At 43.5% G+C, this 144,179-nt stretch overlaps 3 protein-coding genes and 1 non-coding gene across 9 annotated transcripts; 2 read left to right on the forward strand and 2 right to left on the reverse strand.

Annotated features, from left to right (window-relative positions):
- Positions 1–2,786: 2,786 nt before the first annotated feature.
- On the reverse strand, positions 2,787–13,743 carry LOC121537239 (COMM domain-containing protein 7-like). The gene is made up of 7 exons (XM_041844923.2): positions 13,665–13,743; positions 13,087–13,140; positions 12,864–12,966; positions 10,417–10,514; positions 10,246–10,283; positions 10,066–10,157; positions 2,787–3,467 (listed from the first exon to the last, which is right to left on the reverse strand). Exons 5-7 carry the CDS (start codon positions 10,275–10,277, stop codon positions 3,214–3,216), a joined length of 378 nt encoding a protein of 125 aa, XP_041700857.1. The 5' UTR covers positions 10,278–10,283; positions 10,417–10,514; positions 12,864–12,966; positions 13,087–13,140; positions 13,665–13,743; the 3' UTR covers positions 2,787–3,213.
- Positions 13,744–18,508: 4,765 nt separating this feature from the next.
- Positions 18,509–88,000, forward strand: LOC121538175 (DNA (cytosine-5)-methyltransferase 3B). Of its 4 annotated transcripts, none has more exons than XM_041845980.2 (22): positions 18,509–18,675; positions 26,637–26,747; positions 31,747–31,882; positions 32,922–33,016; positions 34,156–34,332; positions 36,418–36,576; positions 37,223–37,381; positions 42,173–42,280; positions 45,284–45,425; positions 47,285–47,407; positions 47,727–47,771; positions 48,435–48,514; positions 68,226–68,338; positions 72,272–72,455; positions 72,682–72,766; positions 74,452–74,597; positions 79,903–79,993; positions 81,580–81,728; positions 82,013–82,116; positions 82,452–82,521; positions 84,350–84,468; positions 85,794–88,000. In XM_041845980.2, exons 2-22 carry the CDS (start codon positions 26,688–26,690, stop codon positions 85,933–85,935), a joined length of 2,487 nt encoding a protein of 828 aa, XP_041701914.1. In that variant the 5' UTR covers positions 18,509–18,675; positions 26,637–26,687; the 3' UTR covers positions 85,936–88,000. The 4 variants fall into 4 exon arrangements, with proteins under 4 accessions (XP_041701914.1, XP_041701917.1, XP_041701916.1 ...); XM_041845983.2 differs by having other exon boundaries at positions 18,510–18,675; positions 82,013–82,098; positions 85,794–87,999; XM_041845982.2 differs by having other exon boundaries at positions 18,513–18,586.
- A 31,021-nt stretch (positions 88,001–119,021) lies between these two features.
- On the reverse strand, positions 119,022–119,096 carry trnaa-ugc. Its single transcript has one exon. It is a non-coding gene; the product is annotated as a tRNA-Ala (tRNA).
- Positions 119,097–125,018: 5,922 nt separating this feature from the next.
- Positions 125,019–129,966, forward strand: LOC121538174 (microtubule-associated protein RP/EB family member 1-like). 3 transcript variants are annotated; one of them, XM_041845978.2, is made up of 7 exons: positions 125,019–125,162; positions 125,960–126,083; positions 126,277–126,422; positions 127,993–128,185; positions 128,518–128,627; positions 128,752–128,904; positions 129,375–129,966. In XM_041845978.2, exons 2-7 carry the CDS (start codon positions 125,963–125,965, stop codon positions 129,423–129,425), a joined length of 774 nt encoding a protein of 257 aa, XP_041701912.1. In that variant the 5' UTR covers positions 125,019–125,162; positions 125,960–125,962; the 3' UTR covers positions 129,426–129,966. The 3 variants fall into 3 exon arrangements, with proteins under 3 accessions (XP_041701912.1, XP_041701911.1, XP_041701913.1); XM_041845977.2 differs by having other exon boundaries at positions 125,021–125,158; XM_041845979.2 differs by having other exon boundaries at positions 125,151–125,234.
- The last annotated feature ends 14,213 nt before the right edge of the window (positions 129,967–144,179 follow it).

Genomic DNA, 144,179 nt, shown 5'->3' on the forward strand with positions numbered 1-144,179 from the left:
AAATAGATGCAACAATTGCCTGCTACGGTGCGTTTCCACTGAACGGTCTTGTGTCGATAAAAACAGCTGCCAACGTATCACCACTGTCCGTGCCATGGTGAGACTTGACTTGCACTCCTGTAGATCTGAAATAGTTGAATGGTGAAACTTGCATCAAGCCAACTAGAAAAGCAAGGGGAAGCAATTCAGGCAATCTTGAAACTCAAGACAATCCTTGTCCTGCAAAGAAGTTGAAAAATAGATTTAGCAAGCAGTAGGAATTTAGAATGAAATGCGGAGTAGAGCTTTATAGTTACGTGATGAAATCATGTCCCCCACGTACCTTCAAAATTATTCGGCAATCATAATTTATTCGAAAAACACCGGTTCTATCTTTTGTTGCAATAAAGTTTGACAAAAGAAAAATCCACCCGTAGAATGGATTTAAAATGTTGTTGATCTTTACAACATTTCTCCTGTAACTGCCGTTTCCAGAGGGGTGAAGACTGAAGAGGGAGAGTGAGATTATAACCCAGATTTTAGGAGAAGGCCTGGAACTAGAGAAAGTGAAAGACGGTGAGTGAGTAAAACTAAGACCAGAAGATTCATAAAGTAAAGACATCAAACCCAAGATGAATGAATGTGTATCAAATGAATTGGTGACATCATTAAACGTGCAGAGCCATGCCTGATAATGTAAAAAACTATAGGCTACCTAATATACACTCTTAAAAGGCAAGTGCTTGATTATATACATTCAAGGAGACAAAGACATGGCATTTTCCCCAAGCTTGTATTTCTCCAAAAACAAAACAAATATTCTGCTCAACATCCTATTGGTTAGTATGACAATGTAACCATCAAGCAATGCAGGCAGTGTTAGGTTGTTGTTTTCTGCTTCGAGCTCTTATTCGCAAAACACTTACAAAATGTTTAATGAATGCAGAATGCCCACAAATGACAGGCCATTGCTGCAGGCCCAAATGACAGTATCAAATATTTCCTTTTAGGGAAATGGATGGGTGTAAATTAGGATGGAATGACAACTAGTATACACATGCTCCTCTCTACAGTGTATTTGGCTCCCTATCATTGTATCTCATTATGGTGTCAGTGGAATAGCTACTGAAACATGTTATTAGAGCCAATTCAATAGTATCTTCTATGTCAGCGTAATAGCTGACTATCTTGTTGTATAATTGTCTGAGGGTATTGTTCTGAATTTCTAGCATTCATTCATCATTATGTGAATACCTACATCAGACCAATATGACATCTGAATACTTAATAAAATATATAAAATAAGTGCAAGTGTGAATCCAGTCCATTTGCTTTTGTTGAAAATGAACTGAAGCAAATCTTTAATACAAATGATTAAGGATTGCAACAAAAAAAAACAGTTACAGTGGGGAAAAAAAGTATTTAGTCAGCCACCAATTGTGCAAGTTCTCCCACTTAAAAAGATGAGAGAGGCCTGTAATTTTCATCATAGGTACACGTCAACTATGACAGACAAAATGAGAAAAGAAAATCCAGAAAATCACATTGTAGGATTTTTAATGAATTTATTTGCAAATTATGGTGGAAAATAAGTATTTGGTCAATAACAAAAGTTTCTCAATACTTTGTTATATACCCTTTGTTGGCAATGACACAGGTCAAACGTTTTCTGTAAGTCTTCACAAGGTTTTCACACACTGTTGCTGGTATTTTGGCCCATTCCTCCACGCAGATCTCCTCTAGAGCAGTGATGTTTTGGGGCTGTCGCTGGGCAACACAGACTTTCAACTCCCTCCAAAGATTTTCTATGGGCTTGAGATCTGGAGACTGGCTAGGCCACTCCAGGACCTTGAAATGCTTCTTACGAAGCCACTCCTTCGTTGCCCGGGCGGTGTGTTTGGGATCATTGTCATGCTGAAAGACCCAGCCACGTTTCATCTTCAATGCCCTTGCTGATGGAAGGAGTTTTTCACTCAAAATCTCATGATACATGGCCCCATTCATTCTTTCCTTTACACGGATCAGTCGTCCTGGTCCCTTTGCAGAAAAACAGCCCCAAATCATGATGTTTCCACCCCCATGCTTCACAGTAGGTATGGTGTTCTTTGGACGCAACTCAGCATTCTTTGTCCTCCAAACACGACGAGTTGAGTTTTTACCAAAAAGTTCTATTTTGGATTCATCTGACCATATGACATTCTCCCAATCCTCTTCTGGATCATCCAAATGCACTCTAGCAAACTTCAGACGGGCCTGGACATGTACTGGCTTAAGCAGGGGGACACGTCTGGCACTGCAGGATTTGAGTCCCTGGCGGCGTAGTGTGTTACTGATGGTAGGCTTTGTTACTTTGGTCCCAGCTCTCTGCAGGTCATTCACTAGGTCCCCCGTGTGGTTCTGGGATTTTTGCTCACCGTTCTTGTGATCATTTTGACCCCCACGGGGTGAGATCTTGCGTGGAGCCCCAGATCGAGGGAGATTATCAGTGGTCTTGTATGTCTTCCATTTCCTAATAATTGCTCCCACAGTTGATTTCTTCAAACCAAGCTGCTTACCTATTGCAGATTCAGTCTTCCCAGCCTGGTGCAGGTCTACAATTTTGTTTCTGGTGTCCTTTGACAGCTCTTTGGTCTTGGCCATAGTGGAGTTTGGAGTGTGACTGTTTGAGGTTGTGGACTGAAATTTTTTTCTCATTTTGTCTGTCATAGTTGACGTGTACCTATGATGAAAATTACAGGCCTCTCTCATCTTTTTAAGTGGGAGAACTTGCACAATTGGTGGCTGACTAAATACTTTTTTTCCCCACTGTACATGTATGCCTCACATCACTTGTAGTGACAGCCAATGGAATTAAAGTAATTGGGTTACAATTTAATACTCTCTCAAAACACACCCGCGAACAGTTACTCACACACACAAAATCTCTACTGCGAAACAATTGTGCACGTTTCAAAAGACAAATATTGAAATCTTTCAATGGTATTCGAGAATCTGGAAGATCCCTTCAGATTCTGTATGTTCTATTATGAACTCCTTGTATGTCCCAAATTACACTCTATTCTCTATATAGTGCACTCCTTTGCCCCTGTTCAAAAGTAGTGCCCTATAAGGGGAATAGTGTGCCATTTTGGGCAGACCCAGTGTCAATCACTGTCGCTGGCATCTCCACTCATGTTTTCTCCTGTCCCTCCAGTACACATATTCAGTACATTCTCATGCTACTGGCGATAAGGCTCAGCTGAAACAGTCCATACTGGCTTTGGCCCTCTCCATTTCATGGAGGAAGTTGTAAAACTGGGGGAGGGTCAACTCTGAAGAAAGAACAAAAAAACTGACCAAATCTGTCAATGACACCAAGAACAATAGGCAAAGTGAACCAATGACATGTTGACTGGAAAATGGTACAGCCAGAGTAAGAGACTCACCCATGTAGACATTTTCAGTTGTTCCCCTTTCTGATGACCAATTTAAACTGGAAGAGACGTAGAGATATTTTCAAATAGTGTAGTAGAACACAGCAAATACTAAACATGGGTAGGACAGATTCTGTATACTGTGCTAGTCAGGGTTACTAGTCACCTGTCCAAAATTGTAATCAGTAACGGAACTTTTGGATTACCCAAACTCAGTAACGTAATCTGATTATTTTTCCTCTAAGAGGCATTAGAAGAGGACAAATTAATATTACCAATTTAATGACATATATTGCAGGATAAATAAATGTTAGAGTTTACATAGCTGGCCATTAATGGGATGTTGCATTTTACTTTATGGGTTGGTTATGTAGGCTTCTTCTAACCCATTGCTTTCAACTACAGATAATAATATGATTAGGCTATATCTTTACATTAAAAAACAAAGTCTGTCAGATTTCCAGTCATTCCAATTAATGTAATACCCCTTGATCTTCAAGAATATGATTTGGAAATATGGAGATATAGATCAGACAAATTGTTTTACCTGAGCATAATTGTTTTGGGGGAAACTCAGTCGGGGTTTCAACTTACTGTTAAGAGTTACAATAGAAGGATTCACAAGGTGACATTTCGAAATGTTGTTGTGCATCATCAGTTTTTCTCTTGTTATGTCAGTCACTCAATTAGCAAACCATTTTTTGATTGGTAAATTAAGTCTAGCCAGCTATCTAAACTTGTATTAATCATGGCCGAATACAGACCTGGCACGCAAGGCACGTGCCCAGGGGCCCTGACCTCCAGGGGGCCACATTGATTTTGTTAGTTACTCTCACTTAGATATCATTAACACGGCATAAGTCATGGCAAAATGTGTAGAATTGCAGGAAATTAGCTTCAAAACTGCAACATTTTCTCTACACCCCATGGCAAAATGTGTAGAATTGCAGGAAATGTACTTTCTCTCTGCCGTCATGAGGGGGGGCGACTAAAGTGTTTTGCCCGCGAGGTGGGGGGCCCCCATCCAAATTTTGCTTAGGGCCACCAAATGGCTAGGGCCGGCCCTGAATCAGCTACCCAACCAAGGCAGGGCCCCCCAGTTACCCACGTGGGCCCCCTACCTTTTTCCCTCCCCCCATCTGATGACTAGCAGAAACAATAATTGATAGGCAGCTTAAATCTTCAATTCAACCATTATTGGGTTAAAATACACAAACATTTGTGAACAGCCATCCACAACAACCACAATACGTAAGGCGCAAAAAGCTAAATGAGAGCGCAGCAGTGTGATTCACATCAATGCGCTATGTAGAGATCAATAATACGTGATATCCGTGTCGCCCGTAGGCTACACCACTGCTGTTGTCCTTACCTCCAAGCGTTTATTCAAGTTGGATAGTCTTTGGATGTCGACAGCAGTCACACCATTAGAAGACATAGCTTGGACTGTAGCCTATAAAAGCGTATTCCTGCTCTTTTCATCAAATGCATTTGGTGTGTCATAGTGGTCTCTGACTTTTTTCAATGCCGATTTAAAACTAGGTGTCTGTTTTTTCCCCGCAAACATTCTTTCTTAATTGACTTCTAGGTGGCGCAGTGGTCTAAGGCACTGCATCGCAGTGCTAACTGTGCCACTAGAGATCCTGGTTCGAATCCAGGCTCTGTCGCAGCCGGCCGCGACCGGGAGACTCATGGGCGGCGCACAATTGGCCCAGCGTCGTCCAGGGTAGGGTAGGGAATGGCCGGCAGGGATGTAGCTCAGTTGATAGAGCATGGCGTTTGCAATGCCAGGGTTGTGGGTTCGATTCCCACGGGGGGCCAGTATAAAAAAATATGTATTCACTAACTGTAAGTCGCTCTGGATAAGAGCGTCTGCTAAATGACTAAAATGTAAATGTAATCATCTAGTTTTTCAAAAGTATCTGTAATTCGATTACAATATTTCTGCTTGTAATGGATTACAGTTACTGTTTTTTTGTAATCCGTTACTCACCAACACTGGTGCTAGTAATGTGCTCATGCTATGCTCCTTCAAATCAAAACCAAAAATGTTTTGTCGCATGCGCCGAATAAAACAAGTGTATACTTTACCATGAAATGCTTATTTACGAGCCCTTTCCCAACAATGCAGTTAAAAAGTATGAAAATGTACAAATAAAATAGTAACACAATAAAATAACAATAACGAGGCTATAAACAGGCTATATTTACATTTTACATTTACGTCATTTAGCAGACGCTCTTATCCAGAGCGACTTACAAATTGGTGCATTCACCTTATAGCCAGTGGGATAACCACTTTACAATGTTTTTTTTTGTGTGTTTATTTTATTTTATTTATTTTATTTTATTTTATTTTTTTTTTGGGGGGTTGGGGGTAAGGGGGGGTAGAAGGATTACTTTATCCTATCCCAGGTATTCCTTAAAGAGGTGGGGTTTCAAATGTCTCCGGAAGGTGGTGAGTGACTCCGCTGTCCTGGCCACCACTATATATAAGGAGTACTGGTACTGAGTCAGTGTACTGGGGTACGAGGTAGTTGGGGTGATTGATTGAGGTGATTGATTGAGGTAATATGTACATGTAGGTTTGATTAGGTGATTGATTGAAGTACTATGTACATGTAGGTAGGGGGTGAAAAGCAGAAAGTCTGAGTAGCCGTTTAATTAACTGTTCAGCATTCTTATGGCTTTGGGGTAGAAGCTGTTTCGGAGCCTTTTGGTCTCAGACTTGGCAGTCCGGTACCTCTTGCTGTACGGTAGCAGTGACTGTGACTTGGGTGGCTGGAGTCTGACAATTTTTAGGGCCTTCCTCCTTCAGAGTGTTACTTTCACTATGTGTGGACATATTTCTGTCTACAAATCAAAGTGGCTGAAGCCATGGGAGAAAGTCAGTACTTAGCAGGCCGCAGGAATTCTGACACACGTAGGAAAACAGACAACGAAAACTAGAGGCTAAAGGCTAGGCGAACCGAACGAGTTTGCTAACATACTCCCTTAAAAGACCTTCCCTTGAAAAATAAGAAAAAAAACGACAATATTACAGTTTGTCCATCTTGAGACGCCATAGCCAGTGAGACTGTCTCAAAATAGTCCGAATTCATCTAAGATAACTCTGCGTTTTTGGCGAGGAAATCGTAATCACGCAATTTTAAATCTAACTAAGATGTTTGGTGCAGTATTTCTCAAGTGAAAAAATCTACATTAAAATGTTTCATCGCTCATTGAATGACAACAAACAGTTGGACAATCACTGACGAAGGGACTTCGGTTTCCCTCAAGAAAAATGTTTGTATTCACGAACATCCGAACAAACCCTTGCCGAAGACCAAAACGTCACAAAATGTCATCATAATATATGCACGAACTGTTACGAACTTTTTCGGATGGGAAACATGCAGACGCCTTAAGTCTGTCGTCATAGTGATCTATCACTCCCTCGGTCTATCAGTTAGCCCATAAAACTGGAAAATGTATCATTCAAACTTCTATCAATCTTAAAATAATCATTATTTTAACCTCTAAGCTATGAGTATGGTCTAGACTCTAGACAGTAGATACACACGTAATAAAAAATGTCTTTGCCATACAGTACCAGTCAAAAGTTTGGACACACCTACTCATTCAAGGGTTTTTCTTAATTGTTTTACTATTTTCTACATTGTAAAATAATAGTTAAGACATCAAAACTATGAAATAACACATATGGAATCATGTAGTAACCAAAAATGTGTTAAACAAATCAAAATATATTTTATATTTGAGATTCTTCAAATAGCCACCCTTTGCCTTGACAGCTTTGCAAACTCTTGGCAGTCTCTCAACCAGCTTCTCCTGGAATGATTTTCCAACAGTCTTGAAGGAGTTCCCACATATGCTGAGCACTTGTTGGCTGCTTTTCCTTCACTCTGCCGTCCGACTCATCCCAAACCATCTCAATTGGGTTGAGGTCGGGGGATTGTGGAGGCCAGGTCATCTGATGCAGCACTCCATCACTCTCCTTCTTGGTAAAATAGCCCTTACACAGCCTGGAGGTGTGTTGGGTCACTGTCCTGTTGAAAAACAAATGATAGTCCCACTAAGCCCAAACCAGATGGGATGGCGTATCACTGCAGAATGCGTGCTCTTCACATATCAATCCCGGTTTCAACTGTACCAGGCAGATGGCAGACAGCGCGCATGGGGTTGTGTCGGCGAGCGGTTTGCTGATGTCAACGTTGTGAACAGAGTGCCCCATGGTGGCAGTGGGGTTATGGTATGGGCAGGCATAAGCTACGGAAAACGAACACAATTGCATTTTATCGATGGCAGTTTGAATGCACAGAGATCCTGAGGCCCATTGTCGTACCATTCATCCGCCGCCGTCACCTCATGTTTCAGCATGATAATGCACAGCCCCATGTCGCAAGGATATGTACACAATTCCTGAAAGCTGAAAATGTCCCAGTTCTTCCATGGCCTGATACTCACCAGACATGTCACCCATTGAGCATGTTTGGGATGCTCTGGATTGACGTGTACAACAGCGTGTTCCAGTTCCCGCAAATATCCAGCAACTTCGCGCAGCCATTGAAGAGGTGTGGGACAACATTCCACAGGCCACAATCAACAGCCTGATCAACTCTATACGAAGGAGATGTGTCGCACTGAATGAGGCAAATGGTGGTCACACCAGATACTGACTGGTTTTCTGATCTACATTTTTTGAAAGGTATCTGCTACCAACAGATGCATATCTGTATTCCCAGTCACATGAAACCCATAGTTTAGTGCCTAATTTATTTATTTCAATTGACTGATTTCCTTATATGAACTGTAACTAAAATCTTAGAAATTGTTGCCTTCATATTTTGGTTCAGTACAAATGAGTGAAACACACATCTACAGTGAGGGAAAAAAGTATTTGATCCCCTGCTGATTTTGTACATTTGCCCACTGACAAAGACATGATCAGTCTATACTTTTAATGGTAGGTTTATTTGAACAGTGAGAGACAGAATAACAACAAAAAATTCCAGAAAAACACATGTAAAAAATGTTATGAATTGATTTGCATTTTAATGAGGGAAATAAATATTTGACCCCTCTGCAAAACATGACTTAGTACTTGGTGGCAAAACCCTTGCTGGCAATCACAGAGGTCAGACGTTTCTTGTAGTTGGCTACCAGGTTTGCACACATCTCAGGAGGGATTTTTACATTTACATTTTAGTCATTTAGCAGACACTCTTATCCAGAGCGACTTACATGAGCAATTAGGGTTAAGTGCCTTGCTTAAGGGCACATCGACATATTTTTCACCTAGTCGGCTCGGGGATTAGAACCAGCGACCTTTCGGTTACTGGCACAACGCTCTTACCCACTAAGCTACCTGCCGCCCTGTCCCACTCCTCTTTGCAGATCTTCTCCAAGTCATTAAGGTTTCGAGCCTGAGGTTTGGCAACTAGAATCTTCAGCTCCCTCTACAGATTTTCTATGGGATTAAGGTCTGGAGACTGGCTAGGCCACTCCAGGACCTTAATGTGCTTCTTCTTGAGCCACTCCTTTGTTGCCTTGGCCGTGTGTTTTGGGTCATTGTTATGCTGGAATACCCATCCACAACCAATTTTCAATGCCCCGGCTGAGGGAAGGAGGTTCTCACCCAAGATTTGATGGTACATGGCGCCGTCCATCATGCCTTTGATGCGGTGAAGTTGTCCTGTCCTCTTAGCAGAAAAACACCCCCAAAGCATAAGCTCAATTTTGGTCTCATCTGACCACATCACTTTCACCCAGTTCTCCTCGGAATCATTCAGATGTTCATTGGCAAACTTCAGACGGGCCTGTATATGTGCTTTCTTGAGCAGGGGGGCCTTGGGGGCGCTGCAGGATTTCAGTCCTTCACGGCGTAGTGTGTTACCAATTGTTTTCTTGGTGACTATGGTCCCAGCTACCTTGAGATCATTGACAAGATCCTCCCGTGTAGTTCTGGGCTGATTCCTCACTGTTCTCATGATCATTGCAACTCCACGAGGTGAGATCTTGCATGGAGCCCCAGGCCGAGGGAGATTGACAGTGCTTTTGTGTTTCTTCCATTTGCGAATAATCGCACCAACTGTTGTCACCTTCTCACCAAGCTGCTTGGCGATGGTCTTGTAGCCCATTCCAGCCTTGTGTAGGTCTACAATCTTGTCCCTGACATCCTTGGAGAGCTCTTTGGTCTTGGCCATGGTGGAGAGTTTGGAATCTGATTGATTGATTGCTTCTGTGGACAGGTGTCTTTTATACAGGTAACAAGCTGAGATTAGGAGCACTCCCTTTAAGAGTGTGCTCCTAATCTCAGCTCGTTACCTGTATAAAAGACACCTGGTAGCCAGAAATCTTTCTGATTGAGAGGAGGTCAAATACTTATTTCCCTCATTAAAATGCAAATCAATTTATAACATTTTTGACATGCGTTTTTCTGGATTGTTTTGTTGTTATTCTGTCTCTCACTGTTCAAATAAACCTACCATTAAAATTATAGACTGATCATTTCTTTGTCAGTGGGCAAATGTACAAAATCAGCAGGGGATCAAATACTTTTTTCCCTCACTGTACATTATACGATAAGGGGAGGATTAAAAGAGTGGACCATTCACAAGGGAACTTATATACTGGTCTTCTATCCTATCTTTCATAAGGTTATTTGTCTTACCACCAAACTTCCACTCCATGTCGACCAGCTGGTTAACCATAAGAGTCTGCCTTACAGCCAGCCTGGACAACACAGGGTATTGGAATTTCCAACTGAAAAAAATAATTAAATCAATTACATTTGTTCTCAATTCAATACTGACACAACATGGAGGATATGATAGTAAATGTTGTAACATACCTGTTGTGAAAAATGGGCTGCCTTGGCATCATTGAGTCCTATAAATTAAAATGTTATCGTTAAAGTTGTGCAGTGCAATGACACTGTAAAGCTCAGTACCAATATGGACTGTGGAAACTGGAGTATTTGCAGCTTTGATAGTGTACATGTGATTTATATATTACAACATACCTAAAGAGAAAAGGTCCTCTTCCTCTCCTCAGATTTTTCTTCAAGGCACCTATTGAGTTAGCATAAACTACAACACGTACTTTGTCCCTTTTAGGTTGCTGTAACCACACAATTAAATCAAACACATATTACACAGTGCATTTGGAAGGTATTCAGACCCCTTGACTTTTCCCACATTTTGTTAGGTTACAGTCTGTGACGTCACGAGAGGCTGTGTCCTGGAGGGACGTTACATCCCCCTGAGGTGGCTGCAAACCCAGACAGCTATGGCTCCATCTGCTGGTATGGGCGGGAACTCCACCCCTCTATGGCCAATCTTCCCACGCAGCTGAAACAAATGAGGAGCTGATGAGCTGAAGGTTTGGGAAGGGAAGAGACACAGTCTCCAACCTGGGCTCTCTGGAGAACAAGAGTGCTGCACGTCCACTTCCATGAGGAATATAAGGATTTGGGGATACTTACCTTTGGGAAATACTCACCTTTGGATATATGCACCTGTGGAAATACGTGAGAGACATTTGGAAGGACTTTTTGCTGGGTTGGCCACTAGCTGCAACGTGGACTACAGTAAGGCTGGGGAAAAGTTATCTGAGCGAGTGAGAATTATGATTTTGGATGTGGAAGAGACATCCCTGAACTGTTAACCCTTAAAGAGCCACAAGAGAACAGAATTTTGTTATATTTTCGTTAATTTCCCAAGACCTATAATAAAATCCTTGTTTTGTTTGAACCTTGTCTCCTTGCACTACTTGAGCAATCCCGCTGAAAGCTGTGTAGCCTCTCGTGACGTCACAAGTCTTATTCTAAAATTGATTAAATCGTTTTTTCCCCCTCATCAATCTACACACAATACCCCATAATGACAAAGTAAAAACAGGCTTTTAGAAATGTTTACACATTTATTTTAAAATAACAAATATATAAAAAAATAAAATTTCCATAAGTATTCAGACCCTTTACTCAGTACTTTGTTGAAGCACCTTTGGCAACGATTACAGCCGTGAGCCTTCTTGGGTATGATGCTACAAGCTTGGCACACCTGTATTTGGGGAGTTTCTTCCATTCTTCTCCGCAGTTCCTCTCAAACTGTCAGGTTGGGTGGGGTGCGTCGCTGCACAGCTATTTTCAGGTCTCTCCAGAGATGTTCGATCAGGTTCAATTCAGGGCTCTGGCTGAGCCACTCAAGGACATTCAGAGACTTGTTCCGAAGCCATTCCTGCCTTGTCTTGGCTGTGTGCTTAGGGTCGTTGTCCTGTTGGAAGGTGAACCTTCGCCCCAGTCTGAGGTCCTGAGCAGGTTTTCATCAAGGATCTCTCTGTACTTTGCTCCGTTCATCTTTACCTTGATCCAGACTAGTCTCCCAGTCCCCTGCCCCTGAAAAACATCCCCACAGCATGATGCTGCCACTACCATGCTTCATTCAGGCCAAAGAGTTCAATCTTGGTTACATCAGACCAGAGTCCTTTAGGTGCCTTTTGGCAAACTCCAAGCGGGCTGTCATATGCCTTTTACTGTGGAGTGGCTTCTGTCTGGCCACTCTACCATAAAGGCCTGATTGGTGGAGCGCGGCAGAGATGGTTGTCCTTCTGGAAGGTTCTCCCATCTCCACAGAGGAACTCTGGAACTCTGTCAGAGTGACCATCGGGTTCTTGGTCACCTCCCTGACCAAGGCCCTTCTCCCCTGATTGCTCAGTTTGGCCGGGTGGCCAGCTCTAAGAAGAGTCTTGGTGGTTCCAAACTTATTCCATTTAAGAATGATGGAGGCCACTGTGTTCTTGGGGACCTTCAATGCTGTATAAATGTTTTGGTACCCTTCCCCAGATCTGTGCCTCGACACAATCCTGTCTTGGAGCTCTACAGACAATTCCTTCGACCTCATGGCTTGGTTTTTGCTCTGACATGCACCGTCAACTGTGGGACCTTATATAGACAGGTGTGTACCTTTCCAAATCATGTCCAATCAATTGAATTTACCACAAGTGGACTCCAATCAAGTTGTAGAAACATCTCAAGGGTGATCAATGGAAACAGGATGCACCTGAGTTCAATTTCGAGTCTCATAGCAAAGGGTCTGAATACTTATGTAAATAATGTATTTCTGTTTTTTATTTTTAATAAATTAGCACAACTTTCTAAAAACCTGTTTTTGCTTTGTCGTTATGGGGTATTGTGTGTAGATTGATGAGGAAAAAATGTATTTAATCAATTTTAGAATAAGGCTGTAACATAACAAAATGTGGAAAAAGTCAAGGGGTCTGAATACTTTCCGAATACACTGTATATCGCTATGGTTCTAACAGTATGGACCAGAAGAAAGGCAATTTTCCTTGATATACTGACATCTAATATATGTGCTGGAATCTTTACCATGTTTAGGTGTATTTCATGTTGTATACACAAGTTATTTCTAAATCTCTTTATTTGTGAGTGCTGTCTGTCAGTCTCACCATGGGGAAGCAGCATGACACTCTTCATAAGGTTTCTCAGAAGGCCTGCACTCATCCCATTCTCCTCTGCAAAGTCACTCAGCTGCTGCAAGAGCCTGTCCATCTGCACATACACACCACAACGAATGAAGGAAACACAGTCAAGTGGCTGTCTGTTCACACATTCAGCACACAATTAATGATAAATTAATGTCTGTCTGTCTGTGCCCATGAGTGTGTTTACCTATTTTGGCTCCAACAGGATATTGAAAAGAATGTCAGTCAGACTTATGAATTGCTGCAGAGAAACAGTAAAAAAATACAGTGTTTATTGGCCTATTCAATACATTGATTCATAGTTGCCATTTATCTACTTTGTTGTCAGGTAAGGTCGGCCAGACCTCATTTGAATCATGAATCATGTGACACTAGCTAGTCATGTGACCTGGGACGTGTATAGCCTAACTACACACATTTTGAAACATTGCATCATACTAAAAACAGAAATTAGTTAGGCTTTAAGTCAATTCATCAGGACAAGCAAGCATACAGCTAACAATTGCAGGCAACTGGGGTGTATTCATTACGAATGCCTTTTACCATTTAATAACCACACGGAAGCAAACAGAGCAAAACGAGAGCTTCTATTGGACAAATTCAGGTAGGTCCCTCCCTGTTTCGTTCCGTTTACGTTTAAGAAACGTTTTGCAACAGAATAGGCCGAATGAATATACCACTGCAGTGTGTATAGCTAACGTTACAGTTAGCTCACTGTTCTTAGTTCATGCTCAAAATGACCATTTCACGTTATCGAATGCTCACCTGTTCGTTTAATTTGTTCAAGTTCTGAAAGTCATTATCTTTAGTAAATTGAAGTTGCTGTCGTCTAGTTCAGTGACCGGTAAACTCATAGTAAGTTATCTTGCTATTCAACTCAGCGCATTCGATATTTTCTTATTCTATGGTATTATTGTGGTCCGCAAACAAACGTTAGAGGTGCATGCCGCCACCTACTGGATGGGGTGAAAACTGATCAACTTTAGCGCATTAAATAATAAGGGAATGATGAAAAACATACTCCTAATATCCCAAAAGTAAACTAAAAATATATATATATATGTTGCTCCTTAAGTTGGATTCTGATGTCCCATCAGATCCCTACACAGGCTCAGGAGCCTGAGAGGGGGGAACATCTTCATTCAGTATTCCCTGCAACGTTTTGGCCATAAAGTCTGTTTTTCCCAATGATGTATGTAAACCCTGGATTGCTAATGCTATGTATTGGCCATTGAGAGGCATTGAAGCCACTGGTTGGCCATATTGGCACTCCCCAGTATGAGCAGTCCTCCATAGGAATGAATGTAATTCTACAGTATTTCAATTAAATAGGGAAAAATTACATTTATTTACATATTTTTGTTTTTGTAGTGGGGACAGTAACATTAGTAATAAAAAATACATATACTTTAAGGAAACATTTGCATTTTATGTTAAGCTCACATAATATAATTGAAAATTATGCATTATGGTGTATGTAATAGATAAAACGTGTTAAAAAATGTCCATAGCTTCCAAAATATTTTTTACAATGGTGGGGGATTACCAAGATGGAGGCGCGGTGGCATCAACACAGCGCTCCCAAATAGTAATCTAGTGTATATATAAATCATTGGTTTTGCAACCAACCCATCTATTGTTTCTCAAGCAAGGGGGGAGGCCGATGACATCACATAGTCACCATCAGACCAACTCCTTGAATGCCCTACTCCTTGAAGTTTGCAGTTGTGTCTAAAAAACACTATTTTGCTCAAAACATATTTTTTTACCCTTTAGTGTGTGTACTTTAATGTATACATACTTGTGATATTGCTTTTCAACCAGTTTTTTAAACTGCCATTAAAATGAACTTGCCTAAGATAAGATACCATTAGAAGAGATACTGTACATAATGACGAGATGGTCTTGTCTCCACCCTAACAATGGGAGTCGTTTTCCCAAAGGTAGGAAGGCAGGCGGTCTGCTTATCGCTGTATTCCTGCTTGGACAGATTTTGACGTCTTGTGAAGAGACGACCTGTGTCCATCAATTCTGCATAGCCTATGCAATTCCAGTGATATTGAATAAGCATAACCTTAGGCCAGTGTTTTCCAACTCCAGCCCTCAATTAACCCCAACAGCACACATTTTCGTTGCAGCCCCAGACAAAAACACTGTATTCAACTTATCAAAGGCTTGATGATTAGTTGACAAGTAGAATCAGTTGTGCTTGTTTGGGGCCACAACATAAATATGTACTCTTTCTATTGGATAGACCATATGGTTCAAGAGAAAATAGCTTCAAAGAGTATCTTAAATAAGACATCTCAGTCTTATCCCCCCCGCCCCTAATTATAGGCTACAGTTGACAGGCCCATTGTGAGATTATACATGTTTAGGACTATGTAAATTATAGCAGAGGTAACGTGTTCAGTGGGCCTTCATGTGAGAAGGTGGATGTGAACCCTAGTCTTCTGCTTGTCGAAATACTGCGTTAGTCCACTCAGCCAGTCTTCAGGACTAAATTGTTATGCTGAACCACGTTGTTACATTGAGCACATAGTGTCCGATTCAGACTTGAGATAAGTAGACTTAACATGGACTCAAGTAAAAAATTGTATGTTAAATCAACTTCTCCATCTCAAGTCTGAATAGGAACCCCACCTTTATTAGAAACAGGAGGAGACTGAGGGACAGGAAATGAACCCACAACTTTTGGGGCAGTAAGATGGCAAATTTATTTGGAATTTTACCCACTCAACCACACAGCCACATACTGTGTGAAGAACTTGGGCCCCCATATCAGGTGTGCACTCTAGCAAACTCTATAGTCAAGTATAAAAACTGCTAAGTTTGCGGGCGCCACCCCTGTATTCAGGTCCTTCAACAACTCAGACAGGAAGGAGCACAGGAAAGAGCACAACAAACGCTCAGGTGAAACTCCAAGAAAGAATGTGTCAATGACAATGTGAGTACAAAATGTTATTACATTGAAGAAGGAAACATTTATTTTGTGTAGCATTTCAGCTGCTAATAGTCACTGTATGCTTATAGTCTAAGTCAAACAGCCATTTTGATTCATTGATCAGTGTTATTGATGCTACATGTAGTTGTTTATTGACACGTCATTGTTTGCACCTTTCATGCACTTGTTTTTTTTGCAAATGAAGGCCGTTTTTCTAGTTAATACTGCTACCTTGTTTGCCTACTAGCTTTATGAGCTTTATATATTGTTTGATGCTTCCCTCACTTTCTATATGCTACACTAAATAGCCACTGCTAATTTAGCCTGCTCTAGCTTTGGCCTACCACGCCGCATGTTATTGCATCCCACTTTTGACGTTCATATTGTTGTCTGGTTGCTATAGTTGCATAGCTTCATTCAGGTATATCCATTTTGCATATTGCTATTGATATATATAATAATTGTATATTCATATTGCAATTTATTAATATTATAGAAGTTAATAACTTAACTATGCATTCATGTACTATCATTATTGCTTGTTATTATTTGCTATTTCTCTGTCTCCCTGCAGAAAAATATACATACATCAGAGGAGGCTGGTGGAGGATGGGCTCGTTGTAATGGCTGGAACGGAATCAATGTAACGGTATCAAACATATGGAAACCACATGTTTGACTCCATTCCATTAATTCCATTCCAGCCATTACAATGAGCCCTTCCTCCTATAGCTCCTCCCACCAGCCACCTCTGACATACATACTACGTTACCACAGGCTGGCCAATCCTAACCAAAGCCAATCAAGACAAGGATCACAGGCTAATGCCAATTCAATATCATCTAACTCAACTGTTCTGTGATTCAATCCATTTGAAGAACCTTCTATGTACCAACATCTGAATATAAAGACTTCATTGAGCCCTGGGCTGAGGTTTCGTACAAGTTTTGTAAGTGCTACTGCTAACATTAGCAGTCATTGCCTGTATTTTTTCCATGAATGTGAAATATAATGCCATATTTCTGTTGATTTTGAAGAATATTAATGTGATAAATACCATACTGATCTTTGAACTGTCTTACTTTATCAATATAAAAATGTGAAAGACCTGTTAATGTTTTGTTGTCATTTGGTAATTTGCAAAGAAAAGATAAGGCATTTGAAGCTTCAAAATGATGTTTCGAAAATTTATTATTATCCTGGACAAACGTATTAATTTGTATTTTCACAAAACTATATTTTCTCATATCCTTTGTTTGAGCATAATACTGTACATTTGACCTTTTGGAATGACCAATGAGGAGTTTATCAGCACAAGAGCAGGGAATACACAATAAGAGGAGGGACTCCCATTTACTGTATTTGGAAACTCCAGAAGAAGGGATCTAGTTCTGCACTAAACAGGACTCGAAACACCATACTAGTGTTTTCAATCTTTTCCGGGTTAGTGCTCCCAGCCTCTTGCAAGGTGTTGCACAACTAATGATTAAGTGGTGTTTCAGAACACCTTAGGATGAATGTTTTAGTACACCTTAAATCTGTCTCATAACCCCTTATTTCATTTTAATTTCATTTCAATCATTTAGCAGACGCTCTTATCCAGAGTGACTTACAGGAGCAATTAGGGTTAAGTGCCTTGCTCAAGGGCACATCAACAGATTTTTCACCTAGTCGGCTTGGGGATTAGAACCAGCGACCTTTCGGTTACTGGCACAACGCTCTTAACCACTAAGCTACCTGCCGCCCTTACACCCATATGTTTCAAAACTCCAGCAAAGTTAGTTTTGTCTCCTTAACGCTGGTGGCAGTTCAGTTGCCACTAGTTTTAGTGTTACAAAACACTTCATTATAACAGTGCAGTAGCAAGTAATATAAATAAAAGTGTGTAAAAATATAAAGGATAGTTGATGCTGAAACCCTCATATTAAACAGCAATGGTATTCACAAAGTTGATAGGTTATATTTAGGATAATGTTTCACAGCTTTGTCATTCTATTTTTTATCTTAAAATTCAATTATTGTATTATTTTAGATATTTTACATGTGATAAGGCCACACAGGGGGCCAGCGATAACTACAGACACCTGTGAAAATCTGAAGTACCCAAAAAGGCCACTAGATGTCTTGTGATAAATTACATAAACTCCTTGAAAGTTACCAAAATGCTGGTAGTTTATTTGTAAACTTCAAAATGTGCCAGTAATATACCCTCCCTTTGCAACCCTATCAATAATCAAGTTCAAATTAAGGTTTGGTTTGCAGGTAGGATGAACGAAGAACATTACATAGGTTACAATACAAAACATAGAAACATGTAAGAAAAATGTGTGATAGAATCCTTTAAATGGGCACAGTTATGATTATGTATTTGTTATTATACCAATGGATTTAATAAGACTTCAGTAAATTGACAACTTCAAATGTTTGGATATATTGTTATTGTGGACATTAGGTTACACGTACACGCACTCTCCTAATAAGGACCAGTGGGGTACTACTAGACCATTGGCAGAACCGTTTATAAATGGTGGATAATGCAATGCAGGTCTATTAAGGGTTAACACTGGAAAAGGTAAATATATTTTCTATTCAGCTACAGCGTGATTCGAGACCCGGGAAAAGTTACCCCTGAATACTGTAGCAAAAAAAAAGAAGAAAAAAGATTGCAGCAGGCATACTTGAGGAGTAAAGAACTCCGCTTAGATATTTGCCCCCAGGGTAAAAAAGGCGCGGGTAGGTTGAGGTAAGTAGAGTGTGAGCAAGCAGTGAGAGAGGACCAATCAATTTCAACTCTTCCCCCTCTTTCTTTCCGAATGACAACCTCTGCAACAGGTAATTTTTTGTACAGTTGCCCTTCTCACGATAAGTGTACAAGTAGCCTAGGCTGTGCTCTCTGCAAAACAGCACTCAGGAGATCAATTTACACTACAGCATGCTGCTCGAGACCGTAAGAATTCCTGCATGAGGTTTGACAACTTTCTTACTTTTACAGTAATTTGTCGATAGGGAGTCAACTTAATTTCTTTTTTTTGCTACATTTCGATGTAATTGATGCAACAAGGTTGCGCGGATGATTGATTATGTAAGTTGGAAACAATGAACGAAGGGAAAATACCCAACAAATCCTCAAACATGGCAAATATAGGGATATTTACTGTGAAATAAAAAATTCCCAAATTCAGTATGGGAATTTTTTATATTGCATTTTAAATTCGTCGAGTTCATCTGCGTCGCACACTTAGTAGCCTGTATAGTTGGCTACAGAAGTGGCGAGTGGATCAAATGCATTTTTACGCGTGAGTAGGATAGATTTTCAAGAAGGCTGTGATTAATTTTTTGCGTGTCTTGGACGTTTATTTAAAAGTTGGTTGAACTTGAACTTGACTAACGAAGTGTTAGATTGTTCTTGTGGCATTGGCACAATTTCCTCAACATCATTTCAAGTTCGATTGCGTCGTTTTTCATACAAGCAAGCGCATGTTTCCTACTCCATGCCGTGCCAGAGAGAAATAGAGAGACAGAGAGAGAGAGTTGAGTATTTTGTTATGGCTCATTTGGAATAATTGTTTTCTGGAATCCTATGTGCCTTCATAATCATTATATGTAGTAGGCCTTAATGTTGAAACATAATATAATATGCCTATAACCCTAGCCTAGTCGTTTGAGTGTTATAGAATTCGTAAACTGTTGTGCACCTGCGTGGACTTTTATATCAAGTTTGCAGAGTCTTTGAAGTTGGGTCTTTATTCTCTGAGAGTGCACACGCATCAGCGCGAAAGTAATAGGATAATTGGAGTATTTGACTGTAGCCGACACCGCACCTTGTGAACCCGCATTGGGCCTGCTCAAGGCATGCTGTAGTGGGACTTCCAAAGATACATTTTAACCCCTCACACATGGATACTGTTTCTAATTAAGAACTAAAACTCGTTGCCATGGCTTTGTTGTTCATCTCTCGAGAACTATACGTTGTGTTTAGGGGCGAGGGATGGTATGATCCATGGACAGTGGTTTCTTCTGACCCCTCATACACGCTGCACGCACACGTGTGAACACACTCATTTTAAAACATCCACATTTTTCAAACAATATATTTGCCTCACCATGAGGATGCATTCTTGAACCCTTCATCTAATTCACTTGTACAGAAGACCTTCATCACAGAGCAAACCAGCATGCTGAATATCTCCATATGGAGTTATAACCCATATTTTAGACAGGCTGATTGTAGTTGAGTGTCCATATGCACTCTTGCTAGGGCTGTTGTGATTTCTTTACAGCTCTTTCTGTTCCATGTGTCTACAGAGGCGTATACTGTATCTCTGCCCCAATTTGAACCACTTGGAGGTTACAAATATAACAAATAGGCTTACAGTTTCTTGCACACAGAATTTATGAATAGTTCACCGAGCTGACTAGGTGAAAAATCTGTCTGTGCCCTTGAGCAAGGCACTTAACCCTAATTGCTCCTGTAAGTCGCTCTGGATAAGAGCGTCTGCTAAATGACCATTTAAATTATAATTTTTTATAGTAAATTAAAAGGTAGGGTGCAGAATTGTAATGGCGGTTAGCGGTGACACCCCCTGTGGGGAAAAAAAAACTTTCATGTTGAAGCGCCTAATCTCTGACATTCAGGCCGCCGAAAGAACTTTGATGTGGCCCCTTATTGCCCCCCCCACTCCCCTCCACCTCCTACCTTCACCCCCTCAGTCGCCATGGCTTTTGCCTAGTGTTAACTTAACAATGTGGCTTTACATTTCAGTGTGATTCTAAAGAAGCGTTAAAAACAGAGGTTTGAAAGTTTGTTGAAAATATATACAGTGCATTCGGAAACTATTCAGCCTTACAGCCTTATTCTAAAATGGATGAAATAAAAAAAAATATCTCATAAATCTACACACAATACCCCATAATGACAAAGCAAAAACAGGTTTTTAGACATTTTTTCACTTTTTATTATTATTTTTTAAACAAGAAAAAAAAAACGTATTTACATAAGTATTCAGACCCTTTGCTATGAGACTCGAAATTGAGCTCAAGTGCATCCTGTTTTCATTGATCATCCTTGAGATGTTTCTACAACTTGATTGGAGTCCACCTGTGGTAAGTTCAATTGATTGTTTGTTTGTATCAATTGCAAAGACATTGGCAACTTTGTATTTGTAGTCAACTTTGTTCTGAAGTTATTGGCGGTCACAGAGGCGGATAAACCATGTGATTCTATGTTTAGCTGTGATCTTCTGTGTATAAAGTGACGCGGGGGGCAAAAAAGCATCTAACGACACACTTAACTGTTCTACGAGTGGTATGAAAATGTATGCACTCACTAACTGTAAGTCGCTCTGGATAAGAGCGTCTGCTAAATGACTTAAATGTAAATGTAAATTGGACATGATTTGGAAAGGCACACCCCTGTCTGTATAAGGTCCCACAGGTGACAGTGCATGTCAGAGCAAAAACCAAGCCATGAGGTCGAAGGAATTGTCCGTAGAGCTCCGAGACAGGATTGTGTCAAGGCACAGATCTGGGGAATGGTACCAAAAAATGTCTGCTGCATTGAAGGTCCCCAAGAACACAGTGGCCTCCATCATTCTTAAATGGAAGAAGTTTGGAACTACCAAGACTCTTCCTAGAGCTGGCCGCTGGCCAAACTGAGCAATCGGGGGAGAAGGGCCTTGGTCAGGGAGGTGACGAAGAACCCGATGGTCACTCTTCCAGAAGGACAACCATCTCTGCAGCACTCCACCAATCAGGCCTTTATGGTAGATTAGCCAGACAGAACCACTCCTCAGTAAAAGGCACATGACAGCCCACTTGGAATTTGCCAAAAGGCACCTAAAGGACTCTCAGACCATGAGAATCAAGATTCTCTGGTGTGATGTAACCAAGATTTAACTCCTTGGCCTGAATGCCAAGCGTCACGTCTGGAAGAAACCTGGGACCATCCCTACGGTGAAGCATGGTGGTGGCAGCATCATTCTGTGGGGATGTTTTTCAACGGCAGGGACTGGGAGACAGGATCGAGGGAAAGATGAACGGAGCAAAGTACAGAGAGATCCTTGATGAAAACCTGCTCCAGAGTGCTCAGGACCTCAGACTGGGATGAAGGTTCACCTTCCAACAGGACAACGACCCTAAGCACACAGCCAAGACAAGGCAGGAGTGGCTTCGGGACAAGTCTCTGGATGTCCTTGAGTGGCCCAGCCAGAGCCCAGACTTGAACCCGATCAAACATCTCTGGAGAGACCTGAAAATAGCTTTGCAGCAACGCTCCCCATCCAACCTGACAGAGCTTGAGAGGATCTGCAGAGAAGAATGGGAGAAACTCCCCAAATACAGGTGCGCCAAGCTTGTAGCGCCCTACCCAAGAAGACCCGAGGCTGTAATCGCTGCCAAAGGTGCTTCAACAAAGTACTGAGTAAAGGGTCTGAATACTTGTGTAAACGTGATATTTCCGTGTTTTATTTTTAATACATTTGCAAACATTTCTAAAAACCTGTTTTTGCTTTGTCACTATGGGGTATTGTGTGTAGATTGAGGGTATAAAACAATGTAATCAATTTTACAATAAGGCTGTAACGTAACAACATATGGAAGAAGATAAGGGGTCTGAATACTTTCAGAATGCACTGTATATTTAGAGACTAATCTTGAGTAATTTACCACTCAGACTGTGATAAATTATGATTCTCCCTGGCTTTCCCTGGCTGTGTGTGTGTGTGTATGTGTGTGTGTTTGTGAGAGAGAGAGCGAGTGAGAGAAAATAGAGAGCGTGCATGGGCGTGTTTGTGTCCCCTAGTTTGCAGGATGCACCTGTGGCCCTGGCTGCTTTCTGGTCTTGCGTATGGGCTTAGATTCTTTTTTTAATGGCTACAATATTCATGCAAATGGGGATGTAGGTGTTGCATAATAAGCTGAATGTGATCTTTCTCTTCTGTTTTGTTATGGGGTGTTGTGCCCCTCCCATTGATAATAACGTTCAGTCAGTGGCTGAAATTATCTATCTGAATTTATCTCTCAAACACAACAACAGCAGTGCCGCAAAACACGATATGAATCGGTAACCGACTGATCACTAGGCACCAACCAGCCTTATCTGAAATGTCGCTCATCGCCCTAAAGCGGGGTCAAATCACTATCCTGCGAGACAAATTCCTCTCTCTCTCTGCAGTGGCATGTTTGACAATACTGTTGACCTGTTAGGTCCTTCCCGGCCTCTGTGTGTGTGTTTACTCCGGGGAAGTGTATGGACATGTCTGGTTTGCTCCCGGGCCTCATTATGAGCCCATTGTCCTGTATCCAGTGATATAGTGGTAAAAAAAGGTGGGTAAACTATAAACTCCAGTTGGCGATCGAGATAAACATTTTTTTTGAGCTGTATTATTTGCATTTTGATTGCATTTTAATGTAGTAGTGTTGAGCAAATAGTGCTTTTTGATGTCAGTTTGGTTTTGGTTTGATTATTTAAAAAATAATCACGGTTTTGTTTTAACATTAAGTGATTTTGGAGCTTTTTAATGGAAATTCCAAAGCCAAAAATAGTGAACATTCAATTGCCAAAACATTGAAAATATTGCATTGTCTCTGTCAGGTCCACATGGGGTAGACATCCATAGAAAAATGGGAAATTACTATAAAATAATACAATATTTCAGTTGTGTATATTACTTGAAATAAATTAATTAGGCCCTAATCTATGGATTTCACGACTGGGCAGGGGTGCAGCCATGGGTGAGCCTGGGAGGGCATAGGCCCACCCACTTGGGAGCCAGGCCCACCCACTGGGGAGCCAGGCCCAGCCAATCAGAATACGTTTTTCCCCACAAAAGGGCTTTATTACAGACAGAAATACTCCACAGTTTCATCAGCTGTCCGGGTGGCTGATCTTAGGTGAAGAAGCCAGATGTGGCGGTCCTGGGCTGGCGTGGTTACACGTGGTCTGCGGTTGTGATGCCGGTTGGACGTACTGCCAAATTCTCTAAAACGATGTTGGTAGAGAAATGAACATTACATTATCTGGCATGGGAAGCTGCTATAGACCACCCAGTCTAACAGCCTAACAGTCAGTATCTGGATAACATGTGTGAAATGCATGATCATGTATGTGATATCAATAGAGAGGTATACTTTCTGGGTGATTTCAATATTGACTGGCTTTCATCAGGCTGCCCACTCAAGAGAAAGCTTCAAACTGTAACCAGTGCCTGCAACCTGGTTCAGGTTATCAGTCAACCTACCAGGGTAGTTACAAACAGTACAGGAATTAAATCATCAACATGTATTGATCAAATCTTTACTAATGCTGCAGAGATTTGTTTGAAAGCAGTATCCAAATCCATTGGATGTAGTGATCACAATATAGTAGCCATATCTAGGAAAACCAAAGTTCCAAAGGCTGGGCCTAATATTGTGTATAAGAGGTCATACAATAAGTTTTGTAGTGATTCCTATGTTGTTGATGTAAAGAATATATGTTGGTCCGTGGTGTATAATGAGGAGCAAACAGACACTGCACTTGACAGATTTATGAAATTGCTTATTCCAGTTACTAATAAGCATGCACCCATTAAGAAAATGACTGTACAAATGATTAAATCCCTGTGGATTGATGAGGAATTTAAAAATGGTATGGTTGAGAGGGATGAGGCAAAAGGAATGTCAAATAAGTCTGACTGCACAACCGATTGGCAAACATATTGCAAATTGAGAAAACATGTGACTAAACTGAATAAAAAGAAGAAGACACTACACTATGAAACAAAGATAAATGACATAAAGAATTATAGTAAAAAGCTTTGGAGCACCTTAAATGAAATTTTGGGAAAAAAGGCAAACTCAGCCATCATTCATTGAATCAGATGGCTCATTCATCACAAAACCAACTGATATTGCCAACTACTTTAATGATTTTTTCATTGGAAAATTAGCAAACTTAGGCATGGCATGCCAGCAACAATTGCTGACACTACACATCCAAGTATATCTGACCAAATTATGAAAGACAAGCATTGTAATTTTGAATTCCGTAAAGTGTGTGGAAGAGGTGAAAAAGTTATTGTTGTTTATCAACAATGACAAGCCAACTTGGATGGAAAATTACTGAGGATAATAGCGGACGATATTGCCACTCCTATTAGATTTTTAAAAAAACTGATTAAAAACACCTTATGGAACAGCGTGGACTGTGAAGCAACACAAACATAGGCGCAGACACATGCATACACACACACACGATAACATACGCACTATACACACACGTACACATGGATTTTGTGCTGTAGATATGTGGTAGTGGTGGAGTAGGGGCCTGAGGGCACACATTGTGTTGTGAAATCTATGAATGTATTGTAATGTTTTTAAAATTGTATGAACTGCCTTAATTTTGCTGGACCCCAGGAAGAGTAGCTGCTGCCTTGGCAGCAGCTAATGGGAATCCATAATAAATACAAATACACTTGCAAACGTTTTTGAGCACATTCAACTGTAGGCTACATTACATGGGCAGAGGCATCAGATCTACTGTTACCCGACATTAGTAAACTAGCTAAATGCATGACGTCCACAATAACAAAGCAGGTCGGTAGCATATAATAAGAGTCTATAGTCCAGTGAAAACCCACTTGCACATGTTTTTGTGTTCATTCAGCAAGCAAGGTCTAGCTTTGTTAAACATTACAGTAGTTTTGATGTGGGCATCGGATCATACTGTGTTAGCCAGCACTTTTGCAGGCAGATTGTGTACACTATGCATTAAATGTTATTCAATATGGCTTGCAGTGAGGGACTTCAGATGTGCCAAACCTAGTAGAGGCTAGCTAGCTAGCTAGCTAGCTGGGCTAGAAACAGCTGGCTATAAAAATTAGTATTCAAGCTGGCTAGCTAGCTAACAGCTAAAGCACTTGTTTTCATATTTTTATTGTTGTCAAAATGAAAACATTCTCAATGAGGCTACTAACATGGATTGTAATCTGGTCTGCCTGTCAGACGAACCATTCAAGTGATGTCATTAATGGCATGTTATCAAGATGGTGGCACACAGTAGTCCGATAAGGCAATTTTCAAACATTTTAACATAAATTAGTTTTTCAGCAGTTTTAAGGGTAGGAACAGGCTTCTTTATCACATTTGGTTATAAAAATCACCTTAACTTACTAAAATGTTTCAGTTCATCTTTAACATTAGCTTCTTACTTCATCCTAACACCAGAGCCCTTTAACATTACTGCTGGCAGCTAGCCACCTGACCAAGCGATTATTTTCCAGTTGTGCACTCATTCTCAGAGAGTGAGTTTTTTGTTTGTTTGGGGGATGTCTGTAGATACAGCAGGAGTCGTGGACGGCTTATGTCTGGCATCTCGCAAACCCACTAGACTAGTCTGTCAGCGCCGTTGGTCTGCTGAGCCCGACTCCGAGCTGGGGTAGATCGTTTCGCAGGTGCTGCGACTCGTGAGAGGGCCGTTTGAGAGCGCGGTGAATGTGCTGCTAAAAGTTGAACTTTTTTCTGCAGTGTGTTCAGGTACACTTTTTCTTCCCCCTTTTCTTCCAATGTGGAAGAGCATCATTTGGAAAGAGCAGGCTGTACTGAAGTAGATCCAGGACTCCCCAAAGGAGTCTACTTTATTTGTATTTGACTCAAGATTCTCTATCTGTTTAGTTTGTGAACTTGTAAAAGAGGGAAGTATGGGAAATGTATGTAAATTAAAAGTTTTTTTGTGTGTGAAATAATGCACATTTAAATGTACTGTTTTGTGCACTCTCCTAACTGCTACATCATTTTCTTTGGTTTACTTCCAGGTTAGAAGAGAAGCAAAAGAACAATCCTTGAAGAAAACAACTGCAACTGTAATGCCATCCAACAAGTATTCTTCAGCTATCATGGTGGAGAGTGACAAGATGACGGCAACAGTAAGTAGGGGGGGCTTAGGTCTTCTGATAGTGCTCAGAACATGTCAGGACAGGTCACACTCCTACTATTGCCAACAAAGTGACCAAATGTCCACTGTTCACACCGTTTTCCACTGGGTCTTTGCTCCAAAATGCTGAGCATTGTTATACTATACTATATATTGTCTCCAAATGTTTATTGAAAACAGAAATGCACATTAAGCATTTGTTGTCTCTCAAATACATCACTACAGTTGTTGGTTAGTAAGCTACCATGCTAATTTGAGCAATATTAGCATAGATGTGACATATCAGTCAAAACACCTCAAAACAAGACATGGTATCAAGAACAAGATAAAACTAGCTGAGAGAAAGATAAAAGCGTGTGACAGCTCCGAGATGTGCACACATTGTCATGACGTTGTCAACCCACCCTTCATATCATAGTAACTCATCTGCCTGGCTTTAGTGTCTGCCCCCCTCCTCTTATGTTTGCCAGAAGCCTCTGCCTCAGCTCCCTCCCTCACTTAACCGGCTTGCCTCTGTGTCTCCCAGCCTCCCAGGCTGAATGTGCATAATCATTTGGCCTCAGAAAGCAAACTGGCAACTTCTCACAGTACATCTGGCCTGGACGTGTCATAGCCTTTCATGGAGCAGCCAGGGCAGCTGCCTATTTAGAGAGAGGGAAAGAGGAAATGGAAGAGGGGGAGTGTGTGTGGTGAGATCCATCATCACAGTGGGCTCTTTATGTTCCAAATGAACACCTGCTACTGCTGTCTATTGGTTTCATTTCTCAACCAAGAAAAGTCTTGGTCTCTAGTGTGGACTTCAGGTTGCTGTTCCACCGATTCTTACGCCACGGTATGTATTACTCATTGGTTGTTACCCATCTACACATTCCTCTCCTCTATTGGGGAACTGCAGTGCTTGGTACTTACTGCTTGGTACTCACCCTCCAAAGCGTTTTTCTCAGGCGACGCTGCAATTCCATCAACAGCTGTTTTTTCAGATCATATCAGACGAGATATGCCCACTGCTCCAAGAGTTGAGGTTCTTATAATTTCTCACTGCTCAGATAACACTCCTTCTGGTTCCACCACTAATGATCTCGCACAAAACTGGATCATGATACTTTGTGACTGTGATAGTTTTGGTTGGATTGAGCCATTCAGTAGGACAATCTTTGGGCCCAGTTAGCTAGAGTATAACAATATGACTTCCAGGCAGCCCCAGTAGCATCCTTTGCCAGTTAGGTTTTGGTCTTCAGTCCTGGATTATATCATTAGTTACTTTGAGTAACTGGAAAAGTCAAATGGTTATGTAATAATACAATTACTTGAGTTTGTGTTGAAGACTCAGCCGACCTAATGGGACAACCATGGCTATGTTGAAAAATGTTGTTATGGGGTATATCTAGATGAATATGCATATCATAATGAATGTAGTAAGCTTCCACTTTTACAAAAGCAGAGGCTGTGGCTGAGCCTTGTCTGGGCATCTTTAGCTTGGGGCTATGTCAGACACCGATATGTTTCCTTAGTCGTCTGCACAGCGATGTTTGCTTAGCTGCACACTCTCTTAGCCAGATGTGGGGAGGAGGGGTGCAGACAGGGGGGTAGGGAGGGGCGACGGGGGTAACAGACGGAGCGTTGACACGCACAGAGGGGTGTCCTGGTTTGGGACAAGGCGGCTCCCTCAGGTCTAATCTCACTAATGAGAGAAACTCTAGCACTGACCTCTCGACCTGGATGTGTCTCTCTCTCTCTCTCTCTCTCTCTCTCTCTCTCTCACACTCTTGTCAGTCTCTCTCACACTCACTCTGTCTCTCTCTCTCTTCTTTCTGTTGAATTCTCTCTCTCTCTACCTCTGCCCCCTGTATGGCGTAATAATCCCAGTATCCAGGGTGCATTGAGTGCCTATGGCTGTGCTGTACTGTGCCGTGCCTTATTATGTTATTCTGTGCTGTGCTGCCTGTGTGTGAGGCCCAGGTTGGCTTAAGTGAAATGCGATTTGGGCAGACACACTGTTGGAGGTCCATCATAAAGAATGTCACCGCCTGAGGGCTCTCTTTTCTCCTCCATTAAATTTGAAGAGAGAGAGAGAGAGAGAGAGACTGACAAGAGTGTGAGAGAGAGACAGACGGGAGAGAGAGACAGACGAGAGAGAGAGAGAGAGAGAGAGAGAGAGAGAGACGAATAATTGATTCATTTTCTTCATGTCTTATGATTAACTTGGTCAAATTAATAAATGTTAGATTAGATTTTTTTATTTAGTCACATGCACAGATGTAGTTGCAGTGTACAGTTAAATTCTTAAGCGCCGAGCTCCAACAGTGCAGGTTTGAAGGAAACAATTCAATAAAACATGTATAATATATACATGTTTACAACTGTGACAATGATAAATATAAATGTCCATTGGTGTGTGGGCAGGGTAATTGTCCATTGAGGTGGGGGAGTAGCTGACTAGTAGCTATTCAGCAGCCTGATGGTCTGGGGGTAGAAGCTATTGGCCAGTCTGTTAGTTTTAGCCATGATGCTCCTGTACTGTACTGCAGTTCAACATTTTTTAAAATGTTGTTTAATTCCGTTTTAATGTCTGGATTCTGTGATTCCATCCACGTTTTCCGCAACACAGATTTTATAGGGCCCTAGGTATGTGATTGAACTGTGCACAGCTCTGCTGTACTGCTGTGCTCTGTGCTAGCCTGGCCTAGGTTGGGTTGTGTCTTGGCCTGTGTCTGCTGGCTGGCTGCGTTAGCTTTGACATGTGACTCTGCAACTGGAGGACAGCTGTGGCGGGAAGTGTACCATGTCTCAGTCTGGCATTCCAGAGGAAGATTCCTGATATCCCATAGCTGCCTGCATTGTTCCCAAGGCTAAGGGCTTACGCTCCCTAAGGAAGAAGCCTGACTGTGGTGAAGGCCCTTAACTCTCCCTTACCCCTCATTCCACCTCTCTCACCCTCCTCTCTAACCCTCCTCCCTGCCTCCTCTCTAACCCTCCTCCCTTCCTCCTCTCTCACCCTCCTCCCTCCCTCCTCTCTAACCCTCCTCCCTCCCTCCTCTCTCACCCTCCTCCCTCCCTCCTCTCTAACCCTCCTCCCTCCCTCCTCTCTAACCCCTCCTCCCTCCCTCCTCTCTAACCCTCCTCCCTCCTCTCTAACCCTCCTCCCTCCCTCCTCTCTAACCCTCCTCCCTCCCTCCTCTCTAACCCTCCTCCCTCCCTCCTCTCTAACCCTCCTCCTCCCTCCTCTCTAACCCTCCTCCCTCCCTCCTCTCTAACCCTCCTCCTCCCTCCTCTCTAACCCTCCTCCCTCCTCCTCTCTAACCCTCCTCCCTCCCTCCTCTCTAACCCTCCTCCCTCCCTCCTCTCTAACCCTCCTCCCTCCCTCCTCTCTAACCCTCCTCCCTCCCTCCTCTCTAACCCTCCTCCCTCCCTCCTCTCTAACCCTCCTCCTCCCTCCTCTCTAACCCTCCTCCCTCCCTCCTCTCTAACCCTCCTCCCTCCCTAACCCTCCTCCCTCCCTCCTCTCTAACCCCTCCTCCCTCCCTCCTCTCTAACCCTCCTCCCTCCCTCCTCTCTAACCCTCCTCCCTCCTCCTCTCTAACCCTCCTCCCTCCCTCCTCTCTAACCCTCCTCCCTCCCTCCTCTCTAACCCTCCTCCCTCCCTCCTCTCTAACCCTCCTCCCTCCCTCCTCTCTCACCCTCCTCCCTCCCTCCTCTCTCACCCTCCTCCCATCCTAGCCCTGTGTTCCCTGTCATTGCAAAAGAGGTGTGACAATCTAAAGATGTTATATAGATGCGTTCACTCTTCTCAGTCCATTCTATTATCTCTATATCTACAGACAGGTCCATAATTATTGGCACCCTTGATAAAGATGAGCAAAAAAGACTGTATGAAATAAATAATACAAATACAGAGCTACACTGTATATACAAAAGTATGTGGACACCCCTTCAAATTAGTGGATTCTGCTATTTCAGCTACACTCGTTGCAGACAGGTGTATAAAATCGAGCACACAGCCATGCAATCTCCATAGACAAACATTGGCAGTAGAATGGCCTTACTGAAGAGCTCAGTGACTTTCAACATGGCACCGTCATAGGATGCCACCTTTCCAACAAGTCAGTTCGTCAAATTTCTGCCCTGCTAGAGCTGCCCCGGTCAACTGTAAGTGCTTTTGTTGTGAAGTGGAAACATCTAGGAGCAACAACGGCTCAGCCGCGAAGTGGTAGGCCACACAAGCTCACAGAACAGGACTGCCGAATGCTGAAGCGCGTGACTTGAACTCTATAAAGCATTTATTTGGGCTGCAATTTCTGAGGCTGGTAACTCTAATGAACTTATCCTCTGCAGCAGAGTTAACTCTGGGTCTTCCTTTCCTGTAGCGGTCCTCATGAGAGCCAGTTTCATCATAGCGCTTGATGGTTTTTGCAACCGCACTTGAAGAAACTTTCAAAGTTCTTGAAATGTTCCATATTGACCTTCATGTCTTAAAGTAATGATGGACTGTCGTTTCTCTTTGCTAATTTCAGCTGTTCTTGCCATAATATGGACTTGGTCTTTTACCAAATAGGGCTATCTTCTTGCAACCCTGTTCCACCCCTTTATGTTAATTTAGTCATCTATGCAAATATACTCAGTGGATTTATGCAAATTAAGAACATATCATTTTCTTTATTTTAACACACCATATAAAAACAATACCTGATACAATACGAACATTTATATATGAGTGCATTCTAAGATTCAAAAAGGTCATGTTTGACAATAAATGGAATACCTTCCCACCAAGATCCCTCATTATTTGTCCATGCCAGTAAAATGTTTTATGTGCTACAATTCAGTCAATATCTGATGGGTTAAAAACATTCAAAATGTTTGGAGTATCTTCATCCATTGTCCAACTGTTGTATTTATTAGAATAGTTTAAAAAAACATTTTTACAATTTCGATGAACATTGCTACTGTTGTTGAGTGCTGTGTGTTGATAGCTCCTCTCCTGTCGTCCTCAGGCTGAGGTGAATGGGGACATGCCTGCAGCCGATGTCATTGGCATGGAGATGACCAATGAGAACAGCCCGCTCACCCTGGCCGAACCGCCCTCCCCATTCAGCCCCAAGCAGAATGGAGATGCTGCCTCACCTGCAGGTCAGGAACACACACCTGGACATTCTCGGAAAGCTTTCACCCCTCTCAGTTGACTTCAGGCCTTTGACATCTTTATCGCATCACACCTTCCGACCGCGTTAACTTACATCATTCTCTCACCTCTCAACCGTCAACCTTCTCACACATTCTCTGAACCCTGTGTTTGCATAAAGGCGTCAGCGTGCTTCAGTTCGAGTGTGCTCGCATACTCCCTGAAAAGACCTTTGCTTGAAAAACAAGAAAAAAGCACCAATAGTACTGTTTGTCCATTTTGAGAAGCCGTAACCAGTATACACTTCCTCGAAATAGTCAAAATGAATCTAAGATAACTCAAAAGATCTGTCCTTAATTTAGCAGTTTTTGCCGAAGAGATCTTAGTCACGCAATTTTACATCTAACTAAGATGTTTGGTACCTGAAAACGAGATGTCTCTCATTGAATGACAAATACTTTATTGAAGAATCCCTACTTTTGACCAATCACAGACGAAGGGGCGTAGACTTCGGCTCCTAACTTTGTCTTGCCTCCAGAAAGAATGTTGTGTGTCCGAACAGCCGAAAAAACCCTCACCGAAGTCCAAAACGAACAAAAGTGTCACAAAATGTCATCCTAATATATGCACAAACTCTACTGAGCTGTTTCGGCTGGGAAGCAGGCAGATGGCTTAAGTCACCATCCTTACCTTGTCTCCCATGTCTCTCTCCCCCTCTCTCTCTCTCTCTCCCCCCCTCTCTCTCCCCCTCTCTCTCTCTCCCCTCTCTCCCCCTCTCTCTCTCTCTCTCTCTCTCCCCCTCTCTCTCTCTCTCTCTCCATCTCTCTCTCCCCCCGCCCCCTCTCTCTCTCTCTCTCTCTCTCTCTCTCTCTCCCCCCTCTCTCTCTCTCCCCCCTCTCTCTCTCTCCCCCTCTCTCTCTCCCCCTCTCTCTCTCCCCCTCTCTCTCTCTCTCTCCCCTCTCTCTCTCTCTCTCTCTCTCTCTCTCTCTCTCTCTCTCTCTCTCTCTCTCTCTCTCTCTCTCTCTCTCTCTCTCTCTCTCTCTCCAGACTCAGATGTGAATCAGTTGTCTGGCAGCAGAAAGAGAACTAGTAAGAAGTCCTCAGAGGAGGAGGAATGCAGCTGGGACTCTACCTACAGTGAGGTGAGTCTCACACACACTACATAGACACACACATACGGTACATACATACATGCACGCACACACTCACCCCACTCTCCAAGGGTGTCACAGGGGGAGTTTGGATAGGCAAAAAACACATTTTCATTTCACACCTCACACTCGTACAGGTTACCCACTTGTACATGCAGTGAAACAGGACAAATATCTTATTTCCCCCCGTTTCCCCCCCCCCCCAATGTTTTTATGAATATCGCTACCAACAACAGAATAAACAAATGATTATTTATTTTAATAATGTCAACTTTATTTCTCAACTCCTAATATTGAGCAAATTACACTCATTGGAGCCAATTACACTTACTGGAGTATCTGATATAGGCTTTGAAAAAGCACCTGTGAATAGGCTACCAGTGCGGAAAGTGCCCCTGGCTGCTCGTAAGCTTTCTTGACCAGCTAAACAGCTGCTCTTAGGAAAAATGCTCTTAGCCCATTACCTTTCTAGCTAATAGGCTATGTTAAAGTTTATACTTCCTCTTCCAATTATAATGTGGGGAGGTCAAAATAATGAAAAACGATCTACTAAATCTATTCATTTTAAAATATTAATTACTTCTCCTTGCATTCACCTGATAAGAAAATACTTGTGAATGTTATAATTATTTTTGCTAACATATGATGGGGGACCCTGGGTCGCCGCTTTGCCTGGGAGGGGGTCTCTGGGCAAGAAAAGGTTGAAGACTCCTGCCTGACAAAGATAGATGCACACACATGCACTGCTCCCACTATCTCCCCCAGACACTGTCATACCTGTGGGCCATAAACCAAAATAACTGGTTCTAACTGTTAGGATCATTGCTGGTATCAACTCGGCCTTGACATACTCACACATCCCTCATCAACCGAACCTGAACGGTGATGATGTCGTAATGCACGGCTAGTAATGCTGAAACCTGTTGTGTTCAGTTGGTAGAAACGTTTTGAAACGTCGAGGCGATACCTGAAATTGTCCAATAAGAACACAGATTGTTGTATTCCGTTAAGAAACGTTTTAAAACGTTTGCCCTATTAAACACGACTCTGACTCTATGTATGCCTGTACCTTGGTCCCCTGGTCCCTATTGGTTGAGTGAAAGGGTTGTTGTGTTGTGTCTTTTCTACAGCAGAAGGCCAAGGTGGCAGGGGTTGGGGCCTCGGAGTCGGGCTTGGGCCTGAGACGGAGACCCCCTCCCAGGACCATCTTCCAGGCCGGTCTGCTGCCCCCTCATAATAAACCACGCAGCCGCGAGCAGAGAGGAGGAGGACGCCAGAGCAAGCTGGAGCACCGCAGCAGCCTACTGGTGAGGACACACACACACACCATTCAGACTAGACTGAATATGCAACAACGTAATGAACAGACACTATACACCCCAACAACTTGCCAATGTCCCAACCACTCTCTCTGAACGGCCAACCAGTGGAGGTGATTGAGTGTTTCAAATACCTAGGGACCCAAATTGATGAGTTTTAGAGAGAAGGCAGACTGTAAATCAAGCCAACGCCTGTTTTTAATCAGGAAATTTGAAGGGGTTTGGGGTCAGCCAGGATGTTCTGGAGAGGGTGTACAGCAGCTTTTTGGAGAGCATCCTCATGTTCAATATGACAGTCTGGGATGGTAATCTGAGCGTGAGGAGCAAAGGCTAAGTAATAGTAAACACAGCCAGCAAAGTAATTGGTCGACCACAGGCACATTTGAGCAGTCTGTTCCACAAGGCAACCAAAAAGAAGACACTGGCCGTCATTGACAACCCCTCCCACCCTCTACAGTGTACACCCTCAGTTCGAGAGGCCTCCCTCTGGCTGGCGCTTCAGAATGCCCATGGCCAAGAAGAAAGTGTTCAAACATTAATTTGTTCCTTGTGATGTTGGACTACTAAATGCAAAGTAAATTGTATCAGTATATGTACTTATCTATCCAGTGCAGTTGGGACAGTGGTCGGTTGTGAGTGAATGTATCAATGTCCTCTATGTTTTTAGTGTATGCAACATGATGGACTGACTGGTTTAAATTTGTATGACGTGAGATTGTATGTGTATGTAATCCTTTTAATGGAAGGTGATGCCAAAGAAAAATGTCTATCCTGGATGGACGACAAAGTTTTATTCTATTCTATTCTATTCTATTCTATTCTATTCTATATCCTATCTAGTCTGTCAAAATATTCAGCTCTGATCTTTTATATTATAATTAATTATTAATTATTTACAACAACAAAAACAACCCCCCCACTCCCCGAATCATATTTGATTTAAAAAAATAATTAATTCACATTTGACACCCCCTAATAAATGTTTTACTCCGTTCCAACAGTACCTGAGACATTATTTGACATAAAAAAATACATTGTGTCAATCCCATTAGTGTTGGGATGGCAAAAGCCTTACAAGGCAATACATGTTGCTCTCTGTGTCTTCTTTCAGTTCTCTGAGACATGACTAGTCAGCACCTGTAGAAACACACCATCCAACATGACTTGCCACTCTCAGACAGTCACACACACACACACACACACACACACACACACACACACACACACAGGAGATATGACGCTCAAACAGGGGATATGAGTAGGTAGGTACCAGAGCTAAACCAAACCAAATCGTTGGAGACATAACACACACGCACACAGAAACCATAAGTGCTGCCTTTGTTTGAAAGGCTGTGGTGATTATTTATCTCTCACCCACTTTTTCCTCAGTGTTTATTTTCTGAAGTTTCTTCTTTGCAGCGAGAGCCAGTTAAAACATGATTGTCTGCCGTCAGTCATGTGATGAGATTTTAAAAGTGCCTGCTTAAGTGCTCGCCGTCTCCACTTCGTGACGGCGCTGACAACGTTTGACGCCTCTCTTTATCTCTCTCTTTCCCTCTCTTTCGCTCTCTCTCCCTCTTGCGCTCTCCTTCTCTCTTTCACTCTCTTACGTTCTCGCTCTCCCTCTCTCTCCACCTCTCCATCTGTCCCTCTGTCAGTCTACACATTACCTGCATAAGAGTTGCTTTGGTTCAGTTACCAGTGAGAATCTTAATTGAATCAGAAAGAGAAAAGAACACCGATTAGGTTTCAAGGTGTTGGTCTGGATTAGCTGTGTAGGTGTGGGACTCCATTTGGGACTAAAACACACACTGATGGTGCTAAGAACTAGGGTTGGGTAGAGCAGAGAACATCAGCTGGATAGGGACCAAATTAAACAAAACAAAAACACATACAGGTTCAGCAGTTACTTGGTAACATTGTGTACTTACACTGTAATTAGACAGGTTGTAATGACTAATGCAATACAATACATCCCAACTAATGTTTCATGCATTGTGCCTCCCTTTCCCCCTCCCTATCTCCCTCCCCTCCCTCCCTTCCCCTCTCTCCCCCCTTTCTCTCGCTCGACAGAGCCAGGCCTGCGGTGTCGGCCCCGGGCCCCTGGTATCCGTGGTCCCTGGGGGCCCCTCCCTGGAGCTCCTGGAGCAGGACTCTAAGGACTCAGCCCGGAGCCCCTCCACCTCCCTGACCTCCCATACCACAGAGATTGCCTGCCAGCCGGAGTACAAGGTAACAGAAGGGGGATAGAGGAGAGTAGGAAGGAGAGGGTAGGAGGAAGAAGGGGAGAGAGGGAGAGAAGGGAGAGGGGGAGAGAGGGGGAGGCAGGGAGAGGAGAAATTGAAAAAAAGTCTATAGGGCCAATAGAAGAGGGAGTAAAGGTGAAACAGAGAAAGAACGGGGAGAAGATCATAGAAGTCTCTCATCCCATCTTCTGTTTGTCCACCTGCAGAGAGAATGTGTGTGTGGAGCATGGCTGACTGTGTGTGTTTTGTACATCTCTGCATCCTTTGATGTCTGTAACCTCACAGGTCTACACAGCTGTGTTGTGTGTGATTAGTCAGTGGCGCATTAGGTAAATGAAGTGTAACATATTCTCATAGTAAGACTGAGTCTTTGTAATGTGTGTTTGGAGACCAACCCGTATCTACAACAAGACTAATGGAACCCACAGTCCCCTAGCAGTGGTATATCCATTATGATCATTTGCACCTGGCGTTGTATATATGCACTGACATGTCCAATAGTCAAAGACTGACATAACCCAAGGAAGCAAAGACCCCCGTCTCAAACTCCAAATCCAGTTCTCACACACACACACACACACATACCTTTTTACCCCTCTAAATGTCCCCCCGCCTCTCTCTTCCACTCGCAGGACAACAAGGGTTTCGGCATTGGGGAGCTGGTGTGGGGGAAGATCAAGGGGTTCTCCTGGTGGCCAGGCATCGTGGTCACCTGGCGCGCTACAGGCAAACGACAGGCCACCCATGGCATGAGGTGGCTGCAGTGGTTCGGCGACGGCAAGTTCTCTGAGGTCAGCATTGAGGAAGAGGGTTCCACAACCCTCCATCATTGTTTTGGATGAGAGAAACATTTAGTGTGTTATCATAAGTCTGTCATAAAGTCTGCTGTATTATCAGGGCCAGCATTCACAAAAGCCCTGTTTATACCTGGTGCTAACATTTGTCCTGATCCTGTCCACATTCTGATTGTGCCCACATTTTTAGACCGGTGTAGATGATTAAAAGACGCAATGCATCCGGAGATAGTCAGGCACGTATTGTATCTGGATATCAATCAAGTGTAAACAGATCTGGATGGTCAAATTATTGAAATCATCATTATACCGGCCTCTAAAATCATTGACAGGTAGCACTATTGCCAAATAAATTGCATACAGGTTGTAATGACTAATGAATTGCATACAGGGAGGGACTAGGAAATCTGCAGACATATACATTTTAACACCATGTGTAGACGTGACACATCTTGATCAGATAGTGATTGAATCGTATTGATCAGACCATAAAACCCACATACACTATATATACAAAAGTATGTGGACACCCCTTCAACTTAGTGGATTTGGCTATTTCAGCCACACCCGTTGCTGACAGGTGTATAAAATCGAGCACACAGCCATGCAATCTCCATAGACAAACATCCACAGTAGAATGGCCTGTACTGAAGAGCTCAGTCACTTTTATCGTGGCATTGTCATAGGATGCCACCTTTCCAACAAGTCAGTTTCTGCCATGCTAGAGCTGCCCCGGTCAACTGTAAGTGCTGTTATTGTGAAGTGGAAACGTCTAGGAGCAAAAGCCTCGAAATGGTAGGCCACACAAGCTCACAGAACGGGACCACCGAGTGCTGAAGCACGTAGCGCGTAAAAATAATCTGTCCTCGGTTGCAACACTCACTACCGAGTCCCAAACTGCCTCTTGAAGCAACGTCAGCATAAGAACTGTTTGTCGGGAGCTTCATGAAATGGGTTTCCATGGCTGAGCAGCCGCACACAAGCCTAAGACCACCATGCGCAATGCCAAGCATCGGCTTGAGTGGTGTAAAGCTCGCCGCCATTGGACTCTGGAGCAGTAGAAACACGTTCTCTGGAGTGATGAATCACGCTTCACCATCTGGCAGTCCCACAGACTAATCTGGGTTTGGTGGATGCCAGGAGAACGCTACCTGCCCCAATGCATAGTGCCAACTGTAAAGTTTGGTGGAGGAGGCTGTTTTTCATGGTTCGGGCTAGGCCCCTTAGTTCCAGTGAAGAGAAATCTTAACGCTACAGCATATAATGACATTCTAGACGATTCTGTGCTTCCAACTTTGTGACAACAGTTTGGGTTAGGCCCTTTCCTGTTTCAGCATGACAATGCCCCCATGCACAAAGCGAGGTCCATGCAGAAATGGTTTGTCGATGTTGGTGTGGAAGAACTTGACTGGCCTGCACAAAACCCTGACCTTAACCCCATCAAACACCTTTGGGATGAATTGGAACGCAGACTGCGAGCCAGGCCTAATCGCCCAACATCAGTGCCCGGCCTCACTAATGCTCTTGTGGCTGAATGGAAGCAAGTCCCCGCAGCAATGTTCCAACATCTTGTGGAAAGCCTTCCCAGAAGAGTGGAGGCTGTTATTGCAGCAAAGGTGGGAACAACTCCATATTAATGCCCATGATTTTGGAATGAGATGTTCGATGAGCAGGTGTCCAAATACTTTTGGTCATGTAGTGTATTAACGCAAGGCTCATGCGACACAGAGTAGGATTGCTGATCGAGAATCCGTTTTCCGTTTTAGATCATAATGAATAACATATATGGGCACCTTATCCTGGATAAGCATTTCTACTCTGAGACGTTTGGGGCATTTCCTACGCACTTCTCAGTATTTGGTATTCAGACTTACCTTATTCAGTCGGGTAACGCACTCTGCAGATGTGGCTACCTTGCACGCTCTCAGGGGCGTCATGCACCCCAAGAATTTGAGGGGGCACAAAGTATGTGAGGTTGGCTGCGGGGTGGTCCAGAAGGGTGCTATGCCCGCCCCCAGTCCGTAAGTTGTAGAAATGTTCAAACACCTGAAACAGCATTTTCCTGCAATCTAGAGCTATAATCATTATGCTTAATTCTACAAGCAGGCAATATAGTTAGCTATGCTAATTTGATTGACAAATGGCTTCTTGGTAGCTAGTTCTGAGGTTGGATCTATCTGGGCTAGCTAAAGCCAACTTCATAAAATTGATAAGTGGCTAGTAGTATTACAGATATATATATATATATTTTTATACACTACCAGTCAAAAGTTTGGACACACCTACTCATTCAAGGGTTTTTCTTTATTTTTACTATTTTCTACATTGTAGAATAATAGTGAAGACATCAAAACTATGAAATAACACATATGGAATCATGTAGTAACCAAAAAAGTGTTAAACAAATCAAAATATATTTTATATTTGAGATTCTTCAAATAGCCACCCTTTGCCTTGATGACAGCTTTGCACACTCTAGGCATTCTCTCAACCAGCTTCACCTGGAATGCTTTTCCAACAGTCTTGAAGGAGTTCCCACATATGCTGAGCACTTGTTGGCTGCTTTTCCTTCACTCTGCCTTCCGACTCATCCCATTGATGTCTTCGCTATTATTCTACAATGTAGAAAATAGTAAACATAAAGAAAAACCCTTGAATGAGTAGGTGTGTCCAAACTTTTGACTGGTACTGTATGCAGCATATATATATTTTTGTTGTTGTTTTAAAGAGGACAATTCTGAGGGGGCACGTGCCCCTGTGCCCCCTATGGGCATGACGCCTCTGCTCGCTCTGAATACATTTCCTTCAACCGCTGAAAACCCTCCCACTTGCTAGCCAACCAGATTTTCTGGTGGAGTTTTCATTCAATAGGGTTTTCAGTAAATTTTTATTTTAAACAGAAATGTCTAAATTTTTCAAATTCATCATCTCCAGCACCACCTCAACATATGATGGCACATTTATATGTTTTGTAGTAAAAAAAGATGTGTTTCCAATAACATCCCTTTAAATACAGTGTACTGTTTAGTTTGAATTTTGTCGACAGACTCACTAGAATATTTTTTTACATTTTAGTCATTTAGCAGACGTGCTTATCCAGAGCGACTTACATTTAGTGAATGCATACGTTTTTTTTTTTTTTTTTTTTTCCATACTGGCCCCCCATGGGAAACGAACCCACATCCCTGCCGGCCAAACCCTCCCCTACCTTGGACGACTTGCACACCGCCCATGGGTCTCCCGGTTGCGGCCGGCTGCAACAGAGCCTGGACTCGAACCAGGATCTCTAGTGGCACAGCTAGCACTGCGATGCAGTGCCTTAGACCACTGCGCCACTCGGGAGTATATCGAGTGAACGGGTTCAGAATATTAGGGATCAATGAAGGAAAGCCATCTACACTCAACAGAAAATATAAATGCAACATGTAAAGTGTTGGTCCCTTGTTTCATGAGCTGAAATAAAAATCCCAGAAATGTTCCATACACACACAAAATGCTTATTTCTCTAAAATGTTGTGCACAAATTTGTTTATATCCCTGTTAGTGAGCATTTCTCCTTTGCCAAGATAATCCATCCACCTGACAGGTGTGGCATATCAAGAAGCTGATTAAACAGCATGATCATTACACGGGTGCACCTTGTGCTGGGGACAATAAAAGGCCACTTTAAAATGTGCAGTTTTGTAGCACAACACAATGCCACAATGCCACAGAAGCGTGCAATTGGCATGCTGTCTGCAGGAATGTCCACCAGAGCTTTTGCCAGAGAATCAAATGTTAATTTCTCTACCATAAGCTGCCTCTGACGTCGTTTTAGAGAATTTGGCAGTACCTCCAACTGGCCTCACAACCATTTACAGAGGAAGCAAATGAAAGTAAACGAAACAATGTAATTAAATGATAATGTAGGCTGTAAAAACTGAAGGGAACTAACAGTAAATTGGCGGTTGAACATGTGTGGTTATTATGCCTACTGACGGTCGATACTGATAGTGGCTAATATTTAACTTGATAGAAATAGCAAACAGAGAAAGTCCGGGTAGCTTATAATTAAGACATGCGAGAGTGCACATCCCTGCAAGTTAAAAGACTGTACAAATTAAATTCTGCATAATGGCACAGCATTTCATAAACTTTACTTTGGGAAAGTTGATATGTTGATATGCTTCAGTTAGCTGCCATATGACTGGTTTCACATTTTTCTCCAGCGATTATAAGGTAAAATAGATCTAAAACTAGTGTCATTTATATTTACAATTCCCTTATCAAAATGGATTAGTCATTTACCTAGCTCTTATCACTAGCTCTTATCAAGTTGTAAATTACAGTGCATGGAGAATGGTGCTTTTTCTATTGGGGGAAAAAAATGAAAAAATAGATGTATTTTCCACTTGGAACCGGTTGGTTCGCTAGACCTTATTCACAGCTTCCTCGCGCGTAAAGGTGGTGGAATTATTAGGGAATTAAGTCAAGGTCAGAATACGGAGTATCTGTAGACACACCTCCGCCACACCTTCATTTATTCGATCTCCACCCCAAACGAAAAGCTGGTGAATAGCATGATATTCTCATATTTAAGTTCATGGTCAGAATACGCATAGAGAGAAATGGGCATAAAAAGGGAATTACATTCCATTTACACACATACTTAACTTGTGTCGGAATTCCCCCCTATGTGAATACGGACGTTGTTTTACAGTAAAGCAATGAATGAGCGTTTAACCCTCAATATCTCTACCTGCTAATGTCTTGTCCTTCCTTGGCTTCCACTCATCATCCTTCCTCCAGGTGTCTGCTGACAAGCTGGACTCCATCACTGCTTTCCCCAAGTTCTTCAACCAGGCCTCCTACACCAAGCTGACATCCTACCGCAGGGCCATCTTCCAGGCACTGGAGGTAAGGAAGGAGGGGTGGGGGAATTGACAATAAAGTCAATACAGGGCCTTGCTTTCCCTGCAGTTCCTTTATCAGTCTCTCAATACGAGGAGCTGTTAATAATCTTTGAATACAGACAGACAGATAGATAGACAGGGAGCCAAGCTTGGACAAGTCCTTACCATAAACATTCTCTTGTTCTCAGGGCCGGTCCGGGCCATTCTGCCACCCTAGGCAAGACAAAAAACGTGCTGCCCACCGCAAAACTAGAACAGTCCCAGTAAGCATCATGACGTTGAAAAGACTTCTAAAATACATATTTTCCAGACGTTGAAGTTAGCTTAAATTTCAGTTCTGAATGAAAGGTGAAAATACGTATTTCCGGACTTTGAAATAAGGTTCATTTTCGGTTCTGAATTAAAGTTGAAAGTACATAATTTATAGATGCCTACGTTTTGGACCGTACCAAATATCAATGTCCTTGGGCGTTGAATTCAAGGCCGGACCGCACCAAATCTGAACCAAACATAGACGTCTATGATTGGTTCAGATTTGGTCCGGACCGGACCAAAAACCAACGTCTGTGGACGTGGAAATCAAGGCCGGTCTGGACTGCACCAAGAAAAGACGTCCAAAAGGCGTCGGTCCGTGCTTATTGAGGTATAGCCTACAGTGTCGCCTGAATTTTTATTTTAGGAATGCCCATCTATGTGGTAGACCTACCGTTTGTAAAACAAACAAAAAAAGACGTCCAAAAGACGTCAGCGTCGGTCCGTGCTTACTGCGGTGTAGCCTACCATGTACGCCTGCAAAGGAATTTTCAAATCAAATCAAATTTGATTTGTCACATACACGTGTTTAGCAGATGTTATTGCGGGTGTAGCGACATGCTTGTGCTTCTAGCTCCCGACAGTGCAGTAATATCAAAGAAGTACCGTAATTTTCGGACTATAAGCTGCGCCTTTTTTCCAATTTTTCGACCCTGCGGCTTATATAACGGTGCGGCTAATCTATGGATTTTTACAGCTAACGGCCACTAGAAGACCTCCTAAATCTATGGATTTTACAGGTTACAGTCCACCAACTTTAACTCTATGGGCTCTATGACCGGTCCGCGCCCCCCACCTTTAAGCGGCGGGCTCCAGCAGGAAAAGCTGGAGGCCGGAAAAGAGTGAGACAGGTATTGCGCAAAAGTAAAAGTGGAACCGAGAGTGGTACGAGAGACAGAACGAGAGACAGAACGAGAGCAAGACAGACAGACATTACGAGAGCGAGACAGTTTGTGCAAAGGAAGTTTTCATGCACAATCCATCTCTTTCCCGACAATCCCCTCTGTGCACGAACCCTTACATATGGTAATTAAACATTAAAACACCTGCGGCTTATAGTCCAGTGCGGCTTATATATGTACACATCATTCAATTTAGCTGCTGCGGCTTATACTCCGGTGCGCCTTATAGTGCGGAAAATACGGTAATATCTATCAATTTCACAACATATACCCTATACACACAAATCTAGTAAGGAATGGAATTTAAGAATATATACATATATGGACAAGCAATGACAGAGCGGCATGGACTAAGATACAGTAGAATATTTTATGAATGCCCATCCATGTGGTAGGCCCACCGTTTGTAAAACAGGCCGTTGCATTGCCGTTATTAGTCCTGATTCCTGTGACTAATCAATTTGGCTATTTTTATTTTTTTTAATTTGAGTCATTTTAGCAGACGCTCTTATCCAGAGCAACTTACAGTTAGTGAGTGCATACATTTTCATATTTAACTCTGAATATCAGCTACCCAACTTTATCAGGAGGAGTTATCCTGAACTTATTTGCAATGTGTTTACACAGCGGGAAATGCAGAAGTATTTTATTTTTTGGCTATGATCAGCTCGTCATAAAATGTACGGATACATACACTGATCATGACAATTTAGCCCACGGGATGAAACTCCTGGATAGCAGTTGTGAGTAGCCGATTGTCCATTCCATATTGTCAATTTTACCTGTCCTGTTTTTAGGATATGTTGTTTGTTAACATGTCAGCAATTTTTTTATCTGATTGGGCGCCATTTATGTTAGGCTATTCGATCGGAGAAACATTATGTTTCCGTCTCATTACATTGTCATACATTTTATCTCCAGCCTGTAGGCTACATGAAAGACCACATAGCCTACTCTTTCTGATACATGATTTATGTTAGATTATCTTTTTGACGGAACGTTGGTGGAGCGCTGCAACGATGCATCTCTCCAACAGTACCCTGGAGAGGCACGCTGGGAATGGACAAGATAAATATTTTGCGGCCTTTGACAAAGTGGGCACTGCTTATCACAAGGCGGCGTCAGCACTCACCTAAAAAGCCCATATGCCACTGGTTGAGAGAAAATGTCATAGTTTTTTCGCAGAATTATGTGAGGTTTTATGTGTTGTTGGAGGTGTGGTGTTTAGCTCAGAAAATGGCATCCTCTTCAATCTGCCGCCATAGGCGAACACCTAATCCTGCATAATGAGCTGGCCGGCCTTACTTGTTCTTGTCTCCTTGTCTTGTGTGTTTGTGTTTGTTTGACTCTTTTCTCTGGTTAAGATGATCTGTCCGCCTTTGTGAGATAGAGCAGAGAAAGAGGAAGACTTGTGTTTTTAGTGAGATGTCTGTCTGTCTCTCTGTCTGCTTGTCTGTCTGCGAGCACAAGCCCCTTCTTTTAGTAGCCTAGTTCAGTCTGTTGTCTCTGTCTACCTGTCTGTTTGGTCTCTCTTGTGTGCTTGACTGTCTGTGTAGAGTACCTGCCTGTCTGATCGTTTGTTTGTTTAGCAAGGCTGACAATCATCTCTTCTCATTTCCCCTTTTGTCTCTGCCCCTCCTCTTCCCCCCTCTCTATTCTCCCTTTCTCTCTCCCTCCCATCTCGTATTATCTTCCCCCTAACCTCCTCCCTCTCCTTCTACCTCCCCTCCCTCTCTCCTTCCTCCCCTCTTTCCCTGACCGCATCTCTCCCCCCCTCACCCCCCCTCTCTCAGATGGCCAGTCTGCGTGCTGTGAAGACGTTCCCTCAGTGTGAGTCAGAGGGGCCAGAGGACCAGGTCCAGCCCATGCTGGACTGGGCCAACGGGGGCTTCCTGCCTAAGGGCCAAGAGGGCCTCAAACCCACAGACAACCCTGGTGAGACTCACCAACCAAAGCCAATATAAGGTCTAAATGTCATGGCTGGGGTTTTCTCCTGCCTCCTCCTGTCCTGTCTTGTCCAATATGGGCACGTTAAAGGGATAGTTAACTTTTTTGAGAAAAAAAAAGGTTTAAACTTCTAAAAAGCGAAGTATCCCTTTAATCAATATTTCAGTTTTCAGATCTGTAGTCCAATATATCACTGTTATAGCACCCAACTTAAAGGTGCAATATATATAAATTGCTCCGCCATTTTATTGCTAAAATTCTAGTAGTTTGCGTAATTTCAGTTTAAACTGCAGTTTAAAACGCTGAGATATATTTTCAATAACCAAAAATATTGTATTTTCAGCTGTTTGAAGCTGGTGTACAAAATCGAAAGTAAAAGACGCAAAAACAACATTTAAGAACGGGAGCATAGAAATAGTGCATATATAAAATATCTACCGCTTCTTAGACTTGCTTTTGATGAGAGTGAAACATCCATAACTCATATTTCTATGTGAATTTGGTCGGGTCACCCAAAAACATAATGCCCCTAGCTAGAGCTGAGACTATAGTTGCTGACAGATTTAAGAGTTACACCATTACTTTCTCTAGATCAATATGACACATGTTTAATTAAATACTTTTATTAGAAGACTTACGTAATTTATTCCTGTCTCTACTTGGCATCCTAATCTGCCTCTCCTTCTCTAAAGGGTACATCTCTTTCTCTCTCTCTGATGGCTCTCCCATTCTTAGATACTCTCTCGCTCGCTCTCTCGCTCAGCCTCTGTCTGCACCACATGATCTGTTAACTGTATGTTGGCACATTGGTATTTTATTAGAGAGGAGGGGTGGTTATAGCCTGGGTACCAGTTCCTTTAGCTAATCCACTTCCTGTACTCTGGTTTCCACTAGTTACCACAGCCACAAAGTCAAAATGGCATATATTTCATAAAAATTTATGAAAACAAAAATGTGCTTTTTGGTCTTCATTTAAGGTTAGGGTTAGGCATAAGGTTAGCAGTGTGGTTAAGGTTAGGGTTGAGGTTGAGGTTAGGATTAGGTTTAAAACAGTGGAGGCTGCTGAGGGGAGGACAGCTCAGAATAATGGCTGGAACGGACAAAATTGAATGGCATCAAACACATGAAAACCATGTGTATTTGATATCATTCCACTGATTCTGCTCCAGCCATTACCACTAGCCCGTTCTCCCCAATTAAGGTGCCACAAACCTGCTGTGTTTTAAAATCAGATTTTAAGAAGATAAATGTTAGAAATAGGTGGGGTTTATGACTTTGTGGTGGTGGTAGCTAGTGATGACCAAAGTTGCTAGCTCACATCTAAATTCTCAAACTAAATACATACTGCAATTCCAACCACAACAACTTCCCTAGCTAACAGCTAAATGTTTGTTTTTGACTTTGTTATAAATTCTAATTATATTTCCAAAGCTGGATAATATTAATGTTATTTCCAACAACCAGTGAGCAACTCCGCCGTAAATCCAGCGCATATTGAACGTTGAGATTGCCGAAAGGCCAGTCTCTTTGGCGATGACAAGGAGTGGCAAGGAGTGGAATGTTAGCTAAACAGACTGGTACTCACACTAGGGTGGTTAAGGGTGGTCTCCTGTTTAGTATGTTTCATTATGTCATCCACCATACTCTATAGGTTAGGGTTCAATGGGTTGGTCGGGTTTAATGGACCAATATTACTTGGCCAATAATACAGTGATATCAACTGGAATACAGTAATATTACATATATTTTAGAAAAAAATTTTTTTGCAATAACCTAGAGTATTGTAGGTACAGTATATTTTCTTCTACATGCTTTGACGGTTGTCTGTGTGGGTGTGTCCTCTCCAGATAGCAACACGTTGAACCACCAGGTTTTGGACGTCAGTCTGCCAGAGTATTTCCCGACAGCCAAGAGGCCCCGCATCAGCCTGTGTAAGGCCAAATGCGGCCCAGAGGAGGTCTACAGTCGAGGTCAGAGGTCAAACAAACAGGGTTCAACCTGGGGTTACCAGGGTTGTAGTTATTAGGTACCAAACGGAAGAAAACAGAAACAGGGAGGGACTACTTGGATTTGTCCTATAAGAAACACTAATTTCCCATTTCTGGGAAACATGTTTTCAAACATTTTATGCCCTAATGAATACGATCCTGGAGTCGTCTGTCTCAAACATATGTAGCTAATTAACATACATATGTTATTTATTGCTATGCCGTGTTATTATTCATGTGACTCAAGACCTGTCTTTGATTATTGACCTGGATGTGTGTCTCTCTCTCCTCTGCCCTTCAGAACAAATGGTGCATGAAGTTTTGAAGAATAACAGAAGTATAGAAGGTATGTTCTCATTTTAATTTCAGATATTTTCTCTCCAATTGACACATAAAGTATTCATACCCCTTGACTTATTCCACATTTTGTTGTATTACAGCCTGAATTCAAAATTGATTAAATTGATTTTATTTTCTGACCCATCTACCAATAGGTGCCCTTCTTTGCGAAGCATAGGATACCTCACTGGTCTTTGTGGTTGAATCTGTGTTTTAAATTCACTGCTCCACTGAGGGACCTTACATATATTTGTATGTGTGGGGTACAGAGATGAGGTAGTCATTTAAAAATCATGTTAAACACTTTTATTCCACAGAGAATGAGTCCATGCAACTTATTAAGCAAATGTTTACTCCTGAACTTATTTAGGCTTGCCAAAACAAAGGGGTTGAATACTTATTAACTCAAGACATTTCAGCTTTTCATTTTGTATTAATTCGTTTTTTTTAAATCGAAAAACATAATTCCACTTTGACATTATGGAGTATTGTGTGTAGGCCAGTGACCAAAGAAAATCTCAATCCATTTTAAATTCAGGCTGTAACACAACAAAATGTGGAAAAAGTCAAGGGTTTGAATACTTTCTGAAGCAACTGTAGCTATTGAACATGAACTGCGAAGAGTGTTTTCATCGAAAGTCGTCATCTATCTCATATTTGTTTCGTGCAGACTTTTGCCTCTCTTGCGGGAAGACAAGAGTGGCAACCTTCCACCCACTTTTTGAAGGAGGCCTTTGCCAAGCATGCAAGGTTAGTGCACTTATAATAATAAATAATAATACGCCATTTAGCAGACGCTTTTATCCAAAGCTACTTACAGTCATGCGTGCATATGTTTTTTTTGTGTATGGGTGGTCCCGGGGATCGAACCCACTACCTTGGCGTTACAAGCGCCGTGCTCTACCAGCTGAGCTACAGAGGACCACACTTATCTAATGCCCTCTAAGTCAGAATTGGCACACTGACAAGAAATACACCTACCATCTTTACCAACCACCACTGAGTCTAGATCCCACATTGTACTTAGAGTAGAAAAATAATCATTGAAAGAGTCAGGACACCCTGAGGTGAATGACACCTACACTACCATTCAAAAGTTTGGGGTCACTTAGAAATGTCCTTGTCATCGAAAGAAAAGCAATTTTTCTGTCCATTAAAATAACATGAAATTGATCAGAAATACAGTGTAGACATTGTTAATGTTGTAAATAGCTATTGTAGCTGGAAACGGCTGATTTTCTATGGAATATCTACATAGGCGTACAGAGGCCCATTATCAGCAACCATCAGTCCTGTGTTCCAATGGCACGTTGTGTTTGCTAATCCAAGTTTATCCTTTTAAAAGGCTAATTGATCATTAGAAAACACTTTTGCAATTATGTTAGCACAGCTGAAAACTGTTGTGCTGATTAAAGAAGCAATAAAACTGGCCTTCTTGAGACTAGTTGAGTATCTGAAGCATCAGCAATTGTGGGTTCGATTACAGGCTCAAAATGGCCAGAAACAAATAACTTTCTTCTGAAACTCGTCAGTCTATTCTTGTTCTGAGAAATGAAGGCTATTCCATGCGAGAAATTGCCAAGAAACTGAAGATCTCGTACAACGCTGTGTACTACTCCCTTCACAGAACAGCGCAAACTGGCTCTAACAATAGAAAGAGGAGTGGGAGGCCCCGGTGTACAACTGAGCAAGAGGAGTTTGAGAAACAGGCGCCTCACAGGTCCTCAACTGGCAGCTTCATTAAATAGTACCCGCAAAACACCAGTCTCAACGTCAACAGTGAAGAGGCGACTCCGGGATGCTGACCTTCTAGGCAGAGTTGCAAAGAAAAAGCCATATCTCTGACTGGCCAATTAAAATAAAAGATTAAGATGGGCAAAAGAACACAGACACTGGACAGAGGAAGATTGGAAAAAAGTGTTATGGACAGACAAATCGAAGTTTGAGGTGTTTGGATCACAAAGAAGATTTGTGAGACGCAGACCAAATGAAAAGATGTTGGATGAGTGCTTGATGTCATCTGTCAAGCATGGTGGAGGCAATGTGATGGTCTGGGGGTGCTTTGGTGGTGGTAAAGTGGGAGATCTGTACAGGGTAAAAGGGATCTTGAAGAAGGAAGGCTATCACTCCATTTTGCAACGCCATGCCAAACCCTGTGGACGACGCTTGATATGGAGCCAATTTCCTCCTACAACAGGACAATGACCCAAAGCACAGCTCCAAACTATGCAATAACTATTTAGGGAAGAAGCAGTCAGCTGGTATTCTGTCTATAATGGAGTGGCCAGCACAGTCACCGGATCTCAACCCTATTGAGCTGTTGTGGGAGCAGCTTGACCATATGGTACGTAAGAAGTACCCATCAAGCCAATCCAACTTGTGGGAGGTGCTTCAGGAAGCATGGGGTGAAATCTCTTCAGATTACCTCAACAAATTGACAACTAGAATGCCAAAGGTCTGCAAGGCTGTAATTGCTGCAAATGGAGGATTCTTTGACGAAAGCAAAGTTTGAAGGACACAATTATTATTTCAATTAAAAATTATTATTTCTAACCTTTTCAATGACTACATTTCCTATTCATTTTGCTATATTTCCTATTCTAACTCATTTCATGTATGTTTTCATGGAAAACCAGGACATTTCTAAGTGACCCCAAACTTTTGAACGGTAGTGTATGCTGAGCACTTGTTGGCTGCTTTTCCTTCACTCTGCGGTCCGACTCATCCCAAACCATCTCAATTGGGTTGAGGTCGGGGGATTGTGGAGGCCAGGTCATCTGATGCAGCACTCCATCACTCTCCTTCTTGGTAAAATAGCCCTTACACAGCCTGGAGGTGTGTTGGGTCATTGTCCTGTTGAAAAACAAATGATAGTCCCACTAAGCCCAAACCAGATGGGATGGCGTATCGCTGCAGAATGCTGTGGTAGCCATGCAGGTTAAGTGTGCCTTGAATTCTAAATAAATCACAGACAGTGTCACCAGCAAAGCACCCCCACCCACACCATAACACCTCCTCCTCCATGCTTCACGGTGGGAACCACACACGTGGAGATCATCCGTTCACCGCATCTCGCAAAGACACAGTGGTTGGAACCAAAAATCTCAAATTTGGACTACAGACCAAAGGACACATTTCCACCGATCTAATGTCCATTGCTCGTGTTTCTTGGCCCAAGCAAGCCTCTCTTTCCTATTGGTGTTCTTTAGTAGTCGTTTCTTTGCAGCAATTCGACCATGAATGCCTGATTCACAGTCTCCTCTGAACAGTTGATGTTGAGATGTGTCTGTTACTTGAACTCTGTGAAGCATTTATTTGGGCCGCAAATTCTGAGGCTGGTAACTCTAATTAACTTATCTTCTGCAGAAGAGGTAACTCTTCAAATCAAATCAAATCAAATGTTATTCGCTACATACGCCGAATACAACAGGTGTAGACCTTACAGTGAAATGCTTACTTACAAGCCCTTAACCAACAATGCAGTTTCAAGAAAAAAATGTGTTAAGTAAAAAATAGATAAGTAAAAAATAAAACAAGCAAATAATTAAAGAGCAGCAGTAAAATAAAATAAAATGACAGTAGGGAGGCTATATACAGGGGGTACCGGTACAGAGTCAATGTGCCGGTTAGAAGGACACTCTGGGTCTTCCATTCCTGTGGCGGTCCTCATGAGAGCCAGTTTCATCATAGCGCTTGATGGTTTTTGCGACTGCACTTGAAGAAACTTTCAAAGTTCTTGACATTTTCCGTATTAACTGACCTTCATGTCTTAAAGTAATGATGGACTGTCGTTTCTCTTTGCTTATTTGATCTGTTCATGCCATAATATGACTTGGTCTTTTACCAAATAGGGCTATCTTCTGTATACACCCCCTACCTTGTCCCCCCTACACAACTGATTGGCTCAAATGCATTAAGAAGGAAATAAATTCCACAAATTAACTTTTAAGAAGGCACACCTGTTGATTGAAAGGCATTCAAGGTGACTACCTCGTGAAGCTGGTTGAGAGAATGCCAAGAGTGTGCAAAGCTGTCATCAAGGCAAAGGGTGGCTATTTGAAGAATCTCAAATCTATTACAAATCTATCCAGGCAGGCCGCGACCGGGAGACCCATGGGGTGGCGCACAATTGGCCCAGCGTTGTCCAGGGTAGGGGAGGGAATGGCCGGCAGGGATGTAGCTCAGTTGGTAGAGCATGGCGTTTGCAACGCCAGGGATGTGGGTTCGATTCCCACGGGGGGCCAGTATGAAAAAAATTAATAATAATAATGTATGTACTCACTAACTGTAAGTCGCTCTGGATAAGAGCGTGTGCTAAATGACTAAAATGTAAATGTATTTTGATTTGCTTAACACTATTTTGGTTACTACATGATTCCATATGTGTTATTTCATAGTTTTGATGTCTTCACTATTATTCAACAATGTAAAAAATAGTAAAAATAAAGAAAAACCCTTGAATGAGTAGGTGTGTCCAAACTTTTGACTGGTAGTTTATATATACAAGATTTGCCAAATGGAAGGCGAGGGAGAGCTTTGTATGTGTCTCTGTGTGTGGAGTAAAGGTGGTCTAGAGCTTTGTATGTGTCTCTGTGTGTGGAGTAAAGGTGATCTAGAGTTTTTTCCCTCTAGTTGTAGAGGTGACATGCTGGTAGAAATTAGTTAAAACGGATTCCAGTTTTCCAACATTAAAATCACCGGCCACTAGGAGTGCAGCCTCTGGATGAGCATTTTCTTTTTCGCTTATGGCCTATACAGCTCGTTGAGTGCGGTTTTAGTGCCAGCAATAGGTTTGAGGTGGTAAATAGACAGCTACGAAAAATATAGATGAAAACTCTATTGGTAAATAATATGGTCTACAGCCTATCATGAGGTATTCTAACTAAGGCGAGAAGAACCTAGAGACTTCCTTAATATTAGAGATTGCGCTTCCAGTCTTTGTTGACAAAGAGACACACCCCACCGCCACGTATCTTACCAGACGCTGATGTTCTGTCCTGCCGATGCATGGAAAACCCAGCTAACTGTATATTATCCATGTCCTTGTTCAGCCATGACTCCATAAAGCATAGTATATTACAGTTGTTAATGTCCCTTTAATAGGATAGTCTCGAACGGAGCTCGTTCAGTTTGTTCTCAGACTGCCCATCTTAATATTTTCTTTTTATTGGCCAGTCAGAGATATGGCTTTTCCTTTGCAACTCTGCCTAGAAGGTCAGCATCCCGGAGTCGCCTCTTTCCTGTTGACGTTGAGACTGGTGTTTTGCGGGTACTATTTAATGAAGCTGCCAGTTGAGGACCTGTGAGGCATCTGTTTGTCAAACTAGACACTCTAATGTATTTGTCCTCTTGCTCAGTTGTGCACCAGGGCCTCCCACTCCTCTTTCTATTCTGGTTAGAGCCAGTTTGCGCTGTTCTGTGAAGGGAGTAGTACACAGCGTTGTACGAGATCTTCAGTTTCTTGGCAATTTCTCGCACTGAATAGCCTTCAGTTCTCAGAACAAGAATAGTCTGACGAGTTTCAGAAGAAAGTTATTTGTTTCTGGCCATTTTGAGCCTGTAATCGAACCCACGATTGCTGATGCTCCAGATACTCAACTAGTCTCAAGAAGGCCAGTTTTATTGCTTCTTTAATCAGCACAACAGTTTTCAGCTGTGCTAACATAATTGGTTTTCTAATGATCAATTAGCCTTTTAAAACGATAAACGTGCCATTGGAACATAGGACTGGTGGTTGCTGATAATGGGCCTCTGTACGCCCATGTAGATATTCCATTACAAATCTGCCGTTTCCAGCTACAATAGCCATATACAACATTAACAATGTCTACACTGTATTTCTGATCAATTTGATGTTATTTTAATGGACCAAAAAATTGCTTTTCTTTCGATAACAAGGACATTTCTAATTGACCCCCTAACTTTTGAACGGTAGTGTACCAACCTAAACATGTAATCCATTCCGAGCCCTGCGATGTGTGAAAGTGTTTATTCATGTGTTTGTGCAGCTTTCTGGAAGAAGAATTTCCACAGTAGTCATCTTGAGCTATTTTGTCAATATAGCCACTGTGTTCAGAACTTAGAGTGAGACATGCCTGGGCCTGTCTCTCTCTTGTGTAAGGGACTAGAAGCATCGATACCAGGCCTGGCTGGCTGCTTCTATTGAAATACCTCCAATCCAATAGATAGATAATTACCACAGGTATGAATGTTCACTGCATGATCATATTACATAATCACATCCTGACCTGGGTTCAATTAGTATTCGAAATCTTCTAAATACTTTTAGTGTTTGCTTTAGTCTGTATGGAGTGCCAGAGGGGCAAGGTTTGTAGTGTTGCGACTATTCTATTCGCTCCAGGCAAGCTCAATCAAACCCAGCTAAAGTATTTGTAATGATTGCAAATAATTTTGAACCCAGGTCTGATCACATTAATTATATTTTACATTTTAGTCATTTAGCAGACACTCTTATCCAGAGCGACTTACATTTAGTGAGTGCATACATTTTCATATTGGCCCCCCGTGGGAAACGAACCCACAACCCTGGCGTTGCAAGCGCCATACTCCTGAGTGGCGCAGTGGTCTAAGGCACTGCATCGCAGTGCTAACTGTGCCACTAGAGATCCTGGTTCGAATCCAGGCTCTGTCGCAGCCGGCCGCGACCGGGAGACTCATGGGCGGCGCACAATTGGCCCAGCGTCGTCCAGGGTAGGGGAGGGAATGGCCGGCAGGGATGTAGCTCAGTTGATAGAGCATGGCGTTTGCAACGCCAGGGTTGTGGGTTCGATTCCCACGGGGGGCCAGTATAAAAAAATATGTAATCAATCAATCAATTTTATTTTATATAGCCCTTCTTACATCAGCTAATATCTCGAAGTGCTGTACAGAAACCCAGCCTAAAACCCCAAACAGCTAGTAATGCAGGTGTAGAAGCACGGTGGCTAGGAAAAACTCCCTAGAAAGGCAAAACCTAGGAAGAAACCTAGAGAGGAACAAAGGCTATGAGGGGTGGCCAGTCCTCTTCTGGCTGTGCCGGGTGGAGATTATAACAGAACCATGCCAAGATGTTCAAAAATGTTCATAAGTGACAAGCATGGTCAAATAATAATCAGGAATAAATCTCAGTTGGCTTTTCATAGCCGATCATTAAGAGTTTAAAACAGCAGGTCTGGGACAGGTAGGGGTTCCATAACCGCAGGCAGAACAGTTTAAACTGGAATAGCAGCAAGGCCAGGCGGACTGGGGACAGCAAGGAGTCACCACGGCCGGTAGTCCCGACGTATGGTCCTAGGGCTCAGGTCTCTCAGTTGGCTTTTCATAGCCGATCATTAAGAGTTGAAAACAGCAGGTCTGGGACAGGTAGGGGTTTCGTAGCCGCAGGCAGAACAGTTGAAACTGGAATAGCAGCAAGGCCAGGCGGACTGGGGACAGCAAGGTGTCATCATGCCCGGTAGTCCTGACGTATGGTCCTAGGGCTCAGGTTCTCAGAGAGAAAGAGAGAACGAGAGAATTAGAGAGAGCATACTTAAATTCACACAGGACACTGGATAAGACAGGAGAAGTACTCCAGGTATAACCAACTAACCCCAGCCCCCGACACATAAACTACTGCAGCATAAATACTGGAGGCTGAGACAGGAGCGGTCCGGAGACACTGTGGCCCCATCCGAAGAAACCCCGGACAGGGCCAAACAGGAAGGATATAACCCCACCCACTCCGCCAAAGCACAGCCCCCGCACCACTAGAGGGATATCCCCAACCACCAACTTACAATCCTGAGACAAGGCCGAGTATAGCCCACAGAGGTCTCCACCACAGCACAAACCAAGGGGGGGCGCCAACCCAGACAGGAAGATCACGTCAGTAACTCAACCCACTCAAGTGACGCACCCCTCCCAGGGACGGCATGAAAGAGCACCAGCAAGCCAGTGACTCAGCCCCTGCAACAGGGTTAGAGGCAGAGAACCCCAGTGGAGAGGGGAACCGGCCTGGCAGAGACAGCAAGGGCTGTTCGTTGCTCCAGCCTTTCCGTTCACCTTCACACTCCTGGGCCAGACTACACTCAATCATATGACCTACTGAAGAGATAAGTCTTCAGTAAAGACTTAAAGGTTGAGACCGAGTCTGCGTCTCTCACATGGGTAGGCAGACTGTTCCATAAAAATGGAGATCTATAGGAGAAAGCCCTGCCTCCCGCTGTTTGCTTAGAAATTCTAGGGACAATTAGGAGGCCTGCGTCTTGTGACCGTAGCGTACGTATTGGTATGTACGGCAGGACCAACTCGGAAAGATAGGTAGGAGCAAGCCCATGTAACGCTTTATAGGTTAACAGTAAAACCTTGAAATCAGCCCTTGCCTTAACAGGAAGCCAGTGTAGGGAAGCTAGCACTGGAGTAATATGATCACATTTCTTGGTTCTAGTCAGGATTCTAGCAGCCGTATTTAGCACTAACTGAAGTTTATTTAGTGCTTTATCCGGGTAGCCGGAAAATAGAGCATTGCAGTAGTCTAACCTAGAAGTAACAAATGCATGGATTAATTTTTCTGCATCATTTTTGGACAGAAAATTTCTGATTTTTGCAATGTTACGTAGATGGAAAAAAGCTGTCCTTGAAACAGTCTTGATATGTTCGTCAAAAGAGAGATCAGGGTCAAGAGTAACGCCTAGGTCCTTCACAGTTTTATTTGAGACGACTTTACAACCATCAAGATGAATTGTCAGATTTAACAGAAGATCTCTTTGTTTCTTGGGACCTAGAACAAGCATCTCTGTTTTGTCCGAGTTTAAAAGTAAAAAGTTTTCAGCCATCCACTTCCTTATGTCTGAAACACAGGCTTCTAGCGAGGGCAATTTTGGGGCTTCACCATGCTTCATTGAAATGTACAGCTGTGTGTCATCCGCATAGCAGTGAAAGTTAACATTATGTTTTGAATAACATCCCCAAGAGGTAAAATATATAGTGAAAACAATAGTGGTCCTAAAACGGAACCTTGAGGAACACCGAAATGTACAGTTGATTTGTCGGAGGACAGACCATTCACAGAGACAAACTGATATCTTTCCGACAGGTAGGATCTAAACCAGGCCAGAACTTGTCCGTGTAGACCAATTTGGGTTTCCAGTCTCTCCAAAATAATGTGGTGATCGATGGTGTCAAAGGCAGCACTAAGGTCTAGTAGCACGAGGACAGATGCAGAGCCTCGGTCTGACGCCATTAAAAGGTCATTTACCACCTTCACAAGTGCAGTCTCAGTGCTATGATGGGGTCTAAAACCAGACTGAAGCATTTCGTATACATTGTTTGTCTTCAGAAAGGCAGTGAGTTGCTGCGCAACAGCTTTTTCTAAAATTTTTGAGAGGAATGGAAGATTCGATATAGGCCGATAGTTTTTTATATTTTCCGGGTCAAGGTTTGGCTTTTTCAAGAGAGGCTTTATCACTGCCACTTTTAGTGAGTTTGGTACACATCCGGTGGATAGAGAGCTGTTTATTATGTTCAACATAGGAGGGCCAAGCACAGGAAGCAGCTCCTTCAGCAGTTTAGTAGGAATAGGATCCAGTATGCAGCTTGAAGGTTTAGAGGCCATGATTATTTTCATCATTGTGTCAAGAGATATAGTACTAAAACACTTAAGTGTCTCTCCCGATCCCAGGCCCTCGCAGAGCTGTGCAGATCCAGGACAGCTAAGCCCTGGAGGAATACGCAGATTCAAAGAGGAGTCCGTAATTTGCTTTCTAATGGTCATGATCTTTTCCTCAAAGAAGTTCATGAATTTATCACTGCTGAAGTGAAAACCATCCTCTCTTGGGGAATGCTGCTTTTTAGTTAGCTTTGCAACAGTATCAAAAAGAAATTTTGGATTGTTCTTATTTTCCTCGATTAAGTTGGAAAAGTAGGATGATCGAGCAGCAGTGAGGGCTCTTCGGTACTGCACGGTACTGTCTTTCCAAGCTAGTCGGAAGACTTCCAGTTTGGTGTGGCGCCATTTCCGTTCCAATTTCCTGGAAGCTTGCTTCAAAGCTCGGGTATTTTCTGTATACCAGGGAGCTAGTTTCTTATGACAAATGTTTTTCGTTTTTAGGGGTGCAACTGCATCTAGGGTATTGCGCAAGGTTAAATTGAGTTCCTCAGTTAAGTGGTTAACTGATTTTTGTCCTCTGACGTCCTTGGGTAGGCAGAAGGAGTCTGGAAGGGCATCAATGAATTTTTGTGTTGTCTGAGAATTTATAGCACGACTTTTGATGCTCCTTGGTTGGGGTCTGAGCAGATTATTTGTTGCGATTGCAAACGTAATAAAATGGTGGTCCGATAGTCCAGGATTTTGTGGAAAAACATTAAGATCTACAACATTTATTCCATGGGACAAAACTAGGTCCAGAGTATGACTGTGGCAGTGAGTAGGTCCAGAGACATGTTGGACAAAACCCACTGAGTCGATAATGGCTCCGAAAGACTTTTGGAGTGGGTCTGTGGACTTCTCCATGTGAATATTAAAATCACCAAAAATTAGAATATGATCTGCTATGACTACAAGGTCTGATAGGAATTCAGGAAACTCAGAGAGGAACGCTGTATATGGCCCAGGAGGCCTGTAAACAGTAGCTATAAAAAGTGATTGAGTAGGCTGCATAGATTTCATGACTAGAAGCTCAAAAGATGAAAACGCCATTTTTTTTATTTTTTTTGTAAATTGAAATTTGCTATCGTAAATGTTAGCAACACCTCCGCCTTTGCGGGATGCACGGGAATATGGTCACTAGTGTAACCAGGAGGTGAGGCCTCATTTAACACAGCAAATTCATCAGGCTTAAGCCATGTTTCAGTCAGGCCAATCACATCAAGATTATGATCAGTGATTAGTTCATTGACTATGACTGCCTTTGAAGTGAGGGATCTAACATTAAGTAACCCTATTTTGAGATGTGAGGTATCACGATCTCTTTCAATAATGGCAGGAATGGAGGAGGTCTTTATCCTAATAAGATTGCTAGGGTGAACACCGCCATGTTTAGTTTTGCCCAACCTAGGTCGAGGCACAGACACAGTCTCAATGGGTATGGCTGAGCTGACTACACTGACTATGCTATTGGCAGACTCCACTAAGCTGGCAGGTTGGCTAACAGCCTGCTGCCTGGCCTGCACCCTATTTCACTGTGGGGCTAGAGGAGTTAGAGCCCTATCTATGTTGGTATTCACTAACTGTAAGTCGCTCTGGATAAGAGCGTCTGCTAAATGACTAAAATGTAAATGTAAATGTAATGCTCTACCAACTGAGCTACAGGGGAAAGGCCTTTATCCAGGTTTATCCATGTCTCAGGAAGTTCTTATAGAAACTATTGGCTCAAGCATTCTCTTTATTATTAGCAGCTTTATGGTTATGGGCTCATTTCCATCATAGTTCAAATAGCTATGGTTCAGCCCCTTGTTAAGTGCAATGTGTGCATGGTGAGTGTCAAGGCTGAGGTGAATGTGGTGTGAGAGTCAGGCGCAGGACACCGAAGCTTAGTCCAACAAAGTTTACTTGTGAGAACACAAGGCAAAGATACAATGAACGGCCTCAACAAAAACAGAGGCGAGCAATTACGCAAACTGTGCGTAAGCAATAAAACAACAAACAGAGCAAACACGCAGCACTACGGACAGGCGAAAAACAACACACAACCTAACCAATACAAAACAGGCAACTTATAGAACACGTAATCAGACACAAACGGACACAGGTGTAATAGACAGACAAAAGCAATCAAACATAGAAACATTCAACGGTGGCAGCTAGTACTCCGGGGACGACGAACGCCGAAGCCTGCCCGAACAAGGAGGAGGAGCAGCCTCGGCAGAATCCGTGACAGTACCCCCCCCTTGACGCGCGGCTCCAGCCGTGCGCCGACCCCGGCCTCGGGGACGGCCAGGAGGACGCGGACCCGGGCGCGTGGGATGCCCACGGTGGAACTCAGTCAGGAGGGATTCCCTCCTAGGCACCCAGCACCGTTCCTCCGGACCGTAACCCTCCCACTCCACGAGATACTGGAGACCACTCATCCGGCGCCTCGAGTCCAAGATGGTCCGGACCCTGTACGCCGGGGCCCCCTCGATGTCCAAAGGGGGCGGAGGGGTCTCTCCTATCTCATCTTCTTGGAGTGGGCCAGCTACCACCGGCCTGAGAAGAGACACATGGAACGAGGGGTTAATATTCTTGTAATCAATAGGCAGTTGTAACCTGTAACACACCTCGTTCAATCTTCTCAGGACTTTAAAGGGCCCCACAAACCGCCGACCCAGCTTCCGGCAGGGCAGGCGGAGGGGCAGGTTTCGAGTCGAGAGCCAGACTCGATCTCCCGGTGCGTATACCGGTCCCTCACTGCGGTGGCGATCGGCGCTCGCCTTTTGTCGACTGATGGCCCGCTGCAGATGGACATGGGCAGCGTCCCACGTCTCCTCCGAGCGCCGAATCCACTCATCCACCGCAGGGGCCTCGATCTGGCTCTCGTGCCATGGTGCCAGGACCGGCTGATACCCTAAAACACACTGGAAAGGTGTTAAATTGGTGGAGGAGTGGCGGAGAGAGTTCTGGGCCATCTCTGCCCAGGGGATATACCTAGACCACTCCTCCGGCCGGCCCTGGCAATAGGACCTCAGAAACCTACCCACATCCTGGTTGACTCGTTCAACCTGCCCGTTGCTCTCTGGGTGGTACCCCGAGGTAAGGCTCACCGAGACCCCCAAGCGATCCATGAACGCCCCCCAGACTCTGGAGGTGAACTGGGGACCTCGGTCAGACACAATATCCTCGGGGACCCCATAGTGCCGGAACACGTGGGTAAATAGGGCCTCAGCGGTCTGTAGGGCAGTAGGGAGACCCAGCATTGGGAGGAGACGACAGGCCTTGGAAAACCGATCCACAACGACCAAAATGGTGGTATTCCCCTGGGAGGGGGGGAGGTCGGTCACAAAATCCACCGAGAGGTGGGACCATGGTCGTTGTGGAACGGGCAGGGGATGTAACTTTCCCCTGGGCAAATGTCTAGGCGCCTTACACTGGGCGCACACCGAGCAGGAGGAGACATAAACCCTCACATCCTTAGCTAACGTTGGCCACCAGTATTTCACGCTAAGGCAGTGCACTGTCCGGCCAATACCTGGATGTCCAGAGGAGGGTGATGTATGAGCCCAATAAATAAGGCGGTCACGAACCTCGAGCGGAACGTACGTCCGCCCCACCGGACACTCTGGGGGAGTAGGGTCGGTACGCAGTGCCCGCTCGATCTCCGCATCGACCTCCCACACCACCGGAGCCACCAGACAAGACTCCGGCAGTATGGGAATAGGCTCAATGGACCTCTCCTCTGTGTCATACCGCCGGGACAGGGCGTCTGCCTTACCGTTCTGGGACCCTGGGATGTATGTGATCTTAAAAACAAACCGGGTCAGGAACATGTTCCACCTAGCCTGACGAGGGTTCAATATCCTAGCTGCCCGGATGTACTCCAGGTTACGGTGGTCAGTCAGAATGAGGAAAGGGTGTTGAGCCCCCTCAAGCCAATGCCTCCACACCTTTAGGGCCTGGACTACAGCTAACAGCTCCCTGTCCCCTACGTCATAATTACGCTCCGCCGAGCTGAGCTTCTTAGAATAGAACGCACAGGGGCGGAGTTTAGGTGGCGTGCCGGACCGTTGCGACAGGACTGCCCCAATACCGGCCTCGGACGCGTCTACCTCTACTTGGAATGGTAAAGAGGGATCCGGATGCGCCAGCACCGGAGCCGAGGTGAACAGGTTCTTCAGTTTGACAAATGCCCTGTCCGCCTCAGCTGACCACTGCAAACGAACCGGACCCCCTTTTAGCAGGGACGTAATGGGAGCTGCAACCTGTCCAAAGCCCCGGATAAACCTCCGGTAGTAATTAGCAAAACCCAAAAACTGCTGCACCTCTTTTACAGTGGTTGGAGTTTGCCAATTACGCACGGCCGACACACGGTCAACCTCTATCTTCACACCAGACGCGGACAACCGATAACCCAAAAAGGAGACGGACTCCTGGAAGAACAAGCATTTCTCTGCCTTGACATACAAGTCATGCTCCAACAGTCTCCTCAACACTCGGCGCACCAGGGCTACATGCTCGGCTCGTGTAGAAGAGTACACTAGGATGTCGTCGATGTATACTACCACACCCTGCCCATGCATGTCCCGGAAAATCTCGTCAACAAAGGATTGGAAGACTGAAGGAGCATTCATTAACCCGTATGGCATGACGAGATACTCGTAATGACCCGAGGTGGTGCTAAATGCTGTTTTCCATTCATCCCCCCTCCCTAATGCGCACCAGATTGTACGCGCTCCTGAGATCCAACTTTGTGAAGAACCGCGCTCCGCGTAATGACTCTGTCATAGTCGCAATCAGTGGAAGAGGGTAACTGTACTTAACCGTGATCTGATTGAGACTACGGTAATCAATACACGGGCGCAAACCCCCGTCCTTCTTCTTCACAAAGAAGAAACTCGAGGAAACCGGGGAAGTGGAGGACCGTATGTATCCCTGTGCCAAGGACTCGGCTATGTAAGTCTCCATAGCCGCTGTCTCCTCTTGAGACAGGGGATACACACGGCTCCGGCGGAAGTGCCGCTCCTGTTTGGAGATCTATCGCACAATCCCCCTGTCTATGAGGTGGTAGCCGTGTTGCCCTCGTTTTGCTGAACACAAGTGCTAAATCCTCATATTCAGGGGGAATGCGCATTGCGGGCACTTGGTTCGGACTCTCTACCGAGGTCGCCCCTAAGGAAACACCTAGACATCTCCCTACACACTGGGCAGACCACTCCATAAGAGCCCTCTGTTGCCACGCAATGGTAGGATCATGGGCACTTAACCAGGGAAGCCCCAGCACCACGGGATACGCAGGAGAGTCGATCAGATAAAACGGAATGATCTCCTCATGACCCCCCTGCGTCGTCATCTTAAGTGGTGCTGTGACTTCTCTGATCAACCCCGACCCCAACGGCCGGCTGTCTAGGGCATGAACAGGAAAGGGGGCTTCTACCAGCCGAAGGGGAATTCCTAACCTATAACAAAATTCACGATCAACAAAATTCCCAGCTGCGCCTGAATCTACTAGCGCCTTATGCTGGGAATGAGGTGCCACCTGTGGAAATCTCACAGGTATACACATGTGACCAACAGAGAGCTCTGGGTAAGTGGGGCGCCTACTCACCTGAAATGACTCCCCAGTGCGTGACCTGTTGTCCCCTCTCCCAGGAGACCCTCCCCAGCACCTGGTCGCAGTGTGTCCTCCACGGCCACAGTTGGTGCAGGGGATGGCCCCCCTCGGGTTCTCTCTCCTCCTCTCTCTAGCGCCAGCACCTCCGAGCTCCATGGGAATCGGCTCGGAGGTGCTGGAGGGTGGAATGGACGACCCCCACTCGGGACGTCCGCGGGTAGCCAGCAGGGTGTCGAGACGGATGGAGATGTCCACCAACTGGTCGAAGGATAGGTTGGTGTCCCTGCAGGCCAGCACACGAAGAACGTCCTCTCGTAGGCTACACCGGTAATGGTCGATGAGGGCCCTCTCATTCCACCCCGCATCCGCCGCTAGAGTCCGGAACTCCAGGGCGAACTCCTGTGCTCTCCTCTTCCCCTGTCAGAGGTGGAACAGACGCTCCCCCGCCGCCTTCCCCTCAGGTGGATGATCGAACACAGCCCTGAAGCGGCGGGAGAACTCCGCGTAGGTGATGGTAGCGGCGTCTATTCCCCTCCATTCGGCGTTGGCCCACTCCAACGCCTTGCCGGATAGACAGGAGATGAGGGCGGAGACGCTCTCGTATCCCGAGGGCGCCGGGTGTATGGTGGCCAGGTAGAGTTCCACCTGCAGGAGGAACCCCTGACACCCGCTGCAGAACCATCATATGCCCTCGGGAGCGAGAGCCGAATGCCACTGGGTTCCGGTGCTGGGAGAAGAGGACTGGCCGTTGGTGATGGTAAGGTGTGAGAAGGCGTGGGCACCTCTCCCGTAACCAACCGGCGCAGAGTGTTGGACACCTCGTTCATGGCGGTCCCAAGTTGCCGGATCATGGTGTCTTGGTCGCTGATCCGATCCTCCAGCGACTTGGGTGCCGCCGCTGCTCCTGCTGACTCCATACTGGTGTGTTGTTCTGTCAAGGCTGAGGTGAATGTGGTGTGAGAGTCAGGCGCAGGACACCGAAGCTTAGTCCAACAAAGTTTACTTGTGAGAACACAAGGCAAAGATACAATGAACGGCCTCAACAAAAACAGAGGCGAGCAATTACGCAAACTGTGCGTAAGCAATAAAACAACAAACAGAGCAAACACGCAGCACTACGGACAGGCGAAAAACAACACACAACCTAACCAATACAAAACAGGCAACTTATAGAACACGTAATCAGACACAAACGGACACAGGTGTAATAGACAGACAAAATCAATCAAACATAGAAACATTCAACGGTGGCAGCTAGTACTCCGGGGACGACAAACGCCGAAGCCTGCCCGAACAAGGAGGAGGAGCAGCCTCGGCAGAATCCGTGACAGTGAGTGAATGTTACAATCACAATGGTGATGATGTCAGTATACAGCTTTGTCATTGTGTTATACAATGTGTCCCAGAGCGGCGCATTTGTGTCTGTTGACTTTGGTGTCTGTGTTTAAAATACACAGACATCCCCCCCCACACACACACACAGACACCGACTTACACTAAATTACCAAAAGTATCGTCGAACATCTCATTCCAAAATCATGGGCATTAATATGGAGTTGGTCCCCCCTTTGCTCCTATAACAGCTTCCACTCTTCTGGGAAGGCTTTCTACTAGATGTTGGAACATTGCTGCAGGGACTTGCTTCCATTCAACCACGAGAGCATTAGTGAGGTCGGGCACTGATGTTGGGCGATTAGTCCTGGCTCGCAGTCGGTGTTCCAATTCATCCCAAAAGTGTTCAGTAGGGTTGAGGTCAGGGCACTGTGCAGGCCAGTCAAGTTCTTCCACACCGATCTCGACAAACCATTTCTGTATGGACCGCGCTTTGTGCACAGGGGCATTGTCATGCTATAGAATGTCATTGTATGCTGTTGCGTTAAGATTTCCCTTCACTGGAACTAAGAGGCCAAGCCCGAACCATGAAAAACAGATGGTAAAAATTGGTAAAAATTGAAAAGAGTAGAGGGCCTAGAGAGCTGCCCTGTGGTACACCACACTTTACATGTTTGACATTAGAGAAGCTTCCATTAAAGAAACCCTTTTGAGTTCTATTAGATAGATAGCTCTGAATCCACGATATGGCAAAGGTTGAACAAGAACAGGTTATGGTCAATAATATCAAAGGCTGCACTTAAATCTAACAGTACAGCTCTCACAATCTTCTTCTTATCAATTTCTTTCAACCAATCATCAGTCATTTGTGTTAGTGCAGTACATGTTGAGTGCCCTTCTCTATAAGCATGCTGAAAGTATGTTGTTAATTTGTTTACAGAGAAATAGCATTGTATTTGGTCAAACACCATTTTTCCCAACTGTTTTCTAAGAGCTGGCAGCAAGCTTATAGGTCTGCTGTTAGAACTGATTTACCATTCTTGGGTAGCGGAATTACTTTGGCTTCCCTCCAGGCCTGAAGACAAAGATTTTCCTCTAGGCTCAGATTAAAGATATGACAGATAGGAGTGGATATAGAGTCAGCTACCATCCTCAGTAGCTTTCCATCTAAGTTGTCAATGTGTTATTTTTCCACCTCTCCCACACTAACTTTACAAAATTCTAACTTGCAATGCTTTTCTTTCATTAATTGTTTTTTTATGCATGAATACAATGGCTCACTGTTCATTGTTGGCATTTCCTGCATACGTTTTCCCACTTTGCCAATGAAGTAATCATTAAAATAATTGGCAACATCAAATGGTTTTGTGATGAATAAGCCATCTGAATCGATGAAAGATGGAGTTGAATTTGTCTTTCTGCCCATAATTTCATTTAAAGTACTCCAAAGTTTTTTATGTAATTGATCTTGGCTTCATAATACAGTTTCTTCTTATTTTTGTTGAGTTTAGTCACATAATGTCTCAATTTGCAGTAAGTCAGCCAGTCAGATGTGCAGCCAGACTTATTAGCCACTCCTTTTGCCCCATCTCTTTCAACCATACAGTCTTTCAATTCCTGATCAATCCATGGAGCCTTAACAGTTCTAACAGTCAGTTTCCTAGCAGGTGCATGTGAATCAATAATTGGAAGAAGCAATTTCATAAATTAATTAAGTGCAGCATCTGGATGCTCCTTATTAATCACATCAGACCAACAAATATTTTTTACATCATCCACACTATTTTAGGCCCAGCTGTTGGAACTTTGGCTTTCCTGGATATAACCACTATATTGTGATCACTGCATCCACCGGGTACGGATACAGCTTTAGAACAAAATGTGATCGATAAATGTGGCTGATCTTGTTCCTGTAGTGTTTGTAAACACACTGGTAGGTTGATTAATAACCTGAACCAGATTACAGGCACTGGTTACAGTAAGAAGCTTCCTCTTGAGCGGACAGCTTGATGAAAACCAGTCAATATTCAGGTCCCCAAGAAAGTAGACCTCTCTGTTTACATCACATATACTATCAAGCATTTCACACATATTATTTAGATACTGACTGTTCACACTTGGTGGCCTATAGCTACACCCCAAAATAAAAGGCTTTAGATGTGGCAAGTGAACCTGCAACCACAACACTTCAATAACACTTGACATAAGATCTTCTCTAAGCATTACAGGGATATGTCTCTGAATATATACAGCAACACCTCCCCCTTCTGTCTCTTCTATAGATGTTATATTATTGTATTGCTACTGCTGTATCATCAAAATAATTATCTAAGTGAGTCTCAGAAATGGCTAATATATTGATGTTATCTGATGTTAGCAAGTTATTGATTTCATGAACCTTATTTCTAAGGCTACGTATATTAATATGGGCTATTTTCAGCCCTTTCCTGGGTAGCTTATCAGAGATTGAAGCTACGAACCCATAGGCTTGGCTCTCTCATCCCTTCCAGGCTTCTGAGAGGGAGGGTGGACAATGAGCCTGTCATAGTGGATGTAAGCAATGTCCCCACGCGCTCTGGCAGATTTCATGGCTGGGATAAGTTATTTTGTCTTCTGGCGCACAGCTTCAGGATAGTCCTCGTTGAGGAAGATATACGTTCCTCTCAAGTTCTTGGCTCTTTCCAGAACAGCTACCTTGTCCTTGAACCTCAGGAACTTGACCACTATCGGCCTGGGCCTGTCATCTGGGCCGGTGGTGGGTTTTCCAGTCCTGTGGGCGTGCTCCACCTCAATCTTCCTGTGGTCTTCAGTTTCTCAGAGATCATTTCCCTCACTTTGTCCTCAGACTCCGTCCAGGTCTCATGTAAAGATTCTGCAATTCCGTCCACAACCATGTTGTTCTGCCTTGATTGGCCCTCGAGATTTATCCGTCATTGTTATCATGGATTCACACACAGAACTGATCTCCTCTCTCAATGACTTACAGATTGCTGTCATCTTGCCGTTCTCCTGTTTCAACTCATCAAGCTGACCCTGGGAGAACTGCAAACTGTTCTTTAGGTCCTGGACCTCTCTGGTCAGGTCGTCCATTCTTTTATCAGTATTTGGACAAAACACTTGAAGCTATTTTCTTGTTGTTGTAACAACTGCTTGTAGAACTATTTTTGTTCATTTAAAAGATCCTTCACGTCTGATAGAGAGACATCACTGTCCTCGACAACGGTACTCCCGCCAGCTTTGGTCTTTGTCATGGTAGCTAGCAACGTAGGTTACGCTGTTACTCCTCACATTTCCAGACAGGGCAGGTCACAGGGAAGATTGAAAACAACAAACAGCAGGGATCTAGACCGCCACAAACCCGGGACAATCCGCAGTCCCAGCCAAAATGGCTAACCGCGTCACGGGCTGCGTTCAAGCCCTCAAGAAAACCCTGCTAGCTTGATATGCTGCTAGCTAGCAGCTAGGCTAGCTGCAACGCCAAATAGCTCCTCAGACCCGTCCTTGGTTGGCAGGATCACTGGACAGAGACTAGCAGTCCCAGCAACTGATGCCAACTGTGTCGCGGGATCCAAACTAAAAAGTTAGCTAGCTACTAAGAACTTCCCAGTATAATTTCAAAACAACAAACTTTTCAAAACAACAATTCCGAGCTCTTCCTCGTTCCGTGTTCAACAGGAAGTGACGTACTGGCTGTATCTTTGTATTCACAGTCTTGTTTGATTTCCTGCCTCACCAGACATGCACCAACTGGTTAAAGATCCTGGTGTCAAGAAATGTGATATTTTGTTCTATCAATAAACACTGGCATCTAGATATTGTTGTTAATGAGTGTTGTTTATCTTTGTATGTGTGTGTGTGTGTGTGTGTGTGTGTGCTTGTTTGTGGGTGTGCCTGCGTGTGTGTGTTAGGACGTGTATCTGGAGATATCCTACATGTATGATGACGATGGCTACCAATCGTACTGCACGGTGTGCTGCGGGGGCCGCGAGGTGCTACTGTGTGGGAACGCCAACTGCTGCAGGTGGGACTCAACACTCACCTCGTTAACCGTATCTCTGTAATCTACTATGAGTGTGTCCCAAATGGCACCCTTCTCCCTTTATACATTCTTAGAAAAAAAAAATGTATTCTAAAAGTGCAGTGCACTACTTAATGGCCTCTGGTCAAAAGTAGTGCACTGTATCGGGAATAGGGTGCCATTTGGGACGCGGACTGTATCTATACTGTATCTTAAGTGTAATATTCTGTGTCCTAACTGTAAAAAACTGTACAGTGGCTTGCGAAAGTATTCACCCTCTTGGCATTTTTCCTATTTTGTTGCCTTACAACCTGGAATTAAAATGGATTTTTTGTGGGGTTTGTATCATTTGATTTACACAACATGCCTACCACTTTGAAGATGCAAAATATTTGTTATTGTGAAACAAACAGGAAATAAGACAAAAAAAACAGAACTTGAGCGTGCATAACTATTCACCCCCCCAAAGTCAATACTTTGAAGAGCCACCTTTTGCAGCAATTACAGCTGCAAGTCTCTTGGGGTATATCTCTATAAGCTTGGCACATCTAGCCACTGGGTTTTTTGCCCATTCTTCAAGGCAAAACTGCTCCAGCTCCTTTAAGTTGGATGGGTTCTGCTGGTGTACAGCAATCTTTAAGTCATACCACAGATTCTCAATTGGATTGAGGTCTGGGCTTTGACTAGGCCATTCCAAGATATTTAAATGTTTCCTCTTAAACCACTTGAGTGTTGCTGGAAGGTGAACCTCCATCCCAGTCTCAAATCTCTGGAAGACTGAAACAGGTTTCCCTCAAGAATTTCCCTATATTTAGCGCCATCCATCATTCCTTCAATTCTGACCAGTTTCCCAGTCCCTGACGATGAAAAACATCCCCACAGCATGATGCTGCCACCACCATGCTTCACTGTGGGGATGGTGTTCTCGGGGTAATGAGAGGTGTTGGGTTTGCGCCAGACATAGCGTTTTCCTTGATGGCCAAAAAGCTCAATTTTAGTCTCATCTGACAAGAGTACCTTCTTCCATATGTTTGGGGAGTCTCCCACATGTCTTTTGGCGAACACCAAACGTGTTTGCTTATTTTTTTCTTTAAGCAATGGCTTTTTTCTGGCCACTCTTCTATAAAGCCCAGCTCTGTGGAGTGTACGGCTTAAAGTGGTCCTATGGACAGATACTCCAATCTCCGCTGTGGAGCTTTGCAGCTCCTTCAGGGTTATGTTTGGTCTCTTTGTTGCCTCTCTGATTAATGCCCTCCTTGCCTGGTCCGTGAGTATGGGCGGCCCTCTCTTGGCAGGTTTGTTGTGGTGCCATATTCTTTCCATTTTTAATAATGGATTTAATGGTGCTCCATGGGATGTTCAAAGTTTCTGATATTTTTTTATAACCCAACCCTGATCTGTACTTCTCCACAACTTTGTCCCTGACCTGTTTGGAGAGCTCCTTGGTCTTCATGGTGCCGCTTGCTTGGTGGTGCCCCTTGCTTAGTGGTGTTTCAGACTCTGGGGCCTTTCAGAACAGGTGTATATATACTGAGATAATGTGACACTTAGATTGCACACAGGTGGACTTTATTTAACTAATTATGTGACTTCTGATGGTAATTGGTTGCACCAAATCTTATTTAGGGGCTTCATAGCAAAGGGGGTGAATACATACAGTGGGGAAAAAAAGTATTTAGTCAGCCACCAATTGTGCAAGTTCTCCCACTTAAAAAGATGAGAGAGGCCTGTAATTTTCATCATAGGTACACGTCAACTATGAGAGACAAAATGAGAAAGAAAAATCCAGAAAATCACATTGTAGGATTTTTAATGAATTTATTTGCAAATTATGGTGGAAAATAAGTATTTGGTCAATAACAAAAGTTTCTCAATACTTTGTTATATACCCTTTGTTGGCAATGACACAGGTCAAACGTTTTCTGTAAGTCTTCACAAGGTTTTCACACACTGTTGCTGGTATTTTGGCCCATTCCTCCATGCAGATCTCCTCTAGAGCAGTGATGTTTTGGGGCTGTCGCTGGGCAACACGGACTTTCAACTCCCTCCAAAGATTTTCTATGGGGTTGAGATCTGGAGACTGGCAAGGCCACTCCAGGACCTTGAAATGCTTCTTACGAAGCCACTCCTTCGTTGCCCGGGCGGTGTGTTTGGGATCATTGTCATGCTGAAAGACCCAGCCACGTTTCATCTTCAATGCCCTTGCTGATGGAAGGAGGTTTTCACTCAAAATCTCACGATACATGGCCCCATTCATTCTTTCCCTTACACGGATCAGTCGTCCTGGTCCCTTTGCAGAAAAACAGCCCCAAAGCATGATGTTTCCACCCCCATGTTTCACAGTAGGTATGGTGTTCTTTGGATGCAACTCAGCATTCTTTGTCCTCCAAACACGACGAGTTGAGTTTTTACCAAAAAGTTATATTTTGGTTTCATCTGACCATATGACATTCTCCCAATCCTCTTCTGGATCATCCAAATGCACTTCAGACGGGCCTGGACATGTACTGGCTTAAGCAGGGGGACACGTCTGGCACTGCAGGATTTGAGTCCCTGGCGGCGTAGTGTGTTACTGATGGTAGGCTTTGTTAGTTTGGTCCCAGCTCTCTGCAGGTCATTCACTAGGTCCCCCCGTGTGGTTCTGGGATTTTTGCTCACCGTTCTTGTGATCATTTTGACCCCACGGGGGTGAGATCTTGCGTGGAGCCCCAGATCGAGGGAGATTATCAGTGGTCTTGTATGTCTTCCATTTCCTAATAATTGCTCCCACAGTTGATTTCTTCAAACCAAGCTGCTTACCTATTGCAGATTCAGTCTTCCCAGCCTGGTGCAGGTCTACAATTTTGTTTCTGGTGTCCTTTGACAGCTCTTTGGTCTTGGCCATAGTGGAGTTTGGAGTGTGACTGTTTGAGGTTGTGGACAGGTGTCTTTTATACTGATAACAAGTTCAAACAGGTGCCATTAATACAGGTAACGAGTGGAGGACAGAGGAGCCTCTTAAAGAAGAAGTTACAGGTCTGTGAGAGCCAGAAATCCTGCTTGTTTGTAGGTGACCAAATACTTATTTTCCACCATAATTTACAAATAAATTCATTTAAAATCCTACAATGTGATTTTCTGGGAAAATAAATCTCAATTTGTCTGTCCTAGTTGACGTGTACCTATGATGAAAATTACAGGCCTCTCTCATCTTTTTAAGTGGGAGAACTTGCACAATTGGTGGCTGACTAAATACTTTTTTTCCCCACTGTATGCACGCACCACTTTTCCGTTATTAATTTTTTTGAATCTTTTGAAACAAGTAATTTTTTTCATTTCACTTCACCAATTTGAACTATTTTGTGTATGTCCATTACATGAAATCCAAATAAAAATCCATTTAAATTACAGGTTGTAATGCAACAAAATAGGAAAAACGCAAAGGGTGATGAATATTTTTGCAAGGCACTGTATCTTAGTTCATTTCAACCATCTTTTACATTCTGCCTTTTCAGTCAGCTTATACTTTTTCTTTCACTCTCCTTTCTCTCTCAGCTGTTGATTAGATGTACAGTGCTGTGAAAAAGTATTTGCCCCCTTTCTGTTTTTTTCTATTTTTACATATTTTCTACACAGAATGTAGTGTTTGGTTTTTGCCAGACATAATGGGACCCATATCTCTATTCCGCCCTCCCCTGTATCTCTCTCTCTCCCTCCCCATATCTCTCTCCCCTCCCCCATATCTCTCTCCCCTCCCCTCCATATCGCTCTATCCCCTTCCCCCGCATATCCCTCCCTCCCTGCCTTCCTTCCCCCTTTCCCACTCCCACCCTCCTCTTCTCCCACTCCCTCCCCCATATCCCTCTCTCCCTCTCCCCTCCCCTACTCGTCCATCTCCCCTTCTCCCCCCTCAACCTTATCACACCCGTCTCCCCCGTCTGTCTCCTCCCCCTGCAGGTGTTTCTGTGTAGACTGTCTGGACATTCTGGTGGGCGCAGGGGCGTCGAACAGTGCCCGTAACCTGGACCCGTGGCGCTGCTTCATGTGCCAGCCCCTGCAGACCTACGGCGTGCTCAAACGACGCCACGACTGGAGCATGAAGCTGCAGGAGTTCTTCGTCAACGACAATGGCCGGGAGTTTGTGAGTCCCATCAAGATACTTTAGTTAACTCCTCACATTGACCCTTGTCCCACTACTGAGGCCAAACTAACTTAGCTCATACAGTATCTAGGGCCTGCCGATCGTCTTGGTCAGGTCATAGGGTCAGGAAAACTTCAGGGTCCCACTCATAGCAACATTACTACAGTACATACAGTATTTGTGTTTGTTTATATAAACATTTTGATTTGGTCTATATGTTTCTCAGGAAAGCCCAAAGATCTACCGGGCTGTACCTGCAGAACAGAGGCGCCCCATCCGTGTGCTGTCACTGTTCGATGGCATCGCCACTGGTAAGTGTGTGTGTGCCTGCGTATAGGTGTCAATGCATTACTCAAGTGTAATATTCAGAACCCGCAAAAAAATATCTTGACATACAGTACCAGTCAAAAGTTTGGACACACCTACTCATTCAAGGGGTTTTCTTTATTTTATACTATTTTATACATTGTAGAAAAATAGTAAAGACATCAAAACTATGAAATAACACATATGGAATCATGTAGTAACCAAACAATTGTTAAACAAATCAAAATATATTTTATATTTGAGATTCTTCAAAGTAGATACCCTTTGCCTTGATGGCAGCTTCTTGGCATTCTCTCAACCAGCTTCATGAGGTAGTCACCTGGAATGCATTTCAATTAACAGGTGTGCCTTGTTAAAAATTAATTTGTGGAATTTCTTTCCTTCTTAATGCGTTTGAGACAATCAGTTGTGTTGTGACAAGACAGAAGATTTGGTAAAAGACCAAGTCCATATTATGGCAAGAACAGCTCAAATAAGCAAAGAGAAACGACAGTCCATCATTACTTTAAGACATGAAGGTCAGTCAATCCGGAAAATTTCAAGAACTTTTAAACTTTCTTACATTTACATTTTTCAAGTGCAGTCGCAAAAACCATCAAGCGCTATGATGAAACTGGCTCTCATGAGGACCGTCACAGGAATGGAAGACCCAGAGTTACCTCTGCTGCAGAGGATAAGTTCATTAGAGTTACCAGCCTCAGATTGCAACCCAAATAAATGCTTCACAGAGTTAAAGTAACAGACTCATCTCAACATCAACTGTTCAGAGGAGACTGTGTGAATCAGGCCTTCATGGTCGAATTGCTGCAAAGAAACCACTACTAAAGAACACCAATAAGAAGAAGAGACTTGCTTGGGCCAAGAAACACGAGCAATGGACATTAGACCGGTGGAAATCTGTCCTTTGGTCTGTTGAGTTCATATTTGAGATTTTTGGTTCCAACCGCCGTGTCTTTGTGAGACGCAGAGTAGGTGAATGGTTTATCTCCGCATGTGTGGTTCCCGCTGTGAAGCATGGAGGAGGAGGTGTGATGGTGTGGGGGTGCTTTGCTGGTGACACTGTCAGTGAGTTATTTAGAATTCAAGGCACACTTAACCAGCATGGCTACCACAGCATTCTGCAGCGATACGCTATCCCATCTGGTTTGGGCTTAGTGGGACTATCATTTGTTTTTCAACAGGACAATAACCCAACACACCTCCAGGCTGTGTAAGGGCTATTTTACCAAGAAGGAGAGTGATGGAGTGCTGCATCAAATGACCTGGCCTCCACAATCACCCGACCTCAACCCAATTGAGATGGTTTGGGATGAGTTGGACCACAGAGTGAAGGAAAAGCAGCCAACAAGTGCTGTGGGAACTCCTTTGAAGACTGTTGGAAAAGCATTCTTCATGAAGCTGGCTGAGAGAATGCCAAGAGTGTGCAAAGCTGTCATCAAGGCAAAGGGTGGCTACTTTGAAGAATCTAAAATCTAAAATATATTTTGATTTGTTGAACACTATTTTGGTTACTACATGATTCCATATGTGTTATTTCATAGTTTTGATGTCTTCACTATTATTCTACAATGTAGAAAATAGTAAAAAATTAAGAAATACCCTTGAATGAGTAGGTGTGTCCAAACTTTTGACTAGTACTGTATGTTTACCTGTGTGTGCGTGTGTTTAGGCTACTTAGTGCTACGAGACCTAGGATTCAAAGTGGACCATTATATTGCGTCAGAGGTGTGTGAAGATTCCATATCGGTGGGCGTCGTCCGACATGAAGGAAGAATCCAGTATGTGCACGACGTTCGCAACATCTCCAGGAAAAATGTAAACAGATCAAATCTCTCTCTCTTCTCTCTTTACATTCTTTACATATGGGTGGGTAGAACAAATTGAATCTGAGTTAAATCATATAGAGGGAGGGGTGAGAGAGGGTAGAGTACTAGGTTTGTCTCTAAAGTAAAGATCCAATCCATTCCCCAATGACTCTGTCACGATCGTCGGATACAGAGGACCAAGGCGCAGCGTGGAAGGTGAACATACTTATTTATTTAAATGATTACACGAACAAAACAACAAATCGATACATGACGTCCAAAGGTGCAAACCACAAACCTACACAGGAACAAGATCCCACAAACACTGTGGAAAAACAGACTGTTTAAATATGGTTCCCAATCAGAGACAACCAGCAACAGCTGACACTCGTTGCCTCTGATTGAGAACCACTCTGGCCAACATAGAAACACAATAACTAGAACCACACCCTAGAAACACAAAACTAGAACAACACAAAGAACACTCACACCCTGGCTCAACATACAAGCGTCCCCAGAGCCAGGGCGTGACAGACTCATTATCTTGTTGTGTAAAGCAGGTGCTTATTTTCCTTCTCCTAAACATATGACGAAATATCGTTATATTTAACAAAAGTAACATTTTACTTTACAATATTACTTAGTGTGGAAAGTAATAAATTATATTACTTTGCGTTACTTTCATGAAAAAAATCTCAATCTCCCTGTTTGCTTGACTGTCAGAGGGAGCAAGGTGAGCCAAAGATAGGCTACTTTCTAACTCAGGTTTGATCACTTTCTCCTTTCATTGGTGGCGCTGCTTTCCTGCACTAGTCTACAAGTGATGCGCTATCATATGGGCTGCTTAATTAGCCATACAGTGAGGGAAAAAAGTATTTGATCCCCTGCTGATTTTGTACGTTTGCCCACTGACAAAGAAATGATCAGTCTATAATTTTAATGGTAGGTTTATTTGAACAGTGAGAGACAGAATAACAACAAAAATATCCAGAAAAACGCATGTCAAAAATGTTATAAATTGATTTGCATTTTAATGAGGGAAATAAGTATTTGACCCCCTCTCAATCAGAAAGATTTCTGGCTCCCAGGTGTCTTTTATACAGGTAACGAGCTGAGATTAGGAGCACACTCTTAAAGGGAGTGCTCCTAATCTCAGCTTGTTACCTGTATAAAAGACACCTGTCCACAGAAGCTATCAATCAATCAGATTCCAAATTCTCCACCATGGCCAAGACCAAAGAGCTCTCCAAGGATGTCAGGGACAAGATTGTAGACCTACACAAGGCTGGAATGGGCTACAAGACCATCGCCAAGCAGCTTGGTGAGAAGGTGACAACAGTTGGTGCGATTATTCGCAAATGGAAGAAACACAAAATAACTGTAAATCTCCCTCGGCCTGGGGCTCCATGCAAGATCTCACCTCGTGGAGTTGCAATGATCATGAGAACGGTGAGGAATCAGCCCAGAACTACACGGGAGGATCTTGTCAATGATCTCAAGGCAGCTGGGAACATAGTCACCAAGAAAACAATTGGTAACACACTATGCTGTGAAGGACTGAAATCCTGCAGCGCCCGCAAGGTCCCTCTGCTCAAGAAAGCACATATACAGGCCCGTCTGAAGTTTGCCAATGAACATCAGAATGATTCAGAGGAGAACTGGGTGAAAGTGTTGTGGTCAGATGAGACCAAAATCGAGCTCTTTGGCATCAACACAACTGGCCGTGTTTGGAGGAGGAGGAATTCTGCCTATAACCCCAAGAACACCATCCCCACCGTCAAACATGGAGGTGGAAACATTATGCTTTGGGGGTGTTTTTCTGCTAAGGGGACAGGACAACTTCACCGCATCAAAGGGACGATGGACGGGGCCATGTAACGTCAAATCTTGGGTGAGGGCATTGAAAATGGGTCGTGAATGGGTATTCCAGCATGACAATGACCCAAAACACACGGCCAAGGCAACAAAGGAGTGGCTCAAGAAGAAGAACATTAAGGTCCTGGAGTGGCCTAGCCAGTCTCCAGACCTTAATCCCATAGAAAATCTGTGGAGGGAGCTGAAGGTTTGAGTTGCCAAACGTCAGCCTCGAAACCTTAATGACTTGGAGAAGATCTGCAAAGAGGAGTGGGACAAAATCCCTCCTGAAATATGTGCAAACCTGGTGGCCAACTACAAGAAACGTCTGACCTCTGTGATTGCCAACAAGGGTTTTGCCACCAAGTACTAAGTCATGTTTTGCAGAGGGGTCAAATACTTATTTCCCTCATGAAAATGCAAATCAATTTATAACATTTTTGACATGCGTTTTTCTGAATTTTTTGTTGTTGTTATTCTGTCTCTCACTGTTCAAATAAACCTACCATTAAAATTATAGACTGATCATGTCTTTGTCAGTGGGCAAACGTAAAAAATCAGCAGGGGATCAAATACTTTTTTCCCTCACTGTATATACTGTAAGCCAAATATCTGGACAGATTTCCTATCTTTTCATTCAAAATCTTTATCTCGAGCCGCCAGGTCTGGTTATAGACCGCCCGTCCACGGACCCATAGAGATGTATAGAGGGCACACGTGCCACTGTACAGGAAGCCCTCTATGGGCTTTGCTATCACAGAAGCAATCAATGGCAAAGATCAGCGCTGTGCCCTCTATAAAAAAAATTGTTGGTACTATTTTATAAACAATACAGAACATTGGATTATGAAAACACATTTGAAAAAAGTTATATGTTACTTTACTCCATTACTCATAAAAGTACAATCTGATTACGTAAAGTGTTTCTTTTGTAACACATAACCCCCAACACTGGTCATAAGGAGTAGTCCTCGTCAGTGTCTTGGAAAATCAAACAATTGCACACATTCATACCACACACCTGTTAATGGTTTGTTCTGTGGGCCATTGCCTGTCCAGACAGGACAGTAGTACCTTATTGTAGCCTAATGAGCCTCACCTTTTAGTGAATGCCCCCCTGACCTACATTATGTGGATCCACAATGAAACATATACAGACTCATGGGCTCGCGAGGGCTCTTTTGAGAGCTTCAACACAAGAGCACAAACATGCAAACACACACAGCAACAGACAACATTAACCACACACACAACCTTGATCCACCCAGCTTTCATCTCTGTTCATAACAAAACACAACTCCCCCTCTACTCCCAAGTCGAACCTAAACACATAGCTCCACCACAGCTGCAGAGAGGGGTGTGCTGCCGGGTTGCATGCGAGTCCGTGACGTCATCTGGTTTAGAGGACAAAGCACAGCCTCTTGTCAGAGTAAATCCCCCAGAACCCATTCACCCCTTTGTCAGCGACTCAGAGCACTCCTCAAAGAGGGGCCCGGGGAGGGTCTGCTCTGGCCCTGCTTGGGGAACCTACACCCTCTCTCTCACTATCCAAGGCCTTTGTCACAGATGAAAAGGCCCCTATGTAGAGCTGGGGAGGAGTGGGGTGTTCTGTAGGGAAGTGTGTGTGTGTGTGTGTGTGTGTGTGGGGGGCGGTCTGTATGGGTCAGTGCCTTCAGAAAGTATTCACACTCCTTGACCTTCTCCACATTTGTTGTGTTACAGGCCTACACACAATACCCCATAATGTCGAAGTGGAATTATGTTTTTAGACATTTTTGCAAATTAAATATGAAAAGCTGAAATGTCTTGAGTCAATAAGTATTCAACCCCTTTGTTATGACAAGCCTAAATAAGTTCAGGAGTGTACATTTGCTTAACAAGTCGCATACTGTATGTAAATGTGATATTTATTTATTTATTTATTTTTACATTTGCAAACATTTCTAAAAACTTGTTTTTGCTTTCTTATAATGTGATATTGTGTGTAGATTGATGAGGGGAAAAAACATGGACTCACTGTGTGCAATAATTGTGTTTAACATGACTTTTGAATGACTACCTGATTTCTGTACCCCACACATACAATTATCTGTAAGATCCCTCAGTGGAGCAGTGAATTTCAAACACAGATTTAACCACAAAGAACAGGGAGATTTTCCAATGCCTCGCAAAGAAGGGCACCTATTGGTAGATTGGTTAAAAAAAAGCAGACATTGAATATTCCTTTGAGCATGGTGAAGTTATTATTTACACTTTGGATGGTGTATGAATACACCCAGTCACTACAAAGATACAGGCGTCCTTCCTAACTGAGTTGCCAGAGAGGAAGGTATGGGGGATTTCACCATGAGGCCAAAGGTGACTTTAAAACAGTTACAGAGTTTAAGGAGCTTACAGAGATAGGAGAAAACTGAGGATGGATCAACAACATTGTTGTTGCTCCACAATACTAACCTAAATGACAGAGTGAAAAGAAAAGGAAGACTGTATAGAATAAAATATTCCAAAACATACATCCTGTTTGCAATAAGGCACTAAAGTACAACTGCAAAAATGTGGCAAAGAAATTAACTTTATATCCTGAATACAAAGCGTTATGTTTGGGGCAAATACAACACAGCACATCACTAAGTACCACTCTTCATATTTTCAAGCATGGTGTTGGCTGCATCATGTTATGGATATGCTTGTCATCGTCAAGGACAAGGGAGTTTTTTAGGATAAAAAGAAACGGAATAGAGCTAAGCACAGGCAAAATCCTAGAGGAAAACATGGTTCAGTCTGCTTTCACCTGGAAGACAAATTCACGTTTCAGCAGGACAATAACCTAAAACACAAGGCCAAGACATTGAATGTACCTGAGTGGCCTAGTTATAGTTTTGACTTAAATAGGCTTGAAAATATATGGCAAGACTTGAAAATGGCTGTCTAGCAATGATGAACAACTAATTTGACATAGCTTGAAGAATTGTAAATATAATAATGTGCAAATATTGTACAATCCAGGTGTGCAAAGCTCTTAGAGACTTACCCAGAAAGACTAACAGCTGTAATCGCAGCCAAAGGTGATTCAAACATGTATTGACTCAGGGTTGTGAATACTTATGTAAATGAGATATTTATTTATTTCATTTTCAATACATTTGCTAACATTTCTAAAAATCATTATGGTGTAGTTTGTGTAGATGAGTGAGAAAAATAAATGTTTTAATCAATTTTGAATTCAGGCTGTAATACAACAAAATGTGCAGTAAGTCAAGGGGTATGAATACTTTCTGAAGGCACTGTACTACCCTGTGTTGAGGGTGTTGGGCAATATGGATGGGGTGTCGGGGGGAGGGGGTGACACTATGTTGGGATAGGATAGGTGGGATTGGGAATGAGAAAAGGCAGATGGGTACAGATGTTGGGGCGTGTGTTACACTCAGTCTGACAGTAGGTGGTGCGGTTGTCTCACACAGATAGAAGAGTGGGGCCCATTTGACCTGGTGATCGGAGGAAGCCCCTGTAACGACCTGTCTATTGTCAACCCCGCCAGGAAGGGACTGTACGGTAAGAAACCTAATCAAAATAAAAAAAATAATCAAACTTCATTAAATGTATTAATAAGCATGCTTCACTTCACTCTAATTACACTTTAAAATCCATGCCAAGTGTTACAGGCTAAAATTCCAGTGAAGTATTTCTTATGAAATATAATTTATATACATTCCCTCTTACATGTACATTATAGACTTGTACCTCTAAACGTCTAGGGCAACGTGTAAGGTATAAGAATCAGAGGGATATTTGAAACTCATAATGGCAGATGTATAATTGGAATTAGGGCTGGTCAGTATACCATATTTTACTATTTACCGGTATTGATGCACGGACCGGTTTGGGTTTTTACTTTACCTTCTATAACGGTATTTGAATGTTTGGTTTGTTAGATGTGATATGCCGTGTGTATCGTCCATTTTTATAGTTTACTCCGCTACTTGAGTCATCTCTCTCTGCTCTCTCTCTCCATGCTGTTTTCCACACAGACCTAGTCCCGCCCCGTCACTTAAGGAGCGCATTTGTTGTTGCTCGACCACGAGACACTTGCGTTCAGTCTGCATGGTCAAAGCAGCACATGCAACAATGTTGATAACTATGATGCTGTTTCCACTTTGCTTCTTAATATGAATCCACAAGCGTTCTATAATTACACTATTATTTTGTGTTTCTTACATCTGCAAACAGCTAGTTTGTCTTTTCTTAGCAAGTTGTGTTTAAGTCGTGTTAGCCGGTAATGCTAATTGCTAGTTAGCATTAATATGATAGCATGAATATGTTAGCTACATGAAGTAGCTAAGAGAAGTCATTTAATGTAGCCAAAGATTATAGTGTCGGCTAGGAAACGCTGACCAACACTTTGGTTCCTACCCTATCACAATAACTGCTCCCTGCCATTTTCATTAGATGTCATGTCAAATAACACTGTATTCAAAGTGCCCACTATTATCTTTTAACTATAGAATTCTAATAATCATTATTTTTCCATCATTCCACCAGTTCACCCATGTGTTTTGATCTAAATCACAAGTCAAATCGCAATTGCAACATTTGGTAAAATATAAGGCCTAAAGTTGTTTTGCCCATATCGTGCAGCCCTATGTGGCAATGTGGAAATGATCTCAAATGAGTGCAGGAAATGCAGAAATGTATTTTTGGTTTAAGTTGAATTGAACAGTATAAAACAATCAGAATGGAGACCAATTGGAATCACTTAGAACGTATGTGTTGCCACCCTAGGGTCACGCACTACTCATAAAGAAAATGTATAACTTTTATTATTCAAAAACATAAAATACAGTCCAAACAAAAAATGTATACTGTGATATGATATTTTGGCCATATCACCCAGCCCTAATTGCAATTGATGTATATTATTATTCAGTTTACATTGGACTGTAGTAGGAATCTCCTAGCGTGTTCTCCTCATCCTGTGGTCCTCTGTAGCTCAGCTGGTAGAGCACGGCGCTTGTAACGTTCAATCCCCGGGACCACCCATACACAAAAATGTATGCACGCATGACTGTAAGTCGCTTTGGATAAAAGTGTCTGCTAAATGGCATATTATTATTATTATTATCCTCCGTCTGTCTGTCTAGAGGGCACAGGGAGGTTGTTCTTTGAGTTCTACCGCCTGCTGAGTGAAGCCAAGCCCAAGGAGGGCGAGGACCGCCCCTTCTTCTGGATGTTCGAGAATGTGGTTGCCATGGGCGTCAACGATAAGAGAGACATCTCCCGTTTCCTCGAGGTTTGTTATATCCACAATATCAATTCAATGTCAACGGCTCAATACAAGTGACAATCTTAGAGGTCTTTAGCATTACCTCATGAGATAGTTTGAGAAGTTGTCTAGTCTACTTAGTCTTTATGTATTGTTACTGACTCACAACATAACACAAGGAGTGAAAATGTGTAACCCACGATAGCAGTGGTATGTTAAATGAAACACCAACCTGTGTGTGTGTGTGTGTGTGTGTGTGTGTGTGTGTGTGTGTGTGTGTGTGTGTTTGTGTGTGTGTGTGTGTCCTACAGTGCAATCCAGTAATGATCAATGCCATTGATGTGTCTGCGGCTCACAGAGCTAGGTACTTCTGGGGCAACCTACCAGGGATGAACAGGTGTGTGATGCCCACAGTGTACGTGTTTTTCTATACTAACACAATCTTTCATATTCCTTTTGTTATTTTACAATACAAGAATGACCAAATTGCATGGTAAAATGTAATGGTAATTACACAGTAATAACCTTTTAATTACTTTTACTTGTTTGTTCATTTGGGATTCATGAAACGCACCACTTGACACCATTTGATAGTTGGCAGTTGTGTTTGATAAGTAAATGCTAGAAAGTACACATTGCTACTAGTGGAAAACTAGTGGAAACCGTACAGTAAAATAATGTGCTAGCCAATTTACTTCACTTTATGGATCTCTTGGAGGATTCCATTTCTAATTCCCATTCTTGTGTCAGGCCTCGGTGTGCATCTGGGATGGACAAGCTAGAGCTACAGGACTGTCTGGAACATGGCCGTGTGGCTAAGGTAACACTATCTATCTCTCCTTCATTCAGTGGAACTGGACAGGAATCACTAAGTGATTTTATTTCAATATATATTTCACTATATTTCAAGATATATTTCAATATATGCCACAAAAAAACATAGATCCACATATTGTACAGTACAGAGGAGAATAAAAACAGTCCCTCTGTGGCTCTCTCTGTTTTACATATATATACTGTACCAGTCAAAAGTTTAGACACACCTACTCATTCAAGGGTTTTTCTTTATTTTTTACTATTTTCTACATTGTAGAATAATAGTGAAGATATCAAAATTATGAAATAACACATATGGAATCATGTAGTAACCTAAATCTATTTTATATTTGAGATTCTTCAAAGTAGCCACCCTTTGCCTTGATGACAGCTTTGCACACTCTTGGCATTCTCTCAACCAGCTTCATGAGGTAGTCACCTGGAATGCATTACAATTAACAGGTGTGCCTTCCTAAAAGTTAATTTGTGGAATTTCTTTCCATCTTAATGCGTTTGAGCCAATCAGTTGTGTTGTGACAAGGTAGGGGGTGTATACAGAAGATAGCCCTATTTGGTAAAAGACCAAGTCCATATTATGGCAAGAACAGCTCAAATAAGCAAAGAGAAACGACAGTCCATCATTACTTTAAGACATGAAGGTCAGTCAATCCGGAAAATTTCAAGAACTTTTAAACTTTCTTACATTTACATTTTTCAAGTGCAGTCGCAAAAACCATCAAGCGCTATGATGAAACTGGCTCTCATGAGGACCGCCACAGGAATGGAAGACCCAGAGTTACCTCTGCTGCAGAGGATAAGTTCATTAGAGTTACCAGCCTCAGAAATTGCAGCCCAAATAAATGCTTCACAGAGTTCAAGTCACAGACACATCTCAACATCAACTGTTCAGAGGAGACTTTGTGAATCAGGCCTTCATGGTCGAATTGCTGCAAAGAAACCACTACTAAAGGACACCAATAAGAAGAAGAGACTTGCTTGGGCCAAGAAACACGAGCAATGGACATTAGACCGGTGGAAATGTGTCCTTTGGTCTGGAGTCCAAATTTGAGATTTTTGGTTCCAACCGCCGTGTCTTTGTGAGACGCGGTGTGGGTGAACGGATGATCTCCGCATGTGTATTTCCCACCGTAAAGCATGGAGGAGGAGGTGTTATGGTGTGGGCGTGCTTTGCTGGTGACACTGTCATTGATTTGTTTAGAATTCAAGGCACACTTAACCAGCATGGCTACCACAGCATTCTGCAGCGATACGCCATCCCATCTGGTTTGCGCTTAGTGGGACTATCATTTGTTTTTCAACAGGACAATGACCCAACACACCTCCAGGCTGTGTAAGGGCTATTTTACCAAGAAGGAGAGTGATGGAGTGCTGCATCAGATGACCTGGCCTCCACAATCACCCGACCTCAACCCAATTGAGATGGTTTGGGATGAGTTGGACCGCAGAGTGAAGGAAAAGCAGCCAACAAGTGCTCAGCATATGTGGGAACTCCTTCAAGACTGTTGTAAAAGCATTCCAGGTGAAGCTGGTTGAGAGAATGCCAATAGTGTGCAAAGCTGTCATCAAGGCAAAGGGTGGCTACTTTGAAGAATCTCAAATATAAAATATATTTTGGTTTGTTGAACACTTTTTTGGTTACTACATGATTCCATATGTGTTATTTCATAGTTTTGATGTCTTCACTATTATTCTACAATGTAGTAAAAATAAAGAAAAACCCTTGAATGAGTAGGTGTGTCCAAACTTTTGACTGGTACTGTATATTTATATATAGTGTATTAATATGAGTGTGCATTTTCTTTGTCCTGTAGTTTGGAAAGGTGCGCACCATCACCACGCGCTCTAACTCCATCAAGCAAGGCAAAGACCAGCACTTCCCTGTCATGATGAATGGCAAAGAGGACATCCTGTGGTGCACCGAGCTGGAGAGGTGAGACCTAGACCCACAACTCTAATCTGACTGTGCCACTCTCTTGGGACTCATTTGTCCCAAGTGCGCCCTATACCTTTTCTAACTCTGTGGTACCTCTGTTAAAAAACAATGGCAAATCACATTCCTGGGTCATATTCACTAGGCTCCAAACAAAAGAAAACAGACTGAAACAGGGAGGGACTACCAGAACTTGTGCAAAGCTCGTTTTTGTTTTCTGTGCAAAATGTTTTGCTACTGTGTGCACTAATGAAGAAGAACCAGCTCTGCCCACAATGCCTTCTGATGCCATTTTAATAATAATAATACATTTTATTTTAAGCATTTTCCACGACACACAAAGTCGCTTTACATACACAAGAAAATCAGCAGGATAAATAGCAATAAAATCACATATTAAATAAGCATATAAAAGTACACTAAACATTAAGGACAGACTAACCATGGAGAACACTAAACATGATGACAGACTAACCAGGGAAGTGAACTAGACAGAGGATGAAAGCTAAGACAACAGAGAATCCGGGTAAGCCTGTGTGAAGAGGTGTGTCTTTGGTGTGAACAGGTGGGAGTATAGGGGTGCAGGAGGTCAGTAAGGTATGTGGGGGCCAGTCCATTGAGTGCTTTGTAGGTGAGCATGAGCAATTTGAAGATGATCCTGTATTGAACTGGGAGCCAGTGGGAGTGATGTGGTCCCCAAGGTCTGGTGTGTGTGAGAATTCGTGCAGCTGAATTTTGAATATGTTAAAGTCTGTCCAGTGTTTTGGCGGTGAGTCCGTAAAGAATGGCGTTGCAGTAGTACAGGGCTGAGAAAACAAAGGCGTATATGAGGATTTCATCATTGGGGTCAGTGAGAGAGGGTCTGAGTCGTGAGATGTTTTTGAGGTGGAAGAAGGCTGACTTGGTGATGTTTCGGATGTGGGGTTCAAATGACAGAGTGGGGTCAAATGTAACACCAAGGTTCCTGACTGTGGAGTTGGAGTGGATGGCGCAGCTGTCGATTGCCATGTTGAGTTGTCCCAGTTTCTTGATCAGGGAGTTTGGGGCCCATGAGTTTTGTCGTCATTTAGTTTTAAAAAGGCATTGCTCATTCAAGTTTTCACTTCACAGAGATAGTCAACAACACAGGGGGGTGGCAGAGTGAAGCTGTGTTTTGTGTGGATGTAGATTTGTGTGTCATCTGCATAACAGTGAAATCTGAGTTCAAATTGATGGAGGATCTGACCAAGGGGTAGCATGTAAATACTAAACAGTAATGGACCTAACACTGAGCCTTGTGAGACACCTTGTGATACACCAATGTTCTGATCCTCTGTTTCCTCAAGGATCTTTGGCTTCCCAGTCCACTACACAGATGTGTCCAACATGGGCCGTGGTGCCAGGCAGAAGCTGCTGGGCAGGTCCTGGAGCGTCCCCGTCATCAGACACCTGTTTGCCCCACTGAAGGACTACTTTGCGTGTGAATAATTCCCTCCCTGACCCATCACTCTATCCGTTCCACACCTCACCTTGGCCTTCTCCAAACATGAGGCTGTGTAGGTAATGGGAGGGGAGGGGATCGCCCCTTCTGGAAGAGCAGGAGGTCACAAGACTAGGCGAGTACACATGGTGATTCTGCTCTCACCCCTCTCTGTTCAGCCTAGGTGTTTTCATCCAACATACTCTAAAATACCCTACAATCAAGGAGCCAAACCTGCTTCTACTGAGCGAAACCAGCCCTGCCATAGGGGATCATTTGAGGGTCCGACTCCTATAGCCTTCCCTGTTAGCAAACGGCTGTGCTGAGTGTGACATGGAAAGTACCACTGATCGTCAATCAGAAGTGCCAATTCCAAGTTAGACCATCTTGTTATCCCCTGGTAGCCAAAGTGTTATTTTAGGGTTTTAAGGTTTTAAACACTGCTTTTATTATTTTATTTTTTTAACAAATGACTTCCCCTTATGTTGTCTATGACTGGATTTGTTGTGATCACAATTTTTTGGGGGTCAAACATATTTTGGTGCCACACTGATTTATATAAATTATTTCATCTAAGAATTGATATAGATCTCTTTATGAATGAGTAGAAATGTTTGTTTCATTTTCATGATGTCAACATAGTCAGGGTTGGGAAATATACATGTTCTTCTCCCAAATGCCAATGCGACTGAAGAAGAATCCATTCTCAGCCATATCCAAATATATTCAAATATATTTAAAAATATACTGTAAAATCAATGCAAAGACATGTAAACACATCTCAATATTGGACATTTTGACATTTGTCATCTGCTACTGTTCAAAGATATCCATATTTTTTAACTGGAAGTTTGTTTTTGTGCTTTCACCAAAAATAAGTGGACATTATTACCTCATCATCCAAGGCATCTGAAAACCCAAATTGGTTATCTGTGCAAAAACAAAACAAAAACATTTTACACCTATTTTTTAGTCACTGGACTGGAATGTTTTATATAACTTTTATACTTCATTGTTATACTGTATATATTAAAATGTTTACAAGACTTAACAATATTTGATTGGACTGGGAGTTTTACTGTCCTAATGTCATCTAAATTGATATTTTGTAATCTGTGAATTTCAGAGGTTGATAACCGCCAGTATGGTGCATAGAGATCCCTCACCATCGTTAAAGTACTCTGGACTTCAGATTGAAGTACAATATATACTTTTTGTCTACTAGTTTGGCTACATTTGTAGCCCTTTTTTGTTTTGGTAATTGAATGTGTACAGTTTGCTGTGCAGTTTTTAAAATACTGGACATTTAACTGATTCTACAAATCATATGTGCACAGTGGAGACCTGCCAGTTATTTGTTTTTGAGTTGTCTTTACTCACTGAGTACTACTCTGTACTTCTCACTAATTCAGGGTGCCTTTTAGCAGTATGTTCAAAGAGCTTACTTCAGTAACACACTGATTGTATGTCCATGACATAACCAGCACTTGCTTTACTTCAACAGTTATTTTTTACTAAGATGCCAAAATACATTAATCGTTTACATGCTTTATTAATACTACTGTATCCTTTTAAGTTTGCTGAATGCCGTGCTTATGATTTTGAATATTCTAAATGTTTTTTCTATGATTTTATGACTACACCTTTAAATGTTTAGTTTATATACTCAGATCTTCTGCTTACTTGCAACAATATCTGAAATAGTAGCACAATAAACTGTATATAAGGCTTGCTTGACATTAATAATTTTATAGGGCATTTTAGAACATTATAGGATTTTTTATTGTCAGTGTATGTTAGATGTGCAACTACAAAAAATGTTAGATGTGTATGATTTCTCTTTTGTGGAAAATACTTTCTCCAATAATACTGTACTTTCATTGTGCTTTCAATTTTTGTTTATTTACCTTTTTTTAACTATACTTGTGGTTTGAAGTGCAAGTAATTCAAAAAGACCAGTCTGCTAATTTTATACTTGTGTACTTTTAGGAAAAGCAGAAAGAAAATATTTCTGTGTACTCAATATGTTACTTTTATTCAATAAAAAAGCCTTAATTCTTAAAAGTCTAAGCCATTGGGGGCTGACATATGTAATTGTTTTAATTTGTTTCATTTAGCTATTTGATTTTGAATTTTAGGACCCCTTTAGGCATTAAAAAATAATATGAATTTGGCCTTTACTACTATAGATGGCAAAAAAGACAGTCAAAAATTTTAATCGGTTTTGAAGTGTCTGTCCTATAGGAGATATAAGAAAGCTCAGGAAATATATACAATACAGTGGGGGAAAAAAGTATTTAGTCAGCCACCAATTGTGCAAGTACTCCCACTTAAAAAGATGAGAGAGGCCTGTAATTTTCATCATAGGTACACGTCAACTATGACAGACAAATTGAGAAAGAAAAATCCAGAAAATCACATTGTAGGATTTTTTATGAATTTATTTGCAAATTATGGTGGAAAATAAGTATTTGGTCACCTACAAACAAGCAAGATTGACCTGTAACTTCTTCTTTAAGAGGCTCCTCTGTCCTCCACTCGTTACCTGTATTAATGGCACCTGTTTGAACTTGTTATCAGTATAAAAGACACCTGTCCACAACCTCAAACAGTCACACTCCAAACTCCACTATGGCCAAGACCAAAGAGCTGTCAAAGGACACCAGAAACAAAATTGTAGACCTGCACCAGGCTGGGAAGACTGAATCTGCAATAGGTAAGCAGCTTGGTTTGAAGAAATCAACTGTGGGAGCAATTATTAGGAAATGGAAGACATACAAGACCACTGATAATCTCCCTCGATCTGGGGCTCCACGCAAGATCTCACCCCGTGGGGTCAAAATGATCACAAGAACGGTGAGCAAAATTCCCAGAACCACACGGGGGGCCCTAGTGAATGACCTGCAGAGAGCTGGGACCAAAGTAACAAAGCCTACCATCAGTAACACACTACGCCGCCAGGGACTCAAATCCTGCAGTGCCAGACGTGTCCCCCTGCTTAAGCCAGTACATGTCCAGGCCCATCTGAAGTTTGCTAGAGTGCATTTGGATGATCCAGAAGAGGATTGGGAGAATGTCATATGGTCAGATGAAACCAAAATATAACTTTTTGGTAAAAACTCAACTCGTCGTGTTTGGAGGACAAAGAATGCTGAGTTGCATCCAAAGAACACCATACCTACTGTGAAGCATGGGGGTGGAAACATCATGCTTTGGGTATGTTTTTCTGCAAAGGGACCAGGACGACTGATTCCGTGTAAAGGAAAGAATGAATGGGGCCATGTATCGTGAGATTTTGAGTGAAAACCTCCTTCCATCAGCCAGGGCATTGAAGATGAAACGTGGCTGGGTCTTTCAGCATGACAATGATCCCAAACACACCGCCCGGGCAACGAAGGAGTGGCTTCGTAAGAAGCATTTCAAGGTCCTGGAGTGGCCTAGCCAGTCTCCAGATCTCAACCCCATAGAAAATCTTTGGAGGGAGCTGAAAGTCTGTGTTGCCCAGCGACAGCCCCAAAACATCACTGCTCTAGAGGAGATCTGCATGGAGGAATAGGCCAAAATACCATCAACAGTGAGTGAAAACCTTGTGAAGACTTACAGAAAACATTTGACCTGTGTCATTGCCAATATATTTTTTTACACATATATAACCCCTTATTTTTGTTGGCACAAAACTACCTCCATACTTCCATTCATTTATATGGGTTACCTTTAGACAAGTCCCGAGATACTTGTGGGGGTCGTAGAGCAAAACGGAGAACACCATCGTGTGCAACATGAAAATATTGTCCCACATTGTGTAATTTGACGGTCCCTAACTAGCCCCAGAGATAGGCTTTCAAATGTCAAACCAACTTTGCCATAGTCGCACACCAGCCGACTGAAGCTAATTGGCGAAAGAAGTTGGCTAGCACTAGCTGGCCTAGGTGACTTCAAGACCTGGTTAGACTGTTTCAAGTTATCTAGAAGGGTGAGTGACTAACTGTGTACTGTTTTGGCTGAGTGAATGTACAAACGCTTGCCACGTGAACACACACAAGAGATTAACCCCTCATCCCCCCCCCCTCCTCCCAAGACAACTCTCGTTTGGCCTCAGTCATGGCCGCTACATTTCCTAATGACAAAGCCGAAAAACAAGTCAATCAGGAAGTTCAGCCCCCCTTTAAACTAAATTATTACTACTAAATTGTTAGCTGACCAAGACTGCCGCCAGCAGTCTCTCGTCGGCAAAGACCTCCAGAAAGACCACATGAAACACGTGGACAACACCTGGCAAGACACTGGTCTCAGAACAGAGCTATGGCATTCCATCATCTGGTGCATTGCCATAAGCTAACATATTTCCATTGAAAGGAGGTAGATTTCCCTTTAGGTAGCCTTGTACAGCTCATAGGAGCAGGAGTCTATCTCCTGTTTCTGTAGCATGAGGCAGCTTGATGTAGAAGTACACACCCTGGACAGGACGCTAGTCTATCGCAGGGCCTTAACCCCAATATATCTCCAAGCAGAGACGCGCCTGGGGTCACATATTTTTACAGTCTTTGGTATGACTCAGCATTGGATCGAACTCACAACCTTCCTATCTCAGGACGGACACTCAAACCACAAGGCCACTCAGTTGGTTAGATTTCTAAAGTGGAAGTTGGAAGAGTTATATTTGAGTGTTTCAGTGAAAGGTTAGTGAGGGAGGCCTCGCTTCCGCAGATGTTTAGTTCATTTCATTCCGATCTCCTTTGCATTAGTGTAGCCTTTTCTGTAGCCTGTCAACTATGTGTCTGTCTATCCCTGTTCTCTCCTCTCCGCACAGGCCATACAAACGCCTCACACCGCGTGGCTGCTGCCTCTCTAACCTGGTGGTCCCTGCACGCACGACCCACGTGGAGTTCCAGGTCTCCGGCAGCTTGTGGAACTGCCGTTCTGCGGCCAACAAGGCATCTCAGTTCATCTCAGCCTATGCTACCCTCCAGTCCCTCGACTTCTTGGCGCTGACGGAAACATGGATTACCACAGAAAACACTGCTACTCCTACTGCTCTCTCCTCGTCTGACCATGTGTTCTCGCATACCCCGAGAGCATCTGGTCAGCGGGGCGGTGGCACAGGAATCCTCATCTCTCCCAAGTGGACATTCTCTCTTTCTCCCCTGACCCATCTGTCTATCTCCTCATATGAATTCCATGCTGTCACAGTCACTAGCCCATTCAAGCTTAACATCCTTATCATTTATCGCCCTCCAGGTTCCCTTGGAGAGTTCATCAATGAGCTTGACGCCTTGATAAGTTCCTTTCCTGAGGATGGCTCACCCCTCACAGTTCTGGGTGACTTTAACCTCCCTACGTCTACCTTTGACTCATTTATCTCTGCCTCCTTCTTTCCACTCCTCTCCTCTTTTGACCTCACCCTCTCACTGTCTCCCCGTCTCCCCCTACTCACAAGGCAGGCAATACGCTTGACCATATCTTTACTCGATGCTGTTCTTCTACTAATCTCACTGCAACTCCCCTCCAAGTCTCCGACCACTACTTTGTATCCTTTTCTCTCTCGCTCTCCTCCAACACTACTCACTCTGCCCCTACTCAGATGGTAATGCACAGTCGCGACCTTCGCTCTCTCTCTCTCCCGCTACTCTCTCCTCTTCCATCCTATCATCTCTTCCCTCTGCTCAGTCCTTCTCCCTCCAATCTCCTGATTCTGCCTCCTCAACCCTCCTCTCCTCCCTTTCTGCATATTTTGACTCTCTATGTCCCCTATCTTCCCGCCCGGCTCGGTCCTCCACTCCTGCTCCGTGGCTTGACGACTCATTGCGAGCTCACAGAGCAGGGCTCCGGGCAGCTGAGCGGAAATGGAGGAAAACTAGACTCCCTACCGACCTGTCATCTTTTCACTCCCTCCTCTCTACATTTTCTTCCTCTGTTTCTGCTGCTAAAGTCACTTTCTACCACTCTAAATTTCAAGCCTCTGCCTCTAACCCTAGGAAGCTCTTTGCCACCTTCTCCTCCCTGCTGAATCCTCCTTCTCCCCCTCCCTCCTCCCTCTCTGTGGATGACTTCGTCAACCATTTTGAAAAGAAGGTTGACGACATCCGATCCTCATTTATTAAGTCAAATGACACCGCTGGTCCTGCTCACACTGCCCTACCCTATGCTTTGACTTCTTTCTCCCCTCTCTCTCCAGATGAAATATTGCGACTTGTGACGGCCGGCCGCCCAACAACCTGCCCGCTTGACCCTATCCCCTCCTCTCTTCTCCAGACCATTTCCGGAGACCTTCTCCCTTACCTCACCTCGCTCATCAACTCATCCTTGACCACTGGCTATGTCCCTTCCGTCTTCAAGAGAGCGAGAGTTGCACCCCTTCTCAAAAAACCTACACTCGATCCCTCCGATGTCAATAACTACAGACCAGTATCCCTTCTTTCTTTTCTCTCCAAAACTCTTGAGCGTGCCGTCTTTAGCCAACTCTCTTGCTATCTCTCTCAGAATGACCTTCTTGATCCAAACCAGTAAGGTTTCAAGACTGGTCATTCAACTGAGACTGCTCTTCTCTGTGTCACGGAGGCTCTCCGCACTGCTAAAGCTAACTCTCTCTCCTCTGCTCTCATCCTTCTAGACCTATCTGCTGCCTTTGATACTGTGAACCATCAGATCCTCCTCTCCACCCTCTCCGAGTTGGGTATCTCCGGCGCGGCTCACTCTTGGATTGCGTCCTACCTCACAGGTCGCTCCTACCAGGTGGCGTGGTGAGAATCTGTCTCCGCACCACGTGCTCTCACCACTGGTGTCCCCCAGGGCTCAGTTCTAGGCCCTCTCCTATTCTCTCTATACACCAAGTCACTTGGCTCTGTCATATCCTCACATGGTGTCTCCTATCATTGCAACGCAGATCACACACAATTAATCTTCTCCTTTCCCCCTTCTGATAACCAGGTGGCGAATCGCATCTCTGCATGTCTGGCAGACATATCAGTGTGGATGACGGATCACCACCTCAAGCTGAACCTCGGCAAGACGGAGGTGCTCTTCCCCCCGTGGAAGGACTGCCCGCTCCATGATCTCGCCATCACGGTTGACAACTCTGTTGTGTCCTCCTCCCAAAGTGCAAAGAACCTTGGCGTGACCCTGGACAGCACCCTGTCGTTTTCCGCTAACATCAAAGTGGTGACCCGATCCTGTATGTTCATGCTCTACAACATTCGCAGAGTACGACCCTACCTTACACAGGAAGCGGCACAGGTCCTAATCCAGGCACTTGTCATCTCCTGTCTGGATTACTGCAACTCGTTGTTGGCTGGGCTCCCTGCCTGTGCCATTAAACCCCTACAACTCATCCAGAACGCTGCAGCCGGTCTGGTGTTCACCCTTCCCAAGTTCTCTCATGTCACCCCGCTCCTCCGCACACTCCACTGGCTTCCAGTTGAAGCCTGCATCTGCTACAAGACCATGGGACTTGCCTACGGAGCTGTGAGGGGAACGGCACCTCCGTACCTTCAGGCTCTGATCAGTCCCTACACCCAAACGAGGGCATTGCGTTCATCCACCTCTGGCCTGCTGGCCCAACTACCTCTGCGGAAGCACAGTTCCGGCTCAGCTCAGTCAAAACTGTTCGCTGCTCTGGCACCCCAATGGTGGAACAAGCTCCCTCATGACGCCAGGACAGCAGAGTCACTCACCACCTTCCAGAGACACTTGAAACCCCACCTCTTTAAGGAATACCTGGGATAGGATACAATTAATCCTTCTACCCTCCCCCTACCCCACCCCCCCAAAAAAAAATAATAATAATAATAATAATAATAATATATTTGTTTAGATATATTGTAAAGTGGTTGTCTCACTGGCTATCATAAGGTGAATGCACCAATTTGTAAGTCGCTCTGGATAAGAGCGTCTGCTAAATGACAAAAATGTAAATGTACATTTCCCTTTGGGTAGTGTAAAAAAATGTTGTTAGGGATGGGCTGCGATCAGTTGCATTTGCACAAAGAAAAAGACAACTGTGTGAATATTCACATTCCTGTTCACTTCCACGGCTCTGTGAAGTCCAGACAACTGCTTGCTGATTCTCCATGAATTGAGCCAGGTGTGAATGTACTGGTAGCCTAACCTACCCAACCAGTTTGAATACAATGGAAAAACCAAAGATGTACAGTGCCTTCAGAAAGTATTCATACCCCTTGACTTATTCCAGATTGTTGTGTTACAGCCTGAATTCTAAATGGATTAAATATATTTTTTTCTTACCCATCTACACACAATACCACATAATGACAAAGCGTTTTTAGAAATGATTGCAAATGTATTGACAATTAAATACAGAAACATCTAATTTAAATAAGTATTCATACCCCTGAGTCAATACTTTATAGAAGCACCTTTGGCGGCGATTACAGCTTTGAGTCGTCTTGGCTATGTCTATCAGCTTTGCACATCTGGATTTGGGGATTTTCTCCCATTCTTCCTTGCAGATCTTCTCAAGTTCTGTTAAGTTAGATGGGGCATGGTGGTCAACAGCAATCTTAAAGTCTTTACACAGATTTTCGATGGGATTCAAGTCTTGGCTCTGGCTGGCCCACTCAATTACTTTCAAATTCTTGTTCTGAAACAGGTTCTCAACAAGGATTTGCCTGTATTTGGCTCCACTCATTCTTCCCTCTATCCTTACCAGTCTCCCAGTCCCTATCGCTGAAAAGCATCCCCATAGCATGATGCTGCAACCACCATGCTTCACAGTAGGGATGGTAGTGCCGTGTAGCTCAGTTGGTAGAGCATGGCGCTTGCAACGCCAAGGTTGTGGTTTTGATTCCCATGGCGGACCAGTATGAAAACGTATGCACTCACTACTGTAAGTCGCTCTGGATAAGAGCGTCTGCTAAATTACAAAATTGTAAAATGGATGGTGTTAGACTGGTGATGAGCTGTGTGTCACGGTTTCTGCCGAGGCTGCTCCTTCTCCTTGTTCGGGCAGGCTTCGGCGGTCGTCGTCCCCGGAGTACTAGCTGCCACCGTTCGTTGTTTCTGTGTGTGTTTGGTTTGGTCTGTTTTGGTACACCTGTTGCTCATTTTGTCTTGATTATGTGTCCTTTAAGTTCTCGTTGTTTCTGTCTTGTGGTTGTGTGTAGTTGTTTTATGTCAGCAGGTGTTGCCAGTCAGTTTGTGTTCTATTTTTATAGAGAGTCCGCACTGTTGTGCGTTTGTTGTATTTTTACGCTGAGTGCGTTATTTTCCTTGTTCTTCCGGCTCTGTTTGTAGCCGTTCATTCTGTGGACTTTATTAAAGTATTTTGGACTTGCATCTGCATCCTGCATTTGATTCCACACCACACCTACGCCCATCCTTGACACTGTGCCTGGTTTTCTCCAGAGATAGCACTTTGCATTCAGGCCAAAGAGTTACATTTGTCTCATCAGACCACAGAATATTTTGCCTTATGATCACAGAGTCTTTCATGTAACTTTTTGCAAATTGAAGGCGTGCTGTCATGTGCCTTTTTCTCAGGAGTGACTTCTGTCTGGCCACTCTCCCATAAAGCCCAGATTGGTGAAGTGCTATAGAGACTGCTGTCCTTCTGGCAGGTTCTCCCATCTCAGCTAAGGAACACTGGTCATTGGGTTCTTGGTCACCTGCCTGATCTAGGTCCTTCTTGCCCAGTTGCTCAGTTTGGTCTGGGTAGTTCCATATTTTATCAATTTCTCAATGACCAGTTTACTCTTGGAAACTTTTAACACTCTAGAAATAGTTTTATACCCATCCCCAGATATATGCCTCATCACAATTATATCTCGGCGATCTACAGACAGTTCCTTGGACTTCATGGTATAACATGCACTGTCCACTGTGGGAGCTTATTTAGATAGGTGTGTTTCTTTCTAAATCATGTCCAAACAATTGAATTGGCCACAGGTGGACTCCAATCAAGTTGTAGCGACGTCTCAAGGATGATTAAAGGGAAATTGGATGCAACTGAGCTCAATTTGGAGTGTCATAGCAAAGGGGTGCTTTCACTTTTTCATAATGGGGTATTGTGTGTAGATGGGTGAGAGAAAAAATGTATTCCATTTTTAATTCAGGCTGTAACGCAACGAAATGTGGAATAAGTCAAGGGGTATGAATACTTTCTGAAGGCAACTGTATATAAACCCTGTATTGCTGATTCTATGTATTGGCCAATGAGAGGCTTTGAAGCCACTTGTCGGCCATATTGGCACTCCCCAGAAGGAGCAGTCCTCCATGGGAATGAATGGAATTCTAGTTTTTCAATTAAATGTTTCAAGGACAAAATGTAAGTATTTGTAGTTTTAGTGGGGACAGTAACATAAGAACTTTCAAAAAAGTATACTTTAAAGGTGCATTATGCAGAAACGGCTCCGCCATTTCCTGGTTGCTAAAAATCTAATAGTTCGCCTAATTTCAGTTTATGTGACAAAACAAGCATGGTGTATATGTAAATGTCATATTTTTATAAATGTGCTAAAATTTCTAAAAAACAGTTTTTGCTTTGTCATTATGGGGTATTGTGTGTAGATTGGTAAGGGGGAAAAAACTATTTAATCCATTTTAGAATAAGGCTGTAACGTAACAAAATGTGGAAATGTCAAGGGGTCTGAATACTTTCCGAAGCGTTTTATTTTTATTTTCTGTAGCGCTTTACACTCGTACCTATATACTTGTTGAAAATTGCAGCTTTGGACACTGATAAGTGCCTAATCTGCGTGCGACAAGAAGTTGACCCCATCCCTCCCGCTAATTGGGCAACTTTCGCAAATTTTTTGATGTCTTAGTGAGGGAAGTGCGGTAAATTACGAGGACTCGATGCATTTTGAAAGAGAAGTTGAGGATTATAATAAATACCGCTGTGATGTCATACAAGCAAGCCAAACACCAGTGAGTCCAAATGTGCACTTCATATTTCCATATAAAACTAATGTATAGTGTCAACGTCTATGATCACTATGTTTCATGGACAGTTACAAAATGACATGGCGTTTTATCCTGGTTGTCACAGAATGAGCCTATGTTTTTTTGTGTTGTGAAGAGCGGACCACGCATCTGAGTGCACTCGTCACTCATCTATGCCACCAAAATTGCTATCTGCTTCTCTGAATTATCTAGTGAAAGCATAACACTGTAAGATCATATTTTATATTTAGCTAGTCATGTTGGCAATAGAACAAGCTTTCAAATTATGCCCACCTGACCCAGATTGCGATTTATAATGGGCCATTTTTGGATTGCGTAAACAACAACAGTAATAGTGTAAAGGGGGAGATGCAGGGCTGTGTTCAAAAGAAAACAACTACAAGTGTGCTTGCACTAGTTCCCCAACGACACAGCTAGGAGAGCTAGGTGTGTGGCCACTTGGAAACACCAGTTAGACCTCTCACTCAAACCCTTGTAATTTGTTTGTCATATGTTGCACCTACCCCAAATTTTGTAAGAACGTTCTTATCATGTTACTGAATGTATCCAGAGTATTTTCAGATGTCGTTATCAACAAATGCTGCGAAAAGTACAGTAAATGTATAAAATGCACATCAACTCCACACTGTAATGTTTGGATTCAGTCTTGTCGGGTGAACTGTTGTGTCCTCACCTTGATTTACTATTACTTTCAGATTGAGTCTTTCTCCGTTTTTAGAGAAACCAGTTTGTGCCAATCAGTGGCGGTTAGTGCAGTTCAAGATTACGGAGGACGAAAAATGTTTATGAGCATGGTCTTATTTCTATTACAGCATTTTGGGTGACTGTGATATTCCATTCCATACCCAGCTTAATGTAACATCGATAGGTTTAGGCTACTACATGATACTCAAATTTGCCATATACCCATCATGAGGTTGCTACAACCTAGCCTACAAATGAAAGTTCATAACGTAGGTGCAGAGGTCAAGCTTTGCCCTAACCGTTCCCAGGACTCCTTCCTTCTGCCCTAAAATGTTTAAATCCCAATAACTTTTCTGCTGCTGCTACAACTACTTTTAGCTTCTGCAACTACATTTCCATCTGTGCAGTACAGTTAGTTACCATAGCAATGAACTCCAAGAAACAAACCTTGCTAAAACACACTCAGGTTTTTTACCAGGCAAAATATTTTCATTCTGCTAAATTACATTTTAGTCATTTAGCAGACGCTCTTATACAGAGCGACTTACAGTTAGTGAGTGCATACATTTTCATACTGGTCCCCCGTGGGAATCGAACCCACAACCCTGGCGTTGCAAGCGCCATTCTCTACCAACTGAGCTACACTGGATGAGCTTGCTTTGTAATGTTTCTAAAACAATACATGTATTACTAGTAAGAAGTAACTAATGTGGTAAATTGAATAATTATATATTTTTTGTAACCTGAGTCTTTTAACCAAAATATCACAGGAACTGGACTCATGTTTGTGCCCTAGGAGTTGAAACTCAAACATAGAAAAACAACCTAGCTTGTGAACAAAACAATGTAAATAGACAAGAAACACATGGACAAAGTCTCACTTCAGTAGACTTTCGTTTCAAGTAAAGGAGACCAACTTTAAATGAATATTTCACTCAGCTCTTCACGTGCACACAGCCCCCAGCCAGGCAGTGTTGCAGCGCGAGGTGGGATAGGCTATATAAGATTGGTAGTTCTTTGATTTTGTGCGATAAATTTAGCAGCTATGAAACAAAACGGCGAAAATACTTTGAAAACAACTACTGCAGCATTTATTTGACTATAAATGTGATCATACTTGACTATTTGCATTCACTAATGCGAGTGAAACGGTCACACGGTGGAGCCCTGACCACCCGGCAACGTGGCTGGTGAAATAGACATCTTACCCGCCAATGCCAAAATCGACCCGCATTTAGCAGGTGGTGGGGATAACTAACATATCACGGGATAACTAACATATCCTAGCATGACTTTATCGGGCAAACACTCAATTTCAAAATGGAAAAGGATAGACAGATTCTCCTCACTCTCGTGGTCGCCACCGAGCCTGCTTCTCATCAAAGGTGTGCATCACAGACACCAGAGATTCTCAACTTCAATTGATCCATGTCCATGCTTAAAAACAACCTAGTAATCACTCCTTTTAGTGGTGCTCTACTATGGAGAGCAAAGCTAGACACAGCTCTTGAAGCAGAGCGCCCGCTCCATCTGGGCGGAAGACTCACAGAAAATCAATATAAGTTCTATTCTGGATATACTGACCGAGTTAACAACACCCAACTTCTGCTCCACACAGCCTGATGCCGCAAATGGGTCGGCCAAAAGAAGACTCCACTTTCTCCACGAAACGTACTCTCTCTGGGCCAGAGTCATCTCGGGCATTTTCCTGCTCATTGGGGTGAGGCTTGAAAGCTTTCACCACACCTGTCAACGCAGGTTCTTCCTCTTCAATTTTGTCGGATTCGATTTCTGAACTTCCACCATCTGACTCCATCTCAGGGGTTTCAGGAGAGGAACATGTAATGATCTCTCCTGTAGTTGACTGTAGCTTATGCTTTCAGTACTAGATTCATTCTCTGATGGAGCTCTGATAGGTTGGAGAACGTCCTCCAGAAGTCGTCATAATTACTGTGTAAGTCTATGAAAGGGGGTGAGAACCATAAGCCTCCTAGGTTTTGTATTGAAGTCAATGTACCCAGAGGAGGAGGGAAAATAGCTGTCCTAGAGGGTGCTGTTGAGGCTACTGTAGACCTTCATTGCAAAACAGTGTGTTTTAATCAGTTATTTGGTGACGTGAATATATTTAGTATAGTTTTATCTAAAAAATAACTTTTTAAATAATTCACAATTTTTATTTTTATGAAATTCACTGAGTAAGATGGTCCTCCACTTCCTCCTCTGAGGAGCCTCCACTGGTGCCCATATTGACCGTCTCCCATACAGCCACAACAAATTGAGTGACCACTGTCTTCAGTCAAAGATACCATTTAGATGAAGAAGTCAAATGTAAACATTGACTTATTGAAGAAACACGGCCATTAGTTGAATAAATAAATGCCTTGTAATTGTGAGTTTGAGTATATCCCTACCCAGTTTAGTTTTGATGTTACTATTTTAGACGTCCGACCCAATGGAGCTGCCATATCACAGCAGAGAAACTAGGGTTAGCCTACTGCATGCACACTGATGGTTCGACTAAATAGGACGGAATGTTCAAGTTACTGGACTAGAAGACTAGATTTAGCCTGCCCAGATTTAGGACTATGTTGGGAACAAATGAGTTATGCTGCTATCAAGGACGCGGGACACATGTCCTGCATGCAGAGCGCCCTTAGCCCCATGGTGTTTTTATAGTCCTACATGGTTGTTGTTTTTTATCGTGGAACGTGATGAATAAACATTGCTCACTTGTGTAGAACAGTAGGCCTAAACATGGTAAATCCAAGAACATGACCAAATCTCTTCGATAGGCCTCTATCGGAAGTCATACAGTTTAGCCTCAAATATACTTTTACCAAGTTGCATTGTACTTTTTACGTTCATCAAGCTTTATAAATAGCATAGGCTACACATAGAACAACTTAAATGAATAACATTAAACGTGTTATAGGATATAGCATTTTAATTTACCAATATATCAAAATAAAGGATTATTGCCTATAATTAATTATTAGAAATGTGTTATACTATTTTGGCTAGGCTACATCGCGCTCCATACTAAATATCAATACACGCATTTAACACATACTTTCCCTTTCACACACATACTATGTTCTTTGTTTCTGTTAAGCTTTCTTCTACATCAATCATAAAACAAAATAGTTATCTGTTTGACGCCTAGGCAGGGCTCTAAATAAATAAAAAATAGCACTGGTGCTCCCAACTTAAAAAGTTATAAGCACCACATAAAATGTAGGACCACCAGAAAATAAGATGTTTTAAAATGATTGAGATACAGCTTATATTGGGACTGAATTCGAGCTACTTTTGACGCACATGTTGTGCCCTAGAGTGCATGTGGAAAGTATTCAGACCCCTTGATTTTTTCCACATTTTGTTACGTTACAGCCTTATTCTAAAATTGATGAAATTGTTTTTTCCCTCATCAATCTACACACAATACCCCATAATGACATAGCATAAACCGTTAAAAAATATATATATATAAGTTTTAGCAAATTTATAAAAAAAAAAAAATTGAAATATCACATTTACATAAGTATTCAGACCGTTTACTCAGTACTTTGTTGAAGCGCCTTAGGCAGTGATTACAGCCTCTAGTATTCTTGGGTATGAGGCTACAAGCTTGGCACACCTGTATTTGGGGAGTTTCTCCCATTCTTCTCTGCAGATTCTCTCAAGCTCTGTCAGGTTGGATGGGGAGCGTCGCTGCACAGCTATATTCAGGTGTCTCCAGAGGTGTTCGATCGGGTTCAAGTCCAGGCTCTGGCTGGGCCACTCAAGGACATTCAGAGACTTGTCCCGAAGCCACTCCTGCGTTGTCTTGGCTGTGTGCTTAGGATCGTTGTCCTGTTGGAAGTTGAACCTTCACCCCAGTCTGAGGTCCTGAGTGCTCTGAAGCAGGTTTTTATTAATGATCTCTCTGTACTTTGCGCCGTTCATCTTTCCCTCGATCCTGACTAGTCTCCCAGTCCCCTGCCACTGAAAAAACATCCCCACAGCATGCTGCTGCCACCACCATGCTTCACTGTAGGGGTGGTGCCAGGTTTCCTCCAGACGTGACGCTTGGCATTCAGGCCAAAGAGTGCTGCAGAGATGGTTGTCCTTCTGGAAGTTTCTCCCATCTTCACAGAGGAACTCTGGAGGTCTGTCAGAGTGACCATCGGGTTCTTGGTCACCTCCATGACCAAGGCCCTTCTCCCCCGATTGCTCCGTTTGGCCAGGCGGCCAGCTCCAGGAAGATTCTTGGTGGTCCTAAACTTCTTCCATTCTTCCCCACTGGGTTCTTGGGGACCTTCAATGCTGCAGACATTTTTTGGGAGCTCTACGGACAATTCCTTTGACCTCATGGCTTGGTTTTTGCTCTGACATGCACTTTCAACTGTGGGACCTTATATAGACAGGTGTGTGCCTTTCCAAATAATGTCCAATCAATTGAATTTACATTTTAGTCATTTAGCAGACGCTCTTATCCAGAGCGACTTACAGTTAGTGAGTGCATACATTATTATTATAATTTTATTTTTTCATACTGCCCCCCCCATGGGAATCGAACCCACAACCCTGGCGTTGCAAACGCCATGCTCTACCAACTGAGCTACATCCCTGCCGGCCATTCCCTCCCCTACCCTGGATGACGCTGGGCCAATTGTGCGCCGCCCCATGGGTCTCCCGGTCGCGGCCGGCTACGACAGAGCCTGGATTCGAACCAGGATCTCTAGTGGCACAGCTAGCACTGCGATGCAGTGCCTTAGACCACTGCACCACTCTGTACTTTGCTCCGTTCATCTTTACCTTGATCCAGACTAGTCTCCCAGTCCCCTGCCCCTGAAAAACATCCCCACAGCATGATGCTGCCACCACCACGCTTCATTCAGGCCAAAGAGTTCAATCTTGGTTACATCAGACCAGAGTCCTTTAGGTGCCTTTTGGCAAACTGGCAAAGCGGGCTGTCATATGCCTTTTACTGTGGAGTGGCTTCCGTCTGGCCACTCTACCATAAAGGCCTGATTGGTGGAGCGCGGCAGAGATGGTTGTCCTTCTGGAAGGTTCTCCCATCTCCACAGAGGAACTCTGGAGCTCTGTCAGAGTGACCATCGGGTTCTTGGTCACCTCCCTGACCAAGGCCCTTCTCCCCCGATTGCTCAGTTTGGCCGGGTGGCCAGCTCTAAGAAGAGTCTTGGTGGTTCCAAACTTCTTCGATTTAAGAATGATGGAGGCCACTGTGTTCTTGGGGACCTTCATAAATGTTTTGGTACCCTTCCCCAGATCTGTGCCTCGACACAATCCTGTCTTGGAGCTCTACAGACAATTCATTCGACCTCATGGCTTGGTTTTTGCTCTGACATGCACTGTCAACTGTGGGACCTTATATTGACAGGTGTGTACCTTTCCAAATCATGTCCAATCAATTGCATTTACCACAGGTGGACTCCAATCAAGTTGTAGAAACATCTCAAGGATGGTCAATGGAAACAGGATGCACCTGAGCTCAATTTTGAGTCTCATAGCAAAGGGTCTGAATACTTATGTAAATAAGGTATTTACGTTTTCTATTTTTAATAAATTTGCAAACATTTCTAAAAACCTGTTTTTGCCTTGTCATTATGAGGTATTGTATGTAGACTGATGAGGAAAATGTTTTATTTAATCAATTTTAGAATAAGGCTGTAACATAAGAAAATGTGGTAAAAATCAAGGGGTCTGAATACTTTCCAAATGCACTGTATAAACTAATATGTAACACTGTAAAGACATTAGTTTATTATAAAAGCTAAAATGTTGATACAAATACCTGTCATTTAAATGACAAAGTAATTTGTGGAATATTAGGTTTCTACACTCTAAAAATTAGGGGTTCAACAAGGGTTCTTCTAAGATCCTCAAAGTTCTTTGAAGAACTTATAGGGGTTCCCCCACAGTTTCAATTTTAAGAACCCCCAAAGGATACTCCAGGAACCTTTTATTTTTAGATTGTACATTGTTTCGAAGCACTCTCCAATTGAGACGCATAACATAGAAATGTGTACACTGTCTCTTTAAGAATGTCATGTTTATGTGTGAAGATATGAAAGAGATCTGTCGTTCATTCATTGCTATGATCATTGATCTCCTGAAGAAGCTATCCCTTTTCCTTTCTTTCTGTGTCCCCAAATGTTTGGATATACTGGTAAAGTTACCAGGTTGTTAACTAGCTAGCTTATGAGGTAACATGACTGAACAAGGTGTAAACAAATGGTTAACGGCCCTTCGAGTAGTATATCCCGCAACATGGTTAATTAATGTAAAATGCTTCCCGCCAATGCAGATAGAAGTGAAAAAACGTAGCGCTGGTAATATGGGTCATAACTATTGAACGGTTTGGGTAATGGTGCAACCACGACAGTCACGAATCTGCGCTTGCTTTTTCCTAGGGACAGTGGCGACCCCCACATTTTAGCAAATAATAATAATAGAAAGGTACCTTTTCTGGGGGGGGGGGGGCTTGCATGTAATTTTGGCATTAACACGTGTCAAATAATGAAGAGAAATGATAGATAAAACGTATCGGTGCTCATCGGTCATTGGACATAAACATTACACAAGTTGGAAATCGCAAATTCAACAATTAGTGTTTTGGAAGGAATCGGTGACAGTGGCTAACTGCAAGCATTGCAACTGGGAAGTCGGGAATAAACAAGCTCAGACTGGGAAAATCTAACTCGGAATTGTAAATCCGGCCTCTTTCTCTTTCTTTGACAACAAAATTTGCCCAAGAAGGTCCGCCGCGCCACCTTCCTGTTCAAGTGAGCACATCACAACAAAGTGAGTCCAAAAATGTCTTATATGCCGCTGCATAAATGATGTAATATGCCAGGGAGATATGTATACCGTAGCTAAGAAAGTAATACTATGTGTATGTTGTGTAGTACGCTGTTAGTAGCCCATGTGCCTCACCCTAATAATTCTACTGTTCTGACTCGGTGGTGCACATGTAGCCTATAACCTGTTTTTGAGAAATGTAATTGTGGGGATCTATTTTCTTACAACTAGATGTGATGCCTAGCTTAGAAAGAATACATTAATGATTAAACATAATAGGTTTGTGCTGTACTGATATTGATTGTTTAACATAACAAGCTGTGATTAATGGGAGGAACCGTTAGGGGGTAGGCTGAGACAGACTTGTGATTCACACAGACACACACACTGCCTCTTTGTTAAACCGCTCAAGGACAAAGTACTGCAACATGAAGAAGTAAACTATGTCTGAGGTTGCTGACTCAGACAAGTTGTAAAGATAACAACTAATGCCCGGCAACAGTGAAGCGCCAAGGGGCTGGGACCAGCCTGTGCGCCAACGATAGGTTGGGTAAGTTTAAACCACACCCAGCCTCTACTCTGACAGGCCCAGCAGGGAGCGGGAACTATCTCTGTCAGAGTATTTAAAGAAGAACTTATAACAAAAGCTCAGTTCTCTGACTGCCCTGCATGGTTTTTCATTGGGCCCGTATATACGAACATCATATTTACCATTCAAGTGTTTGCATTAATTAAAATACTAGTCTATTTTAGAAGACGTTTATTGACCACTTTTTGTTCCTATACCAGATTTGAATTGACGCAACTTGACAATTGGTGACAGCCGACGTGATCTGGTAGAGGGACTTCGCAGGATATCGTCCGGCCCATTGGACATCGCTGTCGTTGGACGGTGTGTTTCACAAAGAGTCCAGACAACTAAAAACAGGTAAGCAGACACCTATTTTTATATAACTAAAGTTCTGCACATTGGCTTTATCCAAATTAATTTTGTGAAACACCTGTTTGATATAAGTGAACTAAATTATGAATTATTACACAAATTATTATGAATAGATAAGCACCATATTGTGACATGCAAACCTTTGGTAAATGTGAGTGTTAAAAACCATGGTATTATAGAGTATTGTTCTACTGACACGTACCAGAGGGCTAGGTACGGCTAGGATCGGGGAAAATACTGAAATCCCCAGGCTAGGACCACCAGGGGTGAGAACTGGGGATATAGGGAATTATTGGCTTAAAAGTGTTGCACTACTGACACGTACCAGAGGGCTAGGTACGGCTAGGATCAGAGGGACACTTACAATTTTAGATAGTGTTGCACTACTGACACGTACCGGAGGGCTAGGTACGGCTAGGATCAGAGGGACACTTTAAAGTATAGGGTGTTGTATGAATGAGAGTGCGAATGATCCCAGTGTAATAAAAGAGTGATTGCAAATGAAATAAAAGAGTGAATGCGGGTTATTAAAATGAAAAAACCTGTATACCTGAATAGAAAACTAATTAGGAGTTAAAGAAGTCTGTGGTTGCTTAAACCATATAACCAGTTAATAACAATTGGGAATAGATATACTAGAGTAGAGAAATTAAAATAAAATATATATTAAAAGTGAGACATAGAATCATAGCCTAAAAATTTTACATTTCTAAAATAAAGGTAAAGATAATGAATAGTCAATATAACTAAATTGAAATGTATTGAACTGATATAATTAAACTGTAACGTTGGTGTTTGAAATAACATAATACTTGTTTTAAAGAAGAAATTAAGTTGAAATTTGATATATTATTCAACTTAACGTTGAATGTTCAATACAACATGATATTAGCTTGATGTGATTAAGTTCCCAAATATAAATGTTTTATGTTTGACGCCACATTAATTTAACGTTTGATGTTTGACCCTGCAAAATACTGGTTAAATAATTAGACTGAAATAATTTGGTTTATCGTTGAAATATAAATATGCACCAACTTTAACTAATTAGGTGGGAATAATTTGATTTAAATAAATAGACTAACGTACTTTAAATAACGGACTAATATTACGTTAAAACAAAAAACTGACAAAACCTGTTCGGAGTGGAAACAGGAGGGAGAACCGCGTAGGGGTAAATTTAAAGAAGCAATGAGAGAGAGAGAGAGAGTAGGAGGGGGCCAGTACCCACTGATAGCCTTACCTAATCTATTGGCGGGGAATGAAAGAGGCCCCCAGCTAGTGCGGTTTTCATTTGGTGACGTCACTTGCTCTATGAACTGGAAGTATATACTTTGAAAGGATCGCGGAATGTGTGGGGTGACTGGCAATGTATGTAGAGGGTCCCTGGTTCGAACCCAGGTAGGGACAGTGGGTAAAGCTTTCGCATTGGGGCTATAGACCTAGATTACTACGTGGATTGAGAAATGTGAAAGGTTGAATTAGATAGCTTAAGTAGAAGTATTCTAGAAAGGTCTATGAAAATATGTTACAAGGTCCCCGCGCCTCCCCCGTTGTGTAGGAAGGAGCAAGGGGAGGGGTGAGAGATAGTTCAAATGATAGGAATATCCTTAAATATATGCTTATCAACGATAGCAAGTATTTGTTTTATTAATTAGGGCCTAATCAGAGAGAACAGTTAAAGAAATTGAATAGCGAACTGAAATGGCGATAGAGCTGTGAAAATTGAGTTGAGGACAAAAGAGAATAATTTATGGCTCTGGTTAGCGGAAAAAATAAAATAAATAGAGACAGTCCAGCGAGTTAGATTGAGCTGTAAGATTTCAAGTAGAGGTCTAAATACTTGACTGGAAGGCAGTGCTTTGATAAATTCTAATTGTTATTACTTTATTCGATAGGTTGCTTAACACCAGTGGTGTATGCAAATAGTTGGTGAATTCTAGAACAATCATTTATTTTCGTTACGGGGACCAGGGGATGCAAGTAGCTTTAGCTATTATGCTGAGGGAATAGCACCAACCTATAGTGGGTTCTAGATTTGTTAAATAAACAAACTTATATTTTAAACTAAAGTAATGCAATAGGCTACAATTATAACATTATCAGAAAAAGGCACAATTTAATGTGAAATAGTTATTACAATTATTATTAATAGTTATTACAGTTATTATCATTGATCCAGTAATGATAGAAGGATAGTAGAGGAAAGGCAAGGGATTAAATCTAATTTAGGGAAAGAAGAAGAGTATGAAGATATATTAGGGAGAAAATACCATTAACTGAGGGATATAAAACGTTTAGCTGAAAAAGACAACAGGAATAATTTACCTTACACCCTAATATAGACATTAGACCACACCAGAAGTAGAGATGGCAGGATCACCAGTAGCAATCATGAAGAGAAGGTTCCCAGAAAATAGTGAAGATATTGGTAATATCTCTAACAAATGAGAAAAAGGACCAGAAAGATAGTAACTAAATGGCCAAAGGAGGGAACATTTGATGTAACCGTGATTGTATTGGCTAAAAAATGAAATATGACATTTACAGAGGGGACAGGAACAATAGAAGGGGAGACAGATTTTCCTAGGGGGTTGATCAAATAATTGATAATGGATCTTTTGAGATGAGATCACATGTAGCAGATTTAGGGTAATCAATTAAATAATCATTGTATACTCTAGGAATTTTGAGTGGTTTTATGGATTAGTTATGAGGAATTAGATTGATACAAACAATTATTGATGGGTTAGGACTGGGGATATCTGTATCATGTTTTGTGTGTACTACCATCTTTAGATTACTGATGGTAATTGAAGGTTAACAAAATGTATAACCAGGAGAAAGAGATTAGCTTATCTCATTGGAATGTTGCCCAGGGCTAGGGGGAGCAGTAGTAAAGTTAGGCAGTATTTAGGTCATAAAAGTGAGCTACCAAATTAAGTGGGGCCTGGCTATTTGTGGTTGTTGTTTTTCAAATTGGGTTTTTCAAATAAAAAACAACACACCTAGTATGATGGTTATAAAGGGTTGTTATGTTAAAATTAGGGGGTAAAAATAAGGGATGGCAATTGGATGATAAATTACCAACATTACCTAAGTGATTGTTTAGGGAGGTGGTAATATTGACACATGGGCAAAACATGTGTCAAAAGGGGGATGGTAGGAGATGGTAGGATTAAATAATAAATATATACGAAGGAGAGGACAAAATACTTTTTTAAAAAAAAGTATAGAAAAAAGAATGCAGTCAGAAATAGAAATTGAGAGCTGAACACGTGTGAAGATAGTTTATTAACCACACCCGTATGTCAGAGTTTTTGTGCCCCACAGGTGAACTAAAGGAGAAGGTGACCCACTCTATCTAACCAGGTGACTGGTGAGCATCCAGTCCCTAAAGAAGAAAAACTGGAAGCAGGCCTGTTGGAAAGGGCCCTATCAGGTTATATTGGTCACTGCCTTTGCCATTAGAATAGCAGAAAGAGCAACCTGGGTCCACGTTACCCACTGCAAAAAGGTAAGGACACATGCAAGCACCACTGAACACATGCAGAGTTAGAGAGAAGAACTGGACCAATAGGGTCTGGGGATCCCCTCTGTTAACAAAGATCTCCTACCCCGACCTATCATCACTGTAGTGTGTTCTCAGGGTGTGAGTATGGGGTAGTACCAAGCAGAAAGACTGAGGACAGGAGAGGGTTGGCGGTTTTTGGGAATATGGATAACTTGGGTTGCATCATAGTCTCGGCAATGGTCTTGATATGTCAAGATCCACCACCAATTGTGCTATGCCCTTACCATTGTTAAGAAGTAAAAGAGAAGAGAAGCGACCCGACATACTGACCGTCAAGGACGAGTGGCCTAGAAAATGGGAGTCAGAGAAGGGCAGACTGTCAGATTCAAAATAAGGGTTAGGGACGTAGCCAACGGGTGGGGTACATGTCAATAAGCAAATTGGGATGATAAAATCCTATTATATTCGTGTTCGGCCCCCACGGCGGATTGTTCCTAGACTCAAGTGTTTAAATACACTTGGGGATGGGGATATGAGACCGAGGGGGACTGAACATCCAGATGGGGGGTAAAGAGAAACAAAGACATCACCAATTATCAATTGGAGATAGTAGTAGTGTGACGGACTTAAGTTGCCAGTTGTCCAAGCTCTCGCTAAGCCTGGACAACTGGCACCGTCAACCTCAGGCAGAGAGGAGGAAATGGTGCCTCGCCCAACTAGGCGAAAAATATTCAAAGGGTACAGCAGAAAAGACTGGACATTGAAGGTGAGAGCTTGTGCTGATATGGGGGCTGCGGATGCGACTTTTCTGGACCTTTTTTCTTGACAGCTGAAGATCACAAAGCTTCTGCGCATGTGCAAGATTCTCTAGGCCTACTTTATGCACAGTCTCTGCTCTACTCCTAAAGACAGGCTACTCTGGCGAATGGTGCTCGTTTAATGAAGTTAGTTCAAATATGATTAAATGTCTGCATGATAGTATTCTACATAACAGAAACAAATATAATAGCATACTATAACATTATTGTAAGTCATAAAACACCACCACATTTCTTATGAGATTTTGGGATGATTGCGATCACATTTTTCTCTCATGTGGCTAAAACTCAACAGTACACGACACTATGCAAAATATGTGCTTTGATTGAAACTAAACACATGTAGGCTATGCTACATGTTTATGCTGCTATGTTTGTTAACAAATCAAATCAAATCAAATTGTATTGGCCACATGCGCCGAATACAACAGGTGCAGACATTACAGTGAAATGCTTACTTACAGCCCTTAACCAACAGTGCATTTATTTTTAACAAAAAAGTAAAAATAAAACAACAACAAAAAAAGTATTGAGAAAAAAAGAGCAGAAGTAAAATAAAATAACAGTAGGGAGGCTATATATACAGGGGGGTACCGGTGCAGAGTCAATGTGCGGGGGCACCGGCTAGTTGAGGTAGTTGAAGTAATATGTACATGTGGGTAGAGTTAAAGTGACTATGCATAAATAATTAACAGAGTAGCAGCAGTGTAAAAGGATGGGGTGGGCGGGGGGGCAGTGCAAATAGTCCGGGTAGCCATGATTAGCTGTTCAGGAGTCTTATGGCTTGGGGGTAGAAGCTGTTGAGAAGTCTTTTGGACCTAGACTTGGCACTCCGGTACCGCTTGCCGTGCGGTAGCAGAGAGAACAGTCTATGACTAGGGTGGCTGGAGTCTTTGACAATTTTGAGGGCCTTCCTCTGACACCGCCTGGTATAGAGGTACTGGGCCGTACGCACTACCCTCTGTAGTGCCTTGCGGTCGGAGGCCAAGCAGTTGCCATACCAGGCGGTGATGCAACCAGTCAGGATGCTCTCGATGGTGCAGCTGTAGAATTTTTTGAGGATCTGAGGTCCCATGCCAAATCTTTTCAGTCTCCTGAGGGGGAATAGGCTTTGTCGTGCCCTCTTCACTACTGTCTTGGTGTGTTTGGACCATGATAGTTTGTTGGTGATGTGGACACCAAGGAACTTGAAGCTCTCAACCTGTTCCACTACAGCCCCGTCGATGAGAATGGGGGCGTGCTCAGTCCTCTTTTTTTTTCCTGTAGTCCACAATCATCTCCTTTGTCTTGGTCACGTTGAGGGAGAGGTTGTTGTCCTGGCACCACACGGCCAGGTCTCTGACCTCCTCCCTATAGGCTGTCTCATCGTTGTCGGTGATCAGGCCTACCACTTGTGTCGTCTGCAAACTTAATGATGGTGTTGGAGTCGTGCCTGGCCATGCAGTCATGGGTGAACAGGGAGTACAGGAGGGGACTGAGCACGCACCCCTGAGGGGCCCCCGTGTTGAGGATCAGTGTGGCAGATGTGTTGTTACCTACCCTTACCACCTGGGGGCGGCCCGTCAGGAAGTCCAGGATCCAGTTGCAGAGGGAGGTGTTTAGTCCCAGGATCCTTAGCTTAGTGATGAGCTTTGAGGGCACTATGGTGTTGAATGCTGAGCTGTAGTCAGTGAATAGCATTCTCACGTAGGTGTTCCTCTTGTCCAGGTGGGAAAGGGCAGTGTGGAGTGCAATAGAGATTGCATCATCTGTGGATCTGTTGGGGCGGTATGCAAATTGGAGTGGGTCTAGGGTTTCTGGGATAATGCTGTTGATGTGAGCCATGACCAGTCTTTCAAAGCACTTCATGGCTACAGACGTCAGTGCTACGGGTCGGTAGTCATTTAGGCAGGAAAGACCCAGGCTAACACCATCTGCTCTGAAGTGCGCTCACAATACATGACTCAAAAACAACACTGTAGGCTATTTCGAAACTGGAGCCTATAACTCAAGAAGATCTAAATGCATATCCCATGAAACTGATGGAGATCAAATGGTTGGTATGCAGATGCTACATGGACGTTTCACTGGGAAAACTTGATTGAAAACTTGATCGATTGATTGACAGGGAGAAATGCACAAGGGAGGTTGTCTATGAGTAGAGCAGACACTGTGTAAAGTAGAGCATACTGCACATGTGCAGAAGCTTCAGGACCTTTAGCTGTTGGGAAGAAAGGTCCAGAAAAATAGGTTCCGCAACCTCGGCCTTCTATTAAATAGAAGTATTGTGTTGGAAGTCTGGCTCATTCATTGTTTGGTTCACTCATGAATCACTCACTTCTTTATTTTCTATCTTCCAAAGCTTTCTGCCTGTGCTGTATGACTGACGATATAGAGATTTTCCATCCACTATTTGAAGGAAGCCTTGCCTTAAATGCAATGTAAAGCCAAACATATATTCCTCTTACAGTTCTTGCTACATTTTACCATGTAGTACTGGTCACAGAGGTTCCAAAAACCATATATGTTACACAAAATGTATCTTGTGTGTGTGCCTCCATTTTTTCAGATGGTCATGTCTACTCTAGTTGTGCCAATTTCTCAATCTTTTTATGGGAAGTTAGAATGCTTACTACTCTTCCCTACAGGATAACTTCCCTGAGACTCTTTATCGGTACGATGAGGATGGCTACCAGTTATACTGTACAGTGTCCTCTGTGGGAACGACAGCTGCTGCAGGTGAGTAAGAGTCTTTGCTACTTACTCTCTCTCTTCAATGGAGGCTAGTGGTAGGAGGGACCGTCCTTCCCATTTCTCCCTCCACCAGCCTCCACTGATACTCCCTATTGTCCACTCTAATCCTTCCAGACATGGGTCATGTTCTAACATATCTGTCTTCTCCCCAGCTCCTACTGTTTGGACTGCCTAAACATCTTGGTTGGCCCAGGTACCGTCGACTCTCTGAGGGAGGTGGATCCATGGATCTGCTATCTGTGCGAACTGCACCATACCCACGGTGCCCTGAAACCCCGTCTGGACTGGAGCATCCATGTCCAGGAGTTTTTTGCAAATAACAGTGCCTTTCGGTTTGTGAGTGGCCCCTTAATCCATATTTTCTTGTAACACTTCCTTAGGGTGGAATGCTATTGGCTTTGATTTGACGTATTAGTAACATTAATTTACATTCTGGTACTGCTGTTATTGGTCAATAACCGAATGAGTATGTTTGACCTTTGCCCTCTCTAGGAGCCCCACCGGGTATACTTGTCCATCCCTGCCAACCTGCGTCGACCAATCAAGGTTCTGTCACTGTCTGATGGGATTGGCACAGGTTAGCTGCAGTGCCGGAATTCCTCTATTCTGATTCTACTATTCTACTCTTTGTTGTCCTGATTTTACTGAAAAGATTCTACTACATTATCTGAATTGTCTGCATAATCTTGTCATCCTGAAGTGTGCGACCGGTGTGCTCACATTACACGAGTTTGCTGACATTGCAACCTGTCTAGACCCCTCCCTGTCATACGATTTCCAGATGTTTCGTGTCGCCCGTTGGCTTTAAGAAGTGTCATCCTTACCCCTTTTTCTCTGTGGCTGTAGCCGAGCAACGGAAGTCGGATCGTAGCACCCCCCTCACTATACAAGATACAACAAAAATGTCTGGCATGTCAGAAAAATTATCGGGACCTAAGATGCAGATCAGTAGAGCGCCAGACCCATAATTGCACGTCTTTCACCCGCTCACATTATGCGACCTACGACGTCTTGGTCGGGGGCCTACAACTATATGATTGACCTGCTATTCCAGAAATGTGTTGTGGATCCCAAATCGTTGCAAAATCAAAGTTTAAAATGGTATAGTTTATGGCCATCTTTACCCTCCACCCTACTGGGCTGTGGCCAATTGGAGAGAAAAAGAAAAGGAAAAAAATCTATATAACAGAAAATACCAACGGAGATCTTTTACTTTATTTTTCAACGTACAGTAAACCCTTTTATGCATCTATTTTATATTTTATATTCCCACTGACTTTTCTTACCCACTTCACTCCTCCAAAACGGTGACCAATCCAATCAAGAAGAAATTGATAGAAAAGAGCAGACGCTCTGATCTATCCTACCCTACCAAAACCAAGCTACTTCATCATCGAGTTTACCCACTGGAATCTGATTGTGTTCATTGTTTTGGCTTGGATAATCCTTTCATTGGGTTATTATTAATTTCGTTCTATTTTTATGATTCAAATACTTGATATTTAGCCTCTATTAGATGGCTTGAGATGTCATGTATGTATTTTTTTTTATGAGGTCACATGATGTCAATAGCCTCCCTACTATGAGCACTGTCACCTTCTTTTCAAGTCAAGGCATACAGTCGTGGTCAAAAGTTTTGAGAATGACACAAATACTAATTTTCACAAAGTCTGCTGCCTCAGTTTTGATGATGGCAATTTGCATATACTCCAGAATGTCATGAAGAGTGATCAGATGAATTGGAATTAATTGCAAAGTCCCTCTTTGCCATTAAAATGAACTTAATCCCCAAAACAACATTTCCACTGCATTTCAGCCCTGCCACAAAAGGACCAGCTGCCGTCATGTCAGTGATTCTCTTGTTAACACAGGTGAGAGTGTTGACGAGGACAAGGCTGGAGATCACTCTGTCATGCTGATTGAGTTAGAATAAGAGACTGGAAGCATTAAAAGGAGGGTGGTGCTTGAAATCATTGTTCTTCCTCTGTTAACCATGGTTACCTGCAAGGAAACACTTGCCGTCATCATTGCTTTGCACAAAAAGGGCTTCACAGGCAAGGATATTGCTGCTAGTAAGATTGCACCTAAATCAACCATTTATCGGATCATCAAAAACTTCAAGGAGAGAGGTTCAATTGTTGTGAAGAAGGCGCCAGGGCGCCCAAGAAAGTCCAGCAAGCGCCAGGACCGTCTCCTAAAGTTCAGCTGCGGGATCGGGGCACCACCAGTGCAGAGCTTGCTCAGGAATGACAGCAGGCAGGTGTGAGTGCATCTGCACGCACAGTGAGGCGAAGACTTTTGGAGGATGGCCTGGTGTCAAGAAGGGCAGCAAAGAAGCCACTTCTCTCCAGGAAAAACATCAGGGACAGACTGATATTCTGCAAAAGGTACAGGGATTGGACTGCTGAGGACTGGGGTAAAGTCATTTTCTCTGATGAATCCCCTTTCCAATTGTTTGGGGCATCCGGAAAACACCTTGTCCGGAGAAGACAAGGTGAGCACTACCATCAGCCCTGTGTCATGCCAACAGGAAAGCATCCTGAGACCATTCATGTGTGGGGTTGCTTCTCAGCCAAGGGAGTGGGCTCACTCACAATTTTGCCTAAGAACACAGCCATGAATAAAGAATGGTACCAACACATCCTCTGAGAGCAACTTCTCCCAACCATCCAAGAACAGTTTGGTGACGACCAATGCCTTTTCCAGCATGATGGAGCACCTCAAAAGTGATAACTAAGTGGCTCGGGGAACAAAACATCGACATTTTAGGTCCATGGCCAGGAAACTCCCCAGACCTTAATCCCATTGAGAACTTGTGGTCGATCCTCAAGAGGCGGGTGGACAAACAAAAACCCACAAATTCTGACAAACTCCAAGCATTGATTATGCAAGAATGGGCTGCCATCAGTCAGGATGTGGCCCAGAAGTTAATTGACAGCATGCCAGGGCAGATTGCAGAGGTCTTGAAAAAGAAGGGTCAACACTGCAAATATTGACTCTTTGCATAAACTTAATGTAGTTGTCAATAAAAGCCTTTGACACTTATGGAATGCTTGTAATTATACTTCAGTATAACATAGTAACATCTAACAAAAATATCTCATAACACTGAATCAGCTAACTTTGTGAAGACCAATACTTGTGTCATTCTCAAAACTTTTGACCACCACTGTACATGCAGGGATGTGCTCAACAAAGATGGTTAGATCCAGCAAGACTCTTTGTGTTGCTTTATGAGACAAACTCAAACATATCTGCTGCTAACATGCCACCTTGTACTGTAAATATAATATATCTTTGTAATTCACAAAATCTATGCTATGGCACTAAACCAAGGGCTATATGGTGATGTCCTATTTTGTTAATTGAAATGATTAATACAAATATACACTGCTCAAAAAAATAAAGGGAACACTTAAACAACACAATGTAACTCCAAGTCAATCACACTTCTGTGAAATCAAACTGTCCACTTAGGAAGCAACACTGATTGACAATACATTTCACATGCTGTTGTGCAAATGGAATAGACAACAGGTGGAAATTATAGGCAATTAGCAAGACACCCCCAATAAAGGACTGGTTTTGCAGGTGGTGACCACAGACCACTTCTCAGTTCCTATGCTTCCTGGCTGATGTTTTGGTCACTTTTGAATGCTGGTGGTGCTTGAGACGGAGTCTACCACCCACACAAGTGGCTCAGGTAGTGCAGCTCATCCAGGATGGCACATCAATGCGAGCTGTGGCAAGAAGGTTTGCTGTGTCTGTCAGCGTAGTGTCCAGAGCATGGAGGCGCTACCAGGAGACAGGCCAGTACATCAGGAGACGTGGAGGAGGCCGTAGGAGGGCAACAACCCAGCAGCAGGACCGCTACCTCCGCCTTTGTGCAAGGAGGAGCAGGAGGAGCACTGCCAGAGCCCTGCAAAATGACCTCCAGCAGGCCACAAATGTGCATGTGTCTGTTCAAACAGTCAGAAACAGACTCCATGAGGGTGGTATGAGGGCCCGACGTCCACAGGTGAGGATTGTGCTTACAGCCCAACACCGTGCAGGACGTTTGGCATTTGCCAGAGAACACCAAGATTGGCAGATTCGCCACTGGCGCCCTGTGCTCTTCACAGATGAAAGCAGGTTCACACTGAGCACATGTGACAGACGTGACAGAGTCTGGAGACGCCGTGGAGAACGTTCTGCTGCCTGCAACATCCTCCAGCATGACCGGTTTGGCGGTGGGTCAGTCATGGTGTGGGGTGGCACTTCTTTGGGGGGCCGCACAGCCCTCCATGTGCTCGCCAGAGGTAGCCTGACTGCCATTAGGTACTGAGATGAGATCCTCAGACCCCTTGTGAGACCATATGCTGGTGCGGTTGGCCCTGGGTTCCTCCTAATGCAAGACAATGCTAGACCTCATGTGGCTGGAGTGTGTCAGCAGTTCCTGCAAGAGGAAGGCATTGATGCTATGGACTGGCCCGCCCGTTCCCTCAGACCTGAATCCAATTGAGCACATCTGGGACATCATGTCTCGCTCCATCCACCAACACCACGTTGCACCACAGACTGTCCAGGAGTTGGCGGATGCTTTAGTCCAGGTCTGGGAGGAGATCCCTCAGGAGACCATCCGCCACCTCATCAGGAGCATGCCAAGGCGTTGTAGGGAGGTCATACAGGCACGTGGAGGCCACACACACTACTGAGCCTCGTTTTGACTTGTTTTAAGGACATTACATCAAAGTTGGATCAGCCTGTAGTGTGGTTTTCCACTTTAATTTTGAGGGTGACTCCAAATCCAGACCTCCATGGGTTGATAAATTTGATTTCCATTGATAATTTTTGTGTGATTTTGTTGTCAGCACATTCAACTATGTAAAGAAAAAAGTATTTAATAAGATTATTTCATTCATTCAGAAATAGGATGTGTTATTTTAGTGTTCCCTTTATTTTTTTGAGCAGTGTATGTCATGGCTGTGTTTTATGGTATCATAAATACATTGCATTGGGTGATTCCACAAATGGCAACATTATAGTTTGTGATACAAATGTAATTATCCAAATATATTCTTATAGTAATTCATATATACTGAACAAACCTATAAACACAACATGAAACAATTTCAAAGATTATACTGAGTTACAGTTCATATAAGGAAATCAGTCAATTGAAATAAATAAATTAGGCCCTTATCTATGGATTTCACATGACTGGGAATACAGATATGCATCTGTTGGTCACAGATACCTTTTTAAAAAAAGGTAGGGGTGTGGATCAGAAAACCAGTCAGTATCTGGTGTGACCACAATTTGCCTCATGCAGCGTGACACATCTCCTTCGCATAGAGTTGATCAGGCTGTTGATTGTGGCCTGTGGAATGTTGTCCCACTCCTCCGCTGTGCTGGATATTAGCAGAATGGCAAGACAAAGGGTCTCAGGATGTCGTCACGGTATCTCTGCATTGAAATAGCCATCGATAAAATGCAATTGTGTTTGTTGTCCGTAGCTTATGACTGCCCATACCATAACCCCAACGCCACCATGGGGCACGCTGTTCACAATGTTGACATCAGCAAACCGCTCGCCCACACAACGCCATACACGTGGTCTGCAGCAGTTGAGGCCGGTTGGACGTACTGCCAAATTCTAAAAAATTATGGCTTATGGTAGAGAAATTAACATTAAATTATCTGGCAACCGTTCTGGTGGACATTCCTGCAGTCAGCATGCCAATTGCACCCTCCCTCAAAACTTGAGACATCTGTGGCATTGTGTTGTGTGACAAAACTGCACATTTTAGAGTGGCCTTTTATTGTCCTCAGCACAAGGTGCACCTGTGTAATGATCATGCTGTTAAATCAGCTTCTTGATATGCCACACCTGTCAGGTGGATGGATTATCTTGGCAAAGGAGAAATGCTCACTAACAGGGATGTAAACAAATTTGAGCACAAAATCTGAGTGAAATAAGCTTTTTGTGAGTATGGAACATTTCTGGGATCTTTTATTTCAGCTCATGAAACATTGGACCAACACTTTACATGTTGCGTTTATATTTTTGTTCAGTGTAGTATAGTAGAAATTAAACTACAATACTTGCCCACAAGATCATCAGGTCAAATATTCACATTTGAGCCAGGCCTACCTCAAAGCAGCGAGCCGGGCAGCACTGGGAACGACCTCTGTTCTTTCATCATAATGAGCTCCAACTGGAATGTCTTCCCTGCAAATGTCCATGTAGATAATGACCTAATTTGTGTGTTTCTCTTGCTCTCTTTCTCTTCTCTCTCTCTCTCGTTTTGTGCATGCGTGTGTGTGTGCGTACATTGCGTTGTGAGTGTGTAGTGTCATGCATGCATGTTGTCAAGTCTCTTGTGAAAAGAGATCATTCAGATGAAATGTTCCTTTCATAGCACAAAGGAGCCTTTGGTGACTACAATACAACCAAATAGGAGAATAAAGGGTTAAAAGGGATGAAGTCACTGTGATAGTACATTTGAGATACAACTTTAGCAGTTCAAGGATTGGAGGGAAGCATGCATGCCTATTACCCAACGTAAGGTAGAATTAGTCCACAGTCAAACTCTGTGCTACAGTTGTAAAGTGCAAAGAAATTATTACATTTTAGTCATTCAGCAGACGCTCTTATCCAGAGCGACTTACAGTTAGTGCATACATTTTTATTTTTCATACTGGCCCCCGTGGGAATCGAACCCACAACCCTGGCGTTGCAAGCGCCATGCTCTACCAACTGAGCTACACGGGGCCCAATTATGTAAAGCAAAAGTGTAAAAGTGTTTCAAATCAAATTGTATTTGTCACATGCTTCATAAACAACAGTTGTAGACTAACAGTGAAATACTTACGGATCCTTCCCAACAATGCAGAGAGAAAATAATAAAATAATAATAATAATATCACAAGGAATAAATACACAATGAGTAACGATAACTTGGCTATATACACAGGGTACTAGTACCGAGTCGATGTACAGGGATACAAGGTAATTGAGGTAGATATGTATATACAGTGCATTCGGAAAGTATTCAGACCCCTTGACTTTTACCACATTTTGTTACGTTACAGCCTTATTCTAAAATGGATGAAAAAAAAAAAAAATCCCTCATCAATCTACACACAATAACCCATAATGACAAAGCGAATGCAGGTTATCAGAAATGTTTGCATATGTATTAAAAATAAAAAACAGTAATACCTTATTTACATAAGTATTCAGACCCTTTGCTATGAGACTCGAAATTGAGCTCAGGTGCATCCTGTTTCCATTTATCATCCTTGAGATGCATCTACAACTTGATTGGAGTCCACCTGTGCTAGATTCAATTGATTGGACATGATTTGGAAAGGCATACACCTGTCTATACAAGGTCCCACAGTTGACAGTGCATGTCAGAGCAAAAACCAAGCCGTGAGGACACATGATTGTGTCGAGGCACAGATCTGGGGAAGGGTACCAAAACATTTCTGCATCATTGAAGGTCCCCAAGAACACAGTGGCCTCCATCATTCTTAAATGGAAGAAGTTTGGAACCAACAAGACTCTTCCTAGAGCTGGCCGCCCAGCCAAACTGAGCAATCGGGGGAGAAGGGCCTCGGTCAGGGTGGTGACCAAGAACCCAATGGTCACTCTGACAGAGCTTCAGAGTTCCTCTGTGGAGATGGGAGAACCTTCCAGAAGGACAACCATCTCTGCAGCACTCCACCAATCAGGCCTTTATGATAGAGTGGACGGACAGAAGCCACTCCTCAGTAAAAGGCACATGACTGCCCGCTTGGAGTTTACCAAAAGGCACCTTAAGGACTCTCAGACCATGAGAAACAAGATTCTCTGGTCTGATGAAACCAAGATTTAACTCTTTGGCCTGAATGCCAAGCGTCACGTCTGGAGGAAACCTGGCACTATCCCTACGGTGAAGCATGGTGGTGGCAGCAGCATGCTGTGGAAGAATGGGAGAAACTCCCCAAATACAGGTGTGCCAAGCTTGTAGCGTCATACCCAAGAAGACTCGAGGCTGTAATCGCTGCCAAAGGTCCTTCAACAAAGTACTGAGTAAAGTGTCTGAATACTTATGTAAATGTGATATTTACGTTTTTTATTAATAAATGTGCTGAAATTTCTAAACCTGTTTTTGCTTTGTCATTATGGGGTATTGTGTTTTTTATTTATTTATTTTATTTCACCTTTATTTAACCAGGTAAGCCAGTTGAGAACATGTTCTCATTTACAACTGCGACCTGGCCAAGATAAAGCAAAGCAGTGCGATAAAAACAACAACAACACAGAGTTACATATGGGATAAACACAACGTACAGTCAATAACACAATAGAAAATATATATACAGTGTGTGCAAATCAAATCAAATCAAATCAAATTGTATTGGCCACATGCGCCGAATACAACAGGTGCAGACATTACAGTGAAATGCTTACTTACAGCCCTTAACCAACAGTTAAAATAAAACAACAACAAAAAAGTGTTGAGAAAAAAAAGAGCAGAAGTAAAATAAAATAACAGTAGGGGGGCTATATATACAGGGGGGTACCGGTGCAGAGTCAATGTGCGGGGGCACCGGCTAGTTGAGGTAGTTGAAGTAATATGTACATGTGGGTAGAGTTAAAGTGACTATGCATAAATAATTAACAGAGTAGCAGCAGCGTAAAAAGATGGGGTGGGGGGGCAGTCCAAATAGTCTGGGTAGCCATGATTAGCTGTTCAGGAGTCTTATGGCTTGGGGGTAGAAGCTGTTGAAAAGTATTTTGGACCTAGACTTGGCACTCCGGTACCGCTTGCCATGCGGTAGCAGAGAGAACAGTCTATGTCTAGGGTGGCTGGAGTCTTTGACAATTTTGAGGGCCTTCCTCTGACACTGCCTGGTATAGAGGTCCTGGATGGCAGGAAGCTTGGCCCCAGTGATGTACTGGGCCGTACGCACTACCCTCTGTAGTGCCTTGCGGTCGGAAGGCCAAGCAGTTGCCATACCAGGCGGTGATGCAACCAGTCAGGATGCTCTCGATGGTGCAGCTGTAGAATTTTTTGAGGATCTGAGGACCCATGCCGAATCTTTTCAGTCTCCTGAGGGGGAATAGGCTTTGTCGTGCCCTCTTCACGACTGTCTTGGTGTGTTTGGACCATGATAGTTCGTTGGTGATGTGGACACCAAGGAACTTGAAGCTCTCAACCTGTTCCACTACAGCCCCGTCGATGAGAATGGGGGGCGTGCTCAGTCCTCTTTTTTTTTCCTGTAGTCCACAATCATCTCCTTTGTCTTGGTCACGTTGAGGGAGAGGTTGTTATCCTGGCACCACACGGCCAGGTCTCTGACCTCCTCCCTATAGGCTGTCTCATCGTTGTCGGTGATCAGGCCTACCACTGTTGTGTCGTCGGCAAACTTAATGATGGTGTTGGAGTCGTGCCTGGCCATGCAGTCATGGGTGAACAGGGAGTACAGGAGGGGACTGAGCACGCACCTCTGAGGGGCCCCCGTGTTGAGGATCAGCGTGGCAGATGTGTTGTTACCTACCCTTACCACCTGGGAGCGGCCCGTCAGGAAGTCCAGGATCCAGTTGCAGAGGGAGGTGTTTAGTCCCAGGATCCTTAGCTTAGTGATGAGCTTTGAGGGCACTATGGTGTTGAATGCTGAGCTGTAGTCAATGAATAGCATTCTCACGTAGGTGTTCCTCTTGTCCAGGTGGGAAAGGGCAGTGTGGAGTGCAATAGAGATTGCATCATCTGTGGATCTGTTGGGGCGGTATGCAAATTGGAGTGGGTCTAGGGTTTCTGGGATAATGGTGTTGATGTGAGCCATGACCAGCCTTTCAAAGCACTTCATGGCTACAGACGTCAGTGCTACGGGTCGGTAGTCATTTAGGCAGGTTATCTTAGTGTCCTTGGGCACGGGGACTATGGTGGTCTGCTTGAAACATGTTGGTATTACAGACTCAGTCAGGGACATGTTGAAAATGTCAGTGAAGACACTTGCCAGTTGGTCAGCACATGCTCGGAGTACACGTCCTGGTAATCCGTCTGGCCCTGCGGCCTTGTGAATGTTGACCTGCTTAAAAGTCTTACTCAAATCGGCTACGGAGAGCGTGATCACGTAGTCATCCGGAACAGCTGGTGCTCTCATGCATGCTTCAGTGTTGCTTGCCTCGAAGCGAGCATAGAAGTGGTTTAGCTCGTCTGGTAGGCTTGTGTCACTGGGAAGCTCGCGGCTGTGCTTCCCTTTGTAGTCTGTAATAGTTTTCAAGCCCTGCCACATCCGACGAGCGTCAGAGCCGGTGTAGTACGATTCAATCTTAGTCCTGTATTGACTCTTTGCCTGTTTGATGGTTCGTCGGAGGGCATAGCGGGATTTCTTATAGCGTCCGGGTTAGAGTCCCGCTCCTTGAAAGCGGCAGCTCTACCCTTTAGCTCAGTGCGGATGTTTCCTGTAATCCATGGCTTCTGGTTGGGGTATGTACGTACGGTCACTGTGGGGACAACATCATCGATGCACTTATTGATGAAGCCAGTGACTGATGTGGTGTACTCCTCAATGCTATCTGAAGAATCCCGGAACATGTTCCAGTCTGTGCTAGCAAAACAGTCCTGTAGCTTAGCATCTGCGTCATCTGAACACTTTTTTATTAACCGAGTCACTGGTGCTTCCTGCTTTAGTTTTTGCTTATAAGCAGGAATCAGGAGGATAGAGTTATGGTCAGATTTGCCAAATGGAGGGCGAGGGAGAGCTTTGTATGCGTCTCTGTGTGTGGAGTAAAGGTGGTCTAGAGTTTTTTTTCCCTCTGGTTGCACATTTAACATGCTGGTAGAAATTAGGTAGAACGGATTTAAGTTTCCCTGCATTAAAGTCCCCGGCCACTAGGAGCGCTGCCTCTGGATGAGCGTTTTCCTGTTGACTTATGGCCTTATACAGCTCATTCAGTGCAATCTTAATGCCAGCATTGGTTTGTGGTGGTAAATAGACGGCTATGAAAAATATAGATGAAAACTCTCTTGGTAAATAGTGTGGTCTACAGCTTATCATAAGATACTCTACCTCAGGCGAGAAAAACCTCGAGACTTCCTTAGTATTTGATTTTGTGCACCAGCTGTTGTTTACAAATATACACAGACGTAGTAAGTTATGGAGGTAAGGCAATAAATAGGCCATAGTGCAAAATAATTACAATTTAGTATTAACACTGGAATGATAGATGTGCAGAAGATGATGTGCAAATAGAGATACTGGGGTGCAAATGAGAAAATAAATAACAATATGGGGATGAGGTATTGGGTGGGCTAATTACAGATGGGCTGTGAACAGGTGCAGTGATCGGTAAGCTGCTCTGACAACTGATGCTTAAAATTAATGAGGGAGATAAGAGTCTCCAGCTTCAGAGATTTTTGCAGTTCGTTCCAGTCATTGGCAGCAGAGGAAGGCCCTAAAAATGGCGGCCAAAGGAGGTGTTGGCTTTGGGGATGACCAGTGAGATATACCTGCTGGAGCGCAGACTACGGGTGGGTGTTGCTATGGTGACCAATGAGCTAAGATAAGGCAGGGATTTGCCTAGCAGTGATTTATAGATGACCTGGAGCCAGTGGGTTTGGCGACGAATATGTAGTGAGGGCCAGCCAACGAGAGCGTACAGGTCACAATGGTGGGTAGTATATGGGGCTTTGGTGACAAAGCGGATGGCACTGTGATAGACTACATCCAATTTGCGGTGTAGATGGGGGGTGCACTGTATAGGTAGGGATAAAGTGACTAGGCAACAGGGTAAATAATAAGCAGATAGACAGGGTCAATGCAGATAGTCCAGGTAGCTATTTCGTTAACTATTTAGCAGCCTTATGGCTTGTGGGTAGAAGCTGTTCATGGTCCTGTTGGTTCCAGACTTGGTGCATCGGTACCGCTTGCGGTGAAGATTGGTAGGAGAGAGAACAGTCTATAACATGGGTGGCTGGAGTCTTTGAGAATTTTTAGGGCCTTCCTCTGACACCGCCTGGTATAGTCCTGGATGCCAGTGTTTCAAATTACTATGTTGCAGATTACTTATGTTGCCTGTAGTAATAATGTATAAAGGTTGGTTGGAACCAACATAATTGCTTGATACAGAAAGTGTTAGTCTAGCCCAGCGTTTTCCCAAACTTGGTCCTCAGGACCCCAAGTGGTGCTTAACGTTTAGACGCAGGCTTGAGCTTCACTGGTAGAGATGGGGAGCAGCAGTTTGGTCGGTGCTATTCGGTACCTTGGGACGTCCCAACCCCATTGAAGTTGAAATTTAAAACGGTTAAAGTAGGGACGTCCTAAGGATTCTGAATAGCACTGACCGGAGCAGCTTGGGCGAGGCTTGACCGACAGTCATTGAGCTAGAACAGGGTTTCATAAACTTGGTGCACGTTTTGGGTTTTGCCCTAACACTACACAGCTGTTTAAATTATCCAAGGTTGATGAGTTGTGTAGTGCTAGGGCAAAAAGTGCACCAAGTTTGTGAAACCCTGTTCTAGCTCAATGACTGTAGATCAAGCCTCGCCCAAGCTGCTCCGGTCAGTGCTATTCAGAATCCTTGGGACGTCCCTACCCTAACCATAACCATTATACATTTCAACTTCAATGGGGTTGGGACGTCCCAAGGATACTGAATTGCACCGACCAATCTGCTGCTCCCCATCTCTACCAGTGAAGCTCAAGCCTGCGTCTGAACGTTGTCTTTGAGAACAAAACGCACGCAGTCGCACTGAAAGGAATCAACCCGCGGCCGCCGGCATATTGAACTCCAACTTGCTAACGTTACCAGGAGAAGAAAAGAGCAGCAAACATTGACGTCTGTATGTATGAGAAACAGTTTAAGTTGGATTAATATATTAGCAACACCTTCAGCTCTGAAAGCCATTTCAAAACAAGGAAAGTCATTTTTTTCTATTGAAAACGGCTAACTAGCATTTAGCTAGCTAGCTGTAGAATGCCAAGTAGGGGGCGCAGAGGCCGGGGAGAATTGAATGCATCTGTCGTTGGGAGTCTAGCTACAGTAGCACGCTAGTGTTCTGAGTTGTGCGGGGGAAATGTTGGTAGAATAGCTAGCCATCCAGTATAAGTCAGCGGACGTAGTTATCTAACGTTAGTTAGTTTACTCAGTTAACTATGAAATATAACTAGCTAACATCTCTAACGTCCCCTACGTTACTACAGTAGCTAGTTCAGAAAGCTATGTAGTAATTTACAGTAGTTAGCTACTTTAATAGCTATATAGCTCATAGAAGCAGACTTGCTGGTGTTATGACTAGCTAGCTAGTAAGCTAACGCTGGCTCTGATTACCTTGGGGGTGTTAGCTGGCTAGCTAAGTACAGTTTTGTTAGCCTTTTCAGGCCCATTCTATCTGGCATGCAAGACAGGTCAAGCTCTAGCTAGTAGTCCTGATTTATTAGGCAAAACTGGCTGCAGCTTTCGTCAACTGCTCTTGTCCTGAAATGATCATTTCTTCACATTTCAGGAAGGGTTCCCCCACCTGTTGTGCCTCTGACATGATTACTAGCTAGTAACATTTTTATTATATGGCATAGAAATTAAGAATTGTGGTTTTTCTAACGTGACATACATTTGAAATCCAGTCTCATTTGTGCTTCAACAGAAAATGGCTGTGAACGTTTACTCAACCTCAGTGTGCAGCGACAACTTGAGTCGTCATGACATGCTTGCATGGATTAACGAATCATTACAGATCAACCTTACCAAGATAGAGCTGTTATGTTCAGGTGAGTGACGGGGTATGGATGGCATTTGTTATTGCATTACATCATAAGGCAGAGATTGCTTATACTTGAGTAAATTAAAGTACATCCAGTAATTGATGTAGCCTAAAGGTTTAGCCTAATTTCCTGTTGTGTGATCAAAGAGGAATAGTTCAATAGGATTTGTGATGACCCCAGGTGTGTCTGTCTTCTAAAGGTGCGGCCTACTGCCAGTTCATGGACATGCTTTTTCCCGGCTGTGTGCCTTTGAAGAAAGTCAAATTTGCTGCAAAACTGGAGCACGAATTCATTCACAACTACAAGATCTTGCAAGCTGGCTTCAAAAGAATGGGTGTCGACAAAGTAAGTAGGCTATTTTATTTTCCCTCTCAGCATAGCCTAGGCTGTAGAGCAATGGTATTCAAACGTTTTCAGTGGGGACCCCATTTTTCCCCGGCAGAATTTATGGGGAAACAATTTGTCCCCAAGAATTTCTCGCGACCACACCCCATATCTAATAATACAACCATAAAATACATACATTTCGATTTTTACATCAACAAATAACCTTCAATTCATTGCATTTTAATCTCTTATCAAAACGAAAATAAACTATAAATACATTTACTCAGTAAAACATATATTTTTCAAATGATCTTTCTCAAAACAAAACAAAATATTGTCCCATACAATAATCTGTTCTCTTAGTTTAAAAATAATAATTTTGGTGACCCCACTACAATTCCCCCGTGACACCGACTTTGAATATCACTGCTCTAGTCTACATCCAGAGCTGTACCTATTTGCCGGGCTACGTATATTTTTCATCTGTTGAACCGGTTGCTTTTGAAGCATATGTATCTATTAATCCTTTCGCTTCCTGTCTTTACGAGTGGCGCAGCGGTCTAAGGTACTGCATCTCAGTGCTTGAGGCGTCACTACAGACCCCCTGGTTCGATTCCAGGCTGTATCACAACCGGCCGTCCCATAGGGCGGCGCACAATTGGCCCAGCGTTGTCCGGGTTTGGCCGGTGTAGGCCGTCATTGTAAATAAGAATTTGTTCTTAACTGACTTGCCTAGTTAAATAAAGGTGAAATAAAATTTAAAAATACCATGTGTTGGCTTGCAACATATTAACCATTCAACAACATCACCAAGTGCATACAGGAATTCATACAATCAAAAGACATGGCCTACTTGTCTCTCTTAGATGTTCTCTAAACCTAATATCCTAATCTTTGGCTTCTCGTTTGGATTTGCACATCTGAGTTGCCCATAGTGTGTGTACCAATAATGTCAACTGGAGTGTAATCATTACGGCGATTCTGTTGCAAAACGTTTTGCGACAGAAACCATTTACTCCAAACGGAAAACGCAAACAAGTTTCTATTGGCGAAATTCAGGTAGGGCCCTCCCCGTTTCTTTCTGTTTTAATTCTTAAACGGTAAAGTTTCGGTAAAGTTCCCTGCTTTATACTTCTCTGGCACCTTTTGGTAATTGTTTCCTGCTGAGCTAGCATGGCCTCTCTCTACTGTGGCTCACTGATATTTACTTTCCTGTGCCAGAAGAGGGGGAACTGTTGGCATCCTATACAGACTCCACTCTGTTAGTTAGTTAGTCATTAGTTCTCATCCAGTAGTTGGATGGTGTATTTGTTGGCTTCTGCACAGTGAAGAGTGTGTGAGTTGGAGAGCAAAACAGTCTGGATTTTCTCCCATCAAGTGTCATGACGAAGTCCCTCAGAAATGGACGGTCCTCCTTGTCTCCTAGTCTGTGTTCTATCCATATTCATTCAGCATTTTTAACGGTAGTCACCTCTGCAATGCATGTTTAGGCTAAATCAACTGTGTATGGCGTGCACATCCACTAGTGTTTATCTAACCCATTTTTGTGGTGTTTAATCCACTAACATGGTGCTTTGTTCTTCCCAAGATCATCCCTGTTGACAAGTTGATAAAAGGCAAGTTTCAGGACAACTTTGAGTTTGTGCAGTGGTTCAAGAAGTTCTTTGATGCCAACTATGATGGGAAGGAGTACGACCCTGTGGAGGCTCGCCAGGGCCAAGACACCATGCCCTGCCCTGCAATGTCTGCCCTCAACAAACCCAAGAAGATCCTCAATGCTGGTGAGTGGTGGCTCAGCCACTGATTTGTATTTATTTTATTTTCACTGTACTACTACTTTTTAGGAGTGGATCCCCTAGATAATGTTCCAGGCAGGGCACAAAGGCCCCAAAATCAACATCTTGAGACCTTTTGAACTAAAATTGTCAATCGAAAGCAACTAAAACCAAATTGTTTTGGGTTGGGGGGAGAATAGAAACACTGACTTGCAGCAAGAAATAGCTGCTGTAAGCAGTCTAGAGATAACTGTTGTCTTTCCATATTGAAATCTACTGAGCTTGTCAATAACAACCTCTCCCCATCTCCATTCTAAGTAGTTGCTTGTTCCCCTCAGCACCCCAGCGGGCAGCAGTTGCCAAGGTAGCACCCAAAATGGCGCCCAGCTCGGCACGGAGACCAGGGGCTGGCGGAAGTGACGAGGAGCGGGCAGAACTAATCCAGGAGGTACTGTCATCATCCTTCCATTCATATGCCTTGATATGTATTAGAAATAACAATTGCTGTATTCACATGGTTTGACTGAAGTTCTAGCCAAAATTCAGATATACATCTGAACCTTCCCTCCCAGGTGAATATACTGAAGTCCACCATCCAGGACATGGAGAAGGAGAGGGACTTCTATTTTGGCAAACTGAGGAACATTGAGCTCATCTGCCAAGAGAAGGAAGGAGAGGGCGACCCCACACTGCAGAGGATTGTGGATATACTCTACGCCACCGACGTGAGTTTTAGTCAACATTACATGCAAAGCCTCACGGGTCAACTTTAGCTTTCTTAGATTTAAGCCTGTGTGTTTTGGTTCATGCAACTGCTGATGCACTCTAAAATTCCATCTGTGGAATGGCATGTATGTAGCTCAAGCGGAATGCTAAAGTATGCTCGTACAGCATGGACAAACTGTGCTGTTTCCCTCCAGCAGGCCACGCGTGATTGGTTCAGTCTGTTCGAAACTTATTCATCTGGGTCAAATGTCAAAACACTGGGGCGCTTGATTTAGTGTAGTTTGCACTTTTGGCACCATTCTATTTGTGCCTCTGTACCAGGGAAATTAAACGGCGCACAAGTGTTTGAAAAGTATTTGATGCATGGCAGGCTTAGATCAACATTTTAGTGTATTTCCACTATGTAGAGTTCTGTAACCAAATATCTAAGCAGATAATATCCTCTTTATCTGTCTGTCTGTGCTTTCAGGAGGGGTTCGTCATACCAGACGCTGAGTCAGAGGACCACGAGGAATTCTAATGTTCAAGACTGGATCATGCAACTTTTAATACTACCCCCCAACCTCTTCAATCAGCTACAACAGCTCCCATCCTCACCCTACGTACCACACCCTAAACAACCGGATCATGTTATGTATTGCTTGGTCTCTGAATAGACTGTATATGTTTTTCGTCTGTCAAATCAAGTTGAAATAAGTAGTGTGAAGTCCCACTTCCTCTGATTTCCCTTCTTCGGGTCATCCTATTGGCCTGTGCCAGCGTCGGTCTCGGCATCATGTTGGAAGAAGGCGGTTATTTTGGCTCTCTATTTGGGTCCAGAAGAGTGAGCTGTCAGTCTGTAAGATGCCACTTTTTTTCTTGGTCTTTCCCCTAATTTTCTATCTCTTCCGGGAATTGGAGTTACAAGTTCGTTGGCGCCTGCACTCACTTTTGTACATTGTATTTTTCTTAGTTTACTCGTTTCCCAAATTATTACAGTCTTTGCCACACGTACAGTGGGGAGAACAAGTATTTGATACACTGCCGATTTTGCAGGTTTTCCTACTTACAAAGCATGTTAATTACTTAAAAATCATACAATGTGATTTTCTGGATTTTTGTTTTAGATTCCGTCTCTCACAGTTGAAGTGTACCTATGATAAAAATGACAGACCTCTACATGCTTTGTAAGTAGGAAAACCTGCAAAATCGGCAGTGTATCAAATACTTGTTCTCCCCACTGTATATTGTTTTTTGTGTCTGAGAAAATTCACTCAGTTCCTAATCATTTCAATAGAGAAAGTGTTTTAGATGGGTTCAATGGGTGGTTAATGTATTTATCATGGAACAATTATTTTCTTCCCTAACCACAACTCTCACTCATATTCCCCAAACCTAATAAATTTCACAATTCTTTAATTAGGTCTCATCCAGTTTGGAGATTAACCTGTTTTAAATGGTGCAATTATGTGCTATTCTTTATTGCAGGAAAGTGGAATTTTTCTCTCAAAGATGCAGGACAGCTCATAACATGACAATATTTAATGCTGAAGAAACATGTTAAAACTACATGTTTACAGTGGAATACTTTGTGCGTCATTTATCTGTTTTGTTTGCCTCTTGGCTGTTGGAAGGCATGTGCACTGTGGATGCCAGAAACTCCTGGTCCCAAGCCCATCCCAAACGACCCACTTTGGGGTTTTGGGCTTTTCTCCCAATCTATAATTTGTCCGTTGGCAGGGGATAAAAGTTTGAACTTGATTTAGCATCTAGTGTCTAATTCATCCTCTTAAGGGAATGCGAAAGGTGAGTGACTTTGCTGTTTTTTCTTTTCTACTTACTCAACAAACAAAAAAATACTCCTGGTTCTGTAGCATGTTTTAACACACTCCAGTTGTGAATTTGAATCTGTTTTAATCATGTAGCAACTGCACCAGTGACAGGTTCTAAGGCCCAAAACGCTGATACGCAAATAGAACTGCCAGTCTCTGTGCTAGAAGATCAGATTTGTATGTTTTATGAATTGCCTTATTCTTAATGCATTTTTCTTAACTTTAATAACCTACATAGATGTGACTTTGATGTACTCTTTTTTTTGGCAGATGTTTGTAATACGATTTAAAGTATTGTAATTTAAGCTCTTATCAGTTTTTTTTTCTTTCTTCTGCTGCTCTGAAATAAAGATGTCTAGAGAATCTGGCAGAAGCTTGGGTATTTTAGGCTGTTATATAGACTTTCAGTCTTCCAGTTATACAAAAGCCAATTACATTTTTATACCAGTGATGGTTCATTGATGTGTTATGAACCTATTGGTGTACTTAATCTATCTGGTGCCACACAACTTCTGAATGAAATACCCTCATAGAAATTACCTCTCCAATGATTAGCAATACATAACTGACCAGTCCAAAGTCTTGCCTCCTTGCGGGGCTCATGAAATAATGTGTATAAATTGAACAATAATGGGATCTATAGGATCCATTGGTTGCGCTTAGCGAGACATCATTAGCTTTACATGATGGGGATTTTCTGATGCTGATTAGGTAATGAATTGCCAATTTGGTTTGGAGTCCACATGGGAGCAGCACACAGCTTTTACCATTGCAGGATACTTCTGTTATCTGGCACTAAAACGGGCCCTTTCTAGGCCTTAGACACTGACAGGGCAATGAAGGAAGTTTGAATGTCATGCAAAATACTTACTGATGGGGATGCCTGGTGTCATAATTATCATTTTCTACTGTTACGTTTCTCTAGTGCTTCTTCAGGATCACCACCCTAATTCAATGTGGCAAATTTTGGCATAGCCACTTCCAAAACATAATTTTCCTGAATGTATTGGGACACGTGTATATTTGATACACAGAGATGCTAATTGTGACCTTTTTAGCAGATTCCATAGCGCTGAGCGATTATTGCATTTTGAGGTCGTTTCAGTTCGACTATTAAAAAACAATCACAGGTTTCTGTTTTGATTATTTGGGTTGAATGCTGTAACAACACAGAATAAAACAATTAAAAGTCCCATGATGGTAGTGACTGCTCATTACTGCTTATTTACAGTTTAGTCATTTAGCAGACGCTCTTATCCAGAGCAACTTACAGTTAGTGAGAGCATATATATTCATACTATTAAAAACACTGGTCTGTTCCAGGTCAACTACATTAAAAGTGTTACATTGCATCAACCAATGGTTGTGTGCCACGTCATCGTCTGCACAGTCGGGCATCTGTTTGCTATATCATATGATGCGGTTTGCTGATATTAAACACCTATCCAGGCATTGTGAGATTTGTCATGCATCTGCAATGTAGTCAACTTGGAACATCCATTGTCTTTGTAAAGTGCATTTTATATGCAAGTGGGACAACCCCTCCTCAATGGCCTCTTTTAATCTAACCTTTTGCCAATCTTGACCTCTAACTTCGATCAACTTTCTGTTTGCCTTTTGATTCCCATTTTTTAAAAATTGTTGTTTATTTTGATATTTTGAATTAGAGTAGAGTAGTCCCCTGAGGCTCAGTTGGTAGAGCATGGCGCTTGCAACACCAGGGTTGGGGGTTCGTTTCCCACGGGGGGCTAGTATGAAAATGTATGCACTCACTAACTGTAAGTCGCTCTGGATAAGAGTGTCTGCTAAATTATATATTTAAAAAAAAAAAAAGTGCTTATTGGAAGGATTTTACTCAAAGCACACACTGTAAGCAGCCCTTATGTTTTGGGGTGCAAAAGATCAGTGGTGCTCACTGTGACTTTCTCAACAATATGTGCCGACATTCTTGTACACTGTGGGCCACGTGCCACCTTTGCTCTCCTTTCCGCTCTCTCTTTCCTGGTCTTCAGTGAGAAATTAATTATATTTTTTCTTCTTTCGTTTCTTAAATCGTATTTGCTGAATCAAGTTTCTTACAAACAATAAAACAGTATTTCCATGTAAATGTTTTCTGTTGGCTGTTTCTTTTTATCTCTAATATAAAGGTGCTATGTGTGAAGATTGATATGGCAGAAAAGGTCTAAAAAAACAAACCATCCTAGTTCAGAATGTGAAATTCACATTACACCATTCCCAGGTTAAGCTGTCAGATTGGAATTCCACTGCTGTGACATCATTAAGAGCATTAGCTCTTCTGGAATGCCAATCATTTTCTGTGAAACTCCATTGTTGAAAACCTTACATAGATTCCACCTCTACCCGGCTGGGTGGGTTTCTGTCTGTCTGTCCGGCCAAACTGGTAGTTTTGAGGACCCTTGTCTATTTTATTGCTCAGGGTAGGGGTTAATGGGTGGGTAATTAGAATTACGGGGATAAATAGAGTTAAAATCCTTCCGTCCTCAGGCTTTTTACATGCTTGAGTGGGAGTATCCCATAGAACGCCACTTGTGTCCCTCACAAGACAGTGAGCCCCCTCTGAGTCAAACCCCCAGCTGCCACCCCCAACAATTATTTATGATGATCCCTGCCCTGTTACTAGACAGAGGGCTAGACCAGGGATGTCTGTGTGCTGAGACACAAAGGAAGACTGTGGTGGGAATCTCCTATCTGAAATGTCTGAAGACTGAACTACACACACACACACACACACACACACACACACACACACACACACACACACTGATACAGGCCAGACTCCTACTAGACTAGACTGGAATGCAACATCCACAGGGACTTTTTGAATAGTACATGATCCCATTGTTTCTGTTTCACATGGAATCAAATGTATGATTCTTCATTCCTCACCCATGATTTTACTATCTTATATCTTATATGAATACATCCACAGGCAGCTTTCTCATGAAACTCATGGATCATCAGCCAGGTCGCAGTTGTAAATGAGAACCTGTTCTCAACTGGCTTACCTGGTTAAATAAAGGTGAAATAAAAAAAATAAAAAAATCATTTGACTTTTTGGAGAACCTCTATGCTCACAAGCAGCAAGCAACATTTATAACTCCACTTTTCTCCTGAATCCTTGATGTCTGCATCCAAAATGGCACACTATTCCCTACCCTCTATATCACTTGTGGGGAATAGGGTGCCATTTCAGATTTGCCCTTGGACATAAAGTACATTAGCTCATGATGTGTGCCTGCCTGTCTGCCTGTAGGATCATCCCTGTATTAGTGCTCGCTCACCTGGGTTCTATTCATTAGGGCACACCGTAGCCAAACGTTTTGCAATAGAAAACAAGTCAAAGTAGTCCATCCCAGTTTTAGTCTGTGAATACAACCCTGGGTTAGGTGTATTGTCATGGTTTGGTGCCGTGCCTGGGACCCCTGGGGAGAAGAGAGAAAGATAGGATGTCACTGCTGTATGTGAGACAAAAGAGTGATGGCTCACAGATAGACATGGATGGTTCCCATTGTGGTTGGCTATAACATGATGAATAGGACAACTACTCCCCATTATATGTATGTGGAGAGAGTGAAAGAGATTATTTGCATCTAACAGTCCATTTGTACTTTTATATGTCAATTATTCAAAGGAGCTCAGGATTTTGACCATGAATCTCCCATGTCCTCTCTAACTCCAACTTTTTACAACCACTGCCTTTGCATTCTGAAATGTCTATTCTCTCTCTCTCTCTCTCTCTCTCTCTCTCTCTCTCTCTCTCTCTCTCTCTCTCTCTCTCTCTCTCTCTCTCTCTCTCTCTCTCTCTCTCTCTCTCTCTCTCTCTCTCTTTCAATTCAATTTAAGGGCTTTATTGGCATGGGAAACGTGTGTTAACATTGCCAAAGCAAGGGAAGTAGATAGTAAACAAAAGTGAAATAAACAATAAATATTAACAGTAAACATTACACTCAGAAGTTTCAAAAGAATAAAGACATTTCAAATGTCATATTATGTATATATACAGTGTTGTAACAATGTGCAAATAGTTAAAGTACAAATGGGAAAATAAATAAACATAAATATGGGTTGTATTTACAATGGTGTTTGTTCTTCACTGGTTGCCCTTTTCTTGTGGCAACAGGTCACAAATCTTGCAGCTGTGATGGCACACTGTGGTTTTTCACTCAGTAGATAAGGGAGTTTATCAAAATTGGGTTTGTTTTCAAATTCTTTGTGGATCGCTGTAATCTGAGGGAAATATGTGTCTCTAATATGGTCATACATTTGGCAGGAGGTTAGGAAGTGCAGCTCAGTTTTCACCTCATTTTGTGGGCAGTGTGCACATAGCCTGTCTTCTCTTGAGAGCCAGGTCTGCCTACGGCGGCCTTTCTCAATAACAAGGCTATGGTCACTGAGTCTGTACATAGTCAAAGCTTTCCTTAAGTTTGGTTCAGTCACAGTGGTCAGGTATTCTGCCACTGTGTACTCTCTGTTTAGGGCCAAATAGCATTCTAGTTTGCTCTGTTTTTTTGTTTGTTCTTTCCAATGTGTCAAGTAATTCTCTTTTTCTTTTCTCATGATTTGGTTGGGTCTAGTTGTGTTGTTGTTGTTGTTGTTGTTGTCCTGGGGCTGTGTGGGGTCTGTTTGTGTTTGTGAACAGAGGCCCAGGACAAGCTTACTTAGGGGACTCTTCTCCAAGTTCATCTCTCTGTAGGTGATGGCTTTGTTATGGAAGGTTTGGGAATCGCTTCCTTTTAAGTGGTTATAGAATTTAACGGCTCTTTTCTGGATTTTGATAATTAGCGGGTATTGGCCTAATTCTGCTCTGCATGCATTATTTGGTGTTTTACGTTGTACACGGAGGATGTTTTTGCAGAATTCTGCATGCAGAGTCTCAATTTGGTGTTTGTCCCATTTTGTGAATTCTTGGTTGGTGAGCGGACCCCAGACCTCAGAACCATAAAGGGCAATGGGTTCTATAACTGATTCAAGTATTTTTAGCCAGATCCTAATTGTTATGTCAAATTTTATGTTCCTTTTGATGGCATAGAAGGCCCTTCTTGCCTTGTCTCTCAGATCGTTCACAGTCCTCTCTCTCTCTCTCTCTCTCTCTCTGTGGTGTTACACGCCTGTGTGTGTGTGTTTGTGTCTGGTGTGTGCATGCATGCATACATTCCCCCCTGTCTGTCTGTGTCAGTGACTCATGTCTGTGGATGACATAGCACTGCTACTCTTCTTACTTACTGTGTAATAGGAGTAGATCACTCAGTGTGTCAGCCCTTACCTGACGACTCATACTGAATTTAATTCTGCTGTTTTATCTATCGCTACATTCATTGTGGAGAAGCAATGTCAGTGGGCGTGGCGTTTGGCCGGAGTGATGTGGATGGGTAACCAGACAATGTATGCCCCATATCTGTCTAGGAAACGCTGCATGGTGAATACCAATCTAATCACCAGCATCTAGTCCTCCTGGGGTCTATTTTCTGACTATAGGAGACATTGATACAGGCAGTCTATTAATATCAACAGAGATAATGTAATCTAATGTAATCATTGGAGAATAGGTCTTAAGAAACATTGCAGCTTGCCACATTTGCTCACGTACGGTATTTGACAAACAAAATATTTGGATTTCCTAAATGTCCAACATACAATCCACACACAAGTTTTGTTCTTTGACTGATGTCTTGGTGGTTTGTGTGGTCTGTGGGGTTTCTCTGTCTGGTTCTCTGCAGTGCCACAGTGAGCCCGTCGTCCGGCTGCAGTTTTACCCCTTTCAGACCCCCCAGGCAGAGAAGAACGGGGGTCAGGGCAGGGCTGTGCCCAAAACCCGCACCCAGCTGGGATGCTACCTGTCCATCAGCCGAGACGGCATCCTCAACTACTGGAGCGAGAGGTTCAAACTGACACGCACGGTCAACGTGAGTGTGTGTGTTAGCGCTTGTGTGTGTACATACGCATCTTTATGAGTGTGCACGCACTTAAAACACCAGAACACTTCACTTTCACGGTTGGACTGAGTGAGGAGAGAGGAATTCAGTGCATTGTGTGGTATGATGAAAATATTAGCTGAGTCAGTGCTGCGCTTCCATAGAGAACGATGGATGGATGTCCCTTCACCACCTAGTCTATTTTAAAGTGGGCCACTATGACTCATCCATGGTAGACACCTGACATGGCAATAAATCAGACGACGCAGTTCAGCTCCGCGGGGGACAGGGGGTGCCACACTTACCACCTGCTTGAGTGGGGTGGGCCACTGTGGACACATTTGTCAGGCGGATTACCTCGCGTCTATCCATGGGCTCTCAGATAACCTCTGTGCTTCTGTAAAGCCTGACTGAGATTACCAACATCTCATGTTGCAACATCTCTAAACCCTCTGAATCTTGTATTGGATGCCATCTCAGTAATGTGATCCAATCAGCAGAAGCACCAGCCAGGTGTCTATATACAGCATGTAACATATCATAATGCTTTTAATTAAAAGCTCAATGGCCAGACTCCCTCTATCCCTCAATTCCAACTAGATTCCTAGCCCCTCCTTCCTAGCCATGTAGATCTGGGATTGGATAGGTATAAAATAGGTATGTGGTTCTGGGTCGACTGGTTCTGGGTCGACTGTACGAGGTTTTGACTTTTGACCATCCTCCTCTGTTTGTCCCCCATCAGTTGGACCACTTGAAGGATTTGTTCGCTGTTCGTTCGCTTGCTGTCGGCACGGTGTGTTTTAGGGATCACCCGCTGGTAGTCGTCTGACTGCCGAAAATGTTCACCCGTTTCTCGATGTAGAATCGGTTTACACTCGATTTGCAATTTATGTCCGGCACTCTGTTCAGAGGTGCGTCCATGCCACAGACCAGATTTGATAGTAGCAATAGCATATTATTATTTTTATACCCTTATTTTACCTGGTAAGATGACTGAGTGAGAACACATTCTCATTTACAGCAATGACCTGGGGAATAGTTACAGGGGAGAGGAGGGGAGATTAATGAGCCAATTGGAGGCTGGGTATGATTAGGTGGCCATGATGGTATGAGGGCCAGATTGGAAATTTAGCCAGGACACTCTTACGATAAGTTCCATGAGACCTTTAGTGACCACAGAGAGTCAGGACACCTATTTAACGTCCCATCCTAAAGACGGCACAGTACACAGTGCAATGTCCCCCATTACTGCGCTGGGGCATTGGGATATTATTATTTTTGGACCATTAGGACTGTAGTGGAGATCCACAGAGTCTAGCAGAGATGTTGTAAAGGATTTAACATTAGTGATAAGCTCTCTATTGTTACAATAGTCCACAGCTTTACATCTCCTTTGGTAACAAAACTATTTTAGGCTCTTTGTTTGCCTGTTGGAGAGGAAGGAAATAGAATAGCGTTGTCAAAAGAAAGGGACGTATCCCGTATCACTGACTAATGCATACTGAACTAGGTTGAAAATATATAGGTTAAAACAATGTCGTCACAAATCCGGGACCAGCGCCGTTGCTAACTAGCATAGCTGGTCCTATTGTTGCAAAGAGTTAAGGGATATTAGAATCCTTTTGTCTTAACCTTTGTCATCTTCAACTTAAATAATGAACAGGATGGAGATGCTAATGCCTGGCAGGGAGGAGGGACGATGGACCTCTTACTTCCATTAGACCATATGCACCTTCATAGCCTTCATTATCCTGCTCTATTGTCGATTTGTATTACCTTGGTCTTGATTTCTTCATACAATAACTGGTGCCATCAGATCTGCTTCCTACCTGAGTTGAACGCTGTCGCCACCTGCTGTGCGTCTGACCAAACTTCACTGGTGCTCACCACCGTGCCACATTCTCAAAAGGCTAAAATACAGTATGCTTCCCCTGCCATGCACACAGTGCATGGCCTTACAATTGTGGTCCTTATCCAGGAACCAGGGGCACAACTTTCACTGGGAACGTGGGGGACATGTCCCCCCCACATTCTGAAATTGCATTTTTGTCTCCCCCAGTTGTATCATTGGAATATGATACAAAACGAGGCAACAGTGTGCTTTAGGACCATGCGGACGCCTCCGAGTGGTCAGGTAGGCTGTTTGGAGTGTTTATCCAACTGGATAAAAAATACAAATAAACCTTTAAACGAGTCCCGTGACACTTGTGTTTGTGAGAATCTCCCCTTTCCACAGTGGGGTCACATTAGTTTGTAGCCCAAACGGTTCCGATGCTACCAACAGAAGTTGGCACATCAACAGTACTGACTTCAGAGGAGTCCCCTGACACTTGTGGGGGTCGTAGAGCAAAACGGAGACATCCATCCTATTCGTGAGAGGCTACCCTTTCCTATTTACTGTTAAAATAATATTTATTTTAAAAAATCTCACATTTTACAAACATAATAAATAAATTCATATAAATACAAATCGGTTTTCACATCAATTCATGGGTTCATTATTAGGCTACTTAACATGATTTACATATTTAATAGTGTAGATGGAAGTTTTTGTAGGTCAACTTGTTTTTTGGAGTCCAGCTTTCTTCTTCTTTTTGATTCCATTTTGATTTGTTTAAAAATAATGTTTGAGGGGACAAAAAGTTGTTTTATAGTCATGATACATCTTGTCTTCCAAATCTTATTGTTCACAATGCATGTTATTGTCCACCACAGATCTTTAGTAAGCCTATTGTCATCCATGTGAGTTTCAAAAACACAGTGAAAGACTGTCTTGGGAGTTATACATACATCGAAATTAATACTTCTCATCAGGTCCCATATTTCTTTAGTTCTGTAACAGTTCAATTAAAGGTGTTCTAAACTCTCTTCATCACTACAATTCGTCATAGGAATAAATGTCATTTTAACAAAACAACTCCACTGGTAAACGTTGTACAGAAATCAACCATGCAGTATCTCTGGCATTTTCTGACATTTTTTATACATTCTTTAGTTTCTGCTCGGGTCAGGTATGCGATTTCACCACCGTACATTTAATCAGATATCAATGTATAAATAGTTTTGTTCGAATCACTATTCCAGTTAATATTCAATGTTGAATGTTGTCAGTAAAGTCGCCATAGCACAACCTGTGATGAGGTACATTTTTTCTTGATTTCCTATATATTTTTCCCCACCCATGCAGGTCACACTCAAAAGATTAAGGTTTCTCAAAGTTCTTTGAAGAACCTTTGTCACAGTTGAGTGTAGAAGTGGTGTGGAATCAAGCGCAGGACACACAGACGCTTCGTACTGACGTCTTTAGTGAAGACAAAAAGAACAAGCCAAACACGGCTACATACAACCTGGCAGGCAAGCGAACTTTACGCACACCGGTAAAGTACATACAAAGGCACAAAAGTGCGGAGCTCTCTACTACACCGAACAGAGAGACAAAAACGAACTAGCATCCCACAGTGACAACGAACAATTACACACAACACATGACAAAACTCAAGAGAACTTATAGGACGCATAATTAACACTAACAAGGAACAGGTGTAACAAAACAGACAAAACCAATCAAACATCGAAACATAGTACTAGCTGCCACCGTTCTCCAGAGACGACGACCGCCGAAGCCTGCCCGAACAAGGAGAAGGAGCAGCCTCGGCCGAAACCGTGACAGTACCCCCCCCTTGACGCGCGGCTCCAGCCGTGCGCCGACCCCGGCCTCGAGGACGACCAGGAAGACGCGGAGCAGGGTGCGTGGGATGACCACGATGGAACTCGGTCAGAAGAGACGGGTCTAGGATGTCCCTCCTCGGCACCCAGCACCGCTCCTCCGGGCCGTACCCCTCCCACTCCACGAGATATTGGAGACCCCCATCCGGCATCTCGAATCTAGGATGGACCGAACAGTGTGCGCCGGAGCCCCTCGATGTCCAGCGGGGCGGAGGAGTCTCTTTTATCTCATAGTCCTGGAGTGGACCAGCTACCACCGGCCTGAGGAGAGACACATGGAACGAGGGGGTTAATATTCTTGTAATCAATTGGCAGTTGTAACCTGTAACACACCTCGTTCAATCTCCTCAGGACTTTAAAAGGCCCCACAAACCGCCGACCCAGCTTCCGGCAGGGCAGGCGGAGGGGCAGGTTTCTGGTCGAGAGCCAGACTCGATCTCCAGGTGCGTACACTGGCCCCTCACTGCGGTGGAGATCGGCGCTTGTCTTATGTCGACGGATGGCTCGCTGCAGATGGATGTGTGCAGCGTTCCACGTCTCCTCCGAGCGCCGCACCCACTCATCCACCGCAGGGGCCTCGATCTGGCTCTGATGCCAAGGTGCCAGAGCCGGCTGGTACCCTAACACACACTGGAAAGGAGTTAGTTTAGTGGAGGAGTGGCGGAGAGAGTTCTGTGCCATCTCGGCCCAGGGAACATACCTCGCCCACTCCTCCGGCCGGCCCTGGCAATACGACCTCAGAAACCTACCCACATCCTGGTTGACACGTTCGACCTGCCCATTACTCTCCGGGTGGTAACCCGAGGTAAGGCTCACCGAAACCCCCAAACGCTCCATAAACGCTCTCCAGACTCTGGAGGTAAACTGGGGGCCTCGATCAGACACTATATCCTCGGGTACCCGTAATGCCGGAAGACGTGGGTGAATAGAGCCTCAGCGGTCTGTAGGGCAGTAGGAAGACCCGGCATGGGAAGGAGACGACAGGCCTTCGAGAACCGATCCACAACGACCAGGATGGTGGTATTCCCCTGTGAGGGGGGAAGGTCTGTAACAAAATCCACCGAGAGGTGAGACCAGGGTCGTTGTGGAACGGGCAGGGGTTGTAACTTACCCCTGGGCAAGTGTCTGGGCGCCTTACACTGGGCACACACCGAGCAGGAGGAGACATAAATCCTCACATCCCTGGCTAACGTTGGCCACCAGTACTTTGTGCTAAGGCAGTGCACTGTCCGGCCAATACCTGGATGCCCAGAGGAGGGTGACGTGTGAGCCCAATAAATGAGTCGATCCCGGACCTCGAGCGGGACGTACGTCCGACCCACCGGACACTGTGGAGGGCTAGGGTCGGTGCGTAACGCCCGCTCGATCTCCGTATCAACCTCCCACACCACCGGTGCCACCAGACAAGACTCAGGTAGTATGGGAGTGGGCTCAACGGACCTCTCCTCTGTGTCATACCGCCGAGACAGGGCGTCTGCCTTCCCGTTCTGGGACCCAGGGATGTAAGTGATCTTGAACACGAACCGGGCTAGAAACATAGTCCACCGAGCCTGGCGAGGATTTAGTCTCCTAGCTGCCCGAATGTATTCCAGGTTACGGTGGTCAGTCAAAATGAGAAAAGGGTGTTGAGCCCCCTCAAGCCAATGCCTCCACACCTTTAGGGCCTGTACCACGGCTAACAGCTCCCTGTCCCCTACGTCATAATTTCGCTCCGCCGGACTGAGCTTTTTCGAGTAAAAAGCACAGGGGCAGAGTTTAGGTGGTGTGCTGGATCGTTGCGAGAGAACGGCCCCGATACCGGCTTCTGACGCGTCCACCTCCACTTGGAATGGTAAAGCGGGATCCGGATGCGCCAGCACCGGAGCCGAAGTAAACAGGTCCTTCAGTCTCCCAAAAGCCCTGTTCGCCTCAGCTGACCACCGCAAGCGCACCGGACCCCCCTTCAGAAGGGACGTTATGGGAGCTGCCACCTGTCCAAAACCCCGGATAAACCTCCGGTAGTAATTGCAAAGCCCAAGAACTGCTGCACCTCTTTCACTGTGGTTGGGGTTTGCCAATTACGCACGGCTGACACACGGTCAACCTCCATCTTCACCCCTGACGCGGACAACTGATAACCCAAAAAGGAGACCGACTCCTGGAAGAACAGACATTTCTCTGCCTTGACATACAGGTCATGCTCCAACAGCCTCCTCAACACTCGGCGCACCAGGGCTACATGCTCGGCTCGGGTAGAACTGTACACTAGAATATCGTCTATGTACACGACCACTCCCTGCCCCTGCATGTCCCGGAAGATCTCATCCACAAAGGATTGGAAGACTGATGGAGCATTCATTAACCCGTATGGCATGACGAGATACTCGTAATGACCTGAGGTGGTACTAAATGCTGTCTTCCATTCATCGCCTTCTCTAATGCGCACCAAGTTGTATGCGCTCCTGAGGTCCAATTTTGTGAAGAACCGTGCCCCGTGTAATGACTCCGTCATAGTCGCAATCAGAGGGAGTGGATAACTATATTTCACAGTAATCTGATTGAGACCGCGGTAATCGATACACGGGCGCAAACCTCCATCTTTTTTCTTCACAAAAAAGAAGCTCGAGGACGCAGGGGAAGTGGAGGGCCGTATGTATCCCTGTCTCAGAGACTCGGCAATGTATGTCTCCATTGCCCTCTTCTCCTCTTGTGACAAAGGATACACATGGCTCCGTGGGAGTGCAGCTCCTGCCTGGAGGTCTATCGCACAATCCCCCTGTCTATGAGGTGGCAATCGCGCCGCCCTCGCCTTGCTAAACACGAGTGCTAAATCCTCATACTCGGGGGGAACATGCATTGCGGGCATTTGGTTTGGACTCTCCACCGAGGTCGCCCCTACGGAAACACCCAGACATAGCCCCACACACTGGGCAGACCACCCCTTAAGAGCCTTCTCTCGCCACGAAATGGTAGGATCGTGAGTAATCAACCAGGGAAGCCCCAGCACCACCGGATACGCAGGAGAGTCAATCAGGTATAGCTGAATCGTCTCCTCATGACCCCCCTGCGTCTCCATCCTAAGTGGCACTGTGACCTCCCTGATCAACCCGGATCCTAACGGACGGCTATCTAGGGCATGTACAGGGAAGGGATTATTAACCGGTAGGAGAGGGATCCCTAACTCTATACAAAATTTACGATCTACAAAATTCCCAGCTGCGCCTGAATCTACTAGCGCCTTATACTGGGAACGAGGTGCAACCTGTGAAAAACAAACAGGTATGGTTATGTGCACGACAGAAAGCTCTGGGTAAGTGGGGCGCCTACTCACCTGGGAGGCCTCCCCAATGTGTGGCCTGCCGTCTCGTCCTCCAGGAGACCCTCCCCAGCACCTAGCCGCGGTGTGTCCTCCACGGCCACAGTTGGTGCAGGGGACGGCCCCCCTCGGGCTCCTTCTCCTCCGTTCTCTAGCGCCAGCACCCCCGAGCTCCATAGGACTCGGCTCGGAGGTGCTGGAGGGTGGAATGGGCGACCCCCACCCAGGACGTCCGCGGGTGGCGAGCAGGGTGTCTAGCCGAATGGCCATGTCAACCAATTGGTCAAACGAAAGAGTGGTGTCCCTGCACGCCAACTCTCTACGGACGTCCTCCCCGAGGCTGCAGTGGAAGTGATCTATGAGGGCCCGCTCATTCCACCCTGCATCTGCCGCTAGAGTCCGGAACTCCAGTGCAAACTCTTGAGCGCTCCTCATCCCCTGCCGGAGGTAGAATAGACGCTCCCCCGCCGCCTTCCCCTCAGGTGGATGGTCGAACACTGCCCGGAAGC

This window comes from Coregonus clupeaformis, chromosome 24 (assembly GCF_020615455.1).
Source record: "Coregonus clupeaformis isolate EN_2021a chromosome 24, ASM2061545v1, whole genome shotgun sequence".
Taxonomy (NCBI): Eukaryota; Metazoa; Chordata; class Actinopteri; order Salmoniformes; family Salmonidae; genus Coregonus; species Coregonus clupeaformis.

What these genes read in the sequence shown, in the direction of transcription:
- LOC121538174 (XM_041845978.2), top strand. Translation starts at nt 125,963, where the DNA reads ATGGCTGTGAACGTTTACTCAACCTCAGTGTGCAGCGACAACTTGAGT. An exon ending in GATAGAGCTGTTATGTTCAG is followed by an intron (nt 126,084 to 126,276) that starts GTGAGTGACGGG and finishes TGTCTTCTAAAG; the next exon opens with GTGCGGCCTACTGCCAGTTC. An exon ending in ATATACTCTACGCCACCGAC is followed by an intron (nt 128,905 to 129,374) that starts GTGAGTTTTAGT and finishes CTGTGCTTTCAG; the next exon opens with GAGGGGTTCGTCATACCAGA.
- LOC121538175 (XM_041845980.2), top strand. Translation starts at nt 26,688, where the DNA reads ATGCCATCCAACAAGTATTCTTCAGCTATCATGGTGGAGAGTGACAAG. An exon ending in GTGACAAGATGACGGCAACA is followed by an intron (nt 26,748 to 31,746) that starts GTAAGTAGGGGG and finishes TGTCGTCCTCAG; the next exon opens with GCTGAGGTGAATGGGGACAT. An exon ending in ACGACAATGGCCGGGAGTTT is followed by an intron (nt 72,456 to 72,681) that starts GTGAGTCCCATC and finishes TATGTTTCTCAG; the next exon opens with GAAAGCCCAAAGATCTACCG.
- LOC121537239 (XM_041844923.2), bottom strand. Translation starts at nt 10,277, where the DNA reads ATGATGCCAAGGCAGCCCATTTTTCACAACAG. An exon ending in CAGCCCATTTTTCACAACAG is followed by an intron (nt 10,158 to 10,245) that starts GTATGTTACAAC and finishes TATTTTTTTCAG; the next exon opens with TTGGAAATTCCAATACCCTG. An exon ending in CATGGAGTGGAAGTTTGGTG is followed by an intron (nt 3,468 to 10,065) that starts GTAAGACAAATA and finishes TTTGAAAATATC; the next exon opens with TCTACGTCTCTTCCAGTTTA.